Raw genomic sequence first — 129,430 nt, 5'->3', positions numbered from 1 at the left:
TTAAATATCGAAATTTCTCGTGAACAATCATGACGACCATGGCCCGGCGCGGAACTGGAGGATGGGGGCAGTCGCAGCCACCAAAAGCGGCAACGGCGCCCCATTGCAAAGCTGGGCCAGCCGGTAGGCGCGGCGACCCCGCGCCCAGGGGGCGGGCCTCGGAGGGGGTGTAGAGGTTAGCGGGGGCAGAACGGCACCCGGTGGCTAAGCACACCGCACACCGTCCAGGGAGCGCCACCGCGAGCAGGTCCGAGCAAGGGGTGGCCAGATCCGGCAAAGAGACGGGTGGATCCAGCCTGCGACCGCCGGCGGCGACCAAGAATGGTGCCGGAGAAGACGATCTTGGTTTAGGGATGAGAAACGGAGGGGAAAGAGGAAGGGGAGGGAGGAAGTAGGTGAGCTAGGCCGGCTTCGGTTCAGCCGGGCGGCGGCGGTGGCCACCGGAGGCGGCCTGGGTGGGAGGAGGGGCGGAGATGCAGAATCACCCCGTGCCGCCAGGGAGGGCGAGAGAGGGGGGGGGGGGGGGGGGGGGGCTCACGCAGATTTTATTGATCATGCGCGAATGGAACTCGCAGCATCGTTGTTCAAAACCGTGCAAGCTAGCAAGTGGTTTTGTGTGCTCCTGTTCCTCTTCCTTGCTGAGCAACGGCGCCCGGAGTACAAGGAGAAGGATTGCTGGGATTCCGGTGGCCACCGACGGTCCTAGAAGAGGAGCAATAGGAAGACCCGGCGGCAGCGGCAGGTTGCGACTTGCGAGGGTGTTGCGACGTGACGGTGCCGCCGACATCACAACCGCTTTCATAAAATCGGCTTCTAGAGCTGCCATCAAGGTCTCAGCCTCCCATGCCCTGATTTGATCAATGGTCAGTGAGACTACTTGCCGCTGTTTACAAAAGGATACTGATTGAGAAAAAACAATAGTTATCCCATTAAAAACCAATAATCGAACACAGATCAGAAAACCTGCAAACGTACGTCAGTGCACCCAATGATGATAAAAAACCTGAGGCTCTGGTGCTATCTCCTGCATTCCTGACTTTGATCCCACTAAGAGTCTGCGTTGACACGTGTAATCAAATGGTGTAAAGAATAGAACAGAAATGCAAAATTCTGTACTGTAAAGAACAAAGCATGCATATCATCAGTTGTTTGCCTTATCACATCCAGAAACTATGGTGAAAAAATTGAAGATCATTTGTGCCATAGCCACACCATATGGAAATACCATAGGCCATTCTAGTTTGTTAATGGAGCTAGTCCTAAAAAGCATTTCATCTTCACTCTTTTCACTTGGTAGCTATATGATTCCTATTATCCTCACTTGCTAGGTAGCGAATCTGAACAAGGAGAGGACAGAAGAACATGGTTTCATTGTATTTTTTGAGCATCACTGAATTTTCATTAATTCGAGGCAGAATTACAATCAGCGGCTGCTAATCCCAACAACCACTCTTGGATATAGTCAAGCCAAAACTGGGATCGTTCAGAGACCGACCCCATGGTAGCACAACTATGAGCTACTGAGTTTGCATCTCTACTCACCCAAACAACTCTAAACAAATCAAAACTCCTGCCTAACTAACTCTGTGATATCGAAACAAAGCCCGCCTATCGGCGATCTCATGCCATCAGCTGACTCTAGTACCGTCTTCAAAGTGCTGCAGTCTACTTTAAGGATAGCTTTTCCAAAATCACACTCAACAGCCAGCTCCAGGCCCTCCTTTGCCGCCATCGCCTCAGCAGTTAGTGCATCCGGCACCGAGTCAAGCCATCTGGTTGCTGCTGCCATCACCAATCCGTTGTGGTCACGGATCACCACCTCAGCGCTGCCCGTACAAGAGTCAGCGTCGAATGCCGCATCGGTGTTCACCTTCACCCAGCCCACATCAGGACATCTCCACACAGATGGGATGCTTGCTCCCTGCTGCTTGATCAGCAATTTCAACGACGCCATGTCCTCCAGCAGAGAAGATATATATCGCACCGTTGCACCTAGTTCCCACACCTTCCGGCCATGACGCCGTGCGTTCCTTCCAGATCATAAAGTCCAGGCGCCACACACCACCATAGCAGCCGCACTTGGCGAGCACACGTCTGCCTGAAGCACATCAAACGCCCAAGTACTAAGAACATGGTTTCATTGTTTTGGAGTGTACCAAGACTGAAACATCACTGGAAACATAAAGATGGAAAGAGCACTCACTTGTATGACCAACACTCTGGCACATTTCTGTGAAGTATTTGTAAACTAAAATAGTAGTTTTGTGTATAAACAGGCAAATTGGACATAATCTGCAATGCATATTTCATAGAAATATGAAACGTTATTTCAGCATCATGTTAGACTCTTCATGGAGTCAACAAACAAAAAAAGCAGAGTAAAGTCTGACAGACTGAAAATTCTTTTGTTTCAGTACCTTCTTTTTTCCTTACAGGCGCAGCATTGAAGTATGCTGCCAAAACAAGGTAAGAGCTTCCAACAGCATACCAACAGGACTTAAGCACAACCCAACATCAGCTGACTAGCTACCAGAATTCACTACAAGAGCACTTCCCACCCTCAAAATGGTGGAAACGACTAGCATCTCTCACGATGATCTTCCTCTGTGCAATTTCACTGATGAACTTCATTACTGTATGGCAGTCCCCACACACCCGAAGATTCTTTACAATCCGGATCACTGATCCTGGAGGAGACTTGAGTATTCCAAAAGCAACAGCCAGCCTCTCACTGTGCAGGAACAGATGCTGCTCCTTCTCATGCTCTTCCAAGTCGTGCATCACAGAGCTGGTATCAGGGACATAACCCCTCTTGCGCATCTCTGAGACCAATTCCTCAAGAAAACCAGTAATTTCTTCTCTAACATCAATTGGAACCTCCCCAGCATGGAACAGACGAAATTCCTTTCCAGCTTCAATCCAGCTATACCCAGGCTCTTTTCTTATCTCCATCTCAGCCATGATCTTTCTTACCTTGGCCACAGAATCCCACTTGCAATTCACAGCATACACATTAGATAACAAGATATATGTTGAAGGATCTTTTGGTCTCAATTCTAGTAAATTATCAGCAACCCTGAGACACATCTGAGCATCATTGTGCTTCTTACAGGCACTCAATAAGGCCCCCCAACTAGCTTCATCAGGCTCGTATGGCATTGTAGTGATGAGTTCTTCAGCTTCTGATAAATGGCCTGACCGACTAAGAAGGTCCAGATAGCAAGTATAGTGTTGCAGTCCAGGCTTGATGCCATATTCCAGCTTCATTGACTCAAACAGCTGCCGGCCTTTCTGAACAAGACCAGCGTGACTACAAGCATAAATCAAGCCAACAAATGTCACCTCGTTGGGCTTAACTCCTGCATGAACCATCCTGTCAAAAAGAGATAATACTTCCTCAGCTCGACCGTGCTGAGCCTCTCCAACAAGAATTGTCGTCCACGAGATGATGTCACGGACTGTGATCCCCTCAAACACTTCCCTAGCAGAATGTATATCAGTGCATTTGGAGTACATGTCAACCAACGCATTCCCAACAATCATGCTGGACAAGAACCCAAGCCTAAGGGCAAAACCATGCAGCTGCCTGCCCAGCACAAGTGCAGCCAGGTCTGCCACACCACCGATTGCAGTTGCCAAGACGAATGCGTCATCAATCCTGACACCATCCCGCCTCATCTCAACAAACATCCGCACCGCACTAGCATTGTTTCCAGCCTTGACAAACCCAGAGATGAGCGCTGTCCATGTGAAGAGGCCACGTGCAGGCATGCTCCGGAAGAGCTCCACCGCCTCGTCGGTGTAGCCGTTGGACGCATACCCAGAAACCAGCGCAGTCCACACGACGCTGTTCTTGACACCGATGCTGTCGAACACCTTCCGGGCATCCTCGGGTACGCCGCACTTGCAGTACATGTCGATCAGCGACGACTTAACGACGTCGTCGCCGCTGTACGGGGAGGCGACGAAGTGGGCGTGGAGCTGCCTGCCGAGGCGGAGGCTGCGCAGCCTGGCGGCGGCGCTGGCGAGGGAGGCGAGGACGAAGTGGTCAGGGCGGAGCGCGTCGTCCGAGAGCATGCGGCGGAGGAGCGGCAGCGCGAGCCCGGGGGTGGGGGAGTGGGAGACGGCGGCGAGGAGTGCGGAGTATAGGTGGACGTCCCGGCGCGGCGCATCGTCGAACACGCTGCGGGCGTCGGCGAGGAGGCCCGACCTGGCGTAGGCGGAGACGAGGAGCGCAGGCGCCATGGGCAGGTGGGCGAGCCCCTCCTTGAGGAGGCGCGCGTGCGCGCCGCGGACTGCCGGAGGCGAGCCCGCCGCGGCGCGGACGGCGGCGGCGGCGGGAGAGAGCATTCATAGGAGGACGAGGACCGGCTGTTCTCAACTTCCAGCAGCGACAGCGCTCCTGAGGCGTTCATCTCTTAGGAACGGTCAGGATTGACGAGGCCGCAGGGGACGATGTTCATCTCTATGATCATTGACTTGAGACGACATTGTAATTTGTCAGAAAAATTATTTACGTGAAAACATTTTAGCCAGGACTCGCTGAGGACAAAGTTGATTGACGATTAGTGAATTGGCAATTCTTCTTGTAGAATACGGGGTTACCTACTTATCTTGAATCCTTGATGATGGCTATCACACACAACACACAAGAACCTAGTGGACAGTGTCTTTGGTTTTATAGAATATTATACTCCACTGACAAAGGAAAAAATTATTACCGACTCGAAGAGTTAATCTTATAATAAACCGAGTGTAACTTAACTGGTGAGATTCCTCACCATCTGCTCACTTGAGTTTGAGTCCCCAACTCGATACAACTCGATACAGGTATTTGTATTTTTCTTAATTTAATTCTAGAAAAAAAATCAGCCTTATAAACCAAGGTTTATATTGTATGATGCCCGGACGAGTTTATAAAGATCAAGAACGCCCCCGCCAAAGTTTTGTCAGACGCAACCAAACCACAGAGCAACTAGCTAGTTACTTCTGCAGTTCTGTTTGTTACCGGATTTGTGCGCTTAGGATTTCTACTAATTAGACAAGTTATTGGGTTTTCTTTCAGACCCACCAGGCAAGCTGCTGGTTGTTCTCGTCGGCTAGTTGTCCAAATTATGTTTGTACATGTTTTGAAAAAAAAAGCTTGTTACCGCCCGGACGTATGGTAATTTTATCGGACGCTCCGTTATTCAACATCAAGAATACATGCTTACAACACAAAAAATCAATATTTACAACATTAAAATGACACGTAGACGCATCAAAACATCGGGATGCAAAAGAGTAAAATTCCCACTGCGACATCGTAGCTCTATTTCATTTCGTGCAATATCCATTCAAATTCATGCAACATCAAAGTAAGATTATTGCAACATCAAAATCATGGAGGTGCAATATGAAAAAAGCTGCCTCCATGAAATCAAACCAGCAAGAAGAACACCCCTACGGCAACGCAAATCTCGACCATAACATCTCGAATCAACCATTGCAACGCTCAAAAAATTCTACTCCAACAAGGGGGAGGGCAAGGAACACATGCAGCGCTCGTTCGTGAGAGAGGGAGTGAGAAATTTGGAAGGGCTGCAGCTGCTAGCAACTTGATTGTTCGGTGGAGAAGAATCAGAGAGGGAAGCAGGCGCTGTAGAGGAGGCGGGTCGCCGGCGCTGTACTGCTCGGGCGGGTCGCCGCGCGCTGGTCTGCAGGGGCAGGATGCCGGGCGCGCTGGGGAGCAGCGCGGCGTGGGGTGGGCCGGTTGTAGGGAAGGAGCGCGGTGTGGGGAGGAGAGGCGCATCCGCTGGACACCGGAGCGCCGCCGCCCCGAGTTGGCGCCAGGAGAGGAGGCTGTGCGGAGGCTCACCGCCGCCCCGAAGCTCACAGCCCGGAGCTCGCTGCTGCCAGCGCGAGGCTCGCCGCCGGCCTTGTGCGCCGCCGCCCTGGAGCTCCGGCAGACAGCGGCGGAGCAGGAGCGACACGCCCTTCTGCTTCTTCTCTTAGGCTGACTCCAACGGAGCAGCCATCCGGGCAGGCAAAGCAAAAATGGCTCCCACGTGGGTACTGTAGCGCTCGGAGGGGTGTTCCAACAGGCTAGCCATTTGGGCCAGCCAAAATAGCGGCAGGAGGGAGAAGCAGCTAAACTGGCCGGTACTGTTGCCGCTAGCGATCGGTGCTGGGCCCAGTCGTACCAACGGCAGCAAGGCGGCTTCCTTCTCCCCATCCCGCTCCCCCTCCGTCTCCATCGGTTTGGAGTTCCCCTCCTCCCCGCCTCGACCGCCGCCGGCGCGCATCCCGTCCTCGTCGCCTCGGCCACCGACGCGCCTTCCCCTCCTCCCCGCAGGGTCGATCCCAGCGGCCACTTCACCGCCGCCGGCGCACTTTCGTCCTCCTCGCCTCGGCCGCCGCCGGCGCGAATCCCGTCCTCCTCACCTCGGTCACCGACGCGCGGACAAGGTGCGTTCTTCCTCCCTCCCTTTGCTGGCGACGAGCGCATCGTCCAGGTATGCCCGCCCCCTCTCTTTTCTTCTGCTGTGCGAGACGGAGCACCCCAAACCCTATTTTAGCGCCGGATCTGAATCCAGTTACAATATATACGTACTAACTTCGATTTCGTTTGCAAGAATTATCGGGTGTACATGTCCTATGCTGGTTCCACCCCTGATTTTGATCTGTAGCGCCATGTCCTATGCTGGTTCGCCCCTGATTTCGATCTGTAGCGCAGCAAATGCTTAAGCAAAGGAAATGTTTCTGAGCACCCTCACTACTAAAACGAAAATTGTGTCAAATTTGTTTTCGCAATCCCTTTTATTGTTTCCCCAATATCTTTTGCTGTCCATTACATAGTACTATTGCAGTATCGCTATGGAAAGCTTAAGATTCAGTGCTGGCTACTTAACTGCATCACAGAAAAGATTATGTTTTGCATGTGGAGAGTCGCTCATATTTCTCTTTATCTTTTGAGCACAATATATATAGCTCGAATCGTTGCTGAATATTTGAAAGGAACAACGATTTGAATTTATGTTGATAGCAAAGACAAACTTGCAGTATGTCTTGTATGAGGCCAACAGTCGTAGTAACAGACATGGCCTGTTGCAAGACAGGAAGGAGTTAGTTAATGATACTTAAGGACGTATGTATTTATTTTTTTCCTTCGATCGATATCCACGGGCCATGGATTGATCACAAGCTGAAACTTTAGAGCTCTAATTTCCATTGCAGTTGGAATATGTGTTTATTTTTTTCAATGCTTTAGTTATAATTAAATGATCTACAATTAGTTTGCAACTGGAAGTTTGAACTTCCAAACGAAATTGACAGTTGATATTTCTATGATTTTTCATTTCAATTTCAGTTTCACTGCATCTTTTGTGGCCTGTGATGCTGATTGTGTTCGATTTCCTTTGATTTAGATGTGGGCACGATTTCGTTCGATTTATAAATATGCCCTACTTGCTTGCAGTAATGGAGTCAATTATTTAACAAAGTATACACTCATTATTCCAGGATGGACAACCAATTCAATGGTTACATGTTTCAGGGTGGTCCGTCTCAAGGAGGTGACAATTCCAATGAGTTGTCGTTACCTCTGCCATCAACCATAAGGGAACTTGAGAAGGTATGTTTCCTTCCTTTTGGATTTTGCATATCGTACTTTAAATGTTTCACTAATCACATCTCTGTTTTTTTCAGTACAACCTTAACGGTGCATTTAGTGGATCAATGCATAACATGGGCGTACCATCTCAGCCTGCAAGTTCTCTTGTCAATGCATCATTTCCTCTTGCTCCCACCGAGGACCCAGAGGTTGAAGAGGTCGATGGAACCCAAGTCTCAAACAGAAAGGGGAAGAAGAGGCTTGCCCAGCGAGGAAGGTCGTTCACCCACGAGGAAGACAGGGCAATCTGCTCAGCATTTCTGCATGTTAGCAAGGACCCTATTATCGGTAAGCTGTAGGCGATGACTTAAGTACTCCACTTTTCCATTGTCAAGCCTTTATGAGACATGCTATATGATGTTACCACTACAGGAGTAGAAATTAATTAATGACAACTAGGTATTTTTCCACGTATGAATACAATCCACAAAAGGGATATCACGCTAGCTGATTGATATGATGCTGGGAGCAGCCTCAAACAGGAGAACCTTGAGTGTGCATAGCATGCATGCTAGCTATTGCAGTGATAGGAAGAGCATGGTGGATTCGTGGCTACAAGCCAATATGAAACGGAAATTATGTACTGGTCACACTTTAGGGGAATAAAACATTTACTGGTCATTGTAAGCAATACAATAATCTATCAATTACAAAAGTTATGCGCAGAGCTACAAGCGAGACCATGGCTACGAACCAAATTGCCTGTTGGTTTGTCCATCAATCGATAGGATGATACTCCAAACCAACAATCGGACTGAACTAATCGACGTACTAATTGAATCAGAAAAATCATACAATCCCGTAGCAGATTTGCAGAGAAATCAATACGAATGGAGTTGAAATAGCAGATCGGTGGTGGGCTTCGTACAGTAGAACGGCGGCGGGCTTCGGAGCGGAGTAGACCGGCGCCGGAGCTGCTTAGGCGCGTCCCCTCCACCTCCGCCGCGTCTTCAGCGGACCTGCTCGGGCGCGTCCCGAGGCGGAGCTCCTCCTCCGCCGCTGCGTCGTTGAGGGGGAGCTGCTCGGGCGCGTCCCCGACGCCGAGCTCCTCCTCCGCCGCTGCGTCGTTGAGGGGGAGCTGCTCGGGCGTGTCCCCGAGGCGGAGCTCCTCCTCCGCCGCTGCGTCGTTGAGGGGGAGATGCTCGGGCGCGTCCCGAGCCAGAGCTCCTCCTCCGCCGCTGCGTCGTTGAGGGGGAGCTGCTCGGGCGCGTCCCCGAGGCGGAGCTCCTCCTCCGCCGCTGCGTCGTTGAGGGGAAGCCGCTCGGGTGCGTCCCCGAGGCGGAGCTCCTCCGCCTCCGCCGCACCTCAAAGGCGGAGTTGGGCCACGCGAGTACCGGCGGCCGGCGGGGGCTACGCCGCCGATCCGTCGCTAGGAGGCGAGGCGCGAGAGGCCGCCGCCAGCTCGGACGAGGTGCGCCGACGGGGCCTTGTTTTCGCTTCTGTGGCGGCAACTAGCGCGGCATTTTCCTTTCCGTGGCGCGAACCAGCCTGGGCCCAACGTCTCCAGCTATTTTAGCTGCTCCGTTGGAAACAGCAGCTCCATCGATGGCAATGTAGACTTGACGGGGCAGGCAAACTCCAGGATGGATGGGCCAAATGGCTGCCACCCGTTGGAGTCAGCCTTAGCCCTTCGGATAAGGCTCGCGAGAGGGTGAGAGCCTCCGATGCCTATCTGTAGCAGCACCAAAAAAAAAATACTTGCTCAACGTGGCTGCATGCTATTGTTTTATCGCTTGATAGATTTATAGCAAACATCAGTCACTGGATAGGTAGATGGTTGCTTATTAGTTAACCAATAAGGTTAGCCACCCTCTTGTTTTTTTGTCGGGAAAAAGAAAACTGTTGTAAGGTGGAAGCTGAAAAGGTCCAAATTAAATGAACGGCACGTCAATATGTGAATCTTGTACCAGCATTCCAGCACCCATGCAAGCGAAGCTTTGGGTCTTTTCCGGTGATCTTCAGAATATCTTACAAACTTGGATCAGCACTTCAAAACAAATTAGCATATCTCACATGTACTTATTAGAAGGGCAAGAAAAGCAATCCAAAACCAAAAGTAACAGAGCCAATATTACCTCAGCACTATACAAATTAACATGGTTTTTCTTGATACCATAGATTTTTCTGAAATTCCCTTAGTACCACGGCTTCAAAATTTTATCCCATCAGTACCTATGTGTTCATAGCTATTGTTTAGCTAACTTTTTAATTCCATTTATTTTTTGATTTGAAACACGCTTGAGTTCATGCGAGAAGTAGTCATGACAACTGAGATCTTATTGGTCCTAAACCGTACCCAAGCAGCACGATCTTACTGATAGGTGGTAGCCGCACCTCAGGGGCAACGATCTTACTGATTGGTACTTCTCCTCTCCTTATATAGAGAGACTAACTTAACACCTAAGTAAGAGATCCAATCTTATCCCTAACTTAACCCTAATGGGCCTAGCCCAATAGGCCTAATCAGCTCAGCAGACTTCCCATGACATTACAGTTGCACTTTTACACAGGCCACTTCGTTGACGGGGCACAGTAACCTTACTAGAGTCACTGCATATGTTGTCATGGAACATTTGGATTAACTCAATCCAGGATCAAGTGGCTCCAGGATGTGGAGGTGTCTGAATTCTGAAAGCAGTCTGCAATTTGCGTTGTCATGCTTCCTTGCACAGTAGGGAGAACTCCACTTTTGGCCTTTGGTCCAGCATGGTGGCAGGCTGACAGTAGCTTCCGTCCATTGAAGAAGAATGCCTACTGGCAGTAGCAGCGAGATGCTCCAAGAACATCCTGTCTTTTCAGTTTGGTATTTGTTCTGCATGCTCACCTTTTTCAAGAACAGGACATTCCAGTAACTATATAGCAGCAGGTTCTAGCATTTGGGATAAAATTCCAATGTTATAGTACGAGAAAAGCTAAGACCGCGCTAATCTCTGCGTTAAAATTCTGGTTTTAAACTCAGTAAGTTGGTGCCTGGTGCTATGTGTTGATGATCTTGCTCCATGAGATATATAGCCAGCCACTTTCCCCTTGTTCGAAGTAAAAGAACTGTGAATTCTGAAGTCCTCATCATTGTGCCATATACTGTAGTCTCTTGGTGTTCATCAGCACTTCAGCTAGTTCTTCAGAAGTTCACTAGCACAATCTGTGCAAGGCCCTGCCTGAGCCTGACAGCCTGAGCATCCTTTACCCCGTCTCCGCCGAAGTACAGAAGTTTTTGGTGCAGAACACTGGAAAGGTTCAAGGCATGTCCTGCTCCTGCACTGATTCATGTGGAAGGACAGAATATTGACAAACAGAGCGCAATCAAAGGAAGCAAGGATTGAACGAACCACGGTTTATGGAATAAGAATAATAGGCGGACATTCTCTGAATTTTCTCCTTGGGACCTGTTAGTTGCGTACCTTGCTACATAGCTGTACATGAACTTCTAGCCTCGTGTGTTTTTCAGGACAGATCGCAAGAGCTTCCATTGATTACATTGCCTGATGGTTGCCTCCTCTAGCCAACTTGGAGACATTCACCAGTAAACCAGACCAGGTACACACATGACTGTTCAATGAAGACATTCTCGCATTGGTTAGTACACGCATTCTTTGGACTGTCATGGACGTGCTTGACCTGGAAGCGTGCTGTGCCGACAATGTTCTGAAGATTTTAATTTTTCCCCAGGGGTTCCAGAACTAGCTAGGTCGGTAGGTACTACTTGCTGTCCATCACATCCGAAGCAGATAACACAACAAGAGAGAGACTTCCAGCACGTGTCGAAATTGTTCGAAGAGTTGCGCTCTGTAGCTCTACAAAGTATTCGGTCAGTTCTGCCTGCGTCGTGTCGATCAGACGGACGGCCAATGATAGCAAGGTTTTCGTGGCTTAACCTGACGGCGACCAATTGTTTGGGGTTGTGTAATTCTGATGAACACCGGCCGTCTGCAACACCGGAAACTGAAGCTCCTGATCTTACGCATCTGATAGCGGCCATCATCGATCTTTGCAGTGTGGTATGCACATGCGTGGGGCTAGAGATGAGACGAGAATTGTGGAAATTTGGAAGTCATGGTGATGCTGCTTGCTCATCATCATCGCCAGCAGCATTATGATCCAAACGGAATGCATGCATAGTAGCATTGCTCGGAGCTGGACCAGTTAGCTTTACTGCTGTAGCTCATGATAAGAGTCAATGCTAGCTTTTTCTTCAGTTAGTGAAGGCGTATGATGTGTGGATGCCCAAAAGGAAGAGGATGGATCTTTTGCATGACAAGTTGCTTAGCACAGGACAGATCGTTGATCTTTCGAATATGTATGAGAACTGCCGGTTGATGATTAACCAGCTAACAATATGCACATACTTCAAATTAATGACTACAAATCAAGAGATCAACGGGGGAAATTGCTCTATAATTTTTATCTGATCTAGATGAAGAAAGTGGCAAAATGCCACTGTTAATTGGCTTGGCTCAGTGCCCTCCAGGGGTCACGGCCGGTGTATATATATTGCTCATGTATGAGGTTACAGGAGAGTTGGAGATGTACATGGTTGGGATTGTAATCCACAACCAATACGCCGTGAATCACGGCAGAGAGGCGCAGCTCTCTCTAAACAAGGAAGAGTCCGTAACAAACTATATTTCCATCTAATACCCCCCTCAATCTGGACGCCGTGGAAATAAGTTCAGATTGTTCCTGAAATGCTTGAGTGCCGGAGTAGGAAGCGCCTTTGTCATGATGTCAGCCAATTGATCCTTCGACGATATGGAGCCAACTTCAAGCTATTTCATGGCAACATGCTCACGGACAAAGTGATAATCAACCTCCACATGCTTCAAACGACGATGAAAAACTGGATTTGCCGTGAGATATGTAGCGCCTATGTTATCACACCATAAGCTCGGCGGACGTGGGAGAGAAATTCCAAGTTCGCGAAGAAGAACCTGAAGCCAGATGATCTCTACTGTGGCATCAGCGACGGCTTTATATTCAGCTTCAGTGCTCGACCTGGACACAGTAGCTTGCTTGCTTGCGAGAACTCCAAGAAATAAGGTTGCCCCCAAGAAAGATGGCGTAGCCAACGGTACTACGCTGGTCCAAATTACCAGCCAATCTGCATCTGAAAAGGCGCTAAGTAGCAATGATCCAGTCTTGATAAAACCCAAGCCATAATCAATTGTGTCTCGGAGATAACGAAGAATGCGTTTAATTGCAGACCAATGCACTGAAGTAGGGGCAGCCATATATTGACAAACACGATTGACTGAAAACGAGATATCCGGTCGAGTCAGTGATAGATACTGGAGTGCTCCCACAACACTCCTATACCAAGTGGAGTTCTCTGGCGACAAAGGTTCCCCATCTGTTAGAGTAATCTTTTCATCGGGGGCCATCGGCGTGACAACAGCACTAGCAGCAAGCATATTAGTCCGGGAAAGAAGATCATGGATGTACTTGTGCTGCGTTAAGGTGAGACCCTCGGCATGATGATGTACAGCAACACCTAAAAAATAACTCAGGGGTCCAAGGTCTTTTACCGCGAAATCATCTCATAGTTGCCCAAGCAAGCGATCAATTGCCACTGAAGATGAACTAATGATGAGTATATTGTCAACATATATAAGAAAATAGATCTTGATGCCACCTTTGTTAAAAAGAAACAGAGAGATATCTGCTTTGGAGGCCGAAAAACCCAGGGCAAGTAACTTGGTGCTTAGGCGAGAGAACCATGCATGGGGTGCTTGTTTTAGGCCCTACAGTGACTTATCAAGCTTGCAAATATACTCCGGACGAGAGGAATCCTCAAAACCTGGTGGTTGCTTCATATAGACGTCTTCATCAAGAAAACCATGAAGGAAGGCATTTTGAATATCGATTTGCCGAATAAGCCAGCCACAAGAGACAGCCAATGATAGAAGAAGTCGAATTGTAGTGGGCTTCACAACCGGACTGAAGGTGGCATCATAATCCCCACCATATTGCTGTTTGAATCCTTTAGCAACTAGTCGAGCCTTATAGCGATCAACCGAGCCATCAGGTTTCTGCTTTATTGTGAAAACCCACTTGCAATCAATCACATTCAAGCCAGGTCGAGGAGGAACAAGGTGCCAAGTATCATTTTTTATGAGAGCACGATACACATCATCCATAGCCCGTCTCCAAAGAGGATTATTAAGAGCAACAATGTGAGAAGTAGAAGCTGAATCAGAGGACCGTACCGCAAAGTATGTAACAGTGCCATCTGTGCGTTGTTTGGGCTTGCGAATGTTGTGTTGAAGTCTGGTGCCGTATGGGTGTGCAGCAGGGTGAGACACCGATTCCAGTATTGCATGCTCCTCAGAACCAGAAGCAGGGTCCAAATCTGTTGATACAGCATCCTGGGTGGCCGTAGTGGTGTTGGAGCCACCAGGTGGTGCCGCTGCATGGGGAGCAGAGGCGGGCCCGCTAGGGGATACAGAAGCGGCCCCAGACAGGGTGCAGGCAGGTGGTTGCGCGCCCACTGAGGCCGGACAGGGCGCAGGGCGATCAGCCGCTGTCGGCGCAGAAACCCGAGAAGGATTCACCGGCAGAGGTGGAGCAGGCGCAGCAGTGCCCATCATTGGCACTTATTCCGGAGGCTCCTGCAGCTGAGCGGGAGGTGGCGCAGGCATTCGCCGGATTATCTGCATCCAAAGAAACAGCAGGCAAACGAACATGCATAGGATCATAGCTCAACAAAATACTGTGATCGTCCAATTGTTTGTCACGTAATGGAGGGTTAGGAGACATGGACAAACGCTGGAAGGGAAAAACATTTTCATCAAAAATGACCTCTCGTGAAATATAAATGCGGCCAGAATCGGGATCAAAACATTTATACCCCTTATGGAGTGAGCTATAGCCCAAGAACACACACTCCTTAGATCGGAAGGATAGCTTATGCTTGTTGTAGGGCTGAAGATGGGGCCAACATGCACATCCAAAAACACGCAGCATAGAATAATTTGGAGGAGTGTGAAAAAAACGCTCTAAAGGGCTAGTATTATCGATGACACGAGTAGGCATACGATTTATGAGATAGGTGGTGGTGAGAAAAGCATCATCCCAAAATTTAATGGGAATATGTGCATGAGCTAAAAGAGCAAGCGCAGTCTCTACAATGTGGTGATGTTTCCGTTTGGCTAAGCCGTTTTGCTGGTGGGTGTGAGGACACGAGACACGATGGGTATTACCCAAGGAGTGAAAGAAGGTGTTGTGAATTTTTTTATATTCCCCACCCCAATCGGATTGAACACATTTGATCTTTCTGTCAATGAGACGCTCTACATGAGTCTTAAACTCCATGAAGATACGAGGAGCATCAGTACGGGCATGCATTAAGTAAATCCAGCAAAATTTGCTAAAATCATCGATAAAACTGATGTAATAAGAAAAGCCACCAACAGAGCTAGGGGCCGGGCCCCAAACATCGGAGTGAATAATCTCCAAAGGAGAAGTAGAATGATGAATAGAATGTGTATAAGGCAACTGGTGACTCTTGGCAAGCTGACACGCATCACAAACTGATGATGAATTATCTCTAGAACATGAGAGTTTATTTAAATGCAAAATAGACCGGACTACTGGGGTTGCAGGATGTCCAAGGCGTGCATGCCAATGAGAGTAGGTAGTAGATCTTTCTGCAAGGGCATGCTTGAGCGCAGGGAGATCGGTGGACTTGATTGAATAGAGGCCCGACTCACATCGACCGTCCAGTAGGCTTCTCCTCGACTGTCGGTCCTTAATAGAAAAATACCAAGGATGGTATTTAAAGAAGATGTCATTATCTCGTGAAAATTTGTGAACCGAAAGGAGGTTTTTAGTAATGTTGGGAACATGAAGGATATTACGTAATGCAAGAGGACGATCGGCAGTATTAAGAGAGGAATGACTAATATGCGTAATTCACAAACCTGATCCGTTGCTGACTTGGACTTGTTCATTGCCATGGTAGCGTTCACGGACGGCAAGACGATCCAGATTGCTGGTGATGTGGTCGGTGGCGCCGGCGTCGGTGTACCAGTCGGTATCAACCTTCGAGGATGAGGTGGTGACGTTCACGGAAGGAGGCTCCTCGGAGTAGGAGTCATCCATGCGGTACCAGCAGCGTATGGCTGTGTGACCTATCTTGCTGCAAATCTGGCAGATAGGGCGCGGAGTAGAGCTGGGCGGGCGGTGGTCGTTGGGACGTGACAGTGCACCCCCACGAGAGAGCCCACCTCCACGGCCGCGGGAGCGCCCACCACCATGGCCCTTGGACTGGCCACCTCGGCCAGCATAGTTGGCAGATGACCTCATCTGTAGCTGAAGATCTGCATGATGCCGTAGTTGACGCGCCTCAAAGGTGACGAGGTGGGCGCAGACGTCGTCGAGGGAGACGGAGTCCTTGGTCGTTATAGATGTAACGAAGGGGTCGTAGTCCGAGGGAAGCCCGGCGAGAAGATACGCCAGAACTTCGTCATCATGAAGAGCGGCATCTGTAGCAGCCATCTCTGAAGCAAGGTTCTTGACTTTGGAAAAATAATCTGCCGCCGATAGATCACCTTTCTTGAAGGTGGCGAGCTCGACGCGTAGCTGCACTGTGCGAGCACGGGTCGAGGAGGAAAATTTCGTCCGGATGGAATCCCAAACTTCCTTTGATGTCGTGGCATCAATGACGTCACGAAGCACCTCTTCAGACATCGATGGTATTATACCATTGCTCATAGGCAGGATTGGGGACCAGCTCAGCGCCGGTCTCTGTGGACGCCGCGATCTGTGGCGCCGGTGCGACGAGGTTACCGTCAAGATATCTGATCAACCTGGAGCTCTGTAGGTATGGAAGAAGCTGCGCACACCATAGCAAGAAGTTGTTTTTGTTGAGCTTGATGTTGACAGTGTGGTGGAGGGGAACGGTGGTGGTCGACATGATGGACGGCGCAGCAGTTGAAGCGGCGGTAGGGGAGAAGGATGTAACAATGGACATAGATCGATTAAGCCCTTGGCTTTGATACCATGTTAATTGGCTTGGCTCAGTGCCCTCAGGGGTCACAGCCGGTGTATATATATTGCTCATGTATGAGGTTACAGGAGAGTTGGAGATATACACGGTTGGGATTGTAATCCACAACCAATACACATGAATCACGGCAGAGAGGCGCAGCTCTCTCTAAACAAGGAAGAGTCCGTAACAAACTATATTTCCATCTAATAGCCACAAGCATAAACCTTTACCCTCATTTTGTCAAATTATATATACATGGATTTAAAAAGTTTTTACTTCCTCTAATCACATAAATAAGTCCATTGTTCCAACATTGACACAGGTTTTAATATGACACTTTGACTGAAAATGTCTATAAAGATATATCATCTTAAATAAACTATCAGAGTTGTATATTATGAAAGTATTTTAAGTGTGAATCTAGTAATGCCCATAAATCATCACGTGTTTCTAATCTATGTCAAGTTTCCAAATTTGATGTTAAATTTAAACATTGAATTAGTATAGAGCTTAGTGGATTTATATTTGTGATCAGAGGGAAGTACATGATTAATTTACCATTTAATTATATTTTAGAACTGTTATGAAATACTTTATTAATCTTAAATACTTTCCCGTGCTCTCTCAACAAGTCACTAATTCTTGGCATCATGGCATGCAGTCTTTTTATGTTTTTATTTGTTGCATATAAACACTATTTCACAGTTCTCTAATGTGAACTACAAGTAGGAAAACGGTGATACAAATCGACAAACTTGGCATATCCTATTTTTCAGCATTTTAGTTGTGTATGATTTCATGTGGCTTTCCTGCATGCTTCCTCATTTCAGCTATCATGGATATAAAATATCTGTTGGTACATACAGACAGACAGGGGTACCTCCTGCCAGTGTGTCCAGCCCGAGAGGCGCGAGGGTATCCATAACCTCGCACTAAACCTTTGGGTGACGGGCGTACGGCCCGAGCCTGACAGCTGGGGTCACGGTCTCCGGACCTCACCCCGTGGTCTAGCAGGTCCGGCGCTTCCACGTGCCCAGGAGGACATGGTGCTCAGAAACGGCTACCGCGGGCCCGGACCACCGCGGGGTAGTCCTGGCCCCTACGTGTGGAAGCCGGACCCCCAGGGGACCTGTGCGCCAGCGCCAGATGGTGCGGCCCGGACCTCCCTTCCCACCTGAGAAGAGGTCTGGTACCGCCACGTGCCCTTGGGGAGGCACCTGCTAAACCAGCGCCGCCACGTGTCCGAAGGGTTCCAGTCTTCCACGGGAAGCCAACCCAACTACCGTATTAAATGCGGGTGGTTGGGGTGGGCGTGCCCGAGACAGAGCATGGGCTGCCCTCTGACACGACGGGCAGGTATGGCCGACATCACGATAAGCCCGCCAGTTACCGAGACGGTGCGTCATGTCGCCGCGCCGCGTGCGTGGGCGGGCGGCGAATAGTCACATCACAGCGCCGCGCGCGTGAGCAAGGAGTCATTATGATCTGCTGCAGGAGGGCCGCGGCGTGCGCTGTTACAGTGCGCGCGGAGGCTACAGCACGGCAGGTCAACATAGCCCCTTCGCCTGTCAGCGGGAACTGTGACCGAACAGTGTCAGCACGTCTCCCACTGTGCATGTCATTCACAATAGACCCTGTGCAGGCGAGATGGCACGAGACCAAATCCAGACGGAGGACACGCACGGAGCCTGATGAGGAAGATTTCCGATCTGTAGCATTTCAGGCTCCGATGTGTGCGTTATTTAATATATCGCCGGGTCCACCTGTCGGGACCCCGCTCAATGTACGCGCTCCCTTTGAGCCTATAAAAGGGAGAGCGCGCGCGTTAGAACACAAGTCGGAAAAGGCTCTCTCAAGCCGCTCAGGTGCTCTATCAAGCTTAGGCACACCCGCACAGGCTTACTAAGATTCACGGAAGTTCCACGAACACACAAGATTCATAAGCTCAGGCAGTACAACACATAGTGGACGTAGGGTTTTACGCTCCGGCGGCCTGAACCACTCTAAATCTCTTGTGTGCTTTTCGTGTTCATACGCCTCATGATCTAGCGTTCCTTGATTCTCCCCAAACCTATCCTAGACTAGGATTAGGCGAGTGCATTCCGCCACCCGGCTGGAGAATTCCTCTGACAATCTCTATATATGATTGACGCACCAAAAGAGTGCCAAAGAGCATGCCACGTCGCGGGCCGGATAGTTCGGATCTTAAAATTCCCAGCCACTTTAAAAAAAATCCTTAAACTTTAGATAAATCAACCCGCAGTCCGGCCACCTATCTCAGGTAATTTTGCGAAAGCGCTCTCAACTTTTCCAAAATCAACCCGCGGTCCAACATTTCAGATTTAGGAAAAGTTGCAAATAAAACCTTCAGTTTTTTTAAATCAAACCGCCATCCTGGTCCTCTCCCAGCAAAAGTTTTACAAAAACCCTCGCATTTTAATTAAATCAAACCGCAACCCGTTACATTCATTATTTCTACACGAATAACATTATACGTACAATTTAAACACCAAAATGCGTTGGAATCAAAAGTTATTCAACATAAAACTTGACTTAAAATTCAAAACTACATATTTATTATAGAGTAAATTTTAAAATTCAAAATGCTTTCACAATTCATTTGCATAGATAATTACATGCGACCCGTTGCATCTAAAATTTGGACACCAAAACATCTTCAAATCAAAAAATAATCAATACAAAAGTTGCTTAGAATTCCAAAATCTGCATCTTTACTATATAGTAAAATTTCAAATTCGAAATGCTTCTAAAAATTTTAAATACAAAAATTGCTCAAAATTTTAAAACCTAAAGTTTTGCTACATAACAAAATTGTAAATTCAAAATATTTTCGTAATTCGTTCAACATAACATCTTATTTTGCTAAAAATATAATATTGTACTACCGTTCTTCTATAGCTTGCGACCTCCACAATAACGCACTAAAGTTTTGTTACATAACAAAATTGTAAGTTCAAAATATTTTCGTAATTCGTTCAACATAACATCTTATTTTGCTAAAAATATAATATTATACTACCGTTCTTCTATAGCTTCTCATGCGACCTCCACAATAACGCGGCATATTTTAATATAACCATTACTTCCTTAAAAAATATCACATCTATTAATTGCCTCATGATTTTGTAAATACATTAAATATCCGACTAATTGTGCTCCACCCTCCCTAATAAATTATTTTATCCCTTCTTTCACCATAATAAATGCAGTAACAAATGTCATACCTCCATTTTGATACCCAAAATAATATACTATTTAGATAGTAGCGTCACGACAATAGAATGCTCAAAATATATACCAAATGCAACGACGGGCAGACCATGACACCTATGCGAAAATAACGAAACGGTGGATTTATCTTAACTATGTTGCTTAATTTTTTTTTATATTTACATGTATACAACAACTACTGCATGTATAAACTAAAGTCTGCAACAACTATGATACTACGATGCGGGACACGGGCCCCATGCGGGACACGGGCCCCATGCTGCAAAGCCGCAAGCCTTTCTAGTTAGTGTCGAAGTGAGAAAGCACTCCTATTTGTTAAATCAAAATGTCATCCAGAAGAGGTGCCAGATTCATGGCATTGCTAGCTTGGCATTCATTTCTTGCCACAACATAATTAAGTTTGTCAGCAATTAATGAAGGGATGGCATTTTTGGAGCTAATTAACTATGTTTGATCAAACAAAAAAGAATAACAATACAATGCGAGTTTGTCAGCAATTTTGCTAGAGGTCATACCAACCTACTTCCAAGTCAAACTTGAATAGCTTTGATCATCAATATGTAAAAACTCACATAAATTGCACAGTAACGCTCTATTAAGGACATATGTGTTTGGTTCAGATGCCCATTATTTGCTAACTATCCTTGCTATTGGGTATATATATATATATATATATATATATATATAGATGTCCTTTGAGAGGAGATATATAGCGCTACATCAAAAGCAATTAAATCGTTGCTCACCTGGTCCGAAACGAAGGCTGGGCGGTTTCTGATCTGCGACCGAAATATTTAGCACGCATTATTTATCTATTTTTTTCTTTGGGCAACCTGCAATTAGCTAGAAACTGCTGCTTCTTCTACAGTTAGCTATCTATATCTAACTTCCTTGGCTACATATATGCATAATCATTCATACAACAGCCTAATGTAACAACAATTTATAGACTGCAGAGAACGCACCAAAATATGAAGCATCCAACATGGATGAGTCATCTCGGTGAATTGATCGATAAAACAAACTGATGAGTAGCCTTTTGATCATCTGCCAAATAGATCGTCTTTTCCTTCAATCAGAATGTAGATATATACAACAGAGACAGCATCTCAATCTTACCCACAAATGCATCTGCAGCTTGTCTTGTTTTTACCTTTTCTCTTCAGCAAAAGAAGAAGAAGGAGAAGAAGAAGCACAGTATATGTGCTCGGTGACTGTTAGCACCAAGTGACTGAGAACAATGACCAAGCACTGTTGCAATGGTAAAGAACAAAAGCTGTTGCAATAATCACATGAATCATTCCATGGATGCACAAGACAGTCATCACCTCTAGATCTGAAAGATTCAGAATTCCTGTGGGCACATGCAAAGCTTTTTATCTGACATTGTCCACCCCCTTCAATTCTTCCCCCCAATCATGCTGAAAGAAACAACACCTGCTGCAACGGGCTCCGTCCAATCATGCTCACATTATTTCATGTGTGCCTTGCAGTTTAACTGCAAAAAGAAAACCTACCAAAACCTTTTGGAATTACTAAGAAAAGTACACCAATTATGTTAATTAGTTGTTAAAGACATGCATGGAAGAATCGGAAGTGAATTAAACTTGCATGCTGATGCTGATTTTTAAAATGATCTCACATTATGCTTACAAACCATCTTCAGTTCCTGAACAATCCATTTAGTATTCTTGATATATATACTAACTGACATGCATTGTAATCTCTGTCGACTGATTGAAGCTAAGGGTATATATGTTAGCCTACACTGATGGCAGGTTTTCAGAATTTAACAGTGAGTTTGGGCTCACTTAAAACCAGAAGCATTGTAATCTTGGGCTGTCGTGTCAGGGACCGGGTTCCAATCCCAGCTGAGCTTGTCAGTGACAGAAGGCGGTAGCGGCACCATCGGCAGCGTGCCGAGCGGCGTCATTTGTGGCATTGGCGGCGGTGGCGCGGGCATCAAGGGGAGGAAGTGGCTGCCCGTCACGGCCGAGAGGTTAGCGTAGGCCTGGCTGGGACTAACCAGCCGCGGCGTGCTCATCAGCTCATCGATGGGCCTTGAGCTGCCGGCCATAGGCGCAGCGCCGGCGGCCATGTTGAGCAGTGATGAGTACGTGGAGGAGGGGATGACCGCCGCGCCCTGTGCCCGTTGCGGCGCAACTGCCGCTGTTGATCTTATCGTCGTCGCCGCCGGCGCGTACGTGCATGGCCTTGGGGGAGGCAGAAGCGGCGGCGCAGTGTGCACGGTGACCACTTGGTCCATGATGGGCGCCGGCGGTGAGGCAGACGAGCATTCCCCTTGGAGTAGATGGAAGCTGCTGAGCTGCTGCGTCGGTGACAGTTGCGTCGGCGACAGTGGCGTGGAAGACGGTGAGGATCCATGCCGACCGGTCGGAGGCACGCTGGTGCGGGAGGAGACCCCCCGCCCTGAGGAAGCTTGGGTACTGGAGGATGACTGCCCATGGCCATCGTCGATGCCAGAGCGCTTGTAGACGCGGCAGAGCGAGATCTCGGACTGTATCATCACCGTCAGAAGAGAAAAATGGTCAGTATCCATTTCTTGTTGGAAAGAAAAAGGAAAGAACGTACTCCTATAAACTGAAGAATCTGTAACAAACATCTGAGTACACCAGTTCATAGACCAAAAAAACATATACTGTATACAGATTAAGCTTAGAGTATACATGAATTTTAAGATCATCAAGCATCAACTACTCGTCAAAAAAGACAACTGTGAGATGAGTTGAGACAGGAGGGATAATTGAGTGTTTCAATTAAGTTCAGATCTGAGTATTCTGCAAATGGAAATCAATGAGTTTAGCTTGAGGTTGAGGGATGCAAAGATGAAAGATCTTGCAGAATCTGAAGGACATGGTATCTAGCTGCTAGGAGGGTAACTCTAGATTGTAGCTTTTGTACATGTCCGGTGGTGCGCAAATGTGTGTAGAAAAAGAAGAAGGAAAAAAAAAAAGCGAACCCCTAGCTTGTATAGATCTGAAAAGAAAAGGAATAGGCATCTTGCATATTCACAAAAATCATGCGACCAAAGTAAAAGCACCGAACGAAAAGCAGATCAAATGATTGGTAATTAACCGCGCGCAAATAAACAGTTCTACTTGCATGACCTCAATTTCCAAAAAAAAACATTTTTGGAATTTGGGATGGAGGCATGGAGCAAGAACCCTGCAAATGCATATTAAGCTTATGGAAACCCTAATCTTTGGGGATTCCGGGCTTAATTCACCTTGGGGATCAAGGGGTCAGCGTCGGTTGCCGGCGGCGGGAGGCGGTACTCGTTCATGATCCAGCTGCTGCGGACGCCCTTGGGGGCCTTGCCGGAGTAGAAGACGAGCGTCTTCTTGAGCCCGATGGGGCGGTTGTTCTCGCCGCGGATCATCCGGTCGGCGCCCGTCGCCTTCCAGTACCCCGACGCCGTCACCCGGTTCGGCCGGTCGCCGTTCCGGTATTTGCGGTCCCTCGGCACGTAGAAGAACCACTCCTTCCCGCCCATCACCGCCATTGCTGCGCCGCCGCCGAGCAATCGAGAGCACCGCCACAAGCGATTACAGCGAATTAATTAGTACAGATCGGGATTCGAGGCTAGATAGCCATTAGCGAAGAAGATGGAGGCCAGGTGATGAGCTGAACAAGCATAGAAGCTTGCAGATGCATGCCCTACTAAAGATTATTACCGGGGAGCTCCCATGGGTCGAAACGGTAGAGGTCGAGGAAGGCGATGAGCTCGACGTTGAAGCGCTTGCCCTCCACCTTTCGCCGGAGGTAGAACTCGATCAGCTCCTCCTCCGTGGGATGGAATCGGAACCCCGGCATCACGACGTCGTTGTCGTGCGCGTCCCCGCCGCCACCGCCGCCCGCCGCGGTCGGAGCCTCGCTACCCCGCTCCCCTTCTCCAGCTGCTGCCGCAACAACGCTGTCGACGGCGCCCTGCCCGTCCTCGAGGTCTCTGCTCATGGCATAGCGCGCGCCGGGAGCGACGGCGACCGGGCGGGGGAACTAGGGCAACGCCGAGCTAGGCGGGCACGCAGCGCCGCGCCACTGAGGAGGCGGAGAATTTGGGGGAGCGAGCGAGGCGAGTGGGAGGAGAGGATAAGAGAGGGTGGTGCCTGCACGATTGATGAAATGAAATGGTGCATGATATATACTGGAGTGGAGGTTTTGCTTGCCGATCGGGCCCTTTTTGCCGCCACCCACAGCAGCCGGTACCCACTTGACGATGGCTACGGCCTTAATAATTTCTACCTCTGCTCGAACTGTTTGTACAGTTTGCTCGAACTGTATGTATATATGTGGCTGCAATGATAAACGTAGATTTGGTAATAAATTGTATCAATTTCTGTAGATAGTTTTGGCGCATCCTTATTTAATGAGATATAAATTCTACGACCTATTCCGAGGCTAATGAGGTGGGGCATCTAGCTTCGCCGTGGCTATACATCGTTCGCACGACAAACGCGCGAGCCATCACCTAAAGCGAAGGAAATTCAGCCCAAATGGCCCAGCAAATTCTTCTTCCTCCTCGAGCTCACGGTGGTCGCTGGCCTCCTCGCTGCGGTTAGGATTGGGGGCTTCGGGGTTGGGGTTGGAGGGCATCGGGGTCGGGGTTATCGCCAGTGAGTTCTCTGACTATAGAGGAGGGCCCTTGGGCGGCGGCGGACCGGCAGTAGCGACAGGTAGTGGGCGAGGCGGCGGGGCGCCACCGGCCGCGGGTGGCGGATAACATCCGGTGGGCGGGGTAGGCGGCGGGGGAGTGCGGCAAGCTTTGCTGGTGGTGGAGACGGCGGCGAACCTTGGTGGCGGAAGATTTGGCGGCGGCTTCAGCGGTGGAAGGGCGGTGGCGCGGGGGCGGGCAAGGACACGAGAACGGTGGAGTGCTTGTTGGGCGGGGGCAGAGGCCGGCGGCGGGAGCCGCTGGAGACGAAGATGGTGGTCGGCGCGGGGGCGAGGAAGGAGAAGAGGAGTTCGTGGGCCGCAGCCTTCAGATGATGGAAATGATTTCCATCACCTACGGTGATGTCTAGCTGCGTCCATCTTGCTCGGCAGATGAGGTTAGTTTTGCTATGGGAGGGGGTGGATGAGTGGGATCCTCAGATGAACTTTTGTTAAAATTTGAATAAGATCTTGTGAATTCTAGTACAGCCTAGATTCCTATGTCCAACAAGCCCCCTTTTTCTTGAAAAGATATGTCCAACAAGCCTTGATCGATGGTGCATTGGAGAGAACCTTTTAGGAAGAAGTGGCCACCAATGTGTAGGACCTAAAGCAGCTATGACATACTACAACGAGCGGCTGTGTTGGTGGTGTAAATTGTACACAAGACCTTTGTATACATGGTCCCTACGAGTAGAAGGAAAGGGACCGAGTGGTGGAATTGAAGAGCGAAAGAGACTGGCCGAGATGAGTCCCTCTTTGGGCGGCTGCCTCATCCAGGCCTCTGACGTGGATGTCTGCTTGTAATTTTCGTCCGAACATTCCGGTCACCTTGGTTTCTCTGGTCTTCTTCCATAGCATCCTTCTCACTTCCTTAATGAAAAGAAAACATTTCTTTCACGCTACCAGAATACTTATATTTATCTTTCAGAAACGTACACGTAACTATTGGACAGGATACATTTGCATCATCATGTTGTTCCCTTTGTTTCTTTTTCTCATTTCCTAGAAACCGTATTGATATTTTTTAACTATGTCCATTAAAAAAACTTCATTCAATTGACTCCATGAAAATCATGCTATTAGATTATTCATTAAAAAGTGGATAGAAGCAAACAAAAATTATTAACGCACTAACATAGATTTGTAAAAAAAATAGTCAGAAGTGCTTCGATAAGAAAAACGTCAATAGTGAATTAAAATAAATATGCTCCAATTATGCAGGGCCAAAGACATATTGTCAGAAGAGTCAGATCTAGAAGATGGCAGGATTGACTGATAGAACAATAAGGTCAGATTTGTTGAGGAATGGAGAAGACTGACAATTTCTGAATTGGTAGCACACATGCGCGCATGGGACCGGGCAGCTCATGTATGTGCAAGGGTGGTCCATGCATGCATGAAAGCTAAGCCTGAGTAGGCTCACTCATTTTGGCAATATTGCAACGACTACAGAATACAGTGACAAGTATTTCAAAATGGCGTGCCTCCTGAGAGAAGGACCAAACATTATGAAATGGAAAAACGACTTGTTTGGAAAGACCATCTGCTAATACGTACTGCATGATTTTTGCATTGTGCTGCATTCAATTTACATTTTTTGAATCCTTCCATAAAAGAAATATTAGATCTCAACCATTGGTTTCAGATATTACACTTCTGAAAACATTTAGGAAATTTTATTCACTTCTTAACTTGTGTATACAATTTTTTTAGATAATGCGATAAAATATATATGGTCACGTGGCCATATGGATTTATTTAGACATAATTTGGTGGGGGGGGGGATCCCTTTTTACCTTTGAGATATATAGTGCTTGTAATGGAGATGGGCCTGAGAAACAAGATAGTAGTGATGCTACATCCACACAAGAAGTTTCGCCAAAAAAGAACTCCCAACTTACGTGCTGACGTGGATAGCCACACAACCATCACCATGTAATCAAACAAGCATGGTTAATCAGCATTGTAAGTAAAGCTCAGGGGCGAAGCTACAGTCAATTGTCGGGCCCGGCGACCCCGATGACCACCAGCTAGCAAAACACCTTTGTATCAAGGCTATTCCATAAAAAGATCCCATAGGAAAAGAAAATTTTCTATACGCAGACCCCCAATGCTTAAAGTTCCTAGCTTCGCCCCTGGTAAAGCTTATAGGTATTAGTGTTACGAAATAAAAGGACGCCCAGCACCATATGTCGTCATGCAAGCTAGCTAGCTAGCATGGTTCATGAACCCATTTTTGTGAAGAAACATGATGGGCCGGGCATAGTACATGCCAATCTAGCTAAACCTAAACCTCTTGTTTAAAATCTTAGCTATGCTATATTTTCAGTACTCTTGAATAAGATGAACAACACCTCAATTACTTATTAGCCTTTGGTGACAAAGCATCAGACAGTACTGTCTTTTTATGAACTAACAGCACGTACGCATACGCAGCAGCTAGCTAGCTACATAATATAGCCGACAGAATATACAACAACATGCCCATCTCCGTCAAGTAGTATAGGCTATAGAGCAGAGAAAGGAGGCATAAGAGACGACGGTTTTTCACAAGTAGCGCAGGAGACCCTGTGCTCTGGTGCGTGTATGCAAGGACTCTACTATGAGTAGGGGCCAAATGAAGCCCGTGACTGACCCTCATCGATCACAGCTCACACGTACATCGCGGCGGCGATGGATCACATAATCTTCAGTTCAGAAACAACAGACACTACCGATGGATTGGACGTCACTGGTCCATCTAACTGCGCTTCTGTTCATACTACTAATTTTAAGAGAAATAATTATTAAAAAATATGCATAATGTGACACCCATATTAACTAAAAATTGCTTATTTTTATGCTCTCCTGTTTACTCATAATCCAACAAAATACTCATATAAATATTTTTTATTTTTATCTGACTGTAATACACATCATTTGTCAGTTATCTATATGTCTTTCATTTCCTATTTAAAGTTTTTTCCTTTTGCATATCGCATCTCCATTTCTATTTGACATGTGTTTAGTTAAAATATTAAGCTTGAGCAATATGCTTGACATGGAAATAGATATGATCATCAATACATCTATATATATGGTCTATATGGAGACAGACACCGTGGATATATAACTTCAGTTACCTTTTTTCTATATTGACAATGGCAAGGTGTGGATAGTTTAGAAGCATATATATAAGTACTTTGTGATGTTTCTTATAATCACAATTATTTACATATCGCTAGTTTTAATAATGATAGAGAAGGCTAATTAATTGGATACAAATTTAGAGGGTTTAATTACTTTATGTTATTGTTTTATAATGCAATATATATGGATAATTTAGATGAAGAATATGATGTTACTTTAGATTATCTAGCTCTGCGTAGTATTGCACCAAAGCCCCTGTCTTTTAGGAGGACAGGTATCACTAACTCTTCCACGGCCCAATATATATCACATGAGGTTTTCACCATAAGATCCAACTAGCGAAACGCGGGGAATGATGAACACCTCAGCAATGCCTCCAATGAGGTCATAATTATCACTGTCGCCTCCGGTTTCGGTCTCCAAAGACATACATACCACAGCAATGCAATACGTGCGAATCAAAATAGTCATGAACAGAATCCCCTAGTTGACAATGTATACAGAATCCCCTAGTTGTTCCGGTTTCCCACGCTCTTTAGTCCCGCTTCCCTAGTAGGTTTCCAACCCTATAGTTCATAACCGGGACTACGAATTCGGGATTAAAGATCCGTGGAAAGGCAAAAAAAATTACTCCGTGCCTAGAACTCAAACCCGAGACCTCTTGCCTTACGCACAGCTTCTTTACCACCCCACCTACGCAGCACATGTGACTTTGAATGGGATGCCTTCCTTTTAAACTAACCCGTGAAGGACCCTTTAGTCCCGGTTCGAGCCACCAACCGGGACTAAAGATCTTTTAGTCCGGGTTGGAGCCACCAACCGAGACTAAAGGGTCAACTTTAGTCTCAGTTGGAGCCATCAACCGGAACTAAGGAGGTGTTTGGTTTGGAGGGGTTTATTATAAGACCCACCAATAAGCCCCTAATAAGCCTCTTTTTATGCAAACATGAAGACTTATAGGTGAGGCTTATGCCCATAAACCCCATAATCCCGTAAGCCCCTCCAAGGGATGCTTCCGGCCTTATTTTCTGTGGACCTCACCAAAACATCCCCTCTTTTCTCCCACTACCCTCATCTCCCTCACTTGCAGGGGCATCAATGAGGGGTAAAAAGATAATTACCAACTACAGGGGTTTTTTATAAGCCACAACAACCAGACACCACTTTGGGCTTATAATAAGCCCCTCCATGTGAGGAGCTTATGGGCTTATAATAAACCTCTCCAAGCCAAACACCCCCTAAAGGGTGACTTTTAGTCTCAGTTGGTGGGTCCAACCGGGACTAAAGCTCCCCGCCGCCACCTAGCCGTTGGATCTGAGACTAAATCCTTCATCAATTCCGGACCCAAAACTGGCCGCGACAAATAAGGAGAACGAAAGATAGTTTCTGTAGTAGTCATAAGCAGTACTACCTCCGTCCCAAAGTATATTAACTTTTAGACTTGGTCAAAGTCAAAAAAATTTATTTTTGACCAATAATATCTTTAAAAATAATTATTTTTTAAATAGAAAATGTTACATGCTATGATAGTTGATCTTTTTATGAATAAACTTTATTTTTATGTTGCCAATCTTTATATTTTTTACTATTTTTGGTCAAAGTTTAAAGAGTTTGAGTTGGAAAAAATCTATAAGTAGCTATATAGTATATTCTGGAACAGAGCAAGTACTGTATATCCTATGAATAAGGTTAGCTTTGGTGATGCCCCAACTAACATGCCACCAACATTTATGGTGCGATAAACTGAGGGTGGACGCACATTTATAGGAGGTAGCTAGATCGAGGTCTAATTAACCCTACATGGACATGTCTGCTGTGTGCACGCACGCATTGGCTCCACGTCTGATATCTACGTATTGTCGTACTTACACCTGACTCTAATCAACCGAAGAACACTCTATATATATTGTCTCGATGACCTGAACAATTTGTTTACAGTTCACACAAATAAATGCCATAAGATTTCTAATATATTTTATATGGTAATTATATTTTAGATAAATAACCTCGCTCGGTCATTTATGAAAAACATGTAAAGGTAAATATTTGTAGTGTAATCTGAACATTTGTCCAAGTGCGGGAAACAAATCGTCAAAGAACTCCAAAGTTTGTGTCAGCAGGCAGACGAGCGAGAGTACGCAATGCAACAACACTCGCCAGCATCATGCGTGGTCGGATCGGTTCCATAATTAATTCCCGTATTACCCCACTGCACGTACGTGAAATACGACGCCTGATCTGAGATCTGACCAGCTGGTATTCTGGTAATGTTACTTCGTTCGTTGGTTGGTCCTATCCTGCGCGTATGAGGCTATGTGCAGAGTCGCACTCTGACCATTGCAGGCTAGTGGTACGTTACGCACAAGCGTGCGTGCAGCGCTGACAGCGCACCGGAACAAGTTCGGCCACCTCTGACAGGTCAACCCCATGCACCATGCACGAAGCACGAGCGCATGGATGTATACACCGCGCATATGCATGCATGGCCGTGGGAGCATGTGCATTTTGTCCAGATCTGCATATGCGAAACTTAACATCATGCATGTGACTGTGTATGTGTGGGGAGGGGAGGGTGGACTCAGGAGAATCGACAACATGGAGGTGCTAGAATTTGCTGGAGATGTGTTGACTTTTGCTCACTCGATCGGCTGTTATTAGCTGCAATCGATCTTGTCGTGTTACGGTTACACTTACACACACGCCTCTCTCTCTCTCTCTCTCTCTCTCTCTCTCTCTCTCTCTCTCTCTCTCTCTCTCTCTCTCTCTCTCTCTCTCCCATGCTCACAATTATTTTAGATTATATATGTTGCCAAATTTAAAACATAATAGATACTTCATTCGATCACTAATAAAATAAATGTAGTCCACTATTATAGCAATATGACTGGTACTCCCTCTGTTCCGGGAAAAGTAACAATAAAAATATATAAACTCTTGATGGGATAGAGGAAATAGTAACAATAAAATTATATGGTCTTAAATAGAAAAGGTTAAATAGCTTCTTTTTACAGAATCATTAGTAAATTTTCTCATACAAGTGGAGGAACTCGACCCAATTGCTTCCTTAAATATTTTATCTTCATGTTCCATTCTTTTATTCTTTTTCGGGTAATACATCACGGAAATAATAATGTAATTTTATCTATGGATCTAGATTTTTTTTTGTTAGTAGACCATCATAGGTCATTGTCAAATCCATTTTTCCATCAAATTAAACAGAACTTTGAAAATATGGAATAGTTTTAGCGTTCCAAATCATAGGTTGTTGGAGGTAGATGTTCGGGTACCTACCGAAAGGAAGAAAGAATCCTATTAGGACTCGTACCCTGTAATCCTACTTGGAATCCTACCTTATAACCGACTAACCGACTAGTATCCTATCTTCTGGAATATATAAGAGAGGGCAAGGGTACATAGATCGGCAGAACCAACTCAAGCCTAAAATAGGCAACACAACAACCAAGCGCAGAGCGCAATATACAATACTTTAAACATGACATAGGATGTTACGCTACTCTAGCGACCCAAACCTGTATAGATCTGTGTCTTGTGTCCTTACTTTTACCATTGAGTTCCTGATCTCGGTAACACTTCACCTACAAATCTACTGTCTCGGGGTATCCCCTCGGTAGGTTGGCGGATAAAATACCGACATAGGTGTGTGATTTGCGCGTGTAGTCTAAATTTGTTAGATAAAGTTTCATTCTTCGGTCTGCTACAAGCAACTGTAGAATCATGAAGATATATTTATCTCAATCAATGACGAATTTGACTATATGAATGAGGGGGGAGGTGGTCCCTTAAAAGTGACGACTCCTTTCATCTCTTTTGATGATACATATTCTCACCGGGCCGCCAATGTTGTAAAACCAAAGGGGGTGGTGGAAGAACAGTATCCCTCAAGTTAGTAATTTTTTGAAGATAAGCAGGCTGGTAGTTCTTGTGAAATGTTACTCATCGAAGTTGAATGGAAGAACTATAAATGAGAGTAAAGAAGAAGGTATGGGTACCTTTGATTCACATGCACAAACTGTATTTAAAGTTATTACCCCAAACAATTCCCTGGTCTGCTTAACCCTGTATAAAATTTGCATGCATTTTCCTCCCCACGCTATTTAAACTAGGTCAATTCACCTTCTAATGATTCTTTTTACAATACAAGTTGAGTCTTAAATTCAAATTCTATGGTATGTAGCTCACATCATAATCTTTATTGCAAGAATAATGCTTTCTTAATTTTTAGGGATAATTGTTTTGTCATGAATTCTCATATTTTGAGGGTTAAACTACTCCCACTAGCTAAGTGATATTTTTGGGTTGCCTGGAGTCAACTATTTCAAACTTTGGCTGTAGATTGCTCCATTGCAAAATAAGGCTAGTTTTGACTTGGCACTGTCTCTAAATGTCCTGATTTCTTTTTATGCTATGATGTTTGTAGCAACAAGATCATAACCATAACAAAGTCCATTCAAATTTGCATTCAATTATACAATTTTCATAACAAAATTATATCATGTGAGAGGCTTATTGTTGGTTGAAGATTACGAAGTTTGACGTCATTCCTTAGAAAAGAAAATGGAGAGAGCATTTTTTTATGTTGAGTTTAGATATTCAAAAATCATACGAGTAAATGTATATCAAACGGGTAGTATTATAATAGTATAGCTTTGCTATTTGTTACAAAATGTACTTGTGTAACAGAAAAAGATAGTGAATAAATTTGTGTTTCAAAGAACATGCCAATAACCATTTGTGATCAAAGGGAGAAGTTCATATTCTTACAACTACGAAAAATTATCTTGGAAGGATAAAGTATTGCATTATGGGAGCACTTTTCGCTATTTTTAATAATCCAGCATGAGAAAATGGACTTATTTCTATTTTAAATTTGAAACAAGACCGAGAGAATTGCTATCAATATTGTATCAGATATGCTAGATCATACATTTGCGAGACGATGTACTAGTAGGATCATCTAATAATGCTACAGCAAAACCATGATACGCAGGAGGATACATTCAATTCCATCGGTGAGGTGGGTACATGATGATGCTAGCTCTGCCTCTCTACTCAAGTTACTACCCCCCGCTCCAGCTGTTCCCATGCATGACCGGCCGGCGACGACGGATCGACCGGCCGGCCGGTGGGCCGTGCTGATCCCATAACTGCCAGTTAATACCGGCGGCGAGGCCGCTCTCTCGATCGCCGCCACCGCCGGCGGCCCCCCACTTATTGCAGGCTCGCTCGGCGGCCGATCGATGACGCATCGCTAGCAGGACGACGACCGATCGGCCACGCTGATTGCAAACCGTATGGTGTCTGTGGTCGCCTCCGCCATTTGACGTCCACGCATGCATGGACCTTGGACTCCTTGACCGGCGCCCGCTGACTCGTGGGGTTGACTTGTGGTGCCTCTCGAGTCACGGCGCCGTCAAAGGATGGCGCCACCATCAGCTGCCTGTGGTGGAAGCCACCGTTCGTTCGCAAAGAAAAAGGAGTATTCTTTTCGCTAGTTTGAAATGTTGGTGACGCTGAACGTCTCTGGATCGCAGACTTTTTTTTTTGGTTCTGAGAAAAAGGAGTCTAATCTAGAATCTGGAAAATCGCGGAGCATGCGTATGGGTAGGCAACATCAACTCGGTTGATTTTGTGTGTAATAATTTGCCGCCTCCTACGCCATTTGGCTCAACTCTCAAGGCTTGGCAGACGAATCGGCCCACGTGAGGTTGCGAGGTTTCTGGCCTAGCCCGGTAGCCCATTAAACGTTTCACTCCTATAAGGATCGATGTGGGCTAAGAACCTTGGTCCACGTAGCACAGCCCACAGAGCACAGGCTGCCGCCGCCTAAACCCATCTTGGGCCGTATACACAGTACGGAGCACCGGCCCGGATCAAATTCTTCACCGTGTCGTTAAACTTTCTCGACACGCACGAGCACCAGCAGAGAGAATTACAGAATTAATTACATCCACCGTCAGTTCGTCGTCACCCCCGGCCGTCGGCGACTAGACCGCCGCAGCGCCGGCCGCGGGCGGCGGGAGGCCGTCGAGCCACGGGAGCAGCCTGTCGTGGACGAGGTCCGGGCGGTCGTCGTGCGGGCAGTGGCCGACGCCCTCGAGCATGTGGAGCGTCACGTTGGGGAGCTCCGACGGCAGCTTGGAGAAGAACTTCCCCACGGGCCCGTCGATGGGGGTGAAGGGGTCCCGGTCTCCCCACAGCACCAGCACGGGCACGTCCGCCAGCCGCGGCATCAGCGCTATCGGGCTCGGCCCCGGCGGGCCAGTCACCGTCGCCACGAACGCGTCCAGGGCGCCCTCCGTGTCAGCCGGTCCCCTTATGATCTGCGTGTGCGTGCACATACATACTTTCACAAAGTTTAGAAAAAAAATTCCTTCATCAGAAATCATTGATTCAGTGTAGTCATCACTCCAGTCGTTTGAGCTTCGGCATTATCCACTCAATTTATCAGTGGCATGTGACCCTTGGGCCAATGTCATGGATTCAGTTATCCCAAGTGATGAATTCTTGCAGAAACAGACGCAGCCTAACTGGTTGCTGAAGAAACAGAAGGAACATTAGGAGGTAGGAGATACCCTTACCTCGACTAATTCATCATCCACGGCGTCCTTGTTCCCGTAAACAGAGAGCAAGATGTCCTTCAGGTTGTCCCTGTTCAGTTCAGATTGTCACAGAACAGGGTAAGTGCTAACAGGTCTCAGATCAGAGGGAAGTGCGGTGCAGGTCGGCATGCCTGTTTTTCACGCGGTTGAAGAGTGCCGATGCTATCGGCCGCTGGTTCAACAGGAAGTCGATCAGCCAGAGCAGAGGCAGGACCAGCTTGATCCTCCAGTCGTCGACGATCGCCTTGTTGTTCATGCCGCCGGCGCAGTTGAGCAGGACAAGCCCCCGGACGACGTCTCTGTTGGACTCTGCTCATCATTGCCAAGAGCAAATTAAATAAGTATCATAATTACGGAGTTTACAGAAACAGGATTTACTGACATTGAGGGATTTTGTAACCTGAGGCAGCAATGACGCATGCAAGGCTGCCGACAGAGTTGCCGACAAGCACCGTGGGCCTCTTCACGACCTCCTTCAAGAAGTCCAGGATCAGCTGCTTGGCACAGAAATAGGATCGATTCAGTTCAAACATTAGGTACAGATGGTACGTCTCCGTTCATGTCTCAGACTGAAACCACAGTTACCTCAGCCCATGTCTCCATCGTGTAAGAAAACCCAGGAGGCTTGTCCGAGGCGCCGAACCCCAGCAAATCGATCGCGTAGACGGTGTAGGATTCAGACAGCACCCCAATGTTCCTACCGATGAGTTGATCAATTAGCGATCACTTCACGAGCTCGGCTAGTTCATCGGTCGAGCACATCTCGCGCGGGCGCGCCACCGATCACGCCATGAGCTCAGATTTCATCAGGAAAGGTCAAAGGCCGCGGCTCACCTGCGCCAGTGCGCGACGGAGGCGCCGAAGCCGTGGACGAGCAGGACGGGCGGGCCCTGCCCCCTGGCGAGGTAGTTCACGCGCATCCCGCGCCACGTCCAGGTGGTGCAGCCCCGGCGCAGCTCCTCCAGGGACAGCGACGCCGACGTCGCCGCGGCGGCGGGTGGGGCCGCCGCGCTGCTGGTGCCGCCGCCGCCCGAGGCGCGCGTGCTGGAGCTGAGACGGCCATGGGAAGAAGGCCGCGGGGAGAAGGGGAGCGAGGAGAGACGGCGGCGGCGGCGAGCTGGTGGAGCAGCTGCGGAGGAGGAGGAGAGGAGGCGGTGGTGGTGGGCGGCAAGTGCTGCCATATCCTCCACAGTCCACCCCCCCGGCTCAGTGGCTGACGCGGGTGTTCCGTTTTTACGGTTGCTTTCTTGGCACGAACACACGCGAGGGCGCGTCTCCTTCACACACTCTACCTTTGGGCATCTCTCAAGCTTTTGAGAAATTCCTACGTTGTAAATATACGGTATATGCGATGGTTGTATTCCATATTTAAGTGTGTTTTTGTCACTAGATAATTGCATCTTATTGTTTTATGGTTTAGTATTTGATTTGCCATGAACTGATGGTGTACTGTTCGGTCGGCTTGAATGCAATGAATAGATGGCCATGCTGGTACAAAAGCTACTCCTTTTGTTTCCCATCCTGTCAGGCATACTTTTGAGGATCCTAGGAAAAGTTGTGTTAGCATTTATTTATGTTTATATTTGTGTGATCAACATTGTTATGTTCACATTTGTACATGATTTTCATCTGTCAATACTTTATTTACTTAGTTAACTATAATCCATTAAATTATGGGAAAAAAGAAATAATAGGTACTAGACTAGTACAGAGGTACAGATAGTGAATTTCATAAAACTCTACAATTAAGGGGGCTAAAACATAAACATTGAGTAAACTCAGTAGACACCGAGATTGCTAAGGAAGCATTTCTCGGTAAAATTGATTGTTGCCTTTTCTCTCTCTTTTTTGTGCTCCTTATTATTCAGATCTAGATCTTTTCTTCTTTTTATCAATAAAAAGCAGGCATAACTCCTATCAGGTGTCAGCTTTACTTTTTTTTATGAAAAAGAGGGAGATTGCTAGGGAAGCTTCTAAAAAATTATCATCTCCTCTCTTTTTTTGTAAAAAAAGGACAATTAGAAATCTCATAAAAATGAATAACATGTGGCCTGTTTGGCACCCCTCCAGTTCCGAACTGAGAATTTACAAGTCCAAAATTCCGTGAATCCAGAGAGTTGTCAGTACATTGATAGTATTTTGATAAACTATTTTATTTATAGTTTAGACTAAGTACAGATATTTAAACTACTTTATTTACTTTATAATTTTAATAAAGTTCGAGTTGTGCCAAGACATAGTAAGAGAAATGCCAACATGGAGAACAAAAGTAGCTGGACATTCAAGAAAGAAAGGGTAGCTGGACTGCTAGAGCTGCTGTTACAAAAGTAGTCTTGATTACTGGACATTCATTCATGCCCAGCATAAAACCTCTCAAAACTCCCACAGCTTTCAGCGTAAAACAAAACTAAAAAATGCAAATTGGTTTCCTTGAAATACACGAGAAAAATGTAAGTATATATGGTGAGTTGGTGACGGTGTTAACTTTTTTGGGAAAAGATATGATAACATAAAAAACGATGGGCTCAAATCTCCCAGAAATGCCCGCAACTTTCTCCCAAATAAAACCTCACCCCTCCTGCGACCCTGTCTCCTCCCACCTCGCCTTCACACCTCCTTCCTCCCCTCGTCTCCGCCGCCGCCTCATCCTCGCCGGAACCCTAAATGGACCCCGGCGCCGGCGCGCACTACTCCGCCCGCACCGCGGAGGAGGTCTTCCGCGACTTCCGCGGCCGCCGCGCGGGCATGATCAAGGCCCTCACCACCGGTATGCTACCCGCCGCTGGCTCCCTTTTGCTCCGGATTTCGCCTGCCTGTCTGGCGGCTTCGCCGGTGCTGATGCGTTGCTTGTTTTGTTGGTTTGCGCAGATGTGGAGAAGTTCTACCAGCTCTGCGACCCCGGTGAGTCTGCTCGATCTCCTCGGGTGTAGGGTTTGGAGCCGCGGACAGTCTCGTGGATGCTAGGGTTCGGGCGTCCGGTTCCTATGCTTGGTGTTCCGAAGCTAAATTTGGTGAATTTTCTGGTCGGGAATGGGACTGGTCGTCGCGTTGAGGTTTCGGACTTTCGGTCAATGACGTAATGAGTTCGAGTGTGGTGAGCGATTGTAAGTGTAGATGGGGCGCAGGGTTGGATGGAATCCTCGAATTCGCAAGGATTTTGCGGTTCTCATGCATTGGTTAGCTCAACTTTGACTCGTGGTGGCCTTCACTGGAAAATGTTGGAATTTTAGGAAAATTCCAGTTTCTGGTGCTGAAGTCTTCAAATTAGCCATGGTTGCTGTTTCTTTTTTCATTGTTTTTTAGCTTTTTCTACCATACTCCATAAAAATGCAATCTAGGGTCATGAGCTATCATGTTTTGTGAAACGAGCAAACCTTCATATATCTTGTCTTTTAGTGCAGCTAATGTAGCATTTTTTTACTTGCAAGCCTAGCATTTTTTGCTTGTTCCATGCACTTCACTTTGTAAATATACGGAGTAATACAATACATGAGTCACTTTGCTAATTTACGGAGTAATACAATACATGAGTCTTCTGTATCTACTAATTCAGCTTTTTTTAACAGAAAAGGAAAATTTATGCCTTTATGGCTACCCTAATGAAACATGGGAAGTAACTTTGCCAGCGGAGGAAGTTCCTCCGGAGATCCCTGAACCAGCTTTGGGAATAAACTTTGCTAGGGATGGCATGAATGAGAAGGATTGGTTGGCACTAGTAGCCGTCCACAGCGATTCCTGGTTACTAGCTGTTGCATTCTACTTTGCGGCCCGGTTTGGATTTGACAAAGAGGCCAGGTAATGATACAAGACATTTGAACGTTGCAGTGTCCTTCGAACATAATTTGTATATCTATGGTTTTGTGTCGTCTATTTGCTACATCTGCACAAATTTCATCAATGTTAGTGTTGACCAACAGATATGAAAGACATGCAAAGTGAAATTCGGCATCGCTAACCTGTGACTCCCAAGTCTCACCTGTTCGGAATTTTTCATTGTGATTTCTCCTTTGTTAAGGATCAGTTTGATTCTTAAAATTAGTGCTTGGTTGTTTAATTTGTGCTTTAATTCAAATATCAGAGCTGAGTTGAATTCAGCCTCTTTCACAGAAAGAAAAAAAAGAAAAACGAATTGGGGCCTGCAGTTCCACTATTTGGATTACAAAAGGATTCCAACAAGAATTACGATCTGAATCAATTGAGTGTTGTTTGCTAGCACATTTTGAATAATGTAAACTAACATGTGTACTGTGTTAAGAAGCTTAGCTGTGATTTGGTCGAACAGCATCATTAGCACTGGGAGGCCAGTGGTTCCAAAAACTGAGTTGTGCACCATGGGGAGGCCTAGGGAGGTGCCAGCAACTATGATCCAGTTGAACGTGTGGTCATGCTGTTGATACATTTGGGGAAGAGGCCTTGCGGAGATGGACTAGCCAGCAGAGAGTGGAGGATGAAGGGGAGGGTGGTGGCAATGAGAGCACATCTGTGGTCACTAGGCACTAGCGATGAGGAAGAAACAGCTCTGCCAATTAGGAAGAGGTATCATCAGATCTGAAGCCATGGAACAAGGTGAAGTAGTGGAATGATCGAGGGAACAGCTGCCACAGTGGTGGAAAGAGAGATGGCAGTGAGTGCCAACCAGGTTTGCAATAAGAAGCCTAATTTAGCAGACCACCTTAAGTGATTTCATTGTTTGGATGGCACTCATAACTACATCTCTCTCGCTTGTTAAAAAAAAACTGCACTGGAGTCTTGGGGGTTTAGTGCTGCTTCCATGTGTTTGTTATCATATTTAAAAGTAAGGTATTGATTAGATGCATACCATAGGTTTCAGATACAGCATGCCCTGATTAACATATGAAGAACAAGGAACAGTTTATTCACTATGTAGTTTTTGTGTTGCATGTCCACTTCTATGGTTTTTATAGCACAGGAATACATTTGATCGCATTGTTCTGAGATTATTTATCTATTATTACTTTATTATATCCCTATAGTCCTATTTTATTTCTTCCTTTTAGCCACCTAGCCTGCCTAAATACTAGGCGATACCATACCACCTAACCAGAGATGGTCTACAGCCTGACTGCCAACTACTGCCCAACACTGCCGTTACTATATCCCCCTAGTTCTTGTAGTTTTGGACATCAATGCAGTATCCAGTTCACACCTTGACCATTAATTGTTTTATACTGAAAAGGATAGTAAAATTTTATGACACGGAAGAAGTTTGATGATAAACCTACTAATATCATTTTCACATGAAAAAATATGTATACTTTCATGTATATTAGTGGATTGAGTGCATGTTGATTCTAGGACAACATGCTGCACTGAAGGTAGTACTCCCTCCGTCCCATGTTGACTCTTCGTTGAAACAAAGCTACTCCCTGTTAACATCTCAGAAGCCACAACTACTGTACAAAACATGTATTGTTGGTTTGCAGCTTGTTGCTTTACTTTAGAATACATCTTCTTGGTTGCTTACTCAAAGACAACTTGGTTCGTTAGCTTCACTTGGTTGTGAATTGGTTGCTTACTCAAAGACAACTTGGTTCGTTAGCTTCACTTGGTTGTGAACTTTCGTAAGATGATTTTATAATTGAACAATACGCTAGTTGGCAAACATGAAAATATGTATCAAATCATTTGATGAATCTTGGATGACCGTCCTTTGGACTGTGAAAACATTAAACATAACAGATTTTTCAGCTTTTGCCGACACCTTGATCAAGAACTAGCAGCAAGTGATTGAAAGTGAACTTTACATTGCTCATGTAATGCCCTTTCACTATTGCTAATTTGTGAAGTTCCCTGCACAATTCCATTTTCTCGCTCTTGTTCTCCATCCTTTTTTTTGAACCCCTTTGCTTTCGTTATACAAGTATATTGGGTTGGGAGCATTCATTCCACTTCCACTGTTCCACAAATCTGTTTTTGGGACAGAAGCTAATAATTGACCACTTGAACAACTGTAGCTATCTTATTACCTACTGGGTGGATTGGTACTGACAGAATGGATATTTCCTTTTTTGCAACACTAGAGTGGAATATGTGTTGCTGAACATATAATTTTAGGAAAATACATGGATGTGGAAATACGCAAGGGCCAAGGTGTAAAAATAACTAACTGATAGGAAAAGGAATCTCTCAGGTTTTTGCTAACCGATGGCTTAGCAGGATGTGGTCATGCAAAGGGCTCTTCAGTAAACATTATGCAGATTCTTGTAATGGATTCCAATACTGCTATCTGGGTTCCCTCAGTTTGGAGCATTCAGATTACTATCAGTTTGAATAAAAAGTTCTCTGCTGGTATGGATGTTTGAAAACATGTGGTTTGTTTCTCTCTAACAGGAGGCGACTCTTCAGCATGATAAATAACTTGCCAACGATATTTGAAGTAGTGACTGGGGCTGCTAAGAAACAAACCAAGGAGAAGGGCCCCAATAGTACCAGCAAAAGCAACAAGCCAAGCTCGAAAATGGTAAGTTTAGACACATATCATGCTGCCTTTCAGTATTAGCGTAGCTAACGATTGTCTGTTTCAGCCATCAAGACCGGAATCTCATTCGAAGGCGACAAAAGTGGCGGCGCCCCCCAAGGATGATGATGATGAGAGTGGTGAAGAATACGAGGAAGAGGAAGAACGTGATAACACCCTATGTGGATCCTGCGGAACAAACGATGGTAAGGATGAGTTCTGGATCTGCTGCGACAGTTGCGAGCGGTGGTACCATGGCAAGTGCGTCAAGATCACACCTGCTCGAGCCGAGCATATCAAGCACTACAAGTGCCCAGATTGCAGCAGCAACAAGAGGGCAAGAGCCTAGCAGCAAGCTCTGGTGAGACCCGGGAGGGAAGCAAGTGCTAGAATCATTGATGTCTGCAGATATGGACTAGCTGTCTAGCTTGTAGACTTGCTTTTCATTTCGAAGAACGCTGTTAATTCACTCGGTTGCCCCAGCAGCTCATGTTGCTCGGGCTTAATTGTGTTCAATGTTTGAAACGGTTGTTGTAGTGGTACCAGATTCTCTGGTGAGGCTGTCTTGCAGATGTGTCATAGACGTTCTTGAACTGAAAGACTTGAAAACTGACCGTTTCTCCACCGCTTGTTTCATTCCAGCATCGCTTGTTGCCATGTTGCCATGTTTTCTGACCCTCGGAAAACCTTTTCAGGAGAGTTCTGCAAAAATTTGTTTGATGTTCCTGACCAGACCTTGATAGTTTCCTTGTTCCAGGTCAGGCCTACGTACATTATACTAATACAGGTTTGGTTGATCATTCACGGAAAGCACGCAACATCTAAGTACCAGAATTAGAACAGCCGTTGTAACCACCAGGCAAAAATCGAGTAAGGCGACTGATTGAAACAAAACAGAGGACTAGCTCAAAGCAGCATAGTACAGCTGCACCGCACATTGGAAAAGTGAGGATAGGCCATAAACTTGAACATGAACAATATATGGATATAAAACACAGCTCATCTTTATCAAAAACTGGAATTTACATCTCATGTCAGGGAAATGTGAGAACCAGGGTATCGCAAAGTTAGTGGGGGAAGTGCAATGTCAAACAGTCAAATAACTCAGAAGGTGACCACTAAGCCCGGTCACGTTAGCAAGGATAGCCGTTTCCATTATACAATACCGAAAGAATATACAAAAAGGTTTGTTAGTTGGTCTTCCAGAGTTAGTTTGGAGCCCCTTCACCCGTCATGCATGAGTCAGCACACCCCATCCAAAGCCTGTTTATCACGGTGAGTGCTGTAATCAAATGCTCCTGCATATGGAAAATAAAGAGGGTAAGGAAATTTGTGGCTGCATGTTAACTAAAACTGTACAAAGTTTGGATTGCAGAGAGGGAGGACTGACCAGGTACAAGTAGTCTTCCTTTTGGGCTTGTGAGGATTTGATGCATTTCATGTACTCGAGCTGACTGTTGATTTGGTTAGAGGTCTGCTGACTCGCATAGGGCTGGACTCAAAAGTATGAAAAAAAATACACATCCTCTTCATCATGATCAATGAAAAAGACTGAGATCACTGTGGTACTACTCCACACAATCGCGCTCGTCCAGGGTTAAGAAGTGATTCTGACATTATCCATCCCTGTGCAGCCAAAAAAAGGGTTGTTAGCTATAAAATAAGAATCACAATCCTGTATTCCTGTGATTCTTGTCACGCTGTACACTTCTGTAGTAGTTCAACAAGAGTGCAGGGCAGAGTTTTACAGATAAACAGTGGCATTCACCTGTTCTCTAGCTTTCTTCTTGAAAACTCCATAAGATGACAATACAATCTTGCATGATTCCTCAATGTGTGGTAGGAAGTCCATGTTCACTGGATTATGCTGGTATGACCGGCTGGAGTTCATGCGCCTTCTTGCATTCAGGTTAGCATGTGAAGCATTGATAAAATGCAGTAACACATGTGCCTGTACAACAGAACATAATTGAAGAGGATAGTTGGATGCAAACAACCTTAACAAGTGCAATGTTACCAAAGTAGTGAATACAATCGTTGCTCACATGGAAAGCAGCTTTGAGAATGTCATCCGGCTTTGCTTGGTCCTTGAGCAAAGCATATACCTTGTCCTTTGTTGGGTTATATGTAACAATATACCTTTCATCCTGCGATCGAAAAACATGACAAGTTTACATAGCAATCTTTAATTACACTAAGAGAAGGAAATGAACAGCTGAAAGTATTGGAAAATTTTCCATGGGACAACACATTGAATGGAGCAATGAGACGGTACCTCGAACATAGGCTTTATAGCAATAAACGAAGCAGGTTCCTGAAATGCCTCCCCAAATCTTGATCCTGTGAGGAAACAAAATTGATTAACAAAGATTCCACATTTGACCTGCAGGAAGAAATGTATGGTCAGAGTGCAAACCTATTGCAACTGGCTCGTGTCGCCAAGGTGGATTAAATACTGTCTCTTGTGAGTTTCCATCCTTCAATGTGGGTACATACCCTGCACCAGTAAAATTGGAGGCCCAATATCAGACTGGATGACTTGTAAGAAGCCAACTAGCAACCAAACACTGCACGCTTTAATGTATGTAAACAAGCTCAGAAATATAGATTATTTAGGCTAGATTTCTCTGGAGGTTCTGGTAGTTCCACTATTGTATTTATACACTGCCGAATTCAAGTAGTATGCGGATATCTGATGGTCCCTCTAAATATTTATGAATATTATTCCAGTTCTTCACACAAATATAGCTGGTGTATTTGGAACAACTTTCCACCAAAGATAATAGTTCCTACCGTTGCCTGAGCAAATACAGCAGCAGTATACAATAACATCTTTCTTTATGTAGAACTTGTATGAAAATCTGAGATGGGGATTCAAAAGATAATGTTGACATACCAGTCTTGATAAAAGAATCCACAGCTACAGTGAATCTTGCCCTATTTAGAGTATTCAATACAACAGATCGCACCTGGTAATAAAATGGCATTAGTTTGGTTACCTGGAAGTTTATCAGAAAGATTTGGCAGAGCAACAAACTGAAGGAACTAAAGCAAACCTCGTGATATGAACTGAGGAGATATCCGCAAGACAGGAAGGCAAATGAAGTCACAAGTGATGGATTGCTTTTAGAGATTAGAATGCTCAAACCAGTTCCCAACTTCACAAACAAACAACAGCAAAGAAAAGAAACATTATAAATTGAAAAAAAAAAAGAAACTGAACACTTGAGAAACCACAATATAATATAATAGTATGAAAATAATACATGGCAGCAGCATATGTTTGAAAATACTGAACAATTACCAGATCAGCAATGTTTCCAACACTTTCTCCTTTAGCAGTGACATCACCAATATTTTCTCCTTTTGCATATGCTTTGTAGATAGGTGTGCGAGTGGAGGTCGAAGTGACAGCAGCAACATTCTGGATGAAGCAAATGCATCAAATAAAAAGAACATATTTCATCCCTACTTTTGCAGGTAAAGGCAAATTGGAATTACTAAGTAATGCAGGAACTTGCTGTGACAATTTAGTAGGACAAACCTTAACAACATTTGCTATGCAAGCCATTGGTAGGAAAAGTTGTGGAAAAGCTGCAGTAGCCAATTCTATCCCAGCTCCTAACTCCATCAGAAGATCACCAGAAAAGCGGAGCTGTAGTAAATTTTGATCTCCATTAGTCATTAGCATGGAAGAAAAATTAGGGGTGCAGAAGGGCACATGTTGATTCTAAACGCACACCTGCTTCAAATCATAGTCAAACTTCTTCCCTTGGCGGGCAAAAAGCATCTTCCCAACGCGTCCAGCCCCATCCTGAGCAGCAAAACAATATAGCCATCAGAAAAATAGTGCTGATTGCTAAAAGTTCAGGATAAATGCAGCGAAAATAAATCAATGATCTCATGCATGTAAGAAGGGCATCAGTATTCAGTAATACTAGAAAATATGGTTGGATCGATCTAAAAGACTTAAATCAACTATAACCTGCGAGTTCTTTGTCTTAGAAACTTCTAACATGCTTGGTTGTTCTCATACATGATTTGGAAAAAAATCGTATAAAACAAGAAACGCCAAAAAAAATTTCTTTGCAAGTTTTTCCAGGAACACTTGCCTTGAGTATCCAGTTGATTGCCACAGCACCAGGTACAGCTTTGCTTTGGGAGACTCCAACAGAGTTTAGAAGGGTTCTTGTTGTAAACACACCCATTGCTCCACCAAAGAAGTGCTGAGAAAAGAAAAAGATAGAATAAATAACATATTCAAAATCAGGTTGATCATGAAAGCCTGAGTATACTGTAATGAAAATATACCTTCAATGCTCTCCATGACATGTATGGTACATATGAAGGAGTGACACTGTGTGGAAAGCCTTCAGGTACAACATATGACCTTATAAAGGACATTATTTCCTGCAGCAGCAAAATTACATATAATCATTATACTCATCATTCTCAACTGTGGTTGTTCCTCATATCCAAGATTTCTATAGTTAAAAACAAAAGGAGGCAGTTAACACCAAAAGATCACGATCAGAAGAAACAATGTGTGGCTAAGCAGCATCCAACAAACAACTAGCTTCAATCGGACACCAGTGTCTTCCTAAATTAGATAATCTTGGGTCGGAAAATACTTCACCCGGAATCACATACTGGCACATGCATGATTAGCAACCTGAGAAAACCATCAAACCCACTCAATCCAAACCAAATCTACAGAAAGGGTAAAACTAAATTGCTATGAGGCAGCCAACAAAACGACCATTTTGTTCCAAAAAATCAACACCACGGCCTATAATTACAGATCCAATCTCCCACAATAAATTGGAAATTCCATATTTGGCCCCAAACAACCAGACACGAGTGCAACTAACATGCGCCAAACTTCACTTAAACCATAATTTCACGCATCATCATCCCTATCTCAACGAATCCAACTGCAAATTCACGCATCCTCAAATCCACCAGAGCAGGTGATCCTATCCCCAAAATAACAGCACGCCGCCATCAAGAACACTAAAAAACCCACAGGTTTATTCCTCCTCGTCTAACCACTCCGTCATCCGCAGAGACACAGCAATCGGCGAAGAAACCAAATCCAAGACCAAGCCATCGGCACTAATGCTCCAAATCCCTGCGATCCAAGGCGGCAGCAGAAGGCGGCCTCACCTCGACGGGCGGCAGCGGGGACTGGAGCGGGACGGCCTTGAAGGCGCCCCCGACGGACGCCCTCCCCTTGGCCTTGACCGCGGCGCCGGCGGCGTCGACCACGTAGCTCCACCGCCTCCCGTCGATCTCCTCGAGGCACAGCACCCCGTCCCTCGCGATCTCCGCCGGCACCGCCGCCGCCGCCGGGACCCTGGCGGCCGGGGCGGTGGCCTGCGCCGTGGCCTCGGCCTCCCGCACGGCGGCGCGCACCGCGTCCCGCACGGCCGGCGCGGGCAGCGTGACGGTCTGCGCGACCGCCGCCCCCGCACCCGCCGCCGCCGCCGGGCGCTTCAGCCCCATCACCGGCGCCATGCGGAGGGGGACGCGGGGGTGGGGTGGGGTGGTTGAGATTCAGATGTGGTGAGGGCGTTGCCGAGACGAAGACAGCGAAGCAGCGCGGCCGCCCGGAGGGGATGGAAGACGCCTTTTATACGCGGCTCGCCTCCGAGCCGGGGGATCGCGCGAGTAAAGCTACGAGTACTCGGGTGGGCACGAGATGATATTTTGCGCAGCTGACTGGCAGGGTGGGGTCGAGTGGAGTGGGCCCGTGTGTCGGAGGGATGTGAGGTGGCGTGGGGAAGTGGTGGACGGACGTGTGGTCGGCTGCTGGTGCCAGCTAGAGAAATGGCCCGCGTGCGCTGCGTTGAGAGCTTCGGCTCTGACCGCCCAGTGGGGCCAGATGAAGCTGGGGCCATGTGTAATAGGGAGTGAGGGGGCTGCGGTGGCTGGCGAACCGTTGGAAATTGGAATTGAATGAGGAAAAGGGGCGAAGGGCTTTATTTGGCTGAGGTTTTTCTCTGGTGCGAAATTTCCCTATGTTTTTCTCTGCTTCGTCATCGTGACACTGTAGTTTGCAGCACCCACGATATGTGTGGCTGTTTTTTCTTTTGCAAAACACAGTAAATATGTGTGGCTGTTAGGTCCAAAGAAGAGCGAAAGGAGCTATCTGCAGCTCGTATAGTCATATATCATATTTTTCTATAAGACTGAGGATAAAACATGAGAAAGATTAAAAAGTACATAAATAGTACTCACAGAGACCACCATATGAGAGTGCATGGGTTCGAGTACTTGACTCTACCCTATATGACCACTATTTATGTATTTCTCTATCATTTCTTATCGTGGAATATGTCTGCATGGTTCGAGTCCTTAACTTAGTACGCTCGTATTTTTCTAAATTTTTTTAACTGGTGTTATTTTTCAGTGGTAAGCGGCGTGTTTGTCGATAGCGAGACATTTGAAGTGACTTTTTCGATCTCGAATCTTGTTGGATTAGTCTTCGGAGGTGCTCGTATAGGTAAGGCTACGTGCATGTATTCATAATTTTCAAAGCTATATACAATATTCATTGCACATTAGATTGTTACATAATTTTCAAATTAGAAGATATGTTTGGATACAACTACAAATTAGGAGAATAAAAAAAGAAAATACGTATCTCATTCAAGCAGCTCGGGTTATTATGTAAAATATAAAATTTCAGCCGACCACATTCTTATTATCCCATCATCTCGCACATCAGATTTGCTGTTTTGATAATGTGTAACCCGTCCAAACACTCCATATTCCTGGCATGTCGATCTGCTCAAACTCGAGCGAATAAACCCTCGTTGTCTCATCGTTCGGACCAAGAAGGCACGACAGGTGCAAAGCCCACGGCACCACGAAAAATCGGAATTCCCCAGCTATGGCTCTCCCTTTCGTGCAGATTCCGCTCGATCGCTCATGGGTCAAGACAGCGAGCAGCAGCCAGCAGCGGGCCGATCCGACGACGTACGGGCACGGGCGGGTGGGCGCCACACCGCCGCGGTCGCCACCACCGGCGCATGTGCGGATGTCCGGCCGGCAGCAGCCAGGCGCGCACGTCCCCGCGGCCCGGCCGACCGCCCCCACCCGGCCACCCCCCCGGGCCCGGGATTAACGCGGCGCTTGATTTTTCCTGGCCTTGGCCCGGCCGGGGGAATCCAACGAATCGCGCCTTTGTTCTCGTGTGGACGCAGATTTTTTTGCCCCCACCTCCCCCACTAAACCACGACCCGTCGACGCCTCGTCCGCCACTGGCCGCGACGACGCGCGCGCGCCCCGGTGGCCGTCGCCGTCGGCGCCGGCGCCGCGGGGTCCTTGTCGCGCGCGGTAACCATTTCTTTAGGCGTAGCCTCGTGCGGTAATCCTCGTGCCAGCACGGTAGCACGAGATGGATGCCCGGCACGTTCCGCGCGCCAGGGTGAGCGCGGCGAACGTGCCGCGGTACCGTACGGTGTCCGACGCCAGCCCATGCAACCCACGGTCACGACGGCGCACACGCCTCGGGGTTGACGCGGGAACGGCGTCGTGCTCGCTCCGGCCGGCCGGCGGCCGCTGCTGCCGTCCACGCCTTTCTTGGTGGCTGGCCACCGGCGCGCGCGGCGCGTTCGGCGTGACTTGAATGAGGCTTTGCGTTTCCGCCCCCCACCCCCCGCGCGCGTCGCCGCTCACTTGGTTAGGATGATCGCTAGCTTAGCTGAATTTCTCTGCGTGAGATAGCGACGGTTTGACTGGTCGAGGTGCCGAGCATTTTTCTCTTTAATTTGCTGTCACGCAGATCGCGTAGCACAACTGAAGTGCTTAGTCCATGACCACGCAAGCTACGGTGGACTTGATGCCAGCATTATTCGGAGACGTGGGAATCAGAGCTTTTCCTTGGCAGATTGGACAATCAGTGTTCCTATGAAATTGAGGCAAACATAATACGCATAATTCATGTAGAAAGCATAGCAAATCAAAGTTTTGAACCTTTTGCGACCAAAGTTGTAGGAAAGCTTGGACAGCTGCAAAGCCTTTTGCCTCTGCATATTCCTGACCACATTTTCCTTGATGACTTGGCTCACGCACCGAACAAATCGGTCCAACCTTACTCGCCGCCTTGTATGTGTTGAGTGGAGTGTGACTCTAGAAAGGGACAAGTGAGCTCCATTTTCCCCTCTAACAAGGGCCAGGTCACCATCTTTGCACGTTGCCATCCTAGTATAATCAGGCTCCTACCTAATGTTGTATCTTTATTGAGAGATGGCATGTCCATTTGTATCTTTATACATCACACCCTTGTCCTTTATGATAACAAGGGGACGAATCTAAGTGGTTTAAGCCGGTCAGTATGAATCGACCTACTCAGCACTCTTGTCGTTACAATGAGCGAGGTAAACTTTTAGCGTTGCAACGTTAGCGGATGGTAGATTTACGATATAATGAGCAACGGGACGAATCTATGTGTTTGAATTGTCCTCCTAAGGTAGTTAGCTAGAAAAGCGATGGTAAATTTTATTCTTGGTAAAAACTGGTCTTGATTTGGTTTACGACGAAGCCAAATCAAGGTCGGGCAGGCATTTTGCTCACCGATGCTGCCACAAATCCAAGTGGAGGCCAAATGCCATGAGTGGAAAGAAAAGATGGGGAAAGCAAAGCCCAATGATGCGTTTAGCGTTGGGGATTGCTAGTCACAAATTTTGATCACGTTTTTGCTTCCATCTCTTTTGAGCATGTCCAAACCTTGGAATCAAAATAAATCTGTTAGTTTGATCTCCTAAACCCCCTCGGATTCCCAACGGATCCGAGAGGGTCTTGCTCTCTCACGCGCCCTGATCGGGGGCGTACCAGCACGATCTTGCTGGTGGGCCCCCGTCGCACTGCGCCAAATAAAAGGGGGTGGGGGCCAGCGGCACAAGGCACGAGAATCACCTGCGCCGCCGCCACCCCACCTACACATCCCTAACCGATCTAGACGGGAGGCGCAGCAGCGGCGGGAAGCACCTCCGGCCGTCACCCGCGGCATCCCTGCGTCAACCCGAACCGCGCGCTCGACCTCGATCTCGACCACCGCAAGCACGTACGCCTACGGCCGATCCACCCCGAGCCCCCGCGCTGCTCCACCATGGCGGGCACCTCTGCGTCAGCTCCTGGACTAGGGCACGACGGTATGCCGTGCCCCTTCTCTCTCTCTTACTCTCTGCTTTCCCTGATTAACTCATTGCTAAAGAGTATTTCCTAGTCTAATTGACGCATTAGCCGATCCTAATAGACAGACAAAATCAAGCCATAATTTACTAGGGATCGCTGAATATTGTTGTGGCACATTTACTCTAACCAAACATGTCCTAGACTCTTGAATTTGGGTACAGCTTCTCCGTGGATCAAAAGTGCCCATTATGAAAAAGAAAACCAAGTCCAAGTGAGCATTGCCAGTAGTTTATGTTTAATCTAAACACCTAACTTTATATAGTATTACTTCATTTTAATATTTTGGTTGTGAAACTTGTTTTTCTTGCAGAGAATGGAGAAATTTGGTTCCCTTTCTTCATGGAAATAATGGGTACTAGCTTTGTTTATGGAAGAAGCATCCATCATGAATAAGGTTGCATCAGTCAAATTATTCCAGCGCTGATCAAATGCTTCTTTGTGCGGGAGTGTGCCAGTCAGCATCGCCAGGGCATTTTTCTTATGCGTGAAGCACATTGGTCCGGGCTGTGTTCATAACCAAGTCAATTAGTCCATGCTTGGATGGCTAATCACATGGGAGTTTTTTTTTCATCTACGTGTCTTATTGCTACCAATGAGAATCTTACCACCACCGATGACACATCCGTACCCACCTGCTAAGTTGTTGCTTCCAAATGAGCAATGGAGAGATGATGTATCTAAATGTGTGAAATTAAGTTTGATATATAATGCCTTCATATTTGATTAAAATTTTAGTAATCTTTGCATCACGAAAAGTGTCATTTCAGAAATATCTTCTCGATCTTAGGTGCTTTCACATTTTCTTTAGAAATCCCTGCATCACCAAAAGTGTGATTTTAGAGAGCATTTAGTCATCTTAAGTTTGATATATAATATCTTTGTATGTGATCAATTTGTCATATGCAGATTGCTTCATAAAATATTAACATCATAACTTCTTTTTTTGCTATAAATATATACTTAGTAGCTCCTTAAGAATAAATTACTCTTGATAACAAAAGTAGTGATACATATCTCACCTTAACTAAATATTTAAACAAATATTATTAGTCAGATACTAAAGTTAATGTTACTCTATCAATTATCATGAAATGAAGGTTAATAGCACGCACCTTAAGGATAATATTGAGTTAATCCATGTCAAAATTTGAATCAGTCCAGTAGGGCCAAAACCATTCATAAGCATATCTCCCTGTGCTTCTGGATATAAATGAGAACACAGGTTTATTTCAGTAGTTACTGAAAAAGTGGAGTTGGCGTATGCTCTTTCCGTGCTCTATGTGCCCAACCAACCAAAAGGATTCAGATGGAAAACAAAATCATTTGCATTGTATGTGGTCATGGCATACCACGTCACTGTCAAACAATATAGTACAATATGAAACCATATTTATTTTCTTTTCCATCCTAAAAGTTCACAAGTGGTAACATGTACCTTTTCTTCTAAGGAATAATAGGGAGGCAGCAATGTCACCACACAATCGCAGTACAACCTGGAAAAAAAGAAAATGCTAGTCCTGCCGTGACGAATTCTTGCAACATGAGATGAAACTCCAATGCTTCTCGCATAGAACCCTAGAATATGACAGAATTAAAGGGCCGGATTTTCAGGCACCGCCCAGTATCCGTACAAGTCATTGCCATGGAAATTCAACGAAAATGAACCACAATCCTGGTCTGCTCTTTTACTTTATTTTTTCAGGCTAGACTATTTTGGGGCCCATTTAAGACACGGGCATTGCTGGTTGAGCAGTGAGCTGCCCCCCTCTCCTTTCCTCCCCCCAGCAGGGTCGGCTAGGGATGATGCTGACCTGGCTGAGGATGAGACGGGGCCCATGCCGCTAACCAATGCTGTGCCAGTACGCCACTCCCTGCTCTCAAGTTTCGGATATCTCAGGATAAGCAAGCCCATGAGTTGGAGAAGAAAATGCCTTGAAGAATATTTGGAGGTGGCATTTTATTCTGGACATGATTGAAATGCCAGCAAGGCAATGGGTCCTACGACATGAATTCAGTAACTAGTTGAGAAGTACTATACTTCCTAAACGAAGTAGTAATAAACAGGACGTTTCACCATGAGGAATGCAAGAGGAGGAGGAGGAGGAGGAGGAGAAGAAGAAGAAGAAGAAGAAGAAGAAGAAGAAGAAGAAGAAGAAGAAGACGACGACGACGACTCGCGTAGTAGTAGAAGCAGCAAAGAGCAAACGAAGACCTTATTGAGCCACGTTTGGTAGTGCAATGAATAAGAGCTAACTCGAAGCCTGGCTCGGCCCAGCTTCAACCGTACTGGATTACTTGAGCCCAAGAAAAAACCCAGCTCCAATCGTCTCTGGGCCGGGCCGTGCGAGCACGGTCTTTTAAAATGTAGGCGAGCGCAAATCTCCGCGCAAGATCAAGGGTTCATAACGCTGCCCGCGCTGGCTCCGCCCTGCCGTCAGCCACTCACGAAGCGTGTGCGTGCCTCGAGAAAGCATCTCTGAGCCGTGCGCGAGGCATGGGCGGCGGCGGCGGGCGGAGGGGGGCGCGGTGGAGCCTGCCGCCGGCGAGGTCGAGGGTGCTGGGGAAGCTAGGGCCCTCCTTCGGCGCCGGCGCCGGCTGCGGCGTCGGTGTCGGCGTCGGACTCATCGGCGGTAGTACCCCTCCCTTAAACCCTAGACCCGCTCTTGCCACTATGGAACCGTCCGGAATTTGTGTAGGCGTATCTTCTGATGATTTGGAATAGCAACATCTCGAACACATGTCACTCCGGTCTTGATTGTTTAAGTCAATCGGTTGATGAGTAATTGCCGACCTGGTTGGAGTGGTCTGAAATTGGGGCAATGGGCGGGACAAAGGGTCGCGATCTCGCGAGGGTGAGCTAACTCCAAAAACCCGTCCTCAGTTCGGATTGCAGGCTGCAACTCGCCTGCATGGCTCATCAAGTCATCATTTTCTGAACTTGCTGGCTGCCGCAACCTATTGAGGTTTGGACCTAGGAGCATAACAGTAATACACCAATGAAATACAAATGGCACTAATAGCACCTCTAGTGACTATTGGTCAGTGTTTAAAAGAAAAAAAATTCTGACATATTCTGCACCTAATTGTCGTGAATTACATGGATTCTTGGTACTTTGGTAGAGGTTCTGGATTCCCTCAGCTCAATCAATTAATAACACAAACAGGGTGTATCTTCAAATCTAAGTTTAGATTCAGGATATTGATTGTGTAGTGTTGCCCTTTCTTACTCAGAAATGTATTGGTTGCTTGATGAACCAAGTAACCAACTATGATGTTAAACTTTGAACTTTCGGCTAGCTCCTATTTATTGCACTACCAATGCGACTGAACAGGTGCAGGAGTTGGGCCTGGGTTCCCTGGATTACGCCTGGGATTTGGAGTTGGCACCGGTTGTGGCATAGGAATTGGATTTGGTTACGGTTTTGGAAAAGGAGTTGCTTATGATGAGAATGGGAAATATTCAAACATCGGCAGATCAAATCAGAAATCTAAGGGTCCTCCATCTGAGTAAGATTTAAATTTCTTGGCACATACCTGTTGCAAGACGATTTCATCTTATTCCTTTTCGTGATGCCTGTAGTTATGTACTTATATTTGCAAAAAATCGTGTGCTCTTCTGCTGATTATATATGCAATGATCCAAAATATTAAGTTTGCTATTATTTTTGTTTCTTTAATGAATCTGATGCCACTGGGCATAACCAGCATAGAGGAAGTTAACAATTTCCATTCCATGGGGTATTTTGCGTAGACATATTCGAGAAATATTTAGATCTCCTTTAAAAAATAGCTATTTATATTATACGCCAAAACAGGAATGACTATGAACCCTGCAAGCAATTTGTAGAAGAGTATGTGCCCTAGCAGACTTAATAAGACTCGTAAGTCACTCCCATCGAACTTATGTTTTGGTTGAAATATGTAGGCTTTAAGCCCAAAAATAAGCTATCCTGCCCTGGTCAGTTTGTCTTGCTGATGCGACATTACGACTACTGGGCCAAGCAGGGCTATAACTTCTTCAGATGTTTGCTATCTGGCATCCTATGAATCATGAGTAGTCTTACAGATTATAAGAAGATTGATAGCTGGGTGCTTTTTACCAGACTACGAGAGATTTTTACGATCGAAGGGTGGTCTTGCAGATAAGCTGCCTGAAGTGCCTTGGGTGGGGTGGGGGTCAGATACTGCTGAAGAGTTGTCATTCTCTAAAAATGGAGCTGGGTCCATGAGCCGATAGTATGTCTGAAACCCATGTCAGGGGAGAGGTTAAACAGCCTCCACCTCGAGATCAATGGCATGTTTTCCAGCTCAAGTGCTTCTTAGTTTCACAAAGTTTTAGTTGCTGTAAACGTAATACTCTAGCTTTGTCTCATCACGAGCAAAATTACTTAATATGGTCTTGTAATATTTTTCAGAGATCAGATCGACATCCTGGTTGATGAGGTGATCGAGAACACAAAAAAACTAATCAAAGCAACATTAAAGGAGATTGATAAGTGGAGGAAAGCTTAGTGAAATTGGCACCAGGATCTTCTGAGGTTTAGGCACATAAGTTTGCTGAGACATACTATCTTGTCTCTGGTTTCAGTGAATTCTTGGTAGGAGTCTGTACATTGTGAGAAATGCTGTCCATATTTTATACCTGTAGCAAATGCCTGGTTTGCCCAGCATCCACTAGGATGCGATTGAATGTGGACTGCAATGTTGACCATTACATTTTAAATACTATACAGGATCTTCTTTCAGATCCTTGTATTCTTTTTTTTATCACGCCCATGATACTTGTGTATAACTTGCCGACCTCAACTTGTTGTCTGATTCTATACTCCGTAGCTTACTGTCATTCACTCCAGTGTAGCTACTGCAAAGTCTAACCTTAATCTTTATGCATTCTTGTTCAACAAGACTCAATGATTAGTATTATTCAACGTAATTCTTGGTCAAGTGAAGTGGGAGTTCGTTAAGTTTTCTGTCAAATCTCTCCCACTTTCTTCCATCTCAAAAAGATTGGTCATGATAAAAACTCAATCCCGCCATCAGTTCCTTAAGAGGCAAGTCATGTAGCTTGCGGATTAAGAAATAGAAGCTCCAATGGAGAGTGTACTACTGCTGCTGCTACTGCTGTTTTGTTTTTTCAGGGCCTGCTGCTGCTAAGTGCTATGTAAACTGTAGTGGAGAATTAAAGAAAAAAAATGTAGTCTGAACTAAGCAATCGAAATAAATAATTGCACAGATTTCGCGTATGATCAAACTAAACCGGGATCTAGACATTTCAAAGTTCATATCCCAAAGGGCAGATCATATGAGTTTTACAGAAAACAGTGCAGTTAACGCGTGATTCCTAATCAATTCTCACATATTGAAAACATCTAAATGGGCTTGGCGGCAAAGCTTGCTCATAAGAACACCGACTGATGCATATCGTGCTTGGCAAAGCTGAAGCACTACAAATATGTACAGGCAGAATGATTGGGAGCATCGTTCCTTTCAGATCCAATCAGACATGGTCGTGATGCAATGGCACCCATGATGACCTCGCGACGATCTGCTCATGGATTCGTCGAGCACGGACCATGATGACGGCACACCCCAGGCCACTCTGGGAGTTCATGGGACATAACAATAAAGGCATGTACTATGAAATGATGGGCGGCCTCGCAGCATAACCACAAGAACGACCATGATTACCACGCAAAGACACAGGTTTATTGCAAGGCAAGGCAGGGATCTCCATTGGAAGATGCGTGCACTTTGTTTTGGTTTGGTCATTTGGTCTAATCTGATCTTGTAAACATGTTGTCAGCTTGCGTCAAGTTGTGTAAGCGAATAGGAGAGGTATAAACAACATCAGTGCGCATTAGAGAGGTACCACGACATAATTGGGATATAGAACATAGGCAGTTTGTGCCAAAATTTGCGTAACTAATGCACCGCGAAGTTGGGATTTTAGAAGCATCTTGCTCAAAATATTTTTTTTCGCAGAAATACATGCCATATCTGTTCTCTTTGAAACCAAATGCCATGTCCTGTTCTTGCAACATTATCTTTATACCACCCTCTTCTCAAGAGCAAGAGCGTTCAGTGAAAGATAATTGCTAACTTGGAACTCAACAATCTCACATGAATTTGTAGCCAATTTGCAGACAATAATTTAAGACCCGTAAGGATCAGAAAAATGGTTCATGTGCTCTGAATTCAGTCGACCATTTGTACAAGCAGCCAGAAGAAAGTAAGTAAGAAAGAATTGTTGGACTAAATCTTTGGTAAGGAGAGAATGGTCAAGAGTAATGGAAGAATACTGCAGTGCAATAATGTTACTGAGACCACAGTTGTCCGCAAGAATATCAACCATTTCTAACAAATCGAAACTATTTCTTATACATTCAACAACCCTGATTATTGTCAACACTACAATCCCAAAACCTATAACCACCCAACCAATAATGTTAATATTTCAAAGTTAAATACACAAAGAATAATAAAACCAAACAGCAAACCCTCGAGTAGACAGATATCTTGCACATCGATTGTCCATTCTAAGGATGTCCACAGTAAAGCGCATGTCATGACAGGCCTGGAGCCAGACGTGCTGATCCTTCGTCTGCACCAACAATCATCTCACGCAGTGGAGCACATCCGCAATCTGATATACATATCTAATATCTTGATCACCTCAAGCACTGCATTTTTAGATAAGATCACCGCCCTGTCTTCGCACGCTTCATCCCGGTAGAATTAAAGGGGGATATACTGGGACTAAGATGGGAGCTTGGGCTTTCCTCCCTTAGAGTGCCATTAAGTATAGCCAATTCCCTCAGCTGTTGCTTCTTGTAGTAGTCCATGGACTCATCCTGAGGATAACAACAGTTAATGAGACCGGTACTATCAGTGGAGAAGCAAGATAAATATTGAAAGTAAATAGGAACAGACAGAAAGTAAGAGTACATACAACTGGTTTGAGAAGATCCTCCAATATGGCTACAGCTTGGTTTAGTCGTGCATCGACGATATCTGCTGGGAACTCAGCTTCCACAAGCACATGTAGTGGGTCATTTAAGTGCTCATAGCCAGGCTTGTCTCTCAGCTTGTCTTCCTGTTTAAGGCCAGCTTTTATTTTTCAGAATCTCTCCGCTCTTGTTTTACAGTCACGAGAAGAGAGAGAAAAAATGGGCAAAAGCAACTACACAAGTAATAACTATTCCATAACAAAAGGTTTCTTATCCACACAGTTTATTCAGGAAATAAGTTCGAGTACAAGACTTTAAGTCAGAGGCAAAAAATAAAATTTGACAAAAAGGAATCAGGATAGCATTTAAGTTTGAAAGTTTAGCCACACCACATATGGATCTATGTGATAATGACAGCTAAATAGAGCCTTTCGAAGATGCAAAATATTCCACGAAGTCGATATTTCTACCTAAAGAATAGTTTTTTTACAATAAGCAAAAACTGAAGTGGCACCAGAATTATCTCAGTATCAGCTATCCAAGGAACAACGTGAGAATATACATGGAATGAATCAAAGAAACAACACACATTTCAGATTCACTAGTGCATCAAATTCAGGAATCAGGGTACAAAAATCCTAAAAGAGTTTTTATGCTTTGGCAATGGCACTTGTTCCTTGCTAACATAGCGCAAAGTTCAAAATTCTACCTTTCGACGACTAGTCCTTGATTGCAGCATATAAGACCAGAAAATATGAAAAGTAATTGAAATCATAACAGGGTTTCATTCTTCAAAAGTTGTCAAAATTTTATTTCGGAAAACATAAATGGTGCCTTATGTCCATATAGGTTGGTTCATGTCAATCACAACCATCCTTAATTTTCTAATCCTATATGATACAACTAATGCAATTGTGTAGCTAATTTGATAAGTGCTGAAATGGAATACAAGTGGTCCTAAAAAGGTTCCAATCCTTTTCGTAAGTAATATCAAACTATAACATGCTGATTCTAATTTTTGTTTAATTACCTTAACAGAATCTTTCACTGAACCCCGTCCACGAATATATACTCTACAATGGGTTGTAGCTTCAACTCTTTTCAGCGAGTTTCCTCGTGGCCCCAACAAACGGCCAACAAAGTTGTACTAATCATTACAAAATGTTATGAATAACTTGGATTTGGCATAGCACATAAAAAGAGAAGTTAAACAAAAAAGACAAATACTATAGCTAATAGTAAGTTGCTTGCGCATACATTGGGATACTTGTCAATTGGAACGTCGATCCTGGCAACCTTTTTCACGACAGGGCTGCCAACTACTCCCGGAGCACCATTCCATACCATGGATGGGGATTGGATTACTCCTAAGTGCTGAAAAAAGAAATGTGTTTCAATTGAAGCAATTGACAATACAAAAAACGGTTGATGACCGGTATGCTAAGAATTCTGAGCACTATGTGTGTGCATACTAGTATCAAATGGAGCTAAGACAGTTGGGGCATGTAAGAAACTAATAAGCAAATGATTTTATGAATGGGAACTACCTCTTTTGGCATTCCCGACCACCCATCTAGATCCATGGATTGACCATTCATAGGTTGGCCAGCTATTCTTAAGGGGCTACCATGATCAATTCTCTCAGGTTCAATAAAAGTTTGGTTAGGTGGCAAAGAAGATGCCCGCAAAATTTCTGCATTGAAGAAAACAAGCTGGTATCAGATTGAATAATCTCATCTGAAACACTGTTGCGTAATAGATGATGTTAGTAAATATTTACTCCACTTTAGATCATGGAGAGAGCATCCAGGAGGATATCCAAAACAGTCTAAAGCTGCAAACTGAAACTACACCAAGAAGCTAGAATACAGGGGGAAAAACGAATAACCACTAGAATAAAAAAATGACCACACTTCACAGTAACGAAAGTTAAATAGCATTGATGTTCCTTTCGGAAAAGTGAGCCTGATAAATGATATGACTGAAGAATTGTACAATTAACAGTTTGTAATTTTTCAGTGAAATTGAGACTGCAATTTGAAACTAGCATTTCTAGCAACATAATGGTGCATTTACATAAATGATATGCATAGGGTTTTGTAGTAATCTACGCTGGTCAATTAAAACCATAAATTTGTAGGACAAGCAAGTGATGAATACCTTTGATGTGTATTAAATCGGTAAAAAAGTTACAACAACTGAGTTGTAAACACAAACTAACACAATGTTTAGAAGCAAGCATGCTGAGAAGGATTAACATGTTCGTACAGAAAGTGTAGCAGATGATTCGGAAGGAAGGAATAGCAAAAATAGCAATAGGCTGAATCATGAAATGCTACTCCTATAGCAGATTGTATTAAAAACTATTAATAGCTACATTAATAAATAGTATTGGAAAAAACCAAAGCCAAAATGGCAAAGAAATAAACCTTGATTTAGAAGCCTGGTACAAAATGGGAGAACTTGCACGAATGGCGCTAATTTCTGCCTCTCAGCAAGTAACTCAGCAAGGTATCTGCCAAGCAAACAATTTCATTAGTCCGATCAATTATAGATGTTGCAGAAACTTGCAGGAGAAAAAATATACTGAAGTAGCCACTCCGTATTTCGAAAATAGAAAAATCAAGGGAACAAGATTACCCAATGGTCTGTAAAACAAGCTGCAGAACACAATAACAATTAATAGTCGAGCTTCAAAACTAAACACTCCGCGGATGAATAGACATCAAACCATCATCGCCCAACCGATGACACAATGCTGACTTGTTCCTAGTAGCCAGCAACAGTCAACAACACTTGCATCAATCCATCATCAGCAAGCGATCCCCAATCTGGCAGATCGCTATATAGCAGCAGGGCCGCATTGATCGCCGCCAAAATCACACGAAGATGGTAACGATCAAGCACGCGCAAATCTCGCACGAGAGTAACCAAATCTCACTTTCGAAACGCTTTAGGGATAGGATCGGTGAGAACACAGAAAATCAAAACATGTCAGAGATGTCACATGGAACACAGAAACCAGTAGCAGGAGTCACATACCTCTCGATATCAGAGGAAGAAGACCGCATGGAGTTGTGGCGATGAGGGGAAGAATGGACACCGGATGGTGAGTGCTGGAAGAAAGGGGGCGGTGGGATCCTCTCATCCATGGCTTCCAACAACAGGAACAGCAAGAATTCAGAGAGAAACTCTACAAGATGGAATCTTCAGGCAAAGAACTGGGGCCAGAACCAAAATAGAGCAGAGGGAGTCAAGAGCCCCAACAAGAAGAATCAAGAAACCAGGAGAGGATACAGCTAGGGAGCTATACAGAGCAGATGAATGGGGGCTGAAGAAGGCCCTGCCTATACGGAATCCAAGGAAATCTAAAGGGACAGAAAGTTGCCAAGAACAAAGGAGCAAGTATTGGGATGGGTGGGATTATATATGCATGTGTGCATAAAAAATGAAAAGGGAAGGTAATAGCTGGGCTTGTGTAGATCAATGATCAGCGCCCAGGCTGTGCAGGGGTTGGCAGCAGCTCCTTTGTGGCCGCCTGCTGCCGTTGTTGCTTGCTCGCTCTTCCTCTCCTCCGTAGAAACAACAGCAGGCCACCTTGTGGGAGGGAGGAAGGAGGGGGTGGGTGGAAGTGGAACCTAGTGAGACAGGCCGGGGGGCAGGAAGAGACAAACCCAGGAGAGGGAGGGGAGAGCCTTGGCCCTTGGATACCTTCTCGCTCGCTGACGTGTGAATGTATCTCACCGGTTGGTCCAGCTCAGACGATTGAGCCCCTGTCTGCTTCTAGAGATCGTTACTCCTTTTTTCACCTTTTTGTTTTTTATTATTTCTTTTGAGATAAATTTGCAAAAGAAAAATAGCTGGACTTGTGATCTTATCAACAAACTAACTGACATAAAAGTGATCGGAGACAACAAAAACTTCCAGCTCCTACCCCTTTCCCTATGCATAAAAAGGGCTTAGGCTCCGTTTGGATCTTACCACTAAATTTTATAGTCCTGTCTTTCGACACCAATTAGATGGACTAAATAAAGACTAATTGCAAAACTAATTGTACAAGTCGTAGCTAATTGATTCGTCTCGTGGATTAGTCTCTATTTATGCAATTAATTTTATAATTAGCATACATTTAATATTCCTAATTGGTGTATCCGATTTAACGGGACTAAAAATTTAGTCCGCAGGATCCAAATGACATCTTAAGAGGGAAGCAAAGCAACCTCAGCTACAGAGAAAAATGATGCAGGTGAATTTAATTTTCCCTTATTGTATCGAGGAAAGTATTATATTGCCTTGAGTAAAGGTTAAAAAAATTCTCAAAATCACACCTATTCTAGAACCTAAAATATAATTTTGGTAACTAGTTCGAAGGTACGCACTTTGTTCCTATATTTCATCACAATGTTATGTTTATGATGCATCCTCCTCAATTTCTTATTTTCCACTTGGAGTTTCAGTACATTTTTTTTGCGAAATGAGTTTCAGTGCATTATGGTGCCTCCTGCTCATTTTCATATTGTCCACTTGGAATTTCCGTGACCATTTATACACCACATGTTGTCTCAATGATGTGTGGGACTAGACCACGCTGTCAGTGGCACATGCCTGGAATGCCAAGAATTCTCCCTTCAAAGAAACAACACCTTTTGTTGCACAGAGGCACACATGTGTTCTGCTGAAAAAAGCATAAAAACCACACTTCGTCAATACATTTCAGCTACTAAAAAGAGTAGTCATTTGAAAATAATGTAGTGGCATCTAAGCTAGCTTTTGAAAATGTAGTTTTTAAGTGCGCGTGCAATTTTACTTCAAAAAAATAATGGTTTGCTGTACATATCCTTATTATGCTGAGAACAATGGCTCATAAAAATGATTATCCGCTGCTAAACATATACTTTGACAACCACTATGTTATGCAGCTGTGACATTATTGACAACCAATTTCCTTTTGATGGCTTTATATTTTATTGTTCTAGGCCTTCAGGCTCGTGATGCGTGAGCAAGCTTTAGTGCTGAACCTGTTCATCTGCGTGCTGATCTCTGCCGGGGATACTTAACGATGAGAACCTCGTGTCATTTTCGCAGATGCTTAGTGGACGGTTACTAATAGCTGTTGCTTGACAATTTTGCCAACCATGACAGCGTAGTCCTGTTGAACGAGCGTACTGCAACGGAATATGGGAGCCAAGCTTTTTTGTTTATTAGATAAAAACAAGTGAAACTAATTAAATTATGAAAAAAGAAAGAAGGGAGCATAAATGTACAAATTCCTACGTTAGGACTGCATTTCCTAAGACATCACCCTTTGGAGTCTGGTTGAACTCCCATATCTCCAGTTTTATGTAAAACCTCTCACCAGCAATTTTATTTTGTTTTTGAACTCCCACGCGGCCTCTTCAGTAGAACGGTTGAGCCGACAGCCGAGCGCGAGACGGGAGGCGAGAAACGCGTGGGCGTACGTGCACCTACGAGCGCCGTACGCGCGAGCGCGCCGAGCTTTCGGTAGGCCGCCGCCCATGCACCGCCACGGCTCGACGGCCACTTGTGGTTGTTGCAGCGCTACTGCTATCTGGTGCCGTGCGGATGAGCGTGGAAATGATGGTAAAAGTATTAAAGCAAGTGATATATGGGCTAAGCTGGTCTAGGAAAAAAGCCCAACAAAAGTTTTGAGTTCGCTTCATCAAACTGTCTCATATGGGCCCGGGCGCTCTTCCTCGACTGCGAGCAGGGTTGCGAAGGATGCAAGCTATAAATATTTTGGATTATTATATCAATCTAAAAAGTTAATAAAATAAATTAGAATGACATTCTGCGTAAATAATTCGTGAGGAGAAACGAATTCGAATGGCATGCTATCGTAATTAATTAACTGATAAAAAAATACTACCAATTGCATCGGCAGACGGTCCACGTTTGGCCATTCCCATACATCTCGTAGCTTCCTATGGGGCAAGCAGCAGCAAGTTCCTCGCCTTCTGTTTCTTTTTTAAGGAATTCCTCACCTTCTGTTAGCTGAACTGCACTCTCTCTTGCTAGAAAACAGTGGGACACGCAGCGCGCATTATGCAGGCCAATCTCATTGTCATAGAACGGGGTGTGGGGCATCCGTTTGGTTCGAGTATGAACACCGTTTTCCGTCGTTAAATCCCAACCTGAATCCATCCAATCAGCACACAGCTGTTTGTGGAGTACCACGGCTCGTAAAATACTCGACCACAGCTCATAGAATACAATAGCCGTTGACATGCCGACAAATGTAAAATTTGCTGTAAATAACGCAATATAACAGATGCATCATTCGAAGAAAGAAAAGAATGCATTGCATCAGGAATCAGACTATGGAACACTCATAAAGTAGCCCCATTGACTGAACACAGGAACAATTCCGCAAACGCAAACTAATTTGATTCGAAGCCTCTTTAAACCTACAAAATGCATCTATGGAATACAGAGGGGAACCGCTACAAAGGATTACCGTAGTCTAGGAATTGCTTAGTAGATGCGTATGTATATTGAGAAAACTTTAAAAAACAAAAGAATGTTCTCCAAACCTTTAATACTTCCTCATCAAAGCTATTCTGATGCATCCGCACAAAGAGATGTTCACCATATAAAGCTAAAGTACAGTAGACCTTTCTTGTGGAGGTCTGTCGAGTTTAAATACAACAAATTCTTTACATTAACATGGAAATGCTTGAGGGCCAGCCAGCAAAACCTGTGGACAATTTTATAAATTCGTATTTGAAATTTGAAAATGAAACTGTACCAGGATTGTGATGCTTTTCATACTACAATTTATGGTGCCCTAGGAATTACCTTGTCAGCCAAGATACTCTTGCTGTACATTGAAGATTATCAATCTCTAAGACCAAGCTCAACTTCAATATCATCGTCCTCTTCAAATAGCTTTAGCAGACGTGCATGTTGTTCCTCCCTTTTCTTCTTCTGCCAATACTTGAAAATGAAAAATGACAACAGAATGACAGCCCCCACACCTAGGAGGGCGAACAAAACTGTTTTGCCAGTATGGCCCTTCGGCTGAGCTTCAGCTTTCTTATCATCCCTGGAATCACCAGCTAGCACTGCAAACATTGTAGGCAGTTAATTATCTGAAACTGAAAGTCCATGCAGTAGCAACTTTTGTTAATTCATGTCTGCACTTAGAGCTTTTGATGGAAGGGAAATGAAGTAACATAAGAACAACAAAAAAAAGGACATAACAGTTAAGAAGTCAATGTCTTCAAAAGTCCAAAAAAAAGTTTGAAAACATCTTCAAGAGTTCAAAAATGGTATAAACTATCAGAAAAGTAAACATTTGACAGCACTTAAGGGAAAATTGCATCGTTTTCGCATCTTAAATGAAGAGATATTGCTTCCTGATCAAGAAACCTACCATTAATAGTTTCCAATTGCACTGACCACATTTCACTACCGACCAAGTGGAATTTACACGAAGTGCTGGGAAGCAAAACAAACTCTAGATGGCATTCAGAGGCCATACATATCCTAGCTGGCTAACCAGAAGCCCTAGTATCACCGGGGGGCCACGGACAGCTTCAGTTCTCGGAACCACTTATCATTTGCTTGAAAAGAATACTGTAACACAATTTGTTTACTTCAAAGAACAGACTGATAGTTTTAAAATCATCATGCAAGAAAACAAGTACTTTCACGGTCACACCTGACTCATTTGATTGTTTATTGGATTTATGTGGTAAATGACCTCAACCCTGGCCAGTTAGGACCAATTTATTTTATCTTGACATTTTGAGGTCTAATCCTAAAACAAAGAAGGATTTGGTGTTTCAATTGGCTTAAAGATACAAAATCTCAAATTCTGTACTCACAGCAAGAGCTATATGATCTTTTCCAGATTCAAGGTTCTAGGAGTATGTTTGTGTTTGTAAAATGCCAGTCCAAACACTAGAATGTTATGCCACTTGTGTTTGTTACCTTCTTTTTTCCTAGGCTAAAATGACCCTTCTCTACATTTAACTTTCATAGCTTTATCTCACAAATAGACCAACCATGTGACTTCACCACTCCAGAGTAGAATAACAGTAATTTGAGTAATTGACGTATGAAAACCTAGCATGGATGATTGATGGCATACATATAAAAGAAGTTAAAACAAGGTGACACATAGCCCATGATGTAGCTCCTAAGAGTAAAGAATGAACAGTTCCTTACAATGCCATTAAAAAACAAGGCAAACCATTGGCAGGTGCCCGCAACATCACTGTAGTTAATATAGTCATTGGGTGATCCTTCAACCCTATTTAGGCATGGCCTTAATCTTTCAACAGAACACATTTTCCAATCCTAATAGGCTATCATGCCAGAACACAGTCTGAACTACGGAGTCGATAGCTCAAGTAATATAGTAAAGCACTACAATTGCGTTCAGGGGGTCAGAAACATGTTGCTACATATACAAACTTGAATCTAATAAAAACAGGTTTTGGTGTTAAGGTTCGACTACCTTCTACATTTTAAATCCACAAAACAATTTCAATTTCCGAACGAGAGGAGAACATTCCATGATCCAGCACGCGCGCAGCATAACGAGTGGAACTATTCGAACCGATCACAGCAAGGATACAAATTAGCGGCTACCGCAGCTTGAATCAGAGGCCGAATTGAAAGTCTATTGAACTGCCAGCCATACATCATATCCATAACCTCCGAAATTCCCACCTGATTCGGCGAGTTCATCCCAGTCTAGCCACCGAAATCATCAGCAACCAAAGTGCCGTATCCAACTCAATTAGACTCACAAAACGCAGATCGTAATACTTTTTTTCTGAAAACAATCGTGGTAGCGGTTCCTCAATCCCCTGCCCCGCCTCTAAGTAGCAACTAGATCTCCCGGTAACCCCCCTCACGCCGCGCCCCCTAAATCGACGGTCGACAGGCAGATCGAGAGCGCAAACCTGCGGCGAACTGGGCGCAGATCCCGGCGGCGGCGAGGAGCAACACGGCGGCCGGGGTCGGTCTGGATCCGCCCCTCATCTCCGTCCGCGACGACCGGCCCACCGGGGCGCTCCCGCTCCCTCCTCCCCGTCGGCACGCTGCGGTGCGGTGGTGGTGGGTGGGGCTCGGGCGCGGTGGTGCGTGTGCTGGTGGTTCGGTCGCTGCAGGCCTTGCGGCTGCCGTGCCCGGTTCGGCCTTGGCGTTTGTAGTAGGCCGTGCCCGTGGCGACGACGGCTCGGACCGGACGCGGTCGGGCTGGGCTGGCTTCGAATCGAAGGCTCCGCTTGCAGCAGGTGGATGGTCCTTTCCGGCGGCGTTGTGTCGCTGCTGGTGGGCCCCGGGTGGGGATTCGGTGCGACCGTCGGCTGCGCATGGCCGTGATCGTGCGAAAGAACCTACTCCACTTGTCACAACTGTCGTCATAGGAGCACGCAAATGAATGCATCGTAGTACGCGCTAATGAAAGCCGGCCGGCGTATGCGAAAGAGAATCAAATCAAATACAACGAAAAGTGCTGTAACGTGACGCCGATCCCTGGGCAAAAGAGCAGTAGAAAAATATTATCCCGGCTTTGGGAGAAAACATTTTACAATATTTGTCTATCAAGAATCAAGATATCAAAAGTATAGTTATTAAATTAAGAATAAAATGCAACGCTGGTACTCGAACTTGGATTGTGATGTTATTCCGGTCTCTAAACTTTCAAAATGCATATTCAGATCATCAAACTTGCTAATCGTATCATGTGAAATCCAAATCAATATTTTTAAGGTATAAAATAGAAGTGTTCAACTTATACGAAGCATACATATGGATCAAAATTTTATTTTTTAATTTTTCTGCTCAATTCTTATATTTTCAAAATTTTATTTTAAAACTTTATGTCGAATATTTTCTTTTCCAATATTTTTTCAAAATTTATATTTTTATTTTCCTTTTTTTACAAATTTAATCATATGAGTTTCTTATTTTATAATTTTTATAGATTTCTTATATTTAAATATATTTTTACAAGTAAACTGATATAATTTTTTTTGCATATATAGATTTTTATTTAAATAAATTGTATAACTTTCAATTTATCTTAAACAACTGAACGTGCATCTTGAAATAACTGCTGCATGGTAAGTTAAATTTGAGAACCGGCGAGGCATATTACTTTTAAATTAAAATTTAGCTATGAATATTGAAATAACGGGGGGCAGAGCAGCCCGGACAACAATATTGGGCCGTTTCCGTAACAGGCCGAGTACGGCCTGGCCCACGATTGACAAGCGCAGCAGGCAGCACCATCCACTTCGGCACTTCGCTGTGCCGCGTCAGGACCGCGCCATGGCCGCTCCAGTCGCGCGCACGCTCCCCAAAGAGCAGAGGAGCTCTGAGCTCCCATTTACTCCGCCATGCCAGCAATGGAAGCGGTAGCCCGGTGCCGCATTTACTCCCTCCCCCATCCACCCACCAACCAACCCAAAACCCCTCTCCCTCCCCTATATACACACGCCACAGAGCCGCACTGCACCCTGCACACGCACTCACACTCACTGGCCACCGCTCAGCCTCAGCTAGCTCTCCGGCGAGCCACCGCCCCCACCCCCCCTCCGTCCAATGGCGGCAGCCGCGGCCCTCCTGCTGCTCCTGGCCCTCGGCGGCGCGGCGGCGCAGGTGTTCCCGCCCTGGAACGGCACGTTCCCCGGGTTCGGGCCCGGGAGCGGCGGGGGCGCGGGCGCGGCGGCGGGGGCGGGGGCAACGGGCGTGCCGGCGATGTTCGTGTTCGGGGACTCGCTGACGGACAACGGCAACAACAACGACCTGCAGTCGCTTGCCAAGGCCAACTACCCGCCCTACGGCATCGACTTCGCCGGCGGGCCCACCGGCCGCTTCTCCAACGGCTTCACCATGGTCGACGAGATCGGTATGTTCGCGCCTTCCGCCGGTGCATGCATGCATGCTACCGGAGTACTTCCCTCTCTGGTCTCAAGCTGCTTGTTCATTGTGTGGAGACCTTGTTCATCTTTAATTACAACCGCGAACTGGTTCGGGGAAAATTTGCACAATGCTACAAGCAACTGAACGAAAAAAAAATTAATAAGCAAGGATACACAGTGGTGCTATAAAATTTGGTGTATGTGTTGGGCAAGGGCTAAGGCAACACACTTTTACAGTTTTCTTGAAATATACTGAAAAAGAATTCCGCCTATCTATAATAACAATGTAACGTCATAATGGGTCTGGTGCAACGTATTGTTGTTGTTTTCAGCAGTACAAGTCTAGAAGATCAAGCAAAGTGGTATACTGCAAATACTTTGTTTTAGTAGAAACGCTAGTCTCGGTACATCTTAAAATATCTCCTCTCTCTCTCTCTCTCTAAAAGAGAAACAGAGTCCAGTAGAATATAATGAGCACCGTTCAGAGTTGAGTTGCTCCAGGAAGGAATTTTCCACAAAATATAAGTTAGAAATTATTACTTTTATCATCAATGAATCGAGACCTTGACGGGCCAAGGATGACACTTGGCACATAAGGGCAAGTTCTTGCAACTGGGTGCATGTACAGAGTGCAGCCCATCTTGTATGGCAGAACAGAAAAATAGTGAAGTTTAGTAGAACTAGACCATCCCCTGGGCTCACTATTTGTTGGGTAGAACTAGAACCTATGCTAGAAATCTAGTACTGCCTCTGAAGCAACTTCCTCAAAAGCAGGTTCTTCGAGGTTAGACTGTTTGTGTATACACGCATTTTTCAGGAAACTAGCTACAAGTACATCAATTCCACAAGTTTCCAACTTGTGGCAACTATACAACGGATACACCAGATACGCCCATTGCCTCAAATGTTAAGCCCTCTCCTTGTTGGTCTACTCGAAGGGGCAAATGGTGCAGCTGATTTTACAACACGGAATGCCACGCTGAAGCCTACGTTTGTTAGCTTAAATTTAAGCGTGGAGATCTAGTGCAGTGGCTCGTATGGGCATGGTCCACACTGATCTGAATTGATTGATCGACGTGGCTAGGTGGACAGTCGACGACACACCTAGTCCTTGCCGCAGTAAATTGCCTCCACCGACCTCTTGCCTGTTGCGTTGCGTGCAGATGCGCATGAGAGAGAGAGAGAGAGAGAGAGAGAGTGCTGTTCACTCTCGAGCAGTGGTGGTACGCTCATAACGCTGCTGCGCCCCCTCGCTATTGACTCCTCCCCTTTCACGCGCTAGACACGGTAGCTTGAATTCAGCGGGTCATTCTGTACCAGCTGCCGTGCATGCATGGTGGCATCAATGTGTCCATGTGACCCTTCGACGGCACGCAGTGAATGCGTACGTACTACGTAGTGCTAGAACATGGGGTCCTGAACGATTCGTACCCTCACCAAGAAATCTATACCAGCAACAAGGCTCTCACGCAAGATCGTATCACTGCAAATCAGCAGCCAAATCTCCGTAATCCGTAGTTGTACACGTACCTAGTACTAATTAACTGATCCAATGGATAGCAATTTCTTACGCAATAATCCAAGAAAAAATTTCTGAGATCACGAAGCCCAAGAAGGAAAACTAAGTTGATTCTTCCATGCGTGCTTCATCGATCTATCCTCTTTCAGCTCAACTCCTGGGCCTGCCGCTGCTGCCGTCGCACCCGGACGCCTCGTCGGCGGACGCGGCCCTCCACGGCGTGAACTTCGCCTCCGCGGCGGCGGGGATCCTTGACAACACGGGCCAGAACTTCGTGGGGCGCATCCCGTTCAACCAGCAGATCAAGAACTTCGAGCAGACGCTGGACCAGCTGGGCCGCAAGCTGGGCGGCGCGTCCCGGCTGGCGCCGACGCTGGCGCGGAGCATCTTCTACGTCGGGATGGGGAGCAACGACTACCTCAACAACTACCTGATGCCCAACTACAACACCCGTAACGAGTACAACGGCGACCAGTACTCCACGCTGCTGGTGCAGCAGTACGCCAAGCAGCTGGGCACGCTCTACAACCTGGGCGCGCGCAGGTTTGTGATCGCCGGGGTGGGGTCGATGGCGTGCATCCCCAACATGCGGGCGCGGAGCCCCCGGAACGTGTGCTCGCCGGACGTCGACGACCTCATCATCCCCTTCAACAACAAGGTGAAGGCCATGGTGAACAGCCTCAACGCCAACCGCCCCAACGCCAAGTTCATCTACGTCGACAACTACGCCATGATCTCCGAGATCCTCCGCAACCCATGGTCCTACGGTACGTAGTACAACGATCGATCGCAGACGCGCGCATCAGCCACTGTAGGTTGTCTGAACTTTTCTTCTCTTGCTGTTCTCTGTGTGTACATGCGTGCAGGGTTCAGCGTGATCGACCGCGGGTGCTGCGGCATCGGGAGGAACCGGGGGATGATCACCTGCCTGCCGTTCCTGCGGCCGTGCCTGAACCGCAACACCTACATCTTCTGGGACGCCTTCCACCCGACGGAGCGGGTGAACGTGCTGCTCGGCAGGGCGGCGTTCAACGGCGGCAACGACGTCGTCTATCCCATGAACATCCAGCAGCTCGCCGCATGGCAGCCGTAGTAGGACGGCGAGGACGTGTACGGCCCCCTGTCAAGTTGTCGTCGATCAATTCATGATTTTTGAAGCAGTGGTGTGCATGGGTGTAGTGTGTACAAGATCACGGTCATCATAGTAGGAGGGAGCTGAACCGAGTTATGAGTAGTGTATCCAGGGTCCTGTTATTTGTGTTAGAATCGTGTCTGCTGTTTTTGGTCCATCCATGGGTACGGTGTTCGCTTAATTAGTAGTACTACGTACCTGCTGTGTCCTGCATCAGAGATATCAGTGGAGTTATTTTGGTGGTTGGTGTGGTTATCTCCATGTTCGCCAGCTTAATGATATACAGAGCTGTGCTACCTTTTTATATTGTTTTCTTATTTACTACCGCAGTTCTCTGTAAGGTAGAGAGAGCATGTGCTCATGCAGGTTGCTATATGGGATTCTTCTTTTGCCACACCTTTTCCTCAGGTAGTCAGGTGACAAAAAAAAAATTCTAAAGCGCGAGATAGGTCCTTCTACTTGTTCCGTGGTGTTATTTAGGTCACTAAGCTCTAAGATACATATTTAGATCTCTATACTAGTTAACTAAAGCATCTAGACGTTGCTCACAACAGCTCCCGTAGCTCAGTTGGTTAGAGCGTTGGTCTTATGAGCCGAAGGTCGCGGGTTCGAGCCCCGCCGGGAGCATTTTTTTGGTTTTATTTTCCATAAAATTATGTGATCCTTTCCAGAATAATTTTTTTTTGTCTTTTCTTATTTGCATGACACTGTTGGTCCGTGTATTCTTCCTTTCCTCGACGTTGCCAAGCTCGCGGCGGCAATATAATAAGCTCCAAATAGTTTATCCGGTTTTCACATTCTTAGGATGAGACTCCGGTTTGCGCTTTAGTACGGGTCGCTAGGCTATTTATTTGTAAAGCTGAGCTTCACAACTCATCGGTCCATTCCATTTGGTCACCCTAGAGTGCAATTACACAACATATCTTTGAATTGAGAGAAATATCCGTTGTTGCTATGTCTAAATACTAATTATCTAATGCATATATATACTGCAACAATGAAACACTCAATTTATAACATGAATTGAGAGGAATTACCGCAGTTGCTCGACGCTTAACACCGCTACCGCTTGGCGCCTGCTACTGTGGCTGCGAGCCAACTCCCTGTGTTGCGAGCCACCCCGGGGCAGGGGCGCGGCCAGCCACGCCATGGCTGGCTGGCTCGCCGGCTAGGCGCGCAGCCAAGCCCTGAGGCAGCCACTGCCCCAGAGGCAGGCGCGTGGCCACGGCCTGCCGAAGGAAGCCCGCCCGTGTCCCCTGTCCCTGCGCCTCCTGTCCCGGCACCCCCACCCGCGCCCCCTGGCCGCGCGCCACGGGAGGGCCCCTGCGCGCCTCCCCTACCACGGGACAGGCCGACCCTCGGCGCCGGCGGCGGGCAAGGTCGCCCAGCGACCGGAACAACGGCCGGCCATGGCCCGAGCCTTGGGGATGGTAGATCGGGATCGAAATTGGGAGGGGATGGAAGAGGACGACCGGATCTATCCGTTTTGGGGCTTGGCTGCTCGCCGGCGAGCTCCGACGGTGAGGAAAGGGCGGCGGCGGCGGCGTGGGGAGGGAGGGCGTCCTCCATGGCTGCCTGCTCGAACAGAAAGGAGGTGGGGAGGGAGGGAGTAGCGGGTCTGGGAGGAAAAAGAAACGAAACATTTTCTGTGTAACCGATGGCAGTGGTGGATAATTACACCCTAACTTCGTGACGACGTTCAAAGCTAGTATTTTTGAAGCACCTTTTGGGCTGCTTCCCAAAAAACGTGAAGTTGAGGCTAGATTCATGATTTTTTGCGGAGCTGAGTCAATGAAGCTAGACATGTTTGGCTATAAGTTTGAGGAGCTGAGCTACAAAATGTAAAGTGAAGCTCTCCCAAACACGTCCTTACTCTTACTCTGTTACATGCGCCAATTGCCATGAAGAAATTACGTCCTGCAGCAAAACCAATGGTGAGCACGGCACAATTCCACGTTTATGAAATGCCTCGAGGCAAATTTTGCCCTTAGTCAAAGTCTTCGTGTCGTAAAAAAAAAACTCAAACTCTGTATGTGCAGTCATTGTTTGTTGTGCCTGGACTTGGCCTCATCTAGTCTAGCTGGAGATCTTTTCGAGAACACGAAAGGCGCTTTCCGCACTCGCCGAATCCGCCTTCATCGCAAGCGGCACCGACCCATCACCCATCCATCCATCGCTCGTTAGCCTCGTGCGGTTCCAATTCCGGCTGCACTCCTCCATTGTCCACTCCGACCCGGCGACCCCCCCGAGGCCTCCCACCGACATGTGGGCCCTCAACAACGCCAAGGCCGGCGGGCCCTGCCTCACTCCGCGCCGCCCCGCGCCGCCCTCCCTCGCGTCGCTGTCGCCGGCGGCGGCGGCGGCGGGGCGGAGGGTCTGGAGGCGCGGCCCCGCGCGGAGGCCGCTGGTGGCGGTGCGCGCGTCGGGGGCTGGGGGGAAGGACGGCCTAGGCAGCGGCGAGGGCAACGGCGAGGAGGCCGAGAGCAAGGCATCGTCTTCCGGTGAGGCCCCCCCTCTCGTGATGTTTCTGATGCGTTCGAATCGCTGCGGTTAGGCTTGGGGATGTTTGGGCGATTCTCGTGTGGAATAACTCCAGGCGCAGCCTTTTTGTGGATCTGGTACGATAGCTGCTGATGCGATTGAGAGTTGGAGCGTGAGATTTTCGTGAGATTGACGAGATGCGTCTGCGATTTTGCTCAGGCTTGTGTGTGTTTGAATAGACTTTTTTCCCCCACTTGCAGTTGTTCGTCCAACCCCACGTCCGAATTAGTTTGGTACTCAATCTACTTTTGCATCATGATTCAATATAGGGGAAACACATGATCAGGTCATCCAACGTGACTGCCACATTTCCTAAAGAGTGCTTTCCTGGTGTGCTGTCCCCTTACACAAAATTACACTGAAGGTCATCAACTAGAATGCTCAATTGATGGGTTTTGCTCATGCAGGACATGATGACGCGTCTGCCTCTGCAGGGGATGCCTCTGCTGGATTGAACAAACCGCATGACGAATCAAAGTCTAGCGATCCGATTAATGTTTCTAGCAGCAGTTACTGGCGAGATGTGAGGGCAAACCTTGTGCGTCGGGAACAGGTGAGCCAGGTCTATTTTTTAGGAGTGCAATCTGTAGTTTAGTCGATTTTCTCTAGGTTTTATACAGATGTCAAGAAATGTAAATGCATTTATTTCATCTAGGCATTTGTGATTTCACTCTTGATATTGGTTGGGTCTTAGTATCTGTTGAGAAACTGGTAACGACATATGCCGTTCTGAATACAGCTAGTTTCACCAATTGCATTATTACACCAACTTGGCTATATAACTAGATGTAGATATCTAAATGATTTCTTATGCTTTTATGCTGCACTCTCCAGTTAAGATATAAGCGCATAACAGCATGATGGCTTGCATTGGTACATTGCAAGGGATATAATTTCGTCAAGGTATCCTAGAATTAGGATTTCCAGTGCTACTTCATAGAATGGTGATAAAATGGAACATTCCAAACAATTTTCATGTGGAAAAAAAGGAATACGCCAATAGTGGAGTTTCCATTCGCATAAAATTTGCTTTTGTATCAAGATTGTATCACATAAGCTATTGTTTTGCATCTCATTGCGTTTATTTGTATGATGATGTAGGGTAGTTTTCTTTGTTTAATAAAATTGCTGCAGAGGATTTTTCATATTGCTCTTGGCAATGAACCAATTGTCACCAACTGGCCAGGGCAACCTTATACATTCGTCTTTTCATAACTTATATTTGCTTTCGTCTCTGCTTCTATTTCTGAATCAGGAGTTATTCGTGGACCCAAGTGCTCCCGTAGAGTCCAAGGCATCCTTGGGAGATCCAGTACAGCTTCCTCAAAAATGGGCTCATGCTATTACAATGCCCGAGGCAGGGTGTGTTTTGGTTGCTACTGAGGCGCTAGATGATGACAGCATATTTGAAAGAACTGTCATCTTCCTTCTCAAGCTTGGCTCAAGGGGTACCTTTGATGGCCCATTTGGAGTCATCCTGAACCGCCCACTGTACACAAAGATCAAGCATGTGAATCCATCGTTCCGAGACCAGGCAACTCCTTTCGGTGATTCACCCCTCTTCTTCGGAGGCCCTGTTGACATGAGCATGTTCCTGGTGCGGACTACCGACAGCTCACGTGTCAAGGGGTTTGAAGAGGTCATTCCAGGCATCTGCTTCGGCTTCCGAACTGACCTTGAAAAGGCTGCTGTTCTGATGAAGAGTGGTGCAATCAAGACCCAGGACCTGAGATTCTACGTCGGGCATGCTGCCTGGGACTATGAGCAGCTGTTAGGCGAGATCAGGGCAGGGTACTGGGCTGTCGCTTCCTGCAGCACTGAGCTGATCAGCGATGCGTTGACGGGTGATCCTTCTTGCCTCTGGACCGAGATACTGCAGCTGATGGGAGGGCAGTACTCGGAGCTGAGTCAGAAACCGAAGCAAGACAGCTCATAGATGTTTTGCTCATTTGCACCGAGATATTGCTGCTGATGGGAGGGCAGTACTCGGAGCTGAGCCAGAGACCGAAGCAAGACAGCGCGTAGATGTTCCGCTCCTCTGCTAAATTGCTATGTAATTTTCCGCGACTGAGGTTGTGGTCAAGTCTGTACATAATTGAGAATAGGGTGATTCACCTGTCACTCGTAGCTTAATGTAGCAACTGTTATATGCGTTGGTTGTACTTGAATATATATGTTGGCCGGCTGCTAGTGGATGACAGCAATTGGCGAATGTGAAGATGGTGCATTTGATGAAGCAAATATCATAATGGTGTCTCCATTAAGCCGCATTTCATTATATTTGCGCATCCAGGCCATATCAGGCCACCTATGTCCTGTGTTTATTTGATAAACTACTAAATATGTGCTAATATTCTTCTTCACCGCTGCAGCCCTGCTTTGATGTGAACATATTAGCCTTTTGGGCTCTGGAGAATGTCGTTTGACAGAGTCGTGTTGGCCATTTCCCACCAACTTTCCATTGGGTGTGGCAAACATCGTGAAATGGCGCGAACAGGTAAAGCATTTGGCTAGTATATATGTCCCTCGTTTTTTGCATTAGATTATTATCAGGAAAGAATCCGCAGAAGTCAGGAGTCTATAATCTGTGGGTACTACTGGGTAGGCGCCTCCAAAGCAGAATCTGCAGTGGATGCTGTTGAAGCTGCAGACTGGAGTGGTTCCCAATCCAAACACTGCAGGGTTGGTCAAGACGGACGACGGCACGGCGTGCACCACTTGAACTTGAAAGTTACCCCTTGAAACCGGTCAGGGCTGCCGAACCCGTGGATGGGTCTTCTGGAACATTCTGCTCCGTCAAACGGAAGCTCCTAGCGGCTAGCTAGAGCGGGACCAGACTCCACCGAGCTCAAAGGGCATCGCGCTGCCTTTTCGGACCAGCCGATGCCGAACCGATGGTCCGAACCTCGGAACCTGCCCATGCCAAAACGCACGCATCTGATCCATGGATGGACATGATCATTCCTGACGACGAGAGGCGACCGGACAATCTCGGAAAGGTAACGAGCGACGACCAGAACTCTCGCGCTGACCACCTCATCACCTGCTCGTGCATCGTGCTAGCTTATCATCGTTCATCGTCTCGTCAACAGGAGGAATGTGCGGTACGGTAACTGTCGCCAGTGCATGATGTTCTAGATTCTAGGCGCCGCGGAGCAAGAAATGCCACACCCCGTGCGCGTGCGATGGATTGGGACGGCTGCGCACTGAGCCCAACCAGGAAGAGCCGCCTCCGAGTGCTCTCATCAGCGCCATTGACCACGTGCTTGTTTGTTTCCCCCCGTCCTCTTCAATTCTTCAGGTGATGGGAGTCAAAATGTCAAATGGCAAGACTGGCAGAACCTTCTGTTACGGTGAAATTTTGTACGTATCTGGGAAGAACTTATCAAAATTTAAAGATAATAATACTTCTTTCATTTTCTTAGGAGGTGTTTGGTTTATAAGCCCAGGTAAGTCTCTTTTCATCCAAACACATGGGCTTATAAAGAGGTGCTTATTATAAACTTCTTCGTAAGCCTATAAGCTCCATTAAAAACCGCTTATGAGGCTTTTTTTTACGGACCCCACAAGAAAAGCATATCTTTCCAACCACTGCCCCTCCACTACCTACCCTTCCCACTCACCCTTCCCCCATCCCTCACGCGGCGCCCGCTCCCGCAGCCCCTGCGCGCCACCATCTCCTGCTTTGCGCGTCGCCCCCCGCCCCCTTCCACGGCCCTGCGCGTGCCCATCCTTAACCCTGCGCGCCGCAGTCCCCCGCCCCCGCCGCCCCTGCACGCCTCCGTCCACGGCCCTGCGCGCCGCCGTCCCCCGCCCCTACACGCCGCCTTCAAGCGCTCTCGTCGGGAGAAGCACGGAGATGGGCGCGACGGGTGGCCGGAGTACCTCTTACAAGATGCGCCTGTCAATTTGTATGAATATTTGTGTGAATATTATTGTCTAAACTCAAGTGGCAAATGCCCAGATTCCTTGACTGCTTGACGCCATGCTGGAGCCATGGCACGGCATGCAGGGGGGCGCCATAGGGGGCAGGGCAGGGGGAGGAAAAAACATTAAAGAGATGTAGGGGAGGGGTAGGAAAATAATATTAATGAGAGCTACGAAGGTTACTGTACCTACTGCACAGGTTTATTATAAGCCTATAGACTCAAACACCTATTTTGAACTATTATAAACCTCTCCATGTGAGAGACTTATGAGCTTATATAAGCTGGCTTAAGTAACCAAACAGGGCCTTAGTCTCACAGGAAGCGAAGTGATACATGCAAACTTGGTCGAACCGTGATATTTTCTACAACTAATAATCCCCCGTCCATTTTCCTTGATATCAACGAAGTGGTACATCCAACTTCATCATCGAACCAATAATATAATATACTTGTTGTTTCTTGTGCAACTACCTAGTTACATCAAGATCTCGATGTCGTCTACGCTAATGTCCCCGTAAACCAGCTGCTGATCACTGCCGGCGCTCGAGCTTCCGCTCCCGCCGCCCGCGCTCGGCGTGCACCAATAGGTACTGCTACCACTACTACTGCAATTGCTATACGGCGGCAGCGCCGGCGCATACGGCGCGCCTTGCGCTGCTGCGCCCGTTGCGCTCTCGCCCTCTCGCGCGGCGCCAGCGGTGGTGCCAGCGGCGTTCCGGAGGAGCGGCGACGACGACGCCAGAGCCGCCCACGCGTCGGCGGCCATGCCGGCGTCGGAGGCGACGCGCTGCACGGAGCGCGGCGACAGGGGCGGCGCTCGCCCGCGGCGGCCGCCGTAGCACGCCGCGCGCTCGGGGAAGTTGAGGTGCCCCGCGGCGGCGGCCCCCGGGAGGCCGCGGAGGAGGCAGGCGGCGGCGTCGTGCGCGACGGCGGCGGCCTCGGGCGCCGCGTAGGACCCCAGCCACAGGCGCTCCCGCGTCCCGGGCACCCGGATCTCCGACACCCACTTGCCCCACGCCCGCCGCCGCACGCCCCGGTACGGGCACCGCCGCTCCGCCCCTCTCCCGCCGCCACCGCCCGCCGCACGGCTCATCGCGCGTCGGTCCTCGGGACTGGCTGGCCGGTCACTGGCCCGCGGTCGCCTCGCCCCCTGCCTCCTTGGCCTGCCGGTCGGCTGCTCCGGTGGGTTTCGGCCGTGTGCACGCACAGTTCACGACTCCGCGAGCGTATTTATAGGTGTGCTTCACGGGAAGTCAGCGCGGGCGGGGGCGTTGACACGATCGGCGTGGGTAAAATACGGGAGGAGGATTGACCACCTCTTTTTTTTTTTGGGTGGATTGACCTTCCTTCAATTCTCCGGGCGGATAATTAACGCTTAAAATATTGCCGGGGAGGGGTAAACCATGCACGTGAGGTCACTAGCTTAGCGCGCTGGCCAAGTCAGACGACACCTTTTTGTGGATCGTTGGCGGTGGTCGAAACGGGTTGCTACCGTGACCTCGCGTGATCGTGTCTTCCATGTGGGCCACGAACCCACGGTCGAAGTTTCCGCTGGCCGGTCAGACGCAGCTCGGCACCCTCGTGCCGTTCCCCGCGGTTGAATGGTCCTCCACCTCCCCTTCGGAACCCGAAGGCTTTGCCTGGCTCCGCGGACGACCGGTCGGTGTGCGGTGCGAGCGACCCGCACCGGCATGGACGTGGTTGTCGTGCGGGTGTGGCTGCACGGCCGGGTGCCAAAGCGGAGAGCCCGCAGCAAAGTCACTCGGGGCTCACAGCGACAGCGGCCGTGCTAGCGCAAGCGCTGACGCCATCCGCGCGCTGATCCGAGACGCTCCTGAGGCTCTCGCGTGCGGTTTACCTTGGAGAATTGGCGACGGCTGAACGGAGAGTCAAGACGGTGAGCAGCGCTGTAGTAAGAGGGGTAGCCGACGAGTTTTTTTTTTAATTGCCGACGAGTTTCTAGATTACAGGATTAGGTTGATATTACGTACCATTTGACTCGCTTCCCTATTTTAATTGCGAAGAAAATCTAGGTCGATAGATGCATATGGTAATTTTTGGTGATTAATGACAACCGTACGTGACTAACGTGGGTTTTGAAACGGATATCAATTATTGGTTGTGTCACATATAAAATATGAAAGAAAACCCCTCAGTTTGTATTGAAATGCGTGTCAAGGACTCGGATACGAAGATTAAGGACCTTTCTAGTATCAAATGTCATAAGAAGACGAAGGATACTTGATTTGGATTTTATAGGTTTTAGTCTTTGACCGTACTATCAAGGGGGTTCTTAAGTTAGTAGCTTGATCTAGTGAAAGTTGACCATAAAAATATGCACACTTGCCCAAGCTTAGTACTAGACAACTCAAAGAAGCCAAAACAACACTTTGAAGAAGAAGAAACTCGAAGAAAAACTTAACTCCAAGTTCATTGCACAAAGGGCAGAAACATTCAATGGGTCGATTAAACCGACGCCATGAAAAATGAATGGGTCGTTGCATTGGTGATTCAATTCAAGATGAAGACAGAAAACATAATAGCACCGGTTAAACTGACGCTATGCTCAAAGGTGTCGGTGCATTAGTCAGTTGATTCCCTAGTACCTATGTTTTGCATCAGAAGTTGATTGAAAAATTTCTCTTAAGCACCTGTTAAACCGTTAAACCGACGGGCCTACCAAATCTGTCGGTGCATTAGTGCTGGTGTTACTCAGTACCTATGTTGGAGTGGCAGAAGCCTTGGGCTGGGGTCTTCTTCGGCACCGGCCCGTCGGTGTAACCATCGGTGCATTGGTGTCAGCAGCAGCAGGAGGCTGTCACAAGTCCAACGGCTACTATTTTAGCTCAGTGTGACCGGTTGAACCAACGCAAGCGACTGGTTTAACCGACGCTTTGTACTTTTTGGGAAAGAGGCAGCCAACAACTATGGCTTGATCTCTAGCCTATATATACGTCTTCCCCGGGTCATATGAGCTGCGTTTGACACCCTGAATACCTGAGGCCACTCCATAGCAGAAGATAAGCACTTGAAGCCATGATAAGAAGAGTTTGAGCTTGAGAGTTGATACAAACACAAAGAAAACATCCATTCTTGAGTAGCAAGTGTGCTTGAGCCTAGGGCTAATTTAGTGTAGGTCAAATGAAGGCTCAGGAGCTTGTTACTCTGGGTGTTTGACAACTCCTGGATGGTCTTGGTGACCCGGAGGCTCTTGGTGAGCTCTTGGAGTTTGTGGGAGCTCCAAGAAGAGGAGATTGTGCGCAGTTTGAACCTCACCGCTCCGGAGATGGAGAAGAAGCATTCTTAGTAAGCACTTGCTTCTTGGTGATGCAAGAGAGTTTAACCGATAGTGGGTGCTCCAACGTGGATTAGGAGGAGCGTCAACTCCTCGATACCATGGGAAAAAATCCGGTTGTCTCGTGTCCCTCTCTTACATTCAACATTCAAGCATTTACTTTAGTTTACTTGTTACAATCCTTGCTTGCTTGTTTGATTGAGTAGGATTCTTACATGCTAGTATGCTCTCTTCACTAGGATATATGCTTGTTAGTGTGATCTTATTTAGGCAATATAAGCATGTTAGTGTGTTTATCTACCTAGATTGTTTATCTTAGTGTGCTTTTGTTGACAGATTCAAAATTCATAGGTTGGGCAACACTAGTTGTAGATTAAGAGCTTGATAAAAATTGAAAAAGTTTCAATTCAACTCCCTTCTTGGACCTCGATCCTTTCAAATTGTTTTGCCTGGGGCTGAAGTTATTGATACTTATTTTTGGGTCGAGGCGGGTGGAGTTTATGGAGGGAGATTTTCCATCATTAGCCGGTCATCGATTCAAATCCGATAGTCGGCTGTTGCATCGAAAACTGAGCAAATGTCATGAAGAATATGAATTCGGACGGTGATGCTAAGGTCATGAGATACGGCCGACCACATGGATGACCTTCGGAGGGGTGTGAGGAACGTGACAACAACATGGTAGAGCACGTTAGAGCAACAGCAAAAGATGGGTGAGCCATAACTTATTTCCCATAGGCCATAACTTTAACTTTAACGTTTATCAGTTTGGCCACGAGCTGAGATTTCACACTTGGTCCTCCACTCCTTGGAACCGATTCCAAAATTAAGACGCGTATGGTTCTCTGGTTAATCGCCATGAGGTTCATTGCTATGGCTGTGATTGCTAAACCATGTGGCTCTTATGTGGGTGACACGTGTCCTAGGGATGCAAGTTATATATATTTTGGATCACTAGGTCGATCAAAAATTTGATAAAATAAACTAGAATGACATTCTGTGTAAATAATTTTGGAGAAGAAATAAATTAGAGTGGCATACCATTATAATTAATCAGCCGACAAAAAATATTATTAGATACCCACTTGCATCCTTACGTGTCCCCATCCGGCAAATATCCCGGCAGTAGCGAGCCACCCTTGTATGGAGTCTTAATAAGTGGTAAGAGCACTGTCAATTTCCCGTCGTCGTTCTTATTAGCAAAGGGCTTGCCAACCACAATGCTGTTCATTTTTTTTCAGTTGTTGAAGAAATTCAGCGATAATATATGATGCTTTTGCAACGGCTCCATCTTTGGAGCAATAACCATCATATGCCCTCCGCGGATTGACACCCACTCTCGTCTAGTCTAATCTAGGGATGCTTATAATTAAACCAACTACCAGCATGGCATGTACACTAGTGAGTGGTAGCAAAAGCCATGTGACAAGTTAAGAGCATCTCTAACGGTCTCTTCATATGGCTCTTTCCATTTCTATTTTTAGAGAACAAGGGCGAAAATTGTCGTCCAGCGGCATCTCCAAACCACTCCCTAGCTTCTCCTCTCTAAAATAGTTTGCAAGTCTAGTTCTCCACTTGCACAGATAGAGATGCGGCATGGCTGCTGCTGGAGAGAACAAGGACGAGGTTGAGCAGCAGAGAGAACACCAAGTTGAGAGAGAGAGACTGTAGTGGGAGGAGGAACAAAAAAAATGAACGAGCCAACTCATTCATATATTGACCGCCACGCTGTCAGACGTGGAGCTACAGAACTGCTAAGGTGACATAGATCTTTCTAGAATAAGGGTGGGGCATGTCCTGTACCTTAACCATAACTTAACTACTCGGACTCAACTAGGACTAGTCGGTATAAAAGAAAACTACTCGATACGATAAGAATAAGACTCCTAAGCTCGTACCAAGTTAGGATATTTGTAAACCTGTTCGCCAGAGTATAAAAGGGCAGGTAGAGATCCCTCTAAAACATCAACCAAACCTCATGCAATACAATCCATCTTACAGGACGGAGGGTATTACGCAACTCCCGAACCTGTCTAAACCTTGTGTTGCTTGCACCTTCGAGTTTCTGATCTTCGCAACACCCTGCCTACAAATCTACTACCTTGGAGTATTCCTTGGTAGGCTTGGCGGTAAAACACTAACAGTTGGTGCGCCAGGTAGGGATGTTCATCGAAGATCCCTCGGAGAACTCGATAGCGACGTTCCACTTCACCGTCTCGCTTGAAGAAGGCGCGACTTTCATCTTCGGATTATGGGTTTGTATTGCTGATGGCGTAGGCAACTTCCATCGCCACCTCGTCGACATCAAGAAGTCGGAGACACCTGCATCAACTCCATGCTGCGATCTCGACAATTTCGTCGATGGTCTCGGCGAGGTGTTGCTTCCTGACCTAGTCAGGGAAATCGAGAGCGAGTCTAAGTGCAAGAGACAACCTTCTCAAGATAACCGTCCCAAGATTGTGAAGAAGCTTGAGAAGGGAGCAATCGTGTCTTGTTACTCATGTCATCAAGAGGGCCACAAGTCCTATGAGTGCAAGAAAAAAAGGAAGAAAATAAGAAGAAGGTGAACTCCAACACCAAATCATACTTGAAGGTTGACAAGAAAAAGAGCACACTCTACCTCCTCAAGAAGAAAGATAATAAGGTGGTGGCTCACTTAATCAACAAATAAGGCAAGGGGTGGAACCAACCTATTTGGGTGTCTAAGAAAATCATCACTACTATGAAGGGCTTCAAGAAGGTTTGAGTTCCAAAGGCGACTTAGAGTCCAAGGAACTTGGGAGAATTTGGAGACTTGGTTACACAAGAAGAGCAATTCAAGCCAAAGTCCAGTACACCAAGAGTTGGAGCAAATTAGAAATCATTCATCTATCCTATACCCAAATTCTCCATAGGTAACTTAGATAACTAGATGTACTTTCATGCAATTTCAATTAGCATCTAGTTCCTATACTTGTTTAGGATTGCACGAGCATATTTAAATTCCTTTACATTGCCTAGAGTAATCTTTCATATGGTATGTTGCTTGTGTTTCTCTCTAACCCATATGCAACATACATGGTTTATTAGTTGTAGGAAAATGGCACTAACCTTTATTTCATATCTTTTGTGCCAAATCCAAATTACAGGATAACTTCCCAATATCATCATTGACTAGTGCATGTCTCTCACAAGTAATTCAAATATTTATTTGCACATATATTTAAGGGGAGCTATCTTATGTTTTGTAATTTTAAGACTAACCTTGTTTGCAAGCTTATTATGGGTGCAAGTTGGAAGAAGAACTAGATCCCTGGAGATATGAATGAACCTCTCTTCAATTGGTTTCAATCTACATGTGGTATCTTTATCTCCACTGAATTCATAACTTTCAATTCTTTTGAAGCTAACTCCATGCATAATATAGATTAATCTCCTCATCTTGTCTTAATTGACTAGTTGTGCATATGCTTTGCCTTTCTTCCTATGTATGCACACACTTAGGGGGATCTTAGTCTATGTTATGTGAGTTTTATGTTCATGGTCTTGTTTGCCTTCCACATCCAAAAGATCATGATCTATGAAACTCTCCCTTGTGCATTTGATGTCTTCCTTTTCGGTGTTTGATTCCTAAGAGGGAGAATTTTAGCTATCAAAGCAAGTGTACCTTAAGGGGGAGCCACTCTTAAGGGGGGGGGAGCATGCAAGAAAGTAAGAACCCCAAGTGCATATCGCAAGTTGATATCACTAACTTGAGGGAGATTGCAAGAATGTGGTCCAAGAAAGAGAGAAAAGTGGCATTAGATTGAGGGGAGTCTCGTATCCATGGTGACTACACAAAAGGGATTTATGTTTCAAATGGTAAGAGCAAGGTACGATCATCTCCATTTTTTCAATTGATATCTTTACATATTTCAATTAGCATATGTTCTTGATCTTGCATTGCATCCAAGCAAGTAGTTGTTCTAATTTCATATTATTATCTCTTGCTTTGATTATGTTGACATCAATAATAAAAAAGGGGAGATTGTAAGAAAAATGGCCCTTAAGCCATTGTTTGTGATTTTGTAGATGTTTATAGGTTCCAAGAATGCAATGGAAGCCATCAAAATGATCAAGAAAGAAAAGACCCGCGAAGAAATGAAGTTAAAACTTAGTTGTTTTTATTTTATCTAACAGATTAAATTGGTCAGGAGAATGGGGATCACATGATTAGTCGGTCGTCCCAGGCTCTACTTATTTTGTCTAACAGACTAAATCGATTCGGAGAAGTGGATGTCACATAATTAGTCGGTCGTCCTAGGCTCTACTCCTTATTTTGCCTGACAGACTAAATCGGTTAGAGGAAGTAGGGGTGACCGAATTAGTCGGTGAGGGTATCAAATCCTGCAAACCTCTCTGAATTGACAGTAAGGTTCGGTGATTGTGAAGAAAAAGCTTTAATCGAATCAATCGGTCAGTTGTTGGTGACCGTTGGCCCTATTTGAAAAGGAAGCACCGATTAAATCAATGAGGTAAATATTGCATGACAGTATTAGTCGGTAAGTGTTGCGTGTGCAGCATAAGGGGCAACGGCTAGTTTCTTGGTTGTGGCTATATATACACCATATGCCCGGCCATTTCAAGTGTGTTAGAGCTTGGAGAAGCTATAGGGTTAGTTCCCACACGAATTCAATTTCTTTATCCACCAAAGTGCTTAAGAGAAGATTAAGGCAATTAGCAAAAGTCTTAGGGCTTGATTAATGCTAGTTTAGGCCTCCTAGCGTATTGTTTAAGGTGTTAGCCTAGAGTTAGGTGAGGTTTGCACACATCATTGTTTTCGGTGCTTGGGCGCACCAAGTGTTGTAAATCCGTGACTTGTAAGTCTTGCGAGACCCTCCAACCGAATTTATGGAGAGACCGCCGGTCCTTGTGAGAGGGAGAGGCTCTTGGCTATTTGCCAAAGCTCTACCTAGTGAAGACGGCGGGGGCATTGGGGAGAGGCAAGTCGGAGATCCACTTGCGCGTGGGGAAGGCCCATCGGCTATCCATGGAGTTATTTGACTGGGAGATCGGCCCTTGCGCGGGCATTCCCTCGCGAGGGGCTCCAATGAGAATTAGTGGAAACCGAAAGTTTTCCTATACCTCGGTAAGAAAGTCGTCGTGCAGGAGTTTGCATTATATACCTCATTTATATTCCGCATTACTTTCCGCGTTTGTCTTTCCTACAATTGCATTGTGTAGTTTATATGATTGGAACCTAGGGTGCAAAATTTTTGTGCGGTAGAGGTAGCAACATATAGAAAAATCTAATGCATATCAAGATGGGTTTTGAATAAGTTTTTATATATGCTTGGAGCCTTAGTTTCTTTAGAACACCTAATTTCCCAAAAGTTGTGTTAGTAAAAAAAACAAACGCTTCTATTTTATACATTGACAAATAAAAGCAATATGAAAAGTCTAGAATGTTCAGCATCTGATGTCAACTTTCCAATGTTTTGTTAACAGCACAGGCATTGTTGACCTGAATTTGGGCATACAACGGATGTCCAGTTGAAGGCACAAACAGACTGTATGATTCATCCACCCCGAAGTTGTGGTGCAGAAGGCCAATGAACAGAATCGAAACGCACAGCACAAAATTAGCAGAGAGTCCTGGTGCCCCATCGGACGCAGTACCTCATCGTCCGGCGAACGGACAACAACATTCACGCCGACGAGCACAGGTGACCTCTCGTCGCTTTCAGTGATGACATGATCCTGCTCCACGACTGACACCATCCTCCCGAAGGCATCCTTCAGGATAGCCTTCTCGTCGGAGTAGTTGCTCCCCACCACCGGTCATCTTGAGGTTCGCGGGCAGCAAACACAAAACAGCAAAGGGACACCACCGTTTAGTGGGGTAAGAGCGAAACCAAATTTGTACAGCGACGGCATCCGATTGCGCGTAATTCGATTACAGCCCAGCGGTAACAAGCATAAGTAACAGTATTCGTTACCGTTCTGTGATCAGGTTGCGTTTTGGAGCACCGAACCAAACACTACTCAAGTTTTACCGTGACATAAGCACACACAAGCAATTTAGTAGGGCAGGACAGTTTAAAGTTCACCGACGTAGTACATAAAAGGCTTTGTACTCCGAAACATAAAGTTAAGGGCAACAATTGACCATGTCACAGCCGCAATGAGACTTGGCGTCCATGTCTAGTGGCCAGTTCTCCCTGCCTTATCGTAGTTACCTCCCATTACATGATCATCTGCCGTGGTAACAATAGCATGACATTAGTTTTTCTGTGGACGATACACAAAAAGGGCAATCATGGCATTATAAGATACTCTAGTCATTTATACATAACGTTAGTCATCTTTGCAAAGCACCGTATATGCACATGGCTGGAGTATATTAGTATATAAAAATGTAACTCGAAAGGCCTGTAATTCTGCGTATATGGCCAGAAAAACAAACTCTCAGATTTGTCTCGCCATGACCGATAAAAGACAGTCAATTAAGGGTGGCAGTGAGACAATTACTACTGACAAGTAGCATTTCATAACTAGACCGCACTAATTCCGGAAGCGTGAAGTGTTACAATACGCATGCAGCCAAAAGAAATTTAGCATCCAGAGTGTTTTCACATGCATTTCCAATCACCTTGGTTCGTTTCATCTTGACAATTCAATCTCTCTAAGCACCTGGTGATACTCCAACACGATATTATATCAATTGTAAATAACAGTCTTATATCACAATGCATCTCATCAAGGAGTAACGACCTAAACTAGATCCTCACACAATATATGTGCTAACAATATCTGCGCCCCCATCAACAAACGAAGCTGTACTATCCATATACCCTGTAGATTTGACTGCTTCAGAAGCAGCAGTGATGTCATTTCCATTACCACCTTGATCAGTTTCACTAGCAGACACTCCATTATCAGACTTCACAGCAGCAGCAAAGTTAGAAGACTCTTCCAGAATGGTGACCATAACTTCCAAGGTCCTGCACCGGATTATCTGGCAGTCTTCGAGCTCATCAGGTGCAGAAATATTGTAGTAGTCAAGAAGCATGTTCTCCCTCTTCATCCACGCGCACATCATTTTGGCCTCCTGTGCCACACCCTTGAATTGAAGCCATCCGTTTTTTATGGTTAGTGCCAATAAATTAACAGTAAACATTAAAGTAAATGAATCAAACCAACACTTGAAAAAATAAGCATTTTTAGGGCAGAGGCAGCAGACAGGCACGTACCACCATGGCACCGGCTGCAGCTTCAGATTGCTGTCCTTTGCAATTCATAAGGTTCAAGGCACACATACGGATCTCTCTGCTTTGCTTGATGAAAAAATCATCGGTGTTTGCACCACGCCTCAGCAACTCACATATGAGGTAGGCCTCCTCGATGAAACACTAAAATCATCGATTCATGATTTGTGCAAAGACCAGAAAAAAAACAAATAAGCAACCAAAGAATTAGTACTACTTTTGTTAAGCATGTGCTAAGTTTGATAGAGCCAGTCCAAGCTATCCATGTGAATAACATAAAACCCGGGCCCATGAGGCCACGCTTATTGTCGTAAATTTGCTAAAAGAAAGTCAGCTTTAATTCCCATATGCAGAAAAACCCTCAGGAGTGGGTCATTGTTGGAAGTAGAAAACGTGATGTCAATTACGATCGTGTAATGGTGGATGTCAAATTTAGTCCAAAGGTAGGTCAGATTCTTTTGTACTTTTTCACTAGAGAATGGTCTATTCCTCTTGGTTTCTCAGATCTTTTCATCTCTGTTCTCTTTCTAGAAAATGAAAGGCAACGATATCGTAGCCACAGTTGGAAAGAAAGGGTACATCCATATCTGGGCCATCACCAAGCCAGACACGAAGTGGGAAACACCAGTACGCATAGATGAGATGTACCAATCCAAAGGCAGCAGACCTGATTTTGTGAATGATCTTGCTCCGCAGCAAACTCCTGCGCGCCCAGATGACCGGGATGACTCACCAAACAGCCAGTTCTACAACACTGGATGCTTGGATTTTGATAACAATGGCAACTGGAGTCCGAGTCAAATGAGAAAGCACCTGAGCATGAGACAGCCCCACCCCCCCCCCCCCCCCCCCACCCCGATGGAACACATGGTGTGCAGACCCCGGTCTTGTTCCGGATCCTGTACAACAACATGTTGCTGAGTCTGTCCAGCTGCATCAGAGACATGACGAAGAGTTGCAGAACATGAAGAACAAACTTATCACATGCCTTGAAGAATTCACAACAGTCTGTGACCGTCAAAGGAAGGAATCAGCTGAAGTCATAAACAAGTTGAAAGATGTCGCCACAGCATCATCTGCTCGAGTTGAGGCTATCCGTCAAGCAACATTGAAGACACAGAAGATGGGGAAGATGCCAAAAAAGAATGTGAACCTCTTATGTTCAACTATACTGGACCTATGCTCGAACCAGGATGCGGGCTCCTCGGGAGCTGTTGAACATCATAGTGGTGATACATCACCAGCTTGTAAGAAGAGGAGAAAAGATAAAGTAGAAAAACATACCATGGTGTTACAGTAGTGAACCTGACAATAGTTGTAGTCGTGTATAGATATTTGTAGTGACAATGGCTAGTTTTGTTAGCATACTGGCTGCGAGTATTACCGGAATGAAAATTTGCAATTGTTAAATATTTTCCAAACCTTGTATTTATTGTGGCAATTGGGATGCTTGTTTATGCTCCAGACAATTTGATTCTGGTGGCAATTGGGATGCTGCAGACAATTTGAGTAGCATATACTCGGCTTTGTATAAGGCATGCGAAAAGAGGTTGTTGTGCAAATGTTTACTTTAGCAGAAAACAATAATGTGTGCAACTGCCGCACTTGATCTTGAGCTTGGGGCTTGGGACTATCTGGTTTCTGTTGTGATGTGTATAGCTTTCAGGTTCCTGCATTTCACATCAGATATTCCTGCAATGAATTCAAAATCGGAGCTTAGGCGCCCAAAAATGATCAAAGTTTTGATGATATTGTAAACTCATGCCCGTACTAGTTCCGGCCTTCATCATGAAATGCACGTTCATTTTGGCGGACCCAGCATGCATTTGAATAAGAAGCAATTGCCTTGGAGCCACTTGGCCATTCGCAGTGGAGGTTTTATGGGAGTTTTATGCATATTAAATAGGATGCCATGTCACCATTTTGGATGACATGGCAATAGATTAATAAGGAAAGAGATGAAATGAGTTTCATCTACATGAAACCGTATATGCATGATTACCAACTCTTGATGAGTCTTAGAATTAAATGCGATGAGAGCCTATGAAACAGCAAAAGTGAAACAATGTATTGTGGAGTGTGTTTCATCCATGATTTCATTTGTGTTGTATTGATTTCATTTGTGTTGTATTGATGTGGTATTTTTGGAAACAACGAAATGAATTATCGATTGGGATTGGCCTTATAAAATTCTCAATTTTCTATGTATCACTGAAAAAATTACGGCTCCTAGGCATGAATCCAAATTTATCTGGACTCCGATGCCCCAGCCGTCTATATTTGGCTTAACGGTTAGGCAACGGCTACGAGAAATGACTTTTTACCGATTAGTTCAGCTGTACGCTCAAAGATGCCTCTCCTTCCCCGTCCCCGGCTGGCTCGGCGGCGGCCTCTCCTTCCCCGTCCCCGTCCCCGGCCGAACCTGCGGCGGCACCCTCTCCTTTCCCTCGCGTCGTCCCCGACTCCACGCTCCCCCCCCCCCCACCCCACCCCCCACTCCGCTGTGGAGCCGCGCCGCCTGGGCTCCGTGGTGGTGCGGGATGGGGGAAGGTCCGCCGTCGCGCAGCCTCGGCAACGACGTCGTCCACGGCCTTCGACACCGGAGACGCGACGACCGGCCGTGGACGAGCTGTCCTGCTCGCTGCTCCTGCATCTGGCTGCGGCGGCCGCGGAGCAGAAGACGACGGCGACGGCGGCAGCAGAGCTAGGCTATGGGAGCGCATGGCTAGCCGGCTGTCAGATCCCGCTGGGAATCAGATCAAGAAATGGCCACGGCGGGCGCGGCGAGATTGCGACGAAACATGCTCCATGAGGCTGCGGCAACGACGAGTGCCAATCCAGGCCAGATGTGAGATACGGGCTTGTTGGCTTGTCAATCGTGAGTTTATTCACTTCTTGTTGGCTCTTGAACAAGGAATCGTGAACTTTGTTGGCTTCTGACTTGTGTGATAGACGTGAACTTGTTAGCTTCTGCTATGTGTTGGCGATTCAGCTCTCAATCTTAATCTTGAATTGATTAATTGCTTACTGATGTGCGCTCTGTTCTGAAACTTCGGTGCAGTTCGGTGTCCACCGAAAATCAAATCTATTTTAGCGACACCGAGCTCCATGTGATACAGTCATACGAAGGGGTAAAACCGGCACTTTCTCATCCTCTTAATGTTAACCCTCGGCCAATGGATAATGTTAACATTCAGTATAACGGAGAGTCAACGTGACAGATATGGACAGCACGGATATCGGAATCCAGATAAAGTTGGGTTGATAGATAGGAGCTATAATTTTTTGCGTGGTGCATAGGGAATTCTCGTGGTACATAATTAAGAAATTGAGAATTTTTGTGTCACGCTCCGTTTTAAAAAAGGAACCGAATGCATCTGTTCCACACATATGATAGACGATACAAGTGTATACCCGAAATAATATCATAACGAAAGAGAGTATCATAGTACTTTATTACATGACCGAAAGTCTTAATCTTAAGCGAATAAATAAATATTTAAAATCTAGCAACGGATTTTAAATTCACAAGCAGATGACTGGGAGATATACACCTAGAACTCCTCAAGATTTTCAGGCAACTTCGGAAAATTATCTTGTTCTGATTAGTATTGGTTTTAATAAAGCAAGCGTGAGTACACTTATGGTTGGTACTTAGCAAGTGGAGTAAATTATATGCCATGCAAGGTTAAAATTAAGTATAAGCTAACATGGTTTGATTGCGATAAGCATTTTTAATTGCTCAAGTTTTATTTAGCAAGCATTAGCTAAGTGTAAGTATATACCAATCCTTAAATAAATAAAAAAGATAAGATAACAACAATAAATAAAGAACATCAATTTAGATCATCTTCAAGTTCAATTAGGGTCCAAGCCGCTCTTAACCGTGAGCACGGCTGATATATCAGTTTTCACTCTGCAGAGGTTGTACACTTTACCCATAATTCGTGTTCTCTTAATGCCCGGGTTTGCAAGACCCTTAAATACTTCCGAGGTGAGTGGCAGGGATTCACTACGAGGCCTTTATAAAGATTCCCTAACTTATAACAATCCGCTAAGATCTCAAGTCAAAACGGTCATGACTCTCTCTAATGAGGCAGACGCCTTAACCAGGATCATATCACACCCTCAAGAGGACCAACCTATACCCTGACGATACAACCCCTCTTGCCTTTTCGGTAAGATTGGCATAAGCTAAAGTTTCTAATTAATTAGACAAGACCAGAGCCATGTAGTATTGTGGTTGCACTGTTTTTCTGGGTGGTTCTCCATGTTCCAATTAATGCAATGGTCTTAATTATCACCATGGTCTTAATTATCACCATAAAGTATTCCCGAACATGAAGTTAAACAAGTGTAGCGTAATTTACTGGTTATTCAACCAAAGTCTAAGTAAAAACAACTAGCGTAGCTACAGTATAATTATAACAACCCAGGTTTAATCAAGGAAATTTAGGTGCTGTTCGGATCCAAGAGCAAATGGCAAAAGGGCAAATGGTAAAATTTTTGCTCCTGTCACATCAGATGTTTGGACGCTAATTAGAAATATTAAATATAGTTTAATTAAAAAACTAATTACATAGATGAGGACTAAATGACGAGACGAATCTATTAAGCCTAATTAATCCATAATTAGCAAAATTACGGCAGCATTTGCCCTTTTGCACTTTGGGGTGTTTGGATCCAAAAGTGCAAAAAAGTGTAAAAGAGCAAAAGTTTTGCACTTTCTCTTTCTCTTTCCATTGGATCCGAACAGGCCCTTAAAAGAAACTAGGAACATCCTTAGTTGGGGATCCATCACATTCTTAGATATATGCATGCATATAAAGTAAATGTACGTATTTAGAAAATTATTAGGACCAAGGACCACTTGCCTTCGTTAAAGAACTGCTGCTGCTCGGGAACGTCTTCAAAGCCTTGCTCTGGCGGACCCTCGAACTGTATACCGTCTATCGTAACACACAAGTATATACAAATAAACAAATACAGTAAATAAGAAACAGTACACCAAACAATATAAACGAAGCAAAACATCGCTATAAAGCTACTTATGCGTCGCAAGGATCGCGTGAGCGCGAGAATCGATGAAAACGGAGTTAAAACGGGAGAAGTTATGGCTAAAACATGATTCTAGGGGCTTATGTGTAGAAGATTTGAAACTAGAAGGGCTCTGAACAAAGAAACCGAGGGTTAGAACATAATTAAACCTTAGGCCTAACATTTAGATTGAAAAACAGAGTGGCTAGGGACGGTGGGTTATATTTTGAAAAATGACATGCCCTTAAACAGAAAAAAGATCTATTCCTGAATACTTTTGAACTGCCATGGACTCCGGGTTGATTTCCATAGAACTCAGGGGCTAAAGTGCAAAATTTCTTAGGGTTGACCGGTATCGGTTATTTGATTGCGGTTTAGATCTAATCTATACCATCGGATCTGGATTGGACGGCGGGGGACGACTGGCGGCTGTGGGGCGGCGGCGCTGGACGCCGACGGCGACGTCTTGCAGTGGCGGGCTTGTTGGAGAATCGCGTTTACACGATTCCGGTCACTACTGCGACTTGGGTTTGCACAGGAAGGACGCGGGCACTACGGGAAACACGTCTAGGGGTTAAGACAAGACGCCGGGGGCCGGGGAAGGCGGACAACGGCGAGGCGCGGCACGGCGGCGTCGACGAGCAATCTTCACGGCGGGAAGGCGGAGAAGAAGGGGAAAAGATGTCGGCGAGGTTCCTCACCCCAAGGCGAAGCTTTGGTGGCGGCTTGCAGCAACAGAAGAGCGACGAGGCGGCGACGGCGACCGAGAAGCAGCGGTGAAGGCGGCGGCGTGGCTAGGGTTGCGAAGCAAAAGGCGGCGGCTGTGGGTCCTACGTGGGTCTTACGGGTCCTAGGGCACGGGGCGGCGGTTTTATAAGGCGGCCGCGGGTGCCTTGGTGTGCGGGTCCGGGCGTCACGCGGCGGCCGAAAACAACGCGAGTCCGAGCCCGACTCGATCTGGAGTTCGGGGAAGACCCCGACAAGTGGGTCCCGGCTGTCAGCGAGAGGAGGGAAGGAGAGAGAGGCGCGCGGGCTGGCTGGGCCGGGGGAGGCGCAAGCAGCTAGGCCGGTTGGGCCGTGCGGGAGGAAGGGAGGGGAAGGAAGAAAGGCTGACTAGGTTTGGACCGCGTGGAAGAAAAAGAGAGAGGGAAAAGAGAAAGAGAGAATGGGCTGGCCCAAAGAGAAAAAGAGAGAGAAAAAATTGCATTCAAATGCATTTAAATTTGAATTTAAAATTTAAATTCGAATAGAAGATAAACAATAAAACAATGCAATGGTATAAATTCATAAGATCTATATTTTTTTTAGGGTCTAGTAAACTACAATTAATTCACGGTAAATGGTCTAAAATTAAAATAATTGAATAAAAATTTTATGGATCCTGTAAATAATCTAACAAAATTTATTTAGATTTCTAATTTAAAAATTAGGGTGTTACATTCCGCCTCAGTTATTTTTAAGGAGTAGAGGATGAGCAGAAGATTCATATTTTTTAAGTATGTGCATGGACCGTATGCTTTTATTTATGTTTTTCAAATACATATACTTCCTCTGTCAAAAAAAGATGGTTGTTTAATAAACTTTCAAACATATTACTTATTCTGAAAAATAATCTTGTTACCTCTAAGTATTTATTAAAAACCATATTATTTATTTGGTTTTCTAGATTCTTAATAAATGCATATACATTAGAAACACAAAAGCAGTATTTACTAAATATTTAATTAGCTCTATACGTTTTTCTATATATTTTATCGTAGCACTTAATATTGCTTTAATATATGGATCTCACTGCAAAGTAAAACAATACTAACAACACTGTTTACACCAATCTCAGTGAAAAATATCATCACACAGTATTAATATTGGAAATTTGATAACTATATTGGACTTCCTTATCATTCACGAAACTCCCTCTCCTCTCCTCGTAAATAACTCCGCGCCTTCTCCAGCCGCGACCACCCAACCAAAGCGCAGTCAGTCACTCTACCAGTAGTAACTACGTGCACACGCCGCCTCCTCGCCAATCCGCACCTAAATCCGGCGTGCTTGGCGCGAGCAAGGAAGGGATCCCCATTGCGAGGAAGGAATCGCCGCCGGCGGTGGGTAGCTCCTCGGGCTGGGGCTGCAAGAGACCGCGACCGGGCTGTTCTCTGGCTCGTGCCCGGATCAGGGGCAGAGGGACGCGCGGCGCCTCGCGGCGACGGATCTGATGCATAGGCGGCTGGGTGGTGATTAGCGGTTCCAGGTATGCTAGTTTGCTTCCGGCCCGTCCGCTCCTGCTTGGTTCTTGGGTGGGTTTGGGTCTTTCGGGGTGGGGGAAATGGTGCTGTTCGTGTGGTTTCTTGGTCGGGCTTGGAGGGCAGATTCGTGCAGTAGATGTCGCGTCGCAAGGTTGGCGGTGGTTAGACGTTGGTAGCTCTGAGGAATTCCGCATTGCCCCTGGATTCGCTTGTAATTTCATGTGCCCTGCTGCGTTCCTGCTTGAATCCCCTTTCTTGCGGTTCTATTGCTTTTCCTGTGAAGAAAGATTTATTTCCCTGTTCCTATTCTAGTAGTTCTCATGTTTTCAATTTACTTCTTTCCAAATTGTTTTGCCACCAATGATATCCTTCTTTCCAAATATGGGGCGTGATTTTTGCTACTTTGCAGTTTAAAACTTTCTTGTTTAGCTAACCTTTTTGTTTATTTTTTTCCCAATTCCACTCGCTCCAAATTATTTTATGAATACTTCAGAATTTGAGCTTTGGCTGTTGCTGTTTGATTAGTACTAGTTCTTTGCAGATTTCTATTATTTTTATTTTTATGGAGCATCCTTTCAATCTATCAGACGTTTGAGTTCTAGAATTAGCTTGTTTACGATGACATGATATTATTTTGATTTTTTATGGGATCGTACATTCTTCCTCATTGTCATCCTTTCGGCCTTTCCCCACCTTGCAGTGTTGCTGTCCCATACTTGTCCTAGTTACTAGTTAGAGTACTATAGATATTTGCTGGTTTAACTGCTTGGCATATGTAGTACTAGAATAACGTGTAGGTGAAGTTTTGATTTCTGAAGTTTGGTGTGGCGAGACTGATGCTAATGGTCTGGTTGGGATTTTGGAATTTATCATGAGCTCCGGACCCTATCATGTATTAGTTCGCAGTGATGTGAAATTATTGATTCCTAAACAGTGTACTGGAGGATCTTATATCATTGTCAGTTCGTCCTGACAGCGCTCATGAATTCGGTTGGGCCTGTTGAAATGGTTATGCAAGGATTCGATTTTGCAAGACACTGCATGTTCTTGCTGTGATGTTACTAGTTGGGCTCACACAAGGGTTATAGGTTGCATTCAGAGATTTTCCAGTGGAGCTAACTCCAATTGTTTGACCAAGTATTGCCTAAAGTGCCAAACAACTTTGTCCAGTACTGTTCTGCTTTGTTGTCAAAATGAAACCTCAATCTCTATATATGAATGTGCCTTGTTTAATTTTGCAGGGTTTACAAGTAAAGTGAGCCCAGCAATTATGAATTAGGTACACAATATAAGATGGCAACTGAGGTCAATCAAAACTTTTTTGCATGGTCACAGGAGGAAACTTCTGTGCAGGATATTTCACAGGTAAACCTCTCTTTCAGCATTCATTTTTAGTGCCAAGTACAATGTACAGGCAATGAATTTACCTGAAGTGATAGAAATTGCTAGAACTTCTATAGAAACTACTGTTAGGCATGTATCTGTCTGAGGAGCCTTATTTTTTCTATGGGAAAATTGGATCCATAGCTTCGAAAGAACCAGTCTTTTGATATGTACCATCAAAAGATTCAACAACAGATATATAGCATCAAAAGATGACACTTCTTAGCAACTTAGCACTTCTGTTAACTCCACGCTAACTTCTGTTGAGCTCGAGGACCTCGTCGCCTGACCGAGCTCGTCTCTGCGTTGCCACCGCTCGTTGTCGCGGGGACTGCGCTCGCCACCGCCCTAGGCTCATTGCTGCTGTCGCCCTAGCCGCGGCTCTAAGACGGAGGAGAGGCCCTTGGCCACGCGAACACGCACAGGATCTCGGTCGCATAGCGCTCCAAGCCAGCGTTGCCGTTGGCCAGGACTCACCGGTGGCCAAGCAAGTCGGTGCCGACAATCGCGAAGCAGGTGAGCGCCATGGCAGTGTGGAGGCCGAGGTGCGCCGGGGGCGCCGCGCTGTCCGGAGGGTACGAAGGAGGAGGAGGCAGCGGTCACCGGGGAGCGTGCCGCCGGCGTGGCCTTAGGAGAGCGCGCTGTAGGGGAGGCAGCAGCCAGCAGATGCGTGAGGATGAGATCTCGCTTTTTTTTCCCTCGTGTGTTCTGATCGGGCTGCCGGATGACATTGTTTTTTTATTTGGAAGAAGGGTGCACTGGATTGGTAAAAAAAGATAAAGCTAGCGGTGAAACTAACGGAAGCAAACAGAATGGCACATATCTATACATTTCCATCTTTTGATGGTACATATCTACAATTAAATCTTTTGATGGTATATATCCAAAGATTGATTCTTTTAATGGTATGGATCCAATTTTCCCTTTTTCTATTGGCATAAAAAGTTATTCAAGGCAAAGATTAATAATCCTATGGTGAACCTATCACCAATGTGCCAGTGTAATAGAAGTTCCAAAATCTTCCAGAATCCATGGTAACTACCACTACCTTGTCTGTGTTGGTGTACTAGTTAGTGGTGTTAACCCAAAAGGTTCCTTATAAGCTAACATCCTTTCTGCTATTGCATTTTCCTAGGGAATTATATCGCCTATTGATATTCTCACACTTCTGTATTACTGGTGCTATTTCTTCCTTTAGGGAACGTCACAAATGTTTGGTCATGGTTCCATATCTTTTGGAAGATTTGACTTAGAATCGTTACAATGGGAAAAGTGGTCTGTATTTACCAATGACAGGCGTCATGAAGAGTTTGGAAAGTTCAATGGATTAGTTGCTAAGAAGAAGGCATACTTTGAAGAATACTTTAAGAGGATTAGGGAGCTCAAGGCTTTACAGCAGCAGAACCAGCAAACTGAATTGTATCTGGAGTATGGTGGTGATGGCAGCAATTCTAGTCAAACAGGAGAATATGAACCAGCTGCAGATCATGGAGCTCTGAGTGAATCTGGAACCCTTGTTGATGATTCTACGGAGCAGACAACAACTGTAACCACATTTGAGCATGAAATTGGGTGCAATGTTTATCATGAAAATGGGAGCTTAGTTAGGGAAATTTCTGCGTCAAGTCATTCTTCACAAGTTGGTGGCTTGCAGCAAATTGGCAAACAAATGAGAGGAGATGCTAGCAAAATGGATATGTTGAAGCAACATGCTAATTCCTGCCAAAATGATCCTGGAATGGCTCATGAGATTATGATAACTCCTAAGAGAATAGTTGAGAAAGACTCTCGGATTGGTCAGGCTTCAAAAATAATTCCAAAGACTGTAAAGATGACTTCTAGTAATGTTTCTGATCACACAATTGTTACTAAGGTATTTCCACATGTTTTCATCTTGTTCATTGTTGCAATCTGTATGTGATTTGTTTTCTAATAAGTAATAAGTAGAGTATTGTATTGGAGCCTGGTATAATAGTGTCCAGCTTCCTAGCATGCAAGGCATTAAAAAATGCCTCTTTTTTATTTATGAAATTACAGAACTAGAATGCATCAGATAGGTCCTCTCTATTTCAGTTACGTTGTTGCATGGCTAGATGGCTAGATTGATTTCTTCAATGTCCTGCTGTCTTTAGCCATACAGATATATTTTGTGTTTATTATATGGCCTAAAACCTGTACATTTTTTATGAGGCTATAAGCTATTTTTGAATAATTTCAGGGACCTGGTTCATGTAAGCCTAGTGTGATAAACCAGATGGCAAAGCCAGAAAATATCCAGTCGTTGCGAAGGCCAAGAGAAGCAACCAGCAATTTGGTTGGCACCACAGCAAGAAGTGGCATTACAGGTTTAAGAAGACCTTCCTCAGCAGCATCACAACGGCCCTCAACCAGAGAACGGCGACCTGTCACTAGAGATGCTTCAAGGAAACCTGCTGAAGTAACCACCCCATGCCGGCCTTCTACTTCTGAAAGACGCCCTGCCACCAGAGAGTCAGTACTAAACCATGCCAGCAATGCTACCCCATGTCGACCTTCTACCACTGACAGGCGCCCTATGACCAAAGAGTCAGCACCAAAGCAATGCAACATTGCTACTCCACGTCGACCTTCTACTGCTGATAGGCGCCCTGTCACCAAAGAGTCAACACCAAAGCTGTCCAACATTGCTACCCCACATCAACCTTCTACTGCTGACAGACACCCTATCACCAAAGAGTCAGCTCCAAAGCATTTCAACGTTGCTAGCCCACTTAGACCTTCTACTGGCGAAAGGCGCATTAGCACCAGAGATATGGCCACAAAGCATGTTGGTATTGCCACCTCATGTCGACCATCTGCTGTCAAACAACGCCTTGTCACTAGAGAGGGTGAACAGAAGCATGCTGATGTTGTCACCCTGTGCCATCCTTCTACTGCAGAGAGGCGCCCCATTGTTCGCAATGTTGCACTAAAGCATGACACTGCAGCTCCACCATGCAGGCCTTCTACTGCAGAGAGGCGCCCCATTGCTAGAGATGTTGCACTGAAGCATGGTTCGCTTCACAGGCCTTCTACCGCACAGAGGTGCCCCATTGCTAGAGATGTGGAACCGAAGCATGCTCTGCCTCACAGGCCTTCTACTGCTGAGAGACGTCCTACTACCAGAGAGACTGCACAGAAGCAAACTAATGTTGCCATCTCATGTTGGCCTTTGACTCCGAAAAGATGTCTCACCAAAAAAAAGTGATATTTTCATCCCACAGCGCCCTTCTACTGGAGAAAGGCGCCCTATAACCAATATTAGTACAATGAAACCGGATCCAAAATCACCTATCGGGTCAAGAGCAATGCCTAACTATTCAAAGGGTGTTATGGTCACAGAAGTATGTTCCTATCCATTCTCTCATCATATTGCATAAATGTATTAATTCTATTCTAACATGCAGAAAGATATTAACATAGAAAATTTAAATGACAACATATATATCAATTCTATTCTAACATGCAGAAAGAGATTAACATAGAAAATTTAAAAGACAACATACTTTCTCATTGTAAATTTCTTGATTCCTTTCTGTTCCTCATGCAGGGTACTCCCAAAAAGGCAATAACTACCAGTGTTGTTAAAAGTAGCGTGCTGGAAAATATAAGGTTGTCGCTGCAAACTTTTTTGCTCGGTTGCTTGACTAAAGAACTTCTGAGATTCAACTGCTATTTTTTGTATTGTTTGGTCACAAGGGATATACAGGGTGATATCCCTTGGTGTATGCTCTTTGCTGATGATGTGGTGCTAGTTGACGAGAGTAGGGCAGGGGTAAATACGAAGTTGGAGCTGTGGAGACACACGTTAGAGTCGAGGGGTTTCAGACTGAGTAGGACCAAGACCGAGTATATGATGTGCGACTTTAGCCCGACTAGGCATGAGGATGGGGACGTTAGCCTCGAAGGTCAAGTGGTGGCCAAGAAGGATACTTTTCGGTATCTAGAATCAATGCTTCAAAAAGATGGAGACATTGATGAAGATGTTAGGCATAGAATTTCAGCCGGTTGGTTGAAGTGGCGGCAGGCTTCTGGCGTCCTCTGTGACAAGAAGGTGCCACAGAGGCTAAAGGGTAAGTTCTATAGGACGGCGATTCGCCCGGCGATGCTATACGGTGCTGAATGTCGGCCTACAAAAAGGCGACATGTCCAGCAACTGAGTGTAGCAGAGATGCGTATGCTGCGTTGGTTCTGTGGGCATACAAGAAGGGATAGAGTCCGGAACGAAGAGATTCGAGATAGGGTCGGGGTGGCACCTATCGAGGAGAAGTTGATTCAACATCGGTTGAGATGGTTTGGACATGTACAACGGAGGCCTCCCGAGACGCCGGTGCGTAGTGGAGTTTTAAAGCGGGGCGATAATGTAAGGAGAGGTAGAGGTAGACCTAGACTAACTTGGGACGAGACGGTCAAGAGAGACCTTAAGGAGTGGAATATCGCTAAGGAATTAGCTATGGATAGGAGCGCTTGGAGATTAGCAATTAACGTACCTGAACCGTGACCTTTGTTTCTTTTTGTTTAATCCCTAACTCTTCCTTTGGCTTGTACCCTTTTTGTGTTTCTTATTCTTGTTTTCTGTGGGTTTCATCTCTAGCCTACCCCAACTTGCTTGGGACAAAAGGCTAAGTTGTTGTTGTTGTTGTTGTTGACAGCTATGCGAAAGAAAGGGTGGAATTTCAAGTGGACGGGAAGCAAAAGTCAAGGTGCTAATTCTATCAGGGGGCTTTTTGTCAGAACAATTGTACTAGGGACCTGGAGTGCTTTGGTTTTCAAAATTGGATTAATTCTATTTCTCTAAGCACCAAGTCTTATTTTTCTGCCCTTTTAACCTGCCTCCTAGGAAAATGCTGACTTCCAATGTTAGAGATGACCGTGGTCTAGACAATTTCAGAAAGCCAAACAAGGAGGTAAGAAGCTTCTTTTCCTTTTGTGTTGTTGGTTTAACATATACCACATAAATGTGAGCCTGCAGTGTTTAAGTTAACAATACGATTTGTTTTGTCCTTATCCTGATTGCTTCTATATTTCACATGCATTACTGATAAACCTTAGTATAACAGTATATCACTACTGGTAAGCCCTGGAACAAAAAGGCTGAACTGTTGCCATTAGCCCATTACATTATGCAAAGAGCAGGCTCATTATGAAAACTGGTGTGCACCTAATTCTGGGATATGTAATTATTGTTTCGAGCTTGCTCTCGGGTCTTGAACATTTCATGCATAGGATTTCATGCTAGTATTAGGCATGGTTCTGAAAACTGCCAGTACAGCTGAACCTGAACTGGTCTGGTTCTGCATCCTGGCTTTATCATCCCAAACACAGTAATGCTTCCCTAAATGTAATCAACATCTATTGAAATATGTAGAATTTTGCATTGAAATAGAAAGGACATCGCCTGACAAGAAGTGAGGTCCAAAAATGGTAGCTGGTTAGTTTAAGAGGCGGCGAATACATGTAATTAGAGAATATACATTGATACTACTTCACTGGTGTGCTAATTTATCAAGAATATCTTTTTGTAGGGTTTGCGTGAGGGAGTCCGGGCTCAAGCATATAAATCAAATAACATGATTCCTTCACTGACTGAAAGTGTAAAGACAAGAGCTCCTGCGGTACGAGCTTTTATCCTTTTCACTGCATAACAATCACCCCGCTATGCAAAACAAAGAAGTATTAATGATCGTACGCACAACAGTGTTTTAAAGGCGTCGCCTAGGCATCCAGGTGGACCCAGCTTGCCTTGGGCAACAGCCACGCCTTGTCGCCTAGGTGCCACCTAGGCGTCCAAGCGTACCCAGCTCGCCTTGGGTTGCCTTGTCACGTTTAAAACACTGATGCACAACTTTTTCAAGTTTATAACTTGAAACTATAAATCTCTAGTTGACTTTTGCTCACTTGATCTTTTAGCCTCCACCACCACCTCCCCCACTGCGCTGGCCATCTTGCACTGAGACGAAGCCGCCGGATGCCAACAATTCACCTGCTGGTGGAAGGAAGCCAAAGTAAGCTATTGATAAAGATCATTCGATGCAATCTGCAACAAAACTATGTTTCACTTCTTGTGTGCATTTCTATGTATTCCAACTTACACCATCTCTTTGGTCCAATGCAGGGCCTCAGCTCCACACTTGCACTAACTCAGTATCTAGGATGACCCTGCAACATAACTACGAAGCTCTGAAGCGAAAATGAAGCGTCTAATAGAAGCCACAACCAAGCTAGCGATGCTGATGTTATCTTTTGTCCTCTACCAGCACTCTGTCACATATTTAGAGAAACGTTGTAGTGTATGTAGCTAATCATGTCCACTAATGTCTAATGTCATCGTAGTTGCACCATCCGGATTTAACTAGAAAATTGGATATACCTGGAATAATTGGAGCTTTAGCTGACGGATATCGACCCGGAAATTATCCCCCGGATTTGCAGGTAACATGCTGTTTCTTAAATCTTGATAGATAGTTTGCTATCTGCATGCCTGTGAGTACTCAGTAAGTTTTTTTGTTTAACCGAGTGCAAGCCCTGTAACCAGCGGTTGATTTGATCCCGTTTGAAGCTGAAACTGATGGAAGCTTTGGAATTTTCCTGGTGCTGTCGTCCATGAAAAAGTTACGAGATTCGTGTGGCGTGATGCGATTCCAAACAGATTTTTAATCCTTGTACGGATCAGGACCGTTCACTGGCCCATCCCTTTCCACCGACGGTCGCGATCCTCCACTCTACCTGGCGAATCACCAACCGCAGCCCCAAAGTCCGTACCCGTTGGAGGAAGTATTATGGCAGATTGCAAGCAGCTTAAATGATAAGGTGGAGATGGAGAAGAGAGGAGAGGAAAAAAGAGAAAGGAGAGGGAAAAAGAGAAAAGGAGGAGGCTGTAAGTTTATAGCCGGCTTCGGTATAGGATAAAAAATTTATAAGGCTTTGATATAAGGCAAAAAACTTTATAAAAAATATAAGTGAACCGTATATTAATAATAAAAAAACTAATAACGGAACGAGCGACTGTATTATTAAACACCTTGCTCTCCTACGAGCCAAACAGAAAAGAGAAAAGACTTCGGCGCTCGCCAATCGCCATACGGCCATACCCCGCTAACCCAAAGACGCGGCCCGCGAGGTGCCCTTGCACGTAGCACCCCACCCCGAACGTCGGGCGCCCACGCTTCCCGCCCACGCGCCGCCCACGCTTTCCGTTTTCTCCAAGCCACGGAAACCTTCTCGAACCCTCCCCGTTCCCCAACCTACCCCTCCTCCACCTCCCCTAGTTCGCACGCATCTCAGGGGCAGTTCCGTACTTCCGCATCCCCGCCGCACCCTCCCCCGCTCGACGCCTCCACGCCTGGTCTATAGAACAACCGCCCCCCTGCGATTTCGGCGCAAGTTCAGAGGGCAAACCAGAAGTTGCGGTTCGCCTCCTCCTCTTATCCGCCGTCTCAGATCTCTCTGCGTGCGCGCGGCGGCGATGGCGTCTTTCTCGGAGGCTCCCCCCGGCAACCCCAAGGCGGGCGAGAAGATCTTCAAGACCAAGTGCGCGCAGTGCCACACCGTCGAGAAGGGCGCCGGCCACAAGCAAGGTGAGCGTCCCCCGCGCCACTCAGCCGCCGAGTATCTGGATAGCCCGCTCCATCCCCCTATGATTATGCGTGCGTTCGGGCCGTGGATTGGTGGATCGGATCTGAGATCGGGCAGCCGTAGATGTAGATTCCTTCGCCTGTGCCCCGTCCCTCGTGGGAGTGGCGCGCGCGGCGCTTAGATCTGATCGATTGGTGCGAGGTTGTTGATAGGAACTTGAGTTTGTTCGTTAGCTCGTCTTGTTTTAGCATCAAATGCCTGCGGGCTATGCGGTATGCTGGTTATTCTCTCCGCTTGATTTAGGGTTGATTTGGGGCTGCCACGTAGAACCGGCGATGCTTGTTCCTGTCTCGCGTTGCCTTGAATGGTCAGGATTAGGTGGTAAGACCGTTAGTTCGCTGCGCGTTACATGTAGACGCTAGTTAGATTTAGCTTATCTGTTAGGAATTTGTACTCATGCCGCTTGCTAATAATGTGCAACTGGAACTGGTATATAGAAATGGAAGAAGCTAGTAGTGCTATTAGTTTTCATTAGCTTTTCCTGTTCTGAATATGGCTGTGCCTGTCACTGCACAGGCTGATGACCATTTATGCATGTTTGACGGTGTTGTTTGTTCTGACTGACTTTGGTTACATGGATATCAAGTCCTAAGTGGTAATATGAACCATATTTTGTAACTTGCAGGTCCAAACTTGAATGGTCTCTTCGGAAGGCAGTCCGGTACAACTGCTGGCTACTCCTACTCCGCGGGAAACAAGAACAAGGCTGTGGTCTGGGAGGAGAACACTTTGTATGAGTACCTGCTTAACCCTAAGAAGGTATTGTTACCTCTCTACTTAGTTACTTGAGATGCTTCTGCTAGTCTCTTCAGTGTTTGTTTTTTGGCATGGAAGGGGAAGGAGGCGGAAAGGATGTCCTGGTGTAGTATTTTTTGTGAAAATTTCCCCCCTCAATCTTGTGTCTGTTCTGTTGCCATTGAGATTACTTGTATCCTGCTGTACCAACACCAGGAAGTATAGTTTCCTTGAAAAAACATGTAGAGTACCTAGACAGTTACTTCAGGTGGATCATTGATGTTCTGATGCTACCTTAACTTGATAAATTAGTCCTGTGAATCGTCATCAAATTGCCTTGTGAGTTGTGAAGATGGATGGTGCCAAATAACTTTAGGAGGCAAAAGTAAAACTTGCAAACTGCATGATTTCATTAATTATAGGCCAACAGTCATGAACAGATGCTGGAATGCTAGTTCATTATAACCAGGCCAGCATGCTGATTGTTGTTCAACTGATAATACACTCGTAGATAACTGTACATTTGGAAAGTGGAGGTTAGGATTGCATTCTTATTGATTTTAGCAATAACTACTAAATCTGTTTGATCTGGTGTTCTAGATTAAGCTTTCTCAACTGCCACCATATGGAATTCTTTAGTCCGTTATGTACAGGCATGCAGTTGCTTCAGGTCCTATCATTATATGCTTGTAACTTTGATGAAATTCCCACTCCTGTTTTAATTGTTTCTTCCTGGACTGTAGCACATTGCATTATGTGACATTTTCTCTTGTGCAATTCTGTTGAATGCCCACTCCTAGTTGTATTTATTTGGCACACGTTGTTTAGCCGTGGTTTCTGTTTCTCAACCCTTGTCAATACTGATAATCTGAACTGCTCGTCTCATTTATATGCAGTACATTCCTGGAACCAAGATGGTCTTCCCTGGGCTGAAAAAGCCACAGGAGCGTGCTGATCTCATTGCTTACCTGAAGGAAGCCACCGCATAGAAAAATGGCATGCTGAACCATGGGGAGACAATTCGTTTTACAGTTTAATAAAGAGGTTTAGACAATTCGGGTCACTCTGGTTGAACAGGGTGCAATCCACGAGACAATTATTGAGCATTTTGGTTCTTATGTTTGTTTCGAATGTCTAGGTGTTTAGCTGAACAAAAAACAGTCAAAACTTTGACGGCTCTGTTTCAACTGCTGGAGAAATTCCAGCGCCCTATTTTTGACCACCGGGTGGTGGAACTGGAAATCTGGAATGCACCCATTTTGAAGGACCTGAGATGTGTAAAGTTGCTATCCTTCTGCTTGTGTTTCAAGTCATGTTAATTCATTGCTGCCATGCTGTATGTTCGTTCTTTTGCTTAGTGCAAAGTAGCAGTACATTTAGGGCTAGTAGTCTCTTCATAATCTATAATCCAACTTTTCTTATATATTAAGATTAGAAGATTAGAGCTTGATTCTTTTAGAGTTTAGCCTTTAGATTATTTAGACTAAATTTTAAGCTCCTTCGCCACATTCTCAATCTACACGAAAGAACCCACGCGCCGTACGGGACCTGGATGCACGCGCTGTCGAGAAGCCTTGAAAGAGTGGCGGCAGAGAGCTACCCACCAGACCCGTCATTCCGTCTATAAGAGAGATAAATTTAAAGCAAAGTTCACAACTGCTTGATTGCAAACGAATCGAGGCCGGAGCCGAACCAAGAGCTAGCAGATTTAACGACGTATATGTTCTATTTTTCTTTTTACTTCCATTCCTTTCTCCTTTGTGCCTCGAATCTCGAGAGTCAATGGGTATTATGAAAATAACATTTATGAGGAACAGTATAAGCTACTAAAACTCAAGCATGTGCTTTAACCGGTGATAAAAGTGTTCTTTTTAGAAGGGTGATAAATGTGTGTTGTTTTTCACTCTCACGTAGTCTCCAGGACCTGGTCTGCGAAGACTTTGCAAACATCTGCTTTCATTATCCATATCATACCGTTTTTTGCTCTTAACAAATCCATTCTGAGATCTAATGTTTTGCCGGCTAGACGTTAACAAGTTTATGAAGCCCTTTAGGTTCTCACTCATGGTCCATTTTAAATTTGCTAGTCAAACGCAAACAAGTTTATAAAATCTTAGATTCTCACTCGCGGTCCATTTGAAAGTCTTTGTTTGCTCAACACATGGTGCGCAAGGTTCTCTAAGACCTGTTGGAACGATCTACTCTACTTCTAAAAGAAAGTTACTCTATAAAACTCATACTGATTGGTAAAAAGAGCTTGCTCCCTCCTTTTTATTAACCTTATTTACTTTTTTATTAATCTAGATATTTGGGTTGTCTTAGTGTCGTGGATAGTCAAATGCCACGTGCGTATGCGTATAAAATATGCGGAAGGTTATACGGGCTCTTTGTCATAGCTTTTCGAACAGCTTCGCCTAAAGCTGTACCAAAGAGGTATTTTGCAAACGGCTTCATGCATGAAGTACCTCGTGTAGCTGGAAACGGCTTTTGCTAGGCAGGAGGAGCTAAAAATACTAACTTCACCTCTTCTATCCACTCATGAATAATAGGGAGAAGTTATTTTGCCAAATATTTTTTAAAACAAATTCAACTTTACCAGAGAAGCTGCTTCAGACGCTGTTTCAGAAGAAGCTGAAACCATGGTAAACAGAGTAAATTACTATTCTCATTAACAATAGGACCTCTTTTCCGATCTTATCGAATTTGTTACTATGCAATTAGCTGGAACAGGGTAAGTTCATCATCCTTAGATGGCTTAAAAGAGGTGCATCTGATTACCGTTGGTAAACGTGTTAGGCACCCACAGTATAACAAAAAAGAGAGTATGACAAAAAAGAGAGCCTGAAGCATCAGATGCAGCTATGGTCATTCCTTTTTCTCCAAGCCGGACCCACCTTGTTTCTTCTGAGAACTTAAGCATCGTAGAATTGATCATATTTACAGCTGATTGCAAGGCGGTCCACCGTTACTGCCATCTGAGCTATATACATTGGTCCCGCTCTTACCTCTTGTAGAAGCCCGTACTAGGGTATCTTAGTTGACAACATATTTTGAGGTTTAAAAATTTGACGTATAAGGAATTTATACATGCTAATCCTTAAGATACTTTTTTTTTATAGTCCTTAAGATAGAGTTCGGCCATAGCTTGGAGTCCGAGGGATCTACAACAATGATTTTCCTAACAACTTCAATATGCTAAGACCATAATTCGGATCACACGTAGCTCGTGCCGCTCACATTCCAGATCACCTGTTTGCTGTGACCTCGGTTCGGCACGCATGTCGTGCGGCTGCCTAGACGCAACAAAACGAGCATGAAAGCCACCCAACCCAACGACAGGTTTCCGTGGCCTCGGTGAAACGCGACCGGAACCGGGGAGAGACCGATCGAGTGCAGCGGCGAGCAGCGGCGCGCGGAACCTCCGCCCGCGGGGCCCGCGGCGCACTCCGCAGCAGCCAGCCGCGGTCGGCGGAGCGGCCCAGCATCTTCAGCCTCGAGGCACACCCCACCCCACGCACCTGACCTTGGCGACCACTCCCTCCTCGGAATCCACCCCCGGTCGCCACGCCTCGCCGCCTCGGATCCGTTTCCACATTGCATCAATAAGCATCGAGCAGCATCTCGCGTCCGATCCGGCTCCCCTCTGTTCCGGCTCGCGGCACCGGCGTCGATTGCGGTCGCCTGCCGGCAGGCGCCCGCTAGGGTCGGGCGGCGATGGGGAACCGGACGAGGAGCGGGAGGCGCCGCCGTGCCAGCGGCGGCGGCGGGGGGAGCGCGAGCGGGAGCAAGCGCCTGCGGTGGGTAGCGGAGGAGGAGCTGGAGGAGGAGGAGGAGGCGGGGCCGGTGGATGGGGAGGACCTCTGCTTCGTCTGCAAGGACGGCGGCCTCCTCCGCGTCTGCGACTACAGGTTCGCCCGCCCGCGGTGCTCCCTCCCCTCTCTATCTCGTTTCATGATCCCCTTGCCGCCGCTGGTTACGGCGAGGTAGAGGGGGAAGTGTTGGTGGTTGGTGATTACGGAGCTAGCGGGAGTGAGGCTCGAGATAGAGTGCGCGTAGGTAGGGCCGCTGGGGGAATGAGCAAAGCCGCATGCTTCGCGGAGCTGCAAAATCGGGAGGATGCCTGTGCACGCGCTTTGGCATTGCTGCCGCAGGGGCTAGTAGGGGTTAGTGCAGTGTTTCCCTAAGACCCAAACCGGTGATGGAAGGACCCGGGTTATGCAAACATCGACCAATCATCAGTCCTGTTGCCTGTCGGTTTGCGATTTATCCACCCTGTTTGTAGCATGGTTCTAAATAGTGGACTAAGGGGTTTAGCGGCTGGACTCTAAAAACAGCTAATAGCGGGCTAAATGAGGCTATAGCGGCTAAATTATACATGAGTTCAAATAGCTGTACTCTGCCTCAAATAGCTATAGGGGGCTATAGCGGGAGATTTAAAACCTTGGTTTGTAGTGAGCGCTGTAGCTCTAGTCTGGAAACGGAATTGGCGTTGGCGCCAAGCGTCCTTTTCTTGTGGGGAACGTTGTCGGTTGCTCGCTCATCCAATTACTGTGACTGTTATGGTGTTATGCCTTGTAAATAGCGAGCTCGTCGAGGTTGTCGTGCAGTAAAAGTTTGGTTGATTGAAATTGAATTGGACAATTGATGTTGACTAATCCCTTGGTATCATGCTGTTATTAATTATTCATCTCTAAGGTGGTGAATTACTATGTACCATTGCTGTAGCCTTTTTTTCGCGTTCCTGAGATTTTCACCATGTCATCACTCTTCTTCTTCCAGGAGCTGCCACAAAGCTTACCATCCTGTTTGCGTGGGGAAAGATGTAGACTTCCTCAAGTCGGATGAAGAATTCATTTGTGGTGAGTGTTTAGTTGGTATTTCTTGAATCTTGCTATGAGTGCGCATCATTGTTGTGAAAGTGCATGTGCCTGTCCAGGAACAGACTGGCTTCCTGAAATTCGACACATCACTACCGTACTTTTTAATAAAGAAACCATATCGGATTACGGATTATACATTGCTTATTCTTTGTTCTTTTAGCTACCTCTTCTTACTCTAGCCATTGTATGATTAGGGACAGCAATATCCAGCTCAATATTTGGAAAATGAATTTTTGGGAAACATGAGCCTACAATTTTTCTGGCAGCCAACTAATTGTGTGAACACATAAATGACATAATTGCTTAATAGGCACAGGATCAAACCTAAAGCTCATAACTGGAAATATACTTCAGTTGTGACTTCTGCTCCTGGTTTCATATGCGTGTTCTGTACTTCTGTTCCACAGTAGATTATCAGTTATCCTGTATATTGGCTAAACTAAAATTTGCAGAATGGCATACATGCTTTATTTGCGAAGGACGTTCCCACTACAATTGCTTATGCTGTCCACAGCACACCTTCTGCCAAGGTTGTGTGGCACAGGCGGAATTTGTCCCAGTCCTGAGGAAGACTAAGGGGTTCTGCAGTAACTGTTTAAGGATGGTCATCATGATTGAGAAGAATGTTGATGTTGACTCTGATGGGGTAATTACATGCATGACCTCTGTGAAATTTCCTAGTTTTCCCTACTGTCATGCCATATATTGTTCCTTTTTCTTTACTATTGCTGGTCTTCCCTATTTTGTCATCTGGAAATATCTGATAATATTCTGTACTGGAAGTAATGATTTGATTGCGGCTTTAGGAAGTTCCTACAACTGTTGCTACAGGCCTGTTTCTTACAAGAGTGAAATGCACTCGGGTCCTACTTCAACTTTTCCCGGATTCTCACCTAGGTCCATAAACTCTCAAATTGACGATATATGTCCTTCAACTTTTTAAGTGGTTCGCTCCAAGTGAGAATCGGGTTCCCATGTCCATAATTGGACCTAGACTGAACCGCTTAAAAGTTTAAACCCAGATTCTCACTTTGAGAGTTTATGGACCTGTGTGAGAATGCAGGAGAAGCGCCTTTAAGGACCCCAAGTGCATTTCACTCTTCTAACAATGTAGTTGCTTCCATGTTATTTATTTTGTTTTTTTGGTGAAAATTAGTCTAGAGTAATTTAAGCTTCGACGTTTTCGTTCAACGCAAGCTTTTACTTTTCATCGTTACCTTACCTCTGCCAACTATTGATAGACTTTAGCTATTTTGTTTTTATTCCACCATATGGAGATATCTTATAAGCTTCTATGGTCCGAATAATTTGTTGACTTGTGGTGGTTTGCTTGTCGATATCGGGAGATTACTTATATGCTTCTGCGCTGCAAGTAATTGTTGGCTTGTGGTTCTAGCCGGTTCCTGCAAATGTTTTTTAGCAGGCCTTGTTTCTTTCATATTTCTAAACAAATTTCCTTTTAGAATTAATCTAGGGTAGCTTAAATTTTGGAGTCTATCTTTTTGAGTCAAGGCAGTCTATGCCATGTAGAATCTATGTTTCTCACTCCCCTTGTATGTGCACATTTAGTAATGGTAGTAACTCTGCATTTTCTAGGAGAGGGCCGATTTCAATGACAGGGAAACTTATGAATTTCTATTCAAGGAGTATTGGGAAATAGTTAGAGACAAGGAGGGCTTGACTCTGGATAAACTTGAAGAAGCATATGCTATTCTGAAAAGAGGCCAGAACTGCAAACAGGATTCAGATTTAGAAAAACTTAATGATGAAGAACGCAACTCAGACGATGACTTTGTGGGCAATACTGATGATGATGATGGTGAAGAGCCGTCTGCCCGAGCCAAATTAAATGGAACGGCAATGAAAATAAAATCTTTCCTGAAGAAAGGCAAGTCAGCGAGGAATGGCTTTGTGGGCTGGGCTTCGAAAGAGCTCATTGAATTCCTTTTGTCCATTGGGAAAGATACATCAGAAACTCTAGATCAATATCGTGCTGCTGAAGTGGTGAAGGACTACATTCGACAAAAAGATTTATTGCAAAAAGATAAGAAAAAACTTGTCATATGTGATGACAAGCTCCAGCTTTTGTTTAGGAAATCAAAAGTAAAGTACAACAAGATATATTACTTGTTAGAAAAGCATATTGCTGCAAACATGATATCAGATGATGAAATCCTCGCTAGTTCTGAGGATAACAGTGATTCAGTTATGACAAAGAAAGCTCGTACTGTGAGCTATCAGTCCAGTACCCTGAAGCGTACTCCTGAAATAAACAAGAGTTGTTTTGCTGCTCTTGTTCGTGATAACATTAATCTAATCTATTTGAGGAGATCATTAGTTATGGACCTACTAAAGGAGCCAGATACATTTGAAAGTAAAGTTGTTGGCTGTTTAGTTAGAATAAAGAATGATCCCAAAGATTATAGTTTCCAAAAGCGTAAAATGTTGTACCAGCTTGGAAAAGTAACAGGTAATGCTCGACTTTTACCATTCTATGCTTAATTTGCCTGCATTATTGCCATTCTTTTAGCAGATGATTAAATCAGCTTCTCATGCATATGCTCCTTTTATTTTGCTGTGCATTCGTCGTTGTCTTTCTGTGGATTGAATAAGAAACTGTGGTGTATTCCATATACGTTTCATCCATGCTCCGTAGCTTTTTGCGTCCAAATATTTGTTCATTTTCTGCTCATCAAAGATGTGCACAACAGGCATTAGGAAAACCACTGAAGAATACAAGATAAAAGACACAGCAAATGTTCTTTTATGTATTTTGAACATGCCTGACGTCAACATCTCGGTGTTGTCAGATGAAGATTTTGATGAGGTACGATTTACTGTGCCCTCGTGTGTGCTGACAGGTTTCGATAGCTGCTGTTGAATAGGGGGACATTCCTACCTGCACCTTTTTTTTAAAAAAAAATATTTGTTAAAAAATGTATGTACTATCAAACTGCAGTTATTATTGTTATTTCTCATTTAAAATGTTATTGTTTCCTCCCTTGCAATTTCATATTTTTAATGCATGCATGATGCTATGCAAAACATTTTGTTGTTTATTATAACAGGAAGAATGTGAAGATCTTCGTTTGCAGGCCCAGAATGAATCCTTTGAAAGGTATACTGTGGTAAGTTGTCTTTCTTGTTTCCTGGCGGTGCTGGCGGTGCAGTGGTAGATGATAACGCCAAGCATTGATGTTCTAGTTTGATAGGCACTCTTTGGTGATAGCCAGGAAAAGAAAAAAAAAATCAGTAAACTGCAAGAATGCCTTTTAGGCCCAAACAGGTTGGGTTAGGCTAGAGATTAAAAACAACAAGAATCATGTGCCTACTTCTATATTGCCAGATGCCATCTCATTGTTTGGTGCATTGCATTGAATGATAAAAGAGCCACCAGAACCTTTTCCTGTCTCACAGTTGTATCTTTATCGATGAACTGATGATCCAGTATCACAGTAATTTGATGTTTGGGTACAATTTCTGAAGGAATTTGCATACTTAGACATCGCTCTGATCACAATATCAAGTATTGCATGTTCATAATGCTTACGACAAATCGTCATGGATTATTATTTGTATGTGAAGTCTTTCGGTGCTGTATTTTTAAAACTAGCAGCAAACAATACTGGAGAGAATTTTCTCCTGTTTGGGCATATGCTTGTTTGTTTTAATTGAGTATTTTGTTTGACGTATGTGCTAAGGTTCTTCTAGTTGTCTTAACTTGCTGGATTCTACAGGGTGATCTTGAGGATAAAGCAAGAAGCTTACGCAGGGACATCATGAGTCATGTAAGTACACTACAATATCAGATTAACTTTGCACATTATCTTGTATGTTCTGAAAAATGTTTGCATTTTGAATCGAGATAAACTTCCTTTTCTGTTAAGTCAATAATCACTATTTGCATCTCAATTCTGATTACTTGGTTGCACTAAGATCTGCACTTTGGTTCTCAGAAATGTTTTCTTATAGATACACTTTTAATTTCACCTATTATTTGTTTGTTAGAGATTGTAACCGAGTGGCCATTACTCTCTTTCAGTGGATCAATAAAGAACTTCAGAGACTAGATAGATTAATTGACAAGGCGAACGAGAAAGGTTGGAGATATGAATATCCTTGCTTCATGAGCTCTTTTGATCATGTAGTGATGTATTTTAATGCGCAATTCAATCTTCTTTCCATGTTTATGACTGTCAATGTACTTTTGACTCACAAGTGGACTTTGTGCTGTACTGTTATATCCTTGACTGGTTATATTTTACTAAGGATGCATACCTGGATAAGAAACAGCTCTTACACAAACCATCTGAACAACAACGTCTACTTGAAGAGGTCCCACGAGTTATTCCAGAGATAGAAGATAGTAAAGATACTGAAGTTCAAGTTACAACAAGAGACAGGTCTACTAAGAAGAGCACTGTTACTTTTCAAGGTGACACTCCTAGGAATTGTTGGCCAAGATTTTCTATGATTGCTAATTGTTACTCAATTGAATCTGTGTCACGTTAAGCCTATTCAGAGAAATCTACAGAAATAAATTCTGGATGCACTTGATATTTTTTTTGCATCATCAGTTTTCCTTTCTGCTATCATTTTCTCTCTTTTTTTGGCTTAGATTTGTGATGTTAATTTATATAACTTCTTTACACTAGGGTTGCCTCGTGTAGTGCTCTTTATTTTGAATACCAAGACACTAAAAGTAGGTCATTGGATACATCACATGGACCGAAAGGACTTTTTTTTTTTGGCATTCTCTTGTTATATCATTGACTTTTTTCAGTAACTTTTTTTTTAAAATGTAAAGTAAACACCATTTAATTTTTTGCAGGTACCAATGCAGAAAGCATTGTTTCTTTGAAAAGATGCTCAGAAGAAAAATATAAAGGTTTGCTTATATAATTTGCTTTCAACTGCTTTCAATGAGAGGCGAACATTGTGATATTTTCTTTTTGGGTAGGTACCAATGGGACTAGAGCATCAGTTCTGAAGAGCTGCGCTGAAGAAAAATTCAAAGGTTTTGCATTTTGCTTAGATGATCAGCACTTCTGTTTTGAACTTCTATAGGAGGTTAATCCTTTTGTTTTGGTACTGATTGGGGGAGTATTCTTTGCTTGAATATTTCTTCAGAAGAAAAATATAAAGGTTTGCTTATATGATGCGTGCTAAACTATTTTGAATTGGAGAGGTAAGCACTGTAATTTGTTGTAGGTACTGGGCGGGAGACAGAGCTTTCCTTGAAAAGTTTATCAGAAGAAAAATCTGAAGGTTTGCTTTTACAACATACATTTGCTTTGATTCTGTGAAGTTGTTGTCCCTTTGATATAAATTTTTAGTTGGTAGTTTGGTACTGAGAAAAATCTCAATATCGCATTGCACCTGTTTATTTGTGACATCAAAGACTTTGGAACTTAACACTAACGAGCTATTCGTGCCCATCTGGTACTCTTTGTAACTAATTTTGCCATATGATATAGGATGAACTTAGTCTTGCCACACATTTTGCTCGTTAATTATAGGGAAAACTGATTCCATGACATCGAAAAATGGCACTTTTAGAAATATACCACTGAGCTGACTTTGTACACTTTAATACCATTGAAAGATGGCATCATTTTGAAATATGTCATTCCATCACCTTTTCCTTCCATCAGTTCATTTTTCCGTCAGATCTGATACAAGTGCACTTATCTTCTATCTGAAAACGTTGCTGGTTTGTTCTCATCAGTCCGGCTCTGGCCGTGCCCTAGCGCGCAGCCCCCTGCTGCCCTTGTTCTACAGTCTTCCTCCCCCCCCCCCCCCTAAATTAAGCAGCTTGGAACTCAAATCAAACCTTTGTGCCAGCAAATGGAGCTTAGTCCTGCCCAAATCGAACTTCTCAATGGCTGAATCGAGTTTTCTTCCTCAAATCGAGCCGCTTAGTTGTCAAATACTCAAATTGAAGCTGCAGGATGCCCAATCGAGCTGTGCTCCAGCCCAAGCTGAGCTTGTTGATGGCCAAACGAGTCTTCAACCCAAATCGAGCTTGTCCGTGCGTCAGCTGTGCCATAGTTGTTCTCAGCAGCTCATAGGTGCAAAAATCTGTGGTGGCCTGTGGCAGAGTCAAGTTAGGGTTCAGCTGTGGGTGAAAGCTGGATGGTGCGCAGCAGCCTTTGGCGGAGCTTAGCTGGGGTGTGGCTTCGTGCGGAGGCTTGCCTGAGTGTTACAGACTCTGGCGGAGCCTAACTGTGATGCAGCCACGGGTGGAGAGAGCCTGGGATGTGGCGGTGTGCGGCGAAGCCAGGATGGGGCGTGCTGCAGGTGGAGCTGTGGCTGTGGGTGGATGTGGGCCAGATCACGGCAGTCTGAATTGCGGTGTGGTGGCGGCCTGCACCAGAGATGCAGAGGACGAACTCGCTAGAATAGAGAACGTGGAAGATGAATTGGCTGCAACACAGAAGGCGGAGGAGGGATGGAAAATGTGATTGAGTGGTAAATTTCCTAACAGTTTTCAATGGTATTTAAGTGTATTGAATCAGTTCGGTGATATATTTCTAAAACGAGGATCTTTCGACATCACAACCAATTTTTCCTTAATTATAATGTAGTAAAATCCCTGAGTCATGGATTATGCTTTGCTGTCTGTAGGATTTAAAATTGGAGCATGAGGATTGAGCTACCTTACTTGTTCTCATTCATTGTTTGATGCAGCTACTAACGCCTACACTGGTGGTGGTACAGCTGTAATGGATACTCAGAAACAGGACACTGAAGGTTTTATCTTGTTACATGTCTTTTCACATACTTGATCCGTCTTCTAGCACCCTTTCCGCTACATGTGTATCTGCCATGACGCCATTACATTTTCATTCTGAGATATCTGAGTATTTGCATCATCATGCATCCAATAATATATGTGATATTCCATCTGTTCAAAACCTGGGTGCTAAAGGTTAGCTTATACTGACCCTGCATGTCTAAACGTGTAACTTGATTGAGGCATCTTTCTTAGTTGCTTTGCATTTTGGAGAAACACTAATGCCTGGTTTTTCTTGTTTTCACTTTTCATTCTGCGTGGTGTAGGTGCTGATGCGGGTGTTGATGTTGATACAGCTGGAGTGAATGTTCAAAGGCGGAGCACTGAAGGTTTGTCTGAAATAATTTTTTGAGGATGGTCTTCTATTACCTTTCCTCTTGCTGCTGCTGTATTTTGACGCACGCACCATGTTGAGCTACCTGACACTCTTCCTTATTCGTACTTCATACAGCCACAAAAGCCAACACTGCTGGTGATGTACCTGGAACATCTGCTCAAGAGCAGGGTGCTAAAGGTTTGTTCTTACTAGTCTGTCGTTTTACTAGTTATGTCTAAACTGGTAATTTTTTTGGAGGCAGAGCTATTTTCAGTCGCATGAAGTCATACCTGACTTGCTGGTTGCTGCTAGTTTGTTGTCTTGCTGATTGATTTAGCATGGTATTCCTCTGAAGTTCTAATCCCTCCCCTCTCCTTTCCACTTGTTTCAGCTGCTGATATTATTACCATTGAAGATGACGATGATGATCAGCTGTGTGAAAGCAGTGGACAAACAGCAGTTGTTGATCTAGAAGCCAATGGTGCCAATGATACTCATCATGCGCACAAGACAAATAACATACCACGCAGAGTCAACAGAGACGTGAAGGTGAAGGGGGGAGCCTCACTGCACAGGTGCATGTGGCATTACATCGATCCTCAGGGCGACGAGCAAGGGCCTTTTTCAATGGAGCAACTGTACCGTTGGTGGAACAATGGCTACTTCCCCAATGATTTCAGAGTCTGGAAGACAGGCCAAACTAGCGACGCCGCCATCTCGATCATAGATGCTCTGCAGGTGATCAATGAGGCAGAGGCAAATACAGGGCCTCATGTTATAGATGACTAGATGTACTTCTGGAAATATCGGAGAAAGGGGGCGAGGACTTCTTAGCTGTAAATAGATGTAGTCCTTTGTAACATATAACATCCTACCCCCACCCCTGCCCCACCAATCCAGAAACCCAGTCACCGAGCAAAACCGATGCTTTGCCTTGTCCTGCCAAGGTGTGGCCTAATTTGGACTGTAAGCTGCCTCACCCTTTGGCCTAGGTGTATTTTGTGCCTGGAAACTGCTTTAGACGTCTGCTTGGCGTCAAGCAGTTGCGATCAGATACCATGGGTTTGTGTACATGATGGGCAGACAAGGCTCTGCGCGGTGGTTTGACGGGAAAACATGCTTTGGTGGATCAAATTATTTCCGAATTTTCTGGTACTGTGACGATGCTGCTGAAATGCGTCTGAGCCCTTGACTTCCTTGCATGCATGCTGGTTGCAGGTTGGCACGCGTTATGCAAGCGCATGCGCGTGAGCAAGCTACAAGAGCTGTCCGTGTCCGACGTGGATCGCAAGCCGGCTCAGGCCATCCCCTCACGCCAAACCAAACCGATTGCGACATGATCACACCTGACAGCTCCTCCCGATCCCCATCAACCCAAACTTGAATCCAAATCCATCTCGCTCACGACTCCAATCCCAACTTCTTTTTTCCAAAATTGAAGTCCCTTATAAACCTCCTCGTCAGCAACCTCCTCCAAGGAACAAGAGCAGGTCCAAGCAAGAACCCAGAAACCAGCCACCGCCATGGCCTCCGCGCGCCGCCTCGGCGGCCTCCTGCCGCTCGTCCTCCTCCTCCTCACCGTCATCTCGGCGTCCGAGTCCGACCCGACGGTCCTGGCGGCCGCGGCCGGCGACGCCTCGGGCCAGCCGAGCGCGTACAAGATGCTGGAGGGGTTCGGGTTCCCGCGGGGCATCCTGCCGGAGGGCGTGACGGGGTACACGTACAGGCCGTCGGACGGCGCGTTCGAGGTGTTCCTGGGCGGGGACTGCGAGTTCGACGTCGACGGCGGGTACCGGCTCACGTACCGGCGGAGGATCTACGGCAACGTGGAGGGCGGCAGCATCCGGAACCTCGGCGGCGTCTCGGTGCGGATGTTCCTCCTCAACTGGGGCATCGACCGCGTCGTCATGGAGGACGCGGCCCACCTCATGTTCTACGTCGGCCCGCTCTCGCAGGCGTTCCCCGCCGACAACTTCGAGGAGTCCCCGCAGTGCCGGGGCCGCCGCTGCGGCGGCGACGGCGCCGCCGTGGGCGCGGCGGCGGTGTAGGATGTTCCGGCGGCGACACGCACCTATCCATGTGGGTTGATTCAAGGGAGAGGAGGGTCAAACGATCGAGATTGTTGGTTCATGCTGTACGTGTACAAATTAAGACTCAATTGTATTGCCAGGCATTGGAATCTTACCTCAAAAATTCAGCATAGAAAAACCAACAAGATTTGTATGAACAACCAGATAGTGACAAACAAGATGCTGGCAATTTGACCATATTCCCCGTCGTCGCTCGTCAGACTTGGGTGAAAGTGAAACATGAACTTGCCGCAAGGCATGGTTTTGCAAGATTCGCTTTGAAATCCACAAAGGCCATGGCCCATCGGCGTGGATGGGCCCTGTCAGTTGCGTGCCAGGGGCTGGCCCGCCTCGTGCATGCGGTGGCGCACGAGTTTCGTCCGTTCCTCAGTTTTAGGCCGTATTTTCCTCGAGAAAAAAGTTTTCTTTACCTCTCTAAACTTTAGGACGAATTTATATTCCCTCCTTAGATAATAAAATCGTCTAAAATATGACCTTCTTAGCTGGTTTCTCTCAGTGATTTTTTCTTTTCTTTTTATATTTATTTTCGGTGAATCTTTGAAAAATTATAAAATAGAAAATCCAAATTTTTTGAACTCCACATAATTAGATCTATGCAACGAACATATAATATGATATAATTTAGTAAAAAAATTATTATACTTTTAGATATATGCTTTTTTAATTAATTCATAGCTACAATTTCCGTGGTCCAATTATGATAAATTTTTTATGGTGGACTAATAATTATATGCTTGAGTTTTAGTAAAATTTTTATACTCATTGGATCATGTATTCTTGAGCAACTAAATTCTAAGCTATATCAGAGATTCTTCAGATTCTTGAGCAACTAAATGAGATGTCAGGTCGTATGTGCAAATCTGGTCCAACAGGTGGTACACCACCAAGCTGAATGTTTTTTTTTAATCTGAAGGTGAATAATAAACAACCGATTGAACATTGATTGTATAATAGGACTACTGTGCATACCAGCCACATCATCTATTGTTTAGTCGCTCAAGTCTTAAGCACGGATACCAATAAACACGTAATGGAATCGTGGAGAATAAGTTCGCAGGTAAGCACTTGAAATATACTATATATACGACAGACACAGGACAGGTTGAACTTTTGTACGGCAAAAATCGTTTACACTTCTGTCATATATACAAGTCTAAATGCCTAGTGTCAACACATATTGTGCCAAGATAATGACTCGACAGAATCCCATTTCCCATGTGTAATTCAGATTAGACAGTGGCAATTACGAATCACGAGGTAATCATATAGTAAAGGTTTTCAGCTCTGATCACTCATGCGTGCGAGTACTCATTGGCATTGGCTGTCTTCTTCGCTTGATTTCCTGTCCGAGCCTGGTCCGGCGGGTCGTACTGAATGTCACAACTCACGAACCTGTGGCCCAACAACAAACGCTGCTACTGCTGCAGTCGCCGTCGTCGGCAAAGCTAGGGGGATTCCTGAGAGGGGTAGTATCGGCGTCATCAGGACGAGACAGCGGCTGCAACAGCGCAGTGTGGCTTCGCCAGATTGCTTTCCACCAGAGGACGTACGTACCTGAAGATTCCAACAGTATACGTGTGCCCACTGAAGCTGTCCTTTGTGTGCGTCCTGTAAGCTAGCTAGGTGCACCTCTAGTCGCCTCGGCTTTAAAACTAACACATGACGCTCAACGCTGGCCTCTTATTCTGATCTAATTAAGTTATTAACTACGCACCCTGCATATGCTCTAGATTCTAATGGTTGACTGCTATGGGTGGCAACTCGTTAGTTGTTCGAGTACAAAGCATATGCACATATAGACAAGAAATGGAATCGTCACGAAGCTAGGTAAGCATGCACTCCCAATCACATATACATATATATATATATATATATATATATATGAGATATGCAAAATTTATTCTACTTGTAGCTACTTCTATATACGTATCTTATGGTGTGTAATCGTACTAGACCATCTGTGATGATACCTACTTATTTTTAAATATGTGACCATACATGGAGTATATGGACATGCTTATTTTTATATACTAGTATTAATATATAATCATGATATATTTAAAAAATAAGGATGCTTTTGAACTTTTTCGTACATATATAAGTGATAAATAAGTATATAGATATACACACAGTGAGGGTAGGTACAAGCGAGTGTAGATAAAACTTATCATATACATATATATATATATAAGTGCGTATATATGATTATTAAAATGCTTTGAGATCGTTATTGTACAGTAGTTTATTAGGTCAGCATGCACCCAGCCTCACCTTTCTTTCTGGCCAGACAAATAATTAATAGTATAATTAATATAATAATGTCCGCACGCGTGCAGCTGGAACTTTGTGGAGCACTCGTATTATTCTGCAAATATATGCTGTCAAAGTGCCAACTACTACTCATCAGCTTGCCGTCACGCTAGCTTGTGCGCTTCCCGGTTAAGAGACAGCGCGACACTGATGAGCTTGGTCTAAGCCTAAATTATTCAGATGGGATACCGCGTCAGGTACGTGTCCAGCATGCATGCATCAAGCCACACGATCAAGTCTAATTTTTGGATTATAGAGTAATAATAATGGAAGAACAACACACCCATGGACGACGCTCGGCAGATGCGCGCGGGCATGTATGAGCCACCTATCTATCATATCTCGGTATCTTGGCCTTTTCTTGCGCTTGGTTTCTCTCCTCTAAAACTTTTGTTTGCTTCTCTCTCTCTGATGTTGCTGTCCCTCTTTTGTTTGACGCTGAAACAATGGCCGCAACCATCCACGTACGTCCACGGTTCACCTGTCGCGCGCGCGCACAAGCCAGCTAGGGCAGCAAAACGCTTTCCACGCTAGTGCCCTGCAACCAACAGTGACCTCCATTCCCTCGCTCCTCATGTATCATTGCACAGAAGAATAGAGATATGATTATTATACATATATACGAATCATTTATTTATATTAATTATTTGTTATAGTCGCTACGTAGTAAGAGCAACTTGAGCGAAAGCCTTTGAATCAAATCCTTCGAATGCTAAATAGAGGCTGCTTCTATTTTTTAGCGGCTGCTTCTATTTTTTAGCGGTTTTAATTTGCTTCAACTCCAACAATAGCATTCAATTATAATTTATAGCAGAGTGTTCTCTAGAGAACCTATAGGATTGAAGAGTGGAGAAGAGATTTTGTAGAACTTTTTAAAATAGAGGGTCCAGTAGAGATTCTGCTGGAGTCTATTTTTTAGCGCAACCTCCTAAACTTAACTTGAGATAAATGACTGTTTAAAGGTTTGAGATAAATGACAGTTTAAAGGATCTGCTAGAGTTGCTCTGACAGAATATGTAGTTTAGTTTAGTGTAGCTTGGAGATAATACGACGCGGCACATCGGCGTCAGCTTTTAGTAGCCCCACGTTCCCGTCTTTACTCGATCGCTCTCCGCCTACGTGTCACCCCCAAAACTGGACGTGCATTAAACAAACTTTCGTTCACGGACGACGACGCCCGATCCAACCAGAATAATTGAGCCCCGATATATTCCGGCCGGTACGATCACACATCATCGCACCAACATCAGTTAGCAGCCGATCAATCAATGCGATCCTTGTGTATATAGCTAGAGCCGCAGGCCCGGCCCGGCAATGGCCAGTTTCGTCTTCGGCCGGCCGGCCGGCCGATCGAGAGAAAAGGTGGTGGCGACGAGATACGGACGCACAGTGCGGCGATGGGTACGCGACACGCGTTCCCGACGCGGCCGACGGCGCCACCGCGGGGACGGCGGCCGGCGCCCGTCGACGACGAGCCGTCGGTCTCCCGGCCCGGCCGGCCGCTTTCTTCTACCTCTCTACCGGCGGTGGTATCGGTTAGACGTACGCCTCGGACAGCTAGCCTTCCGCCGCCACGTCGCTGTCGCTCGGCCACAGGCTCTGCAGGGGCACACGCACTCTTCTAGCTACGTACTAGCACAACGCATCAAGAATCTCGGGGTTACATCTGGGCAGACCTGTGCCATGATCTATCTGAAAGCAGCTGGGTTTTCTGGATAACCACGCGTAGTATCATCATCCGCAGTACACGGCAGCAGATCGTACAACTACAGATTATTGTTAATGCTGTTGGGTAAGATATGAGAGAAAAATGACCTGGGTAAAAATAATAGAAATAATGTCACGAACTCGATCGATCTCGACGCGCGTTGATTCTAGCTCGAAAGGTACATGGGTCCTAACCCTAACAGTGTGCGATAAGCTTGGCAGCCGCCGATGGATGCCGAAAGCGCTTTTCCGGCAGATGAGAAAGCGGGCGCTTTGACCGGTCTGTCTAATTGGATGGTACAGTAATGGCGAGCCTAATCTCCTGTCACGCCCAACAGGTCCCGTTCCAGCGATGGAGCCTGGCTCAGCTAGCTACGTTACGGCTACTGGTGGTGGGGGCGACGGGGCCAGCGTGCGCGGCCGCGTGGGGGGTGTGCGGGCTGCGGCGGCTGGGCCCGTGGGCGTGCTCCGCGACCGGAGCCCGGATCTTCCGCGGGCGGCGTCTTTGTGGGTCCACCACTTTGCGGTTCGTGTGTGTTCGATTCGACCGTCGGTGCGAATGTGCGTGCGCGACACACTTTTCCGTGAACGAGTTGTGCATCGTACACACATTTAGGTGGTGCTGGTAATTAACGAGTGCAGTTTGCAAATGGAACGGGATTAGATAGAGTATAGAGTTTCAAGTGGGAAGATATGGGGAGGGAGTAAGGTGGTTTTGAGAGCATTCAGTGTGGAGCATCTTTATTTTATTTTATTCTGATCCCTATTATTATATGGGGGCTGACATATATTGAGTTGAGTTGAGTTGACCTGCGAAATTATATTTTATTATGAAAATTCACTACTTGATGTTCTGATACTGTCGTATAGTACTAAATTGCTAATAGAACCACTCTATTAAAAATATTGCATTATTAAGATGGTCAGCTAAGATATCAACACGCATGTCTCAAGAGAACAAAAGATATATATATAGTTTTACTAGAAAGGAAAATGGTCATTTGTCCATAAAAGGAGTGACATGTGATGCAGTGGCACTAAATCGATGAACAAATGATGATTTAGCCAATAAAAAGGGTGCCATGTGAGATCATGTGACGTTAAATCAATTAATTGGAGCATATAATATAGGAGCTCACGACTCAAACCCCACAACTATCCTAGGATTGGAATGAAACTATTTTTTTTCTAACAACTATAACAAGTCTTGTTGTGTCATATTAAGTTTAGTTGAGTTAGACTAGGAAACCATATGAACTTAAAATGTTATAGTCATGTTGTAAAAGTGGGAATCTAGTTGATTTATGTTGATTTATGGTTCGTGACAAAAAGAATTTGAAAGGTAGTAATAAATTTACAATATCCCAATTTGTTCTTGACATCACTTCTATTCGGTGGCATAAATGGAAGTTGAGTTGAGTTGACCTCCGAAATATCAAAAAAGAACATTTCTTGGAACCACTGCATGCCATGAAAATGCCATCAATGTCGCACAATTGCTATAGATATAAAACCAAACTATATAAGAAGGTAGATGTATGATGTTTAAGGTACTATAGTTGTGGCCAGCTTAATGGTTTGAGTGTGGTACCCATATTGTTAGGGATCTCTAAACTCATGAGAATATCAATATATCATCAGGTATCATTGCTTGTTATCTGCTTACAGAGGACATTCCCACCTTTGTATACAGTTACTGTGTTATTGGGCATATGCCCACTTCCCACACTCTTTGTTGTGCAACTTTTAAAAGGGATAAAGAGAGGGGAAATCAAGTATATATAATAATTTGAAGCAATTTTTTAGTTATATCTTTTGTACGAACCACTCAAAAGTTAGTGAGTATTCATATGCAAAAATAGTAATTGGTCTTGTACCAAGGCGGACCATATGTGTAAAAAAAGAAAACTGAGTTTGTAAATATCATACCCACTTAATATTAAAGAATAACAAGCATAAAATGAGATCAACTCACACAAGCAAAATACATGTACTATTAATATCACCTCTACCTTGCAATTCGAAATGCAATTATATCAAGAAAGATTAGGTTCAAGAACATATTTGGACAATCATTTCAAATAATATCTAAGCTAGGTACGTCTTCTTTTCCATTTTAGGAGTACATCTTATTACCCCATTTCCCCATTGGTCATCTTGTGTAACAGGGCATTGCCCCCCCCCCCCCCCCTCCTCCCATCATGCACACACAAATGGAAAATGTGCATAACATTTATCCAGCACTAAGGTAAGAAGTTCTCTGGAAATAGCTCAAAAGTGAGTTATATCCGACAAAAGAGTTTTTCATACTAATACAATTTTTAAAGATATAGCACAAATATGACATGAAGGCATAGTCATTTGGAAAGAAGAACTAGCTGTGTAGGATTATCTACGCAGGATTGTGTCGTGCGTGATTTTTTTTCAATCAAATAGCTAGCATGCTTCATCTGATAAATATAAATGCACATAAACCATGAATTTATAAAAAGTTGAGTGAGAACATTTTTGTAGAGATCAATCACAGTAGAAATGTTATGGCACAAAGTGCTTGCAAGAAGATGTCTTCTATTGCATGTTAAAACATAGTCCTCCACAAATAGTCCTCCACAACTTTATAAGCTAATAAATCTCACCTAACTTTGAGGGAAAGAACCTTAGTTTGATTCAAGAACTGCATTGTGTTGCACAACTCATACTCCCATATATGCAGAAATCTGAAAAGAACATACATGCATGGAATAATACATATAATTGGCTAAGCAACACATGTATTAAACAAGGAACAAAGTTCTTTTCCCCAATTGTTACAGGTAACAACAGTTGTATGCATCGGGTAAAAATGCCATACTCTGTTGATGATCCATTAGTTTGTTGTTAGCTGGGACCTAAAAGGTCAAGTTCGCTCACATCTTCTCCATCTCCATCTACCATGGGACCCACTTTTCATGAAAAGTTATGTAATCTTTTATGAAAAGTGCTAAAAAAGAAATAAGAAATCGATGCGCCTCGTGGAAGGCTTGCTGCCGCCGTGCCCTACCACAAAGGATCGCTGGTGCACCTATAGATGGCAATAGGTAGAAAATATCCGCGTGCCTGCAGATAGGAAACCCAATGAGCATGAATATGGGTCTAAGTCTGTGCCCATGGGTACAGGGGCAGGCGGGATCATAAACCCAATGGATATCTGCTTATGGGTATGAAATAATGATATCTACACCCGCGAACCCGCTAGACCCACTTTAAAAGCTGACATGTGACCCACCAATACCCGGATATGTAAACTCTTGTTACGTTTCACCCTCATCGATCTCATCCTCATTTCTTTTGTCCTCCCAGATTCCTATGCTCGGCTGCCATACTTACCAAATCAGCCCTTTCTTTGTGCCGTCGCCTGCCAGCCCTGCCCCCCCCCCCCCTCCCTTTTGAACCTGGCTCTTAGATTATATATTTACGCTAAACTTTCAGACCCTTTACCATTTCTAATGCCACCATGATATTGCCTTTTGTTACGCGGGTTGCCACTTCTATAAATAAAATTGAGATGGAGATCAGGATCGGGAACACCATTGTTCATCAAGTCTGAGAGGAGAAAATATCGAGAGGGAGGATAAGGTAGGACGTACTATAGATATTTTATAAAAAAATTAGCATCTAATAGTGAGTTTGAACTAACACAAGTACCATGGGGGAGATATGTTTTTTCGTTGGTCGATCATAATTTAGGTACCATTCAGTTGCATGTTCTCAAAAAAAAAATTATGTAAAATTCAGCCACGTTAGTATTGTTTGCACAAAACTTAAGTACTATTCATCTGGGCAATTCATCGTCCCGCACATTCTCGGCTATCCCCTGCCTTGGCCCGCACTTTCCGCTTCGGCATCCTACCACCCACGTGTCGCCGCGGCGACGGACGCACGTTCCCGCAAGGGGCCCGCTCCCCCGGCCCAAAACGGAACGCCTTTCCACTTGAGCCGCCATTCGGCGGGCCCCGGCCGTGCCGCCTCGCCGCCCCTGGCCGCGCGCGCGCGCCCCCGTCCAAGCGCCCCGGCGTCAGCAGTGACTGAAGCCGTGGCCCGTCCCGTCCAGGACCCGCCGCGCTCGCTATATATCGCGCGCGTGCTGCGCGGCGCATGGTTTCATGCCTCCTCGCGCCTCGTAGGACAAGAAGAGAGAGGGAGAGGGGGATCGAATCAGCCGCTGATTTGACCTCGCAATTCGAGCGCTGAAAGTGAAGCATCGTCTGATCAGCCACCGGCGGATCGTTTGGAGCGAGCGAGCGGGCGGCCGCCGGAGGAGGAATCAATCAAGAAAGAAGGAGATGAGCGGCGGCGGAGTGCCGGGGCCGGCGGCGCACTCGCAGGAGCTGCAGCTGCCGCCGGGGTTCCGGTTCCACCCGACGGACGAGGAGCTGGTGACGCACTACCTCTGCCGGCGGTGCGCCGGGCTGCCCATCTCCGCGCCCATCATCGCCGAGATCGACCTCTACAAGTTCGACCCCTGGCAGCTGCCAAGTACGTGCCCCCACCACCACTCCCATCTCCATGGGTGCTACACCTGTACGGTTCCAAGTTTCCTCGCTCTGATGTATGCCTGCCGCGCAGGGATGGCGCTGTACGGCGAGAAGGAGTGGTACTTCTTCTCCCCGCGCGACCGCAAGTACCCGAACGGGTCGCGGCCGAACCGCGCCGCCGGCACGGGGTACTGGAAGGCCACCGGCGCCGACAAGCCGGTGGGCACGCCCAGGCCCCTGGCCATCAAGAAGGCGCTCGTCTTCTACGCCGGCAAGGCCCCCAAGGGCGACAAGACCAACTGGATCATGCACGAGTACCGCCTCGCCGACGTCGACCGCTCCGCCCGCAAGAAGAACCACAGCCTCAGGGTACGTTCCAATCTCAGAGCTAGCGAGTCCGCCCCGCTCCACCCCACCCCCCCCCCTCCCCCCCGCCCCAAATCATCTTGCCATGCCACTAGTCACTGCATGCCGTAGCAAAAAAGTTCAGTTAAGAACGTAATCGTCGACACGTATGGATCAGGATTCAGGAAGAACAATTAGCGATCGAATTATCTCAGCTAGCTAGGGGAAAAGATGCATGCGAGCCCTTGTGAAGCATGATTCCTGCCGCAAGTGTGAACCCCTGGAGATGCTGCGCGGTGCGTCATCCCCTTCGGCCGCGAGTTATCCCTCGCGCTTTTCCGAGCGGCGACAGCGATCGGGGGATACGATCGAAAGCGACGCGTCCGTCAATAATGCCTTCGAATTTCATTAAGAAATTCGTGCGTGATTGCTCGTCCTTTTTGCGGGGATAGATTGGGATGGTGTGGTTGTGAATTTGCGATACGAGATGAGGAACTGATGATGCAACAATTTGTAATTTCTTTTTTTTATTTTGTGTCTGTTGCAGCTGGATGATTGGGTGCTGTGCCGAATCTACAACAAGAAAGGCGCGGCGGCGGAGAAGCCGTCGTCCGGGTCCAGCGACGGGGTCGCCATGGCCACGGGCTCGCCGCCGGAGCAGAATCCGTCCGTGCTGCCGCCCCCCGCGGCCGGGGCCGGGTACGCGCCGCCGCCGTTCCCGGAGCTGGCGGCGTACTACGAGGTCCGGCCGTCGGACTCGACGCCCCGGGCGCACGGCGGCGCGGACTCGAGCGGCTCGGGGCACGCGCTGGCGGCCACGTCGTCGTGCGGCGGCGCCGAGCGGCCCGAGGTGCAGAGCCAGCCCCGGATCGCGGCGTGGGAGCGCACGTTCTCCCGCGGCGCCGGCCCGGGCGTGAACCCGGCCGGCTCGATGCTGGGCGGGCACCAGCAGCAGCTCGGCCCCGCGGCGGGCGGCGGCGGCGACCCGCTGCTCCATGACATCCTCACGTACTGGGGCAAGCCGTACTGAGGCAGGGGTCGTGGGTGGCTCGGCCGAGCTGCCGGCGATGAGGCCAAGTGGAGCCCCGATCGAGGGCGGACCGGCGGAGCAGGGAGGACTGCATCATCTATAGATACGAGAGTTTGAACTAAGCTGTGTATATGCGATTGATTTGGCGCTAGCTGGGATTTTTGTGTACTTTTCAGTAGTGGTATCACTGATCATAATTTGGCTTAATCTACACCTTGCAATCACGTTCGATCGTTGTAGCGGTAGTACCATACCTTCGCGCCAAACTTGGGTTATTACTTACTACTTAGTAGGAAGGTGTGCCAACCTCTGCCGTAACGAGTTATTGCTCAACGAAACGCATGCCCCTACCGTCTGCTCGTACCGACACGCGTGCACACTTAATTTTATCTTTTGTCGGTCAGAAACCGTCGAAAATAAACATAAAGATCTCTGCCGTAACGAGTTATTGCTCAACGCAACGCATGCCCCTGCTCGTACCGACACGCGTGCACACTAATTTCGTCGGTCAGAAACCGTCGAAAATAAACATAAAGCCGTCGAAAATAGATGTGACCGACGAAATTGAGCTGTTTTGGTGTATTAGGATGCATTTGGAAGTGCGAACGTGAGCCGCCTGTCTAGCACGGGTTTCACGTTCTTTTTTTTTAAGAAGGAAAAGACGGTGCGAATTTCTTGTGTGTGTACGTGACGTGACGACCGCAGGCGCAGGGCGTAGCACGATGGCTTTGGTGCGGCGCGGTGCGTGCGTGCTCCGCTCACCGCGTAACGTACGGGCACCAACCAGGAACGCGTAACGTGTCGTGATCTCCTAAAATCCGGAAACTCTTTGGATCGGAAATAATTCCGCCGCCGGCGAGCCTACCGCCGTACCGCGCGCGCGTAGAGTCAAAAAGGTTCGCGAGCAACTCGA

General features: G+C 45.7%; 16 protein-coding genes, 1 long non-coding RNA gene, 1 other non-coding gene and 1 pseudogene across 23 annotated transcripts; 10 read left to right on the top strand and 9 right to left on the bottom strand.

Moving 5' to 3' along the window:
• Positions 1 to 1,398: 1,398 nt before the first annotated feature.
• LOC112888171 (pentatricopeptide repeat-containing protein At4g14050, mitochondrial) lies at positions 1,399 to 4,577 on the bottom strand. Its single transcript, XM_025954532.1, has 3 exons — positions 2,418 to 4,577; positions 2,204 to 2,292; positions 1,399 to 2,098 (listed from the first exon to the last, which is right to left on the bottom strand). The coding sequence occupies exon 1, from the start codon at positions 4,348 to 4,350 to the stop codon at positions 2,527 to 2,529; it is 1,824 nt and encodes a 607-aa protein (XP_025810317.1). The 5' UTR covers positions 4,351 to 4,577; the 3' UTR covers positions 1,399 to 2,098; positions 2,204 to 2,292; positions 2,418 to 2,526.
• A 16,445-nt stretch (positions 4,578 to 21,022) lies between these two features.
• On the bottom strand, positions 21,023 to 24,111 carry LOC112884154 (NAC domain-containing protein 35-like). Its single transcript, XM_025949506.1, has 3 exons — positions 23,585 to 24,111; positions 23,137 to 23,414; positions 21,023 to 22,407 (listed from the first exon to the last, which is right to left on the bottom strand). Exons 1-3 carry the CDS (start codon positions 23,862 to 23,864, stop codon positions 21,697 to 21,699), a joined length of 1,269 nt encoding a protein of 422 aa, XP_025805291.1. The 5' UTR covers positions 23,865 to 24,111; the 3' UTR covers positions 21,023 to 21,696.
• A 9,369-nt stretch (positions 24,112 to 33,480) lies between these two features.
• On the bottom strand, positions 33,481 to 35,545 carry LOC112884489 (2-hydroxy-6-oxo-6-(2'-aminophenyl)hexa-2,4-dienoic acid hydrolase). The gene is made up of 6 exons (XM_025949892.1): positions 35,147 to 35,545; positions 34,898 to 35,009; positions 34,713 to 34,806; positions 34,444 to 34,621; positions 34,292 to 34,361; positions 33,481 to 34,033 (listed from the first exon to the last, which is right to left on the bottom strand). The coding sequence occupies exons 1-6, from the start codon at positions 35,491 to 35,493 to the stop codon at positions 33,698 to 33,700; spliced, it is 1,137 nt and encodes a 378-aa protein (XP_025805677.1). The 5' UTR covers positions 35,494 to 35,545; the 3' UTR covers positions 33,481 to 33,697.
• A 1,328-nt stretch (positions 35,546 to 36,873) lies between these two features.
• LOC112884490 (PHD finger protein ALFIN-LIKE 5) lies at positions 36,874 to 41,414 on the top strand. The gene is made up of 5 exons (XM_025949893.1): positions 36,874 to 37,079; positions 37,181 to 37,213; positions 37,879 to 38,107; positions 40,664 to 40,793; positions 40,858 to 41,414. Exons 1-5 carry the CDS (start codon positions 36,977 to 36,979, stop codon positions 41,137 to 41,139), a joined length of 777 nt encoding a protein of 258 aa, XP_025805678.1. The 5' UTR covers positions 36,874 to 36,976; the 3' UTR covers positions 41,140 to 41,414.
• Positions 41,415 to 41,770: 356 nt separating this feature from the next.
• LOC112886771 (protein root UVB sensitive 6-like) lies at positions 41,771 to 46,391 on the bottom strand. Its single transcript, XM_025952758.1, has 14 exons — positions 45,957 to 46,391; positions 45,102 to 45,200; positions 44,903 to 45,016; positions 44,533 to 44,604; positions 44,335 to 44,445; positions 44,095 to 44,214; positions 43,847 to 43,948; positions 43,687 to 43,759; positions 43,207 to 43,287; positions 43,066 to 43,130; positions 42,836 to 42,937; positions 42,559 to 42,741; positions 42,181 to 42,416; positions 41,771 to 42,088 (listed from the first exon to the last, which is right to left on the bottom strand). Exons 1-13 carry the CDS (start codon positions 46,305 to 46,307, stop codon positions 42,348 to 42,350), a joined length of 1,542 nt encoding a protein of 513 aa, XP_025808543.1. The 5' UTR covers positions 46,308 to 46,391; the 3' UTR covers positions 41,771 to 42,088; positions 42,181 to 42,347.
• A 6,039-nt stretch (positions 46,392 to 52,430) lies between these two features.
• LOC112886984 (keratin-associated protein 21-1-like) lies at positions 52,431 to 54,756 on the top strand. 2 transcript variants are annotated; one of them, XM_025953044.1, is made up of 3 exons: positions 52,431 to 52,621; positions 53,324 to 53,498; positions 54,407 to 54,756. In XM_025953044.1, exons 1-3 carry the CDS (start codon positions 52,486 to 52,488, stop codon positions 54,501 to 54,503), a joined length of 408 nt encoding a protein of 135 aa, XP_025808829.1. In that variant the 5' UTR covers positions 52,431 to 52,485; the 3' UTR covers positions 54,504 to 54,756. The 2 variants fall into 2 exon arrangements, with proteins under 2 accessions (XP_025808829.1, XP_025808830.1); XM_025953045.1 differs by lacking the exon at positions 54,407 to 54,756 and adding an exon at positions 54,095 to 54,273.
• Positions 54,757 to 56,276: 1,520 nt separating this feature from the next.
• Positions 56,277 to 60,600, bottom strand: LOC112884811 (KH domain-containing protein At1g09660/At1g09670-like). 2 transcript variants are annotated; one of them, XM_025950390.1, is made up of 7 exons: positions 59,981 to 60,600; positions 59,368 to 59,453; positions 58,486 to 58,631; positions 58,196 to 58,312; positions 57,969 to 58,085; positions 56,941 to 57,084; positions 56,277 to 56,842 (listed from the first exon to the last, which is right to left on the bottom strand). In XM_025950390.1, exons 1-7 carry the CDS (start codon positions 60,088 to 60,090, stop codon positions 56,690 to 56,692), a joined length of 873 nt encoding a protein of 290 aa, XP_025806175.1. In that variant the 5' UTR covers positions 60,091 to 60,600; the 3' UTR covers positions 56,277 to 56,689. The 2 variants fall into 2 exon arrangements, with proteins under 2 accessions (XP_025806175.1, XP_025806176.1); XM_025950391.1 differs by lacking the exon at positions 57,969 to 58,085.
• A 2,820-nt stretch (positions 60,601 to 63,420) lies between these two features.
• Positions 63,421 to 66,155, bottom strand: LOC112884812. 2 transcript variants are annotated; one of them, XM_025950392.1, is made up of 3 exons: positions 65,872 to 66,153; positions 63,755 to 64,020; positions 63,421 to 63,653 (listed from the first exon to the last, which is right to left on the bottom strand). In XM_025950392.1, the coding sequence occupies exons 1-2, from the start codon at positions 65,948 to 65,950 to the stop codon at positions 63,794 to 63,796; spliced, it is 306 nt and encodes a 101-aa protein (XP_025806177.1). In that variant the 5' UTR covers positions 65,951 to 66,153; the 3' UTR covers positions 63,421 to 63,653; positions 63,755 to 63,793. The 2 variants fall into 2 exon arrangements, with proteins under 2 accessions (XP_025806177.1, XP_025806178.1); XM_025950393.1 differs by having other exon boundaries at positions 63,421 to 64,020; positions 65,872 to 66,155.
• A 1,361-nt stretch (positions 66,156 to 67,516) lies between these two features.
• On the top strand, positions 67,517 to 70,791 carry LOC112884810 (GDSL esterase/lipase At1g71691-like). The gene is made up of 3 exons (XM_025950389.1): positions 67,517 to 67,823; positions 69,505 to 70,122; positions 70,222 to 70,791. The coding sequence occupies exons 1-3, from the start codon at positions 67,517 to 67,519 to the stop codon at positions 70,446 to 70,448; spliced, it is 1,152 nt and encodes a 383-aa protein (XP_025806174.1). The 3' UTR covers positions 70,449 to 70,791.
• A 249-nt stretch (positions 70,792 to 71,040) lies between these two features.
• On the top strand, positions 71,041 to 71,114 carry TRNAI-UAU. Its single transcript has one exon. It is a non-coding gene; the product is annotated as a tRNA-Ile (tRNA).
• A 1,537-nt stretch (positions 71,115 to 72,651) lies between these two features.
• LOC112887415 lies at positions 72,652 to 75,288 on the top strand. Its single transcript, XM_025953581.1, has 3 exons — positions 72,652 to 72,988; positions 73,436 to 73,581; positions 74,284 to 75,288. The coding sequence occupies exons 1-3, from the start codon at positions 72,751 to 72,753 to the stop codon at positions 74,962 to 74,964; spliced, it is 1,065 nt and encodes a 354-aa protein (XP_025809366.1). The 5' UTR covers positions 72,652 to 72,750; the 3' UTR covers positions 74,965 to 75,288.
• Positions 75,289 to 77,287: 1,999 nt separating this feature from the next.
• LOC112887443 (ethylene-responsive transcription factor ERF021-like) lies at positions 77,288 to 78,409 on the bottom strand. Its single transcript, XM_025953618.1, has one exon. It carries the CDS (start codon positions 78,048 to 78,050, stop codon positions 77,433 to 77,435), a length of 618 nt encoding a protein of 205 aa, XP_025809403.1. The 5' UTR covers positions 78,051 to 78,409; the 3' UTR covers positions 77,288 to 77,432.
• Positions 78,410 to 86,988: 8,579 nt separating this feature from the next.
• On the bottom strand, positions 86,989 to 88,275 carry LOC112887243. Its single transcript, XM_025953370.1, has 3 exons — positions 88,146 to 88,275; positions 87,464 to 87,622; positions 86,989 to 87,333 (listed from the first exon to the last, which is right to left on the bottom strand). The coding sequence occupies exons 2-3, from the start codon at positions 87,527 to 87,529 to the stop codon at positions 86,998 to 87,000; spliced, it is 402 nt and encodes a 133-aa protein (XP_025809155.1). The 5' UTR covers positions 87,530 to 87,622; positions 88,146 to 88,275; the 3' UTR covers positions 86,989 to 86,997.
• Positions 88,276 to 88,988: 713 nt separating this feature from the next.
• Positions 88,989 to 90,082, bottom strand: LOC112887244. Its single transcript, XR_003227537.1, has 2 exons — positions 89,803 to 90,082; positions 88,989 to 89,170 (listed from the first exon to the last, which is right to left on the bottom strand). It is a non-coding gene; the product is annotated as an uncharacterized LOC112887244 (long non-coding RNA).
• A 4,378-nt stretch (positions 90,083 to 94,460) lies between these two features.
• LOC112886744 lies at positions 94,461 to 102,751 on the top strand (annotated as a pseudogene).
• Positions 102,752 to 103,532: 781 nt separating this feature from the next.
• Positions 103,533 to 105,816, top strand: LOC112887414 (cytochrome c). The gene is made up of 3 exons (XM_025953580.1): positions 103,533 to 103,736; positions 104,420 to 104,553; positions 105,426 to 105,816. The coding sequence occupies exons 1-3, from the start codon at positions 103,625 to 103,627 to the stop codon at positions 105,516 to 105,518; spliced, it is 339 nt and encodes a 112-aa protein (XP_025809365.1). The 5' UTR covers positions 103,533 to 103,624; the 3' UTR covers positions 105,519 to 105,816.
• Positions 105,817 to 107,857: 2,041 nt separating this feature from the next.
• Positions 107,858 to 117,658, top strand: LOC112885713 (uncharacterized protein At5g08430-like). 3 transcript variants are annotated; one of them, XM_025951324.1, is made up of 16 exons: positions 107,858 to 108,437; positions 109,309 to 109,388; positions 109,862 to 110,055; positions 111,006 to 111,879; positions 112,121 to 112,236; positions 112,478 to 112,537; positions 113,147 to 113,197; positions 113,452 to 113,522; positions 113,675 to 113,844; positions 114,241 to 114,297; positions 114,370 to 114,426; positions 114,621 to 114,677; positions 116,130 to 116,162; positions 116,472 to 116,534; positions 116,657 to 116,719; positions 116,913 to 117,658. In XM_025951324.1, the coding sequence occupies exons 1-16, from the start codon at positions 108,244 to 108,246 to the stop codon at positions 117,308 to 117,310; spliced, it is 2,538 nt and encodes an 845-aa protein (XP_025807109.1). In that variant the 5' UTR covers positions 107,858 to 108,243; the 3' UTR covers positions 117,311 to 117,658. The 3 variants fall into 3 exon arrangements, with proteins under 3 accessions (XP_025807109.1, XP_025807108.1, XP_025807110.1); XM_025951323.1 differs by having other exon boundaries at positions 116,100 to 116,162; XM_025951325.1 differs by lacking the exon at positions 114,621 to 114,677.
• A 137-nt stretch (positions 117,659 to 117,795) lies between these two features.
• On the top strand, positions 117,796 to 118,709 carry LOC112885714. The gene has a single exon (XM_025951327.1). The coding sequence runs from the start codon at positions 118,045 to 118,047 to the stop codon at positions 118,567 to 118,569; it is 525 nt and encodes a 174-aa protein (XP_025807112.1). The 5' UTR covers positions 117,796 to 118,044; the 3' UTR covers positions 118,570 to 118,709.
• A 7,922-nt stretch (positions 118,710 to 126,631) lies between these two features.
• Positions 126,632 to 128,741, top strand: LOC112887937 (NAC domain-containing protein 48-like). The gene is made up of 3 exons (XM_025954232.1): positions 126,632 to 127,143; positions 127,234 to 127,511; positions 128,035 to 128,741. Exons 1-3 carry the CDS (start codon positions 126,951 to 126,953, stop codon positions 128,515 to 128,517), a joined length of 954 nt encoding a protein of 317 aa, XP_025810017.1. The 5' UTR covers positions 126,632 to 126,950; the 3' UTR covers positions 128,518 to 128,741.
• The last annotated feature ends 689 nt before the right edge of the window (positions 128,742 to 129,430 follow it).

The sequence above is a fragment of the Panicum hallii genome, chromosome 3 (assembly GCF_002211085.1).
Source record: "Panicum hallii strain FIL2 chromosome 3, PHallii_v3.1, whole genome shotgun sequence".
Lineage (NCBI taxonomy): Eukaryota > Viridiplantae > Streptophyta > Magnoliopsida > Poales > Poaceae > Panicum > Panicum hallii.
The sequence above is the reverse complement of the archived record's forward strand: the minus strand, read 5'-3'. Positions and strand labels throughout refer to the sequence as shown.

Coding starts and splice junctions, on each gene's coding strand:
- LOC112888171 (XM_025954532.1), bottom strand. CDS start 4,350: ATGCTCTCTCCCGCCGCCGCCGCCGTCCGCGCCGCGGCGGGCTCGCCT.
- LOC112884154 (XM_025949506.1), bottom strand. CDS start 23,864: ATGAGCAGAGACCTCGAGGACGGGCAGGGCGCCGTCGACAGCGTTGTT. Junction 23,415..23,584: donor CGACCCATGGGAGCTCCCCG/GTAATAATCTTT, acceptor GCGGCGGCGCAG/CAATGGCGGTGATGGGCGGG. Junction 22,408..23,136: donor CTGACCCCTTGATCCCCAAG/GTGAATTAAGCC, acceptor GTGATGATACAG/TCCGAGATCTCGCTCTGCCG.
- LOC112884489 (XM_025949892.1), bottom strand. CDS start 35,493: ATGGCAGCACTTGCCGCCCACCACCACCGCCTCCTCTCCTCCTCCTCC. Junction 35,010..35,146: donor TCCGTCGCGCACTGGCGCAG/GTGAGCCGCGGC, acceptor ACTCATCGGTAG/GAACATTGGGGTGCTGTCTG. Junction 34,034..34,291: donor TGGATGATGAATTAGTCGAG/GTAAGGGTATCT, acceptor ACGCACACGCAG/ATCATAAGGGGACCGGCTGA.
- LOC112884490 (XM_025949893.1), top strand. CDS start 36,977: ATGGACCCCGGCGCCGGCGCGCACTACTCCGCCCGCACCGCGGAGGAG. Junction 37,214..37,878: donor CTACCAGCTCTGCGACCCCG/GTGAGTCTGCTC, acceptor TTTTTTTAACAG/AAAAGGAAAATTTATGCCTT. Junction 38,108..40,663: donor GGATTTGACAAAGAGGCCAG/GTAATGATACAA, acceptor TCTCTCTAACAG/GAGGCGACTCTTCAGCATGA.
- LOC112886771 (XM_025952758.1), bottom strand. CDS start 46,307: ATGGCGCCGGTGATGGGGCTGAAGCGCCCGGCGGCGGCGGCGGGTGCG. Junction 42,742..42,835: donor TTCTCAAAGCTGCTTTCCAT/GTGAGCAACGAT, acceptor TCTGTTGTACAG/GCACATGTGTTACTGCATTT. Junction 42,417..42,558: donor AGAAGAAAGCTAGAGAACAG/GTGAATGCCACT, acceptor TTGGCTGCACAG/GGATGGATAATGTCAGAATC.
- LOC112886984 (XM_025953044.1), top strand. CDS start 52,486: ATGGGCGGCGGCGGCGGGCGGAGGGGGGCGCGGTGGAGCCTGCCGCCG. Junction 52,622..53,323: donor CGGCGTCGGACTCATCGGCG/GTAGTACCCCTC, acceptor GCGACTGAACAG/GTGCAGGAGTTGGGCCTGGG. Junction 53,499..54,406: donor TCTAAGGGTCCTCCATCTGA/GTAAGATTTAAA, acceptor AATATTTTTCAG/AGATCAGATCGACATCCTGG.
- LOC112884811 (XM_025950390.1), bottom strand. CDS start 60,090: ATGGATGAGAGGATCCCACCGCCCCCTTTCTTCCAGCACTCACCATCC. Junction 59,454..59,980: donor TCTTCCTCTGATATCGAGAG/GTATGTGACTCC, acceptor TTTGCTTGGCAG/ATACCTTGCTGAGTTACTTG. Junction 56,843..56,940: donor AGGATCTTCTCAAACCAGTT/GTATGTACTCTT, acceptor TGTTATCCTCAG/GATGAGTCCATGGACTACTA.
- LOC112884812 (XM_025950393.1), bottom strand. CDS start 65,950: ATGAGGGGCGGATCCAGACCGACCCCGGCCGCCGTGTTGCTCCTCGCC. Junction 64,021..65,871: donor CTGCGCCCAGTTCGCCGCAG/GTTTGCGCTCTC, acceptor CAATGTTTGCAG/TGCTAGCTGGTGATTCCAGG.
- LOC112884810 (XM_025950389.1), top strand. CDS start 67,517: ATGGCGGCAGCCGCGGCCCTCCTGCTGCTCCTGGCCCTCGGCGGCGCG. Junction 67,824..69,504: donor CACCATGGTCGACGAGATCG/GTATGTTCGCGC, acceptor ATCCTCTTTCAG/CTCAACTCCTGGGCCTGCCG. Junction 70,123..70,221: donor CCGCAACCCATGGTCCTACG/GTACGTAGTACA, acceptor ACATGCGTGCAG/GGTTCAGCGTGATCGACCGC.
- LOC112887415 (XM_025953581.1), top strand. CDS start 72,751: ATGTGGGCCCTCAACAACGCCAAGGCCGGCGGGCCCTGCCTCACTCCG. Junction 72,989..73,435: donor GAGCAAGGCATCGTCTTCCG/GTGAGGCCCCCC, acceptor TTGCTCATGCAG/GACATGATGACGCGTCTGCC. Junction 73,582..74,283: donor ACCTTGTGCGTCGGGAACAG/GTGAGCCAGGTC, acceptor TTTCTGAATCAG/GAGTTATTCGTGGACCCAAG.
- LOC112887443 (XM_025953618.1), bottom strand. CDS start 78,050: ATGAGCCGTGCGGCGGGCGGTGGCGGCGGGAGAGGGGCGGAGCGGCGG.
- LOC112887243 (XM_025953370.1), bottom strand. CDS start 87,529: ATGTGTGCCTTGAACCTTATGAATTGCAAAGGACAGCAATCTGAAGCT. Junction 87,334..87,463: donor CTGCAGCCGGTGCCATGGTG/GTACGTGCCTGT, acceptor CTTCAATTCAAG/GGTGTGGCACAGGAGGCCAA.
- LOC112887414 (XM_025953580.1), top strand. CDS start 103,625: ATGGCGTCTTTCTCGGAGGCTCCCCCCGGCAACCCCAAGGCGGGCGAG. Junction 103,737..104,419: donor GGGCGCCGGCCACAAGCAAG/GTGAGCGTCCCC, acceptor TGTAACTTGCAG/GTCCAAACTTGAATGGTCTC. Junction 104,554..105,425: donor ACCTGCTTAACCCTAAGAAG/GTATTGTTACCT, acceptor ATTTATATGCAG/TACATTCCTGGAACCAAGAT.
- LOC112885713 (XM_025951323.1), top strand. CDS start 108,244: ATGGGGAACCGGACGAGGAGCGGGAGGCGCCGCCGTGCCAGCGGCGGC. Junction 113,845..114,240: donor GAGCACTGTTACTTTTCAAG/GTGACACTCCTA, acceptor AATTTTTTGCAG/GTACCAATGCAGAAAGCATT. Junction 114,427..114,620: donor CGCTGAAGAAAAATTCAAAG/GTTTTGCATTTT, acceptor AATTTGTTGTAG/GTACTGGGCGGGAGACAGAG.
- LOC112885714 (XM_025951327.1), top strand. CDS start 118,045: ATGGCCTCCGCGCGCCGCCTCGGCGGCCTCCTGCCGCTCGTCCTCCTC.
- LOC112887937 (XM_025954232.1), top strand. CDS start 126,951: ATGAGCGGCGGCGGAGTGCCGGGGCCGGCGGCGCACTCGCAGGAGCTG. Junction 127,144..127,233: donor CGACCCCTGGCAGCTGCCAA/GTACGTGCCCCC, acceptor CCTGCCGCGCAG/GGATGGCGCTGTACGGCGAG. Junction 127,512..128,034: donor AGAAGAACCACAGCCTCAGG/GTACGTTCCAAT, acceptor TGTCTGTTGCAG/CTGGATGATTGGGTGCTGTG.